The following is a 144,179-nucleotide window of genomic DNA, read 5'->3' as shown; positions in this document are numbered from 1 at the left end:
CGATCTGCCATCTCTGCTAGGCATGCGCACATAGATGGGAAACCAGAAGGTATGCATCCAGTGGTATGTGAACTCCTTAAAGGAATACTTAAGGCTAAGAATTCTTCTTTATGGGATGTGTCTAAAGTTCTTAACTTATTTGATAATTGGTCTAGAAATAAATTACTCTCAAGGAAACAACTGTCTGCTAAATTAGCTATGCTTCTATGTCTATAGGCATGCTGACATGTCTCTGATGTTAGAGTTTTTGATTTAGATGTTAGGATATTTTCTCCTGAGGGAGTGTCATTAGTAATTTCTGCTCAAACTAAAACGTTCTCCAGGTCCATTGATTACAATGCTTTTCCACTGAATGATAAATTGTGTGTAGTAAAATGTATGAGGAATGTACCCGGCCTATTAGACTGGTCAGTTGTTCAAGGTTGCTGATTGCTTTACAAAAACCTTTTAAGCCTGTTACCTGTGTTAGGGGCAGGACGGGATCACTCAGGCAATACCACAATATTGTTACTGCTTTAAAGGCGTTTATTTGGATTACAGGGTTTTATTCGGGAATTTAGCTCTTTCACTAGTCCATTAGCGTCTTCTTCAGGGGATGTGGCTCTCCTCCTTGGAGCTCGTGGTTCAGTGGTTCCTCAAGATCCTCTCCGGGACCGGTAAACAAAAGGAAAGGAACCAGTGTTAGTGCTGTGCATGTTTGCCAGGTTGGGGAACGGGAAGTGAGGGACATGCACCTGGTTTTAACGAAGAGTGAGGGAGGGATGGGAAGACCGACACCAAGAAAGAGGGGCGTGTGAATCAGGGGGAAGGCCCTCACAGAACAGCTTAGCCTAACCCTGTTCGACTCCCAGCCCCGCCGGTATAACCACTCGTTCCCTCCCTGCCCCTGAATCCCTGATATCGGGAAGGCACCTGTCGAAACCACGTCCCTCCGGGGCCGTGGCTGGGCGCAGCGTCCTCCGGTTGTTCTCGCGCTCTTCCGGTTTCTTGGGCAACAGCTCCGCTCGCGTCTTCGGTCGTCCGGGCTCCTTCGACTTCCTCCTTCCGGTCGATGACGTCCTTCTCACCGGGACCTTCCTCCTTAAGCTGCCAGGGTCTGTAGGTGTCCTCCCCCTTTGGGGCAGGGCCTTCGTCCTCCGTGGTGTAATTAAAGGGCCAGTCCGGGGAGATGAACTGGCGCGTCTGGTCTCCCAGACTGAAGTCAGCGTCCGGCAACTGGGGAAAAGAGAGAGAGCCTGTTTGCGGGGGTGAGTCGGACCTTGCATCAGGGCTTGAGGAGAGTGATTCCCGACACTCTGCTACTATTGCCAGGTGGCTCCGGTATGTAATGTCAGAGGCAGGCATTGACACAGAATTATTTGGAGCGCATTTTGTGAGAGGAGCTATGGCCTCAAAATCTTTTATGTTAGGTACCAGTGATGTAGCTCAGATTTCATCTAGATTCAGGAATTGCTTTATTTTGTGTTTCAGGCAGACTGCATTTTAAAATGGCATGCAGATTTTGGTGCAAGTGAAAACATATGAAACATGAAATGAGGCCTGGTCAAAATGCTTTCAGTCTGAAATGCTTTCATTTAAAACCCATGCTCAATTAAGTAATCCAGGATGGTAAAAATGTGCTTAGTTTAGATTTAACCTGACTGTAGAATCTACATTTAATTTAAGAAATGTTTTTGTTTTGTTTCTTTTTAAGTAGCACATAATTGTGCTGAAATAACAGGTATTTTGCAGTGTAGAGAAGCACGTGACTTCAGTTTGCTTTAAGCAGCCGTTCACTAACCTTGAGATAAGGAATGGAATGTTTCCTCCCATCTCCTCTCCATGAAAAGACCTTTGTTCCTCTGTTCCTGTCTCAAAAGACCTTGGCTTTGTTTATTTATTTAGACAGTGCATATTCAGTTCATAACACATCTTTCTCATAATTTGTATTAATCAATCAACCATGCACCAACACTACATGTGGGGCAAACGCATTTTGCATGAAAAGCTATCTAAAACATTAGAGCATGTCACTGTGAGCATGTATTAACTGTTTGCGCTTTGAAAATTTGCACTGGTGCATTTTTGTGCTCTGTTGTACTGTGGAAATATGGATTTTTCTGATCAGTTATGTCCCCTATCTTGGACCCCAACGGTTTCATGTATGAATCACAAGTACATGTATGTTCCCTCCAGTTCCAGTTATGAAGACGCAAACACATGTGCGTCCACCGTCAACATGTCCTCTGTCAGATCCGCCATGAATAGGCCGGATATTCCATTCCTAAGTATGAAAGGCCACCGGCTTTATATGGTTCACTTATGCCATTTTACAGTCCAGGCAAGTAGGCCCTGATTCTGTCATCAAACTCTTCTTGCCTTCTGCCTCTGAAAGCTCCAGTCTGAGCCTGCATCTGTGACCATGAACTTTGTCTCATTCTCTGCGCGGCTCACGAAGCCTGACATCAGCCTATTCTCTGCCAAAAACTGTATTTCACCTTCGAAATTATCTGCTCCGTTCCCTGCCCAATGCAGTCCTGTCTAGTAGTTTAAGTAAACATTCTTCCAGCTACCGAGCAAAAGGCCCGGCTTCTCTGTCTTTATGCAAGTAATTCATAGCCCTGTTACCATGGAATATTCCTACCCCCTCGCATTTAGTGTAGACACTTAGACGCTTGTACACGCACTAGTCAGTATAGTCAGTATAGAATAAGGTTCTATCCTAAGAGACCTTTCTTTTTGGATAACACAGTTCTTTAAACATAGGATGTTAGATATGATTTGGGATTAGGTTGACATAACCCCAGACTTTTGTCTCCACATGTAGAGCTAAATGTCAAGTCCCTTTCTCCCTCTAGTTGCACGTCTATCACACGTCATGCGACTGCGCACGCATCTCTGCCAAATATTTCTGCTGACATTGCAGGATTCTCCAGGTATCCACCCACACATGACAAATTACCCATTATCATCAAGTGGACGCCCACATGGACGCCCACCTTCACACCTACTTACACGCCCACATGCTCTTATCTCATTCTCTCTTGCTCTTTTGCTTACGTACAATTGAGAAATGTATATATACTGTACTCTGTGAATAATGTTTTGAGAATATTGAGAATACTTTTCAGTCCCTTCCAGATCCTTTTTTGGTGATGGAAATATTCTCCCTTTGACTCGAGTTATTGGAATAAATCCCTTTATGAACCTGATACCACAGACTCAGCCTCTTGCTTTATGCATGATCTTATTGATATTATGAAATTATGAGAGCGTGATATTTTATTTACCACATAATGGCGCCCGAATAGTTTAATCTCTTTCCCCACACGCCGGAGATGAAGGTCCAGTTTTGCCCCCTTCCATAGCCGTGATGGACTTCAAGCGCGCACGTCGCGGGTCTTCCCGCCAACTCCCTCAGGCCAACGAAGGGGACAGACTGCGACCAGGCATCCATACGAGGCGGTGAGGAACGCAGATTGTCCTACCCAGAGCCCACCTGCGAGAGAGCTGTGTCCGAGGTATACAGAGGCCCACCAAGTGTCCAGAGTGTCCGAAGTTTTCGAGTCGAGTCCAGTTCGGTTCAAGTTCAGTTCAGTTTCCGAGGCCTTCCGTTTCCGAGCTACCCGGTGAGTACCATTACCGGAGAGGCGTTCTGACGTGCACATAGGTTGTGCCGGTCAAGACGGGTTTGGGTACACAAATCCGGTCTGCACTGTTTCAGCAGTGTATCTGTACTGTTTAGCAGTATATCTAGTATATCAAGTATATAAATTCAGAATAATTCAGTTAATGCCGAGTATTATGTTTAAGTGATTAAGTTTTCCTTAGATCGTCATCATCATCGTTGCTCAGTTAAATGTTAAATGTTAAATGTTTTAAATACGTCCTGCATATTGTGGTGTGAATGAATGTTCATTATCGTGTTTATTGTATTAAGTTTGTTCAAGATCAAGTATCAGATCAGTTCTCAATATGCCGCTCTTTTCGAAATTAAGATAGATCACAACTAGAAAAGGGGTACTCGAAGAAGCTGTTCCCATTCCACCTAGGGACACTCCAGGGTACTTTATGTATCATAAGCATGGCCTAGATGCCGTATTATTTCTTGATTTATGGGTGAACTACACCAAGGATTTACCAGAAAGTCAGAGGTGGCCCGCAGTTGGGACATGGGATGCAGATTGCATCATGAGAGTAGAAGAAGAATTATGGAAAAAGATAGCCGGACAGTAACAGAAAGACGTCATTGATTTATGGCGAAAAGAATCGTATAGACGTAGGGAAAAAGCACGTAGACAGGAAGAGAAGAGTAAGGAGAATTCAAATAAAGTTCGAGAAAATATGTTAGTTGAGGAAGGTATCCGAGTAAAAGCAGAACAAGTAGATGGACAACGAAACACTCTTATGAAAGAGTAATTTTTGAAAAGTTTAGCTTGAAAAAAAAAAAAAAAAAAAAAAGAATTGTGGGTATTTCGAATTTGCAAATTGTTCAAGAATACAGGTTTGTGTTCTTGATGGTCCAGTGAGCCAATGTGCTGGGTCAAGTCGGTAAGATTATGACCCCCTGAGTGCAAATTGTATATAAAAATAATTTTTCAATTGGGCGAATTATTGCAGTTTTTCTGGAATTGAGTAGTCTTTTTGTCTTTGACAGCTTCAGAGTGAGGAGAAGGTGGGGGCTGTGTAGAGCAGTATGTGATACAGAAATCGGAGACAGATTCTGACCTTGTAGCCAGTGTAGGTGGGGGCCGGTGAGAGGAGCAGAACAGAGGCACTGCTTAGACAGCTTCTCTGACATCGCATCTGTGTAATGCCTGCAGCCGGAACAACGAAAAAAAGTTGGCTGGCAGCCCAGGCTCAGGCCGCGCTGAGGGGCTATTTTTAGCTTCTCTGATAAGACAGGGCAGCTGAGAAATGTAAGTCGAGAAAGATTCCCTTGTTCTATTCTGTGCAAAACAAGTGCCCCGAGGAAATGTCTATGGAGAAGATTTGTTTTATTTTTTAGCAAATGCTATATTGCTTCTGGCCAGAAAGTAAAATGTTGCTCTTGCTTGGAATTTTAAGGGCTATGTGCCTATATAAAAACGATTTTCAAATTCAGACATTTTTGAATTGTGGCCACAAGCTGCCACCAGTTGCATTGGATAAATGATCCAGTGGTTAAAAGTCTGTGAGGAGAGATGAGAGGTGCGTCTTCGTCTGGGACATTAGGGTACATTGTGTTGACGAAGATGCATAGCTCATTTTTATAAAAGAAAACAAACAGGTTCGTGTGTTCTTCGTTTTTGATTATTATTGCTGATTCCGTTTTTATAAAAGAAAACAAACAGGTTCGTGTGTTCTTCGTTTTTGATTATTCTTGCTGATTCTGTGTGTCAGACTTGACACGGTGATTTCAGATGGGGGTGTATAGGGCAGGTAAATCAATTATTGATTAAAAGCCTGACAAATTAAGCAGGCCAGAATGTTCGCCTCTGAGCTGTAGGTACTGTAATTGCGCATCGCTGCTCATTTATATATGTTAGTGCAATTGTCTATGCTTTCTGTGCTTGGTATACTGATGGCTTGGCATATGTATTTTATATATGTTTTGTTTTTGTGTTGTATTGACCAGTCTGTTTAGCGTTTAATACAAAGTTCTCCTGTGCAAGTACAGAGATAGTCGTGACGACGGCGATCTTTGCACAGCGCTTGGCTGGAACTTGTTCACAATTACTAAATTTCACAGACGTGATATTACCTTTATCATGCTGTCAAAATAGCAGACAACACGTTATCAGTGTATGTCTAATTGGTGTTGGAGATGAATGAAATAAAAGGAAAAATTATGCAAGACTAAAATATTTTTCACATGACTGCCTTTCTCTTATAGACAGGCAGCCTCGGTCATATGTTTCCAGATTGGACATTAAGGAACAATTATGATCTGTGCACTCGCATCTTAACTCTTGAAAGGCCTGTTTTAAATAAGGACTGCCACCACAGAGTGACAAATAAGGCTCGGTATTTAGGGTAATGAGAAAATATCTGACAGGATTTCCTTTTTAAAGTTTGCTTTAGTAAGCTCATTCTTGTAAGTGGTGGCCCCAAAAGTTGACTTGTTTTTAAATTAGGCTATTTATTGTATAGGTGGAAATTATTGCAAAATGACTGATTTCTTTAGCAGATAAATTATTAATTATCAACATTAACAACTGTTCTTAAACTTGGTTTTCCGAATATTTAGGTAATTTAGCATTCCTATTAGGGCCTACTAGCATTAATATTGACTTCAGGTTGGTGTAGGTTCATGTAATAGGGACATTTGCATATGAGATGTCATTTGGCTAGCTTATGAGCTAACACAATGAGGTTTGTACATTAATTTGAAGGATTTCTCGCCGTTTCAAATACGCTGTGTATCTCCTATAATTTTGCTTACGCCCAGTAGCTACACACAGGGATTAATAGTGTTGACAAGACACAGGGTTTGATAGTGTTTGACAGCAGTGAAATCTGTTTCAGATTTCCTCCTGTCAAAAAGGGGGGGAAGGAGGAGAATATTGGCTTTCTGCTGGCCCCTGAGGAGGTTCGCTTCCCGCTAGCCCCTTAAGAAATTAAGCCCCTTAGAAATTAGCCCCCTTAGAAATTAAGCCAAGGAAATAGGTATGGTGTTTTCCCCTTTTTCTCATGTTTTATTGTGATCTTTCAGGGGAATTAGTCCAAGCCCCTAATACAGCTTCTACTAAAGTCCTCCCTTGGACACAAGAACACACTGTGGCATTTGAAGAATTAAAGAGAGCTTTATGTCAAGCACCAGTTTTAGCAAACCCTGATTACAACAAATCGTTTATGTTTTTGTGACAGAGCGGGATGGAACAGCACTATCTGTCCTGACACAAGATCATGCAGGAAAACACGAGCTCTGTGCTTATTTTTCTAGTACATTAGACCCAGTAGCACAGGCTTTGCCTGCGTGCCTAAAATCAGTTGCAGCAACGGCCTTAGCCATAAGACAAAGTGACTTGATAGTGCTGGGCCACCCTCTGACAGTACAAGTACCACACGCAGTAGAGGTTCTCTTGAACCGGACACAAACACGACACCTGACTGTAGCTAGACTGACAGGCTATGAGCCAACGTTATTTCAACCACACATAGAGATCAGACGATGCAACATACTGAATCCTGCTACCCTTTTGCCCTCCAGTACAGAAAGCGTTTCACCACACGACTGTGTTGAAGTAATACATACCGTGACTAAACCAAGACAAGACTTGACAGACGTTGCACTCCCAGACCCCGACCTAACACTATAAGTTGACGGCTCATGCATGAGGACAGGGGCGGGAGAATTAGTGGCAGCATATGCAGTGACTACTGATACTGTAATAATAGAGACTAAAAGAATAGACATATTGTCAGCACAAGCAGCAGAGCTCATCGCCCTGACACAAGCGTGCATAAGAGCTAAGCACCTGAGAGTAAACATTTACACCGATTCTCTGGCGAGAAAGAGGTTTCTTGACCTCTCATGGGGCCAAGATACAGCATGGCCCCCTTATTCAAGCCCTACTGGAAGCAATACATTTACCAACAGCCATAGCTATCCTAAAATGTAAAGCACATACTAGAGCCACAGATACCATTTCCCAAGGCAATGATCTGGCAGACCGAACTGCTAAACAGACAGCTCAGACCCCACTAGACATGACAAAGTTACAGGTTCAATAAGTGTCCAAAGCCATGACAGTTAGGGATCCTTCCAAGGATGTACAAGACATACAGACACATGCTACTATGGACGAATTAAAGAAATGGTCGGAACAAGGAGGGGTACTGACTGATCAGGGTTGGATGAATAAGGGCAAATCCACATGGTTTCTTCCTGATACCATGGTACAAGTGATTATAAATACCGCACATAGTCCCACACACTTAGGAGAGAAAGCAATGATAGATAGCTTACAGAATATATGGTTCAACAAGCACCTGCGTGCAGCAGCGAAACAAAAGGTCAGAACATGTATGATCTGTTGCCAATTCAATGCAGGTAAAGGCATTCCGATGGAACAAGGTGGATTCCATCCACCTGACCACCCTTTTGAAGTGCTCCAAATGGATTATATCCAAATAAACAGATGTAGAGGTTACAAATATGTCCTGGTACTAATGAAGCAGGTGTCCCTTCTGTTAGGGTATACCTGGAAATTCCATTGTGTGCGACATCCTGAAGCAGCAGGCCTTGTAGAAAGACATAATCAGACATTAAAAATTTGCGCAGACAAAGGTATAGATTGGATGGTAGCCCTGCCGGTTGCCCTCTTTTACATGCGAATGGTAGCTCATTCTAGAACAGGCTTATCTCCCTATGAAGTGGTCTTTGGTAGACCACCAAATATGTGGGGCACTCCAATGCCTAAAAGATAATAACATGCTGACAGATTACCTGGCTTCCTTGATGTCTGCACTACTCTCTTGTTGTTCGCAGGTTGCTGCCGCCTTCCCTGACAACACCCAGGTCAAAGAATACTCCATCGCTCCTGGATGGAAGGCGCCAAAGTCAGTGCTCTGGACCACGGGGACGGCCGTTAAAGTCAAAGTGCACCTTCACCACTCTTTTACAAAGGAAAAAGACTTTGAACTTGAATTTTGGATTTTGAACACCATTTTCTAGAGGAGACTCCCCAGCAGTTTCCACAAAGCTAAACTTAGATCTAAAAAAAGTCAGAACCCGTTTGATCAATTAAGTCCACTAGGTGGTGAAGCGGTTGAACATGTATTCTGGCTTGCATAAGATCTTGGACTATAATATTAAAAACAAAGAGCAAGATGTGCATCACGATAATATGTATCAGCTTAATACTACATGCTATTTTTCCTCCTATTGCCTCACTCTTATACTCCTCCACTAATGATACCATAAAGCACACATTTAGTGATCTGCCATCCTATGAGCTATCATATCGACTTGCCTTACGCAACAATACCTTTATTCAGATGCTGCACCATTCACATCAGACTAGCAATGCTACAGACTGCTGGGTCTGTGGCCGACTCCCCCCCCTATCAGAACTATAAGGGAGTTTTGCCCCTCTTTCTCTATCCGTTCACACACAATGGCTCCTGTGGAGCATGGTTTAGTTTGATTAATTCCCTAGATTCGAATTCCGCAGTTTATCAAGACAACTGGGTATGGGGAAACCTGAACTTAGTTTTGCTTAAAGTCTGCTACCCTAACAAGGAGGGACTTCCCAAAAGAACAGGAACTGATCTAAGAAATGAAGTATATGGATTAGGTAATTTTACACTTAACCTCATGATCCTGAACGTTGAATCTGAAGCTACACCAATCTTGCCCGCCATGTCCGTATTCCCAGTAAAAGGGGAATTATGTATAAGAAAGAATGGCTCCATACACATGGGCCATAGTAAATGCACCACTGTAATAAAATTCAGTGATCAAGGCAAGTCTACATTTAGAGCTTCTCGTCATTCCTACTTTATATGTGGCCAGACCGCATATAATACGCCTACCTCTAGATTGGGATGGTACCTGTCACATAGCATTCCTCCTACCACCTGTTTTCCTAGCTCCTCCTGATTATCATAGAAATACTCATTTAGTACACAATAGACAGCAGAGAGATCTCCCAATTGTCGATTACACTGAAACAGCATGGGAAAAATACACAGATTTCAATAAAGGTTTCTTTCCCTATATAGGTACAGTTACCAATAGTAAGCTGATACGTAGATTAACCAGAACCCTTGAAGCAGTAGTGAACGAAATTATTTCCGCCTTAGGCAATTTAACAGAAGAGCAGTCTGCTATGCGGATTGTTGTGCTTCAAAATAGTCTTGTCCTTGACGTTATCCTGGCCGATAGGGGCGGAGCTTGTAGGGTCATCAAATCAAGCTGTTGCATTTTTCATACCAGAAAATTCGCCATCTGTATATAAAGCCATAACTCGCCTTCATAAGATTGTAAGCCAGATACACCAGAATCCAGGCACCTGGACTTGGTCCGGTTGGTTTTGGAGTGTATTATCTACCTTTGGATGGAAGGTCCTATCTTTCCTAGGTATTGGCCTTCTCATACTATTCAGTTGCTGTCTATGTCTACAATGTGGACCAGCGATCTGTGGTCTGTGTGCCACATCGTGTATTCCACCACCAAGATTTCATTCGTCACGGAAGAAGAAAGAAGAACAAATGATGTTATATGAACAGATCAATGGATTCATGAAGATTGATATCTCTTAACGGGCAAGTAGGGGACAAGGAGGGAATGTGGAAATATGGATTTTTCTGATCAGTTATGTCCCCTATCTTGGACCCCAACGGTTTCATGTATGAATCACAAGTACATGTATGTTCCCTCCAGTTCCAGTTATGAAGACGCAAACACATGTGCGTCCACCGTCAACATGTCCTCTGTCAGATCCGCCATGAATAGGCCGGATATTCCATTCCTAAGTATGAAAGGCCACCGGCTTTATATGGTTCACTTATGCCATTTTACAGTCCAGGCAAGTAGGCCCTGATTCTGTCATCAAACTCTTCTTGCCTTCTGCCTCTGAAAGCTCCAGTCTGAGCCTGCATCTGTGACCATGAACTTTGTCTCATTCTCTGCGCGGCTCACGAAGCCTGACATCAGCCTATTCTCTGCCAAAAACTGTATTTCACCTTCGAAATTATCTGCTCCGTTCCCTGCCCAATGCATTCCTGTCTAGTAGTTTAAGTAAACATTCTTCCAGCTACCGAGCAAAAGGCCCGGCTTCTCTGTCTTTATGCAAGTAATTCATAGCCCTGTTACCATGGAATATTCCTACCCCCTCGCATTTAGTGTAGACACTTAGACGCTTGTACACACACTAGTCAGTATAGTCAGTATAGAATAAGGTTCTATCCTAAGAGACCTTTCTTTTTGGATAACACAGTTCTTTAAACATAGGATGTTAGATATGATTTGGGATTAGGTTGACATAACCCCAGACTTTTGTCTCCACATGTAGAGCTAAATGTCAAGTCCCTTTCTCCCTCTAGTTGCACGTCTATCACACGTCATGCGACTGCGCACGCATCTCTGCCAAATATTTCTGCTGACATTGCAGGATTCTCCAGGTATCCACCCACACATGACAAATTACCCATTATCATCAAGTGGACGCCCACATGGACGCCCACCTTCACACCTACTTACACGCCCACATGCTCTTATCTCATTCTCTCTTGCTCTTTTGCTTACGTACAATTGAGAAATGTATATATACTGTACTCTGTGAATAATGTTTTGAGAATATTGAGAATACTTTTCAGTCCCTTCCAGATCCTTTTTTGGTGATGGAAATATTCTCCCTTTGACTCGAGTTATTGGAATAAATCCCTTTATGAACCTGATACCACAGACTCAGCCTCTTGCTTTATGCATGATCTTATTGATATTATGAAATTATGAGAGCGTGATATTTTATTTACCACAGTACATTGCACATTTTGCATGTTGTGCACACATAATAGAAATGCTGCTTTAAATTAATAGCTTTTGCTAGGTAATAATGAATACAGGGTATTAGAATGGTGGGAGGTGAACATAGTAGGCTTTACTTCATAAATTAATATTCTTTTGTGTTTGTTTTGCTTTTGGGCCTAAAATAAAATAGATGCCTAAGAATCCAGCATGGCTGAGAATTGTCAGCAGTGTGCTGAATGGGAGAGGCATGCGCAGAACCCGCTGCATGAACTGCCAAGTGCCTCAAGTGAGGACAGATGGGTCAAGGCCACAGTGATCTGTGCACTCCCGTCACCTCGCCAACGTACCAGTGTTTGTGGGAAAGTTTCATCCCTTTGTGCGATGTGAAAGCGGGACGGAAATTGATTGATACATTTTGTTGCAAGAAATGTTCTTCTTGATACATGTCATGTATATTGTTCTTAGCATTAAGCCCCTATTGTCAGAACCAGTATGGGTTGGACTTGCGATGAGAACAGGATGCCAAGATACCTATGTCACCTGTGCCAACCAATCACAGTGCGAGTTTCTACTAAAACTGCAATATTGTTAGCCTAGTCAGCCAAGAATTAGGGTATAGATAATGACCCCTTAGGGGGCGTGTCGGGAGCAGATCTGACCAGACATCATTCAGGTTAGGTACGTGAGTGTCGCGGGTGCAGACTGGGTGGGGATTGCGTCCGAGGAGACATAGAGGGAGGAGGAGGCCTTGTTCACATATTTTAGGGAGGTGTAGGCTGGCCTTGCTTTTTGGCAGCTCACATTCTTCTGTGGTCTTGTGAAGGGAGGGCAGCTTTTCTGTGTGGGACACAGAGGAGCAGAGATGAACAGACGAGCGCAGAGAAAGAGCAGCTGAGTGATCAGGACAGATTTTGATGCTAAAACTTTAAGTTTTATGCTTTTACTAACTGGTTTTGTCTTATGTATTTATTTCTCTTTATGGTAGATTTTTGCCAATTATTAATTAGGCTTGCAAAACTCACTTTTGAATTATATTTTTCCTGAAACTCTTTAAAGAGTTCTGACTGACATGTTATGCCTCATTCCCTTTTCTTTGCTTTGTATGCAATCTATAATATGTTCTGTATTTATTCTATTTTTCCTATTTTTCAATTCTGTAACCTGATTGATAATTGATTAATGAATTAAGAATCAGAGAAACTTAACATTTGACTAGAAAATAAAACCCTTTAAAATACTCACTACTCTCATTATTGGCTTAAATATTAATTTTGATTTGAAATGTTTATATAAAGTCTACTGAAGGTGATAACATGGTGGCAAAGGTCCATCAACTTTAAAGCGGTAAACTAGAGGTAAATGATGTTTTGGATTGAGATATGACCGTGAAATTACCACTGGATCACCAGTATACATCATATAATGAGAGCAGCTGATTGGTCGTCTAGCTCTACATTCAAGCGATTTTATTATAAACCTGTGGGCAATGTTGCTTTTGTGGTTCTAGATAAGCGTTAAACTAGCATAATCCGAAGCCTACGGTCCTGTAACAGAATAAAAAATTTGCTAGCATTTGCGCCAAGACTTTTCAATTCTGTTAAGGACCCGTGGGTGAGGATTATCCCGCCCATGGAACATTTATTGGCAATAACTGTCATGTTTTACCCTCCCTGAGGCAAATGTTTATTTCCATTATTACCCGTATGATTTCTATTACAGGTGCAGAACAGAAAGGCGAATAGTCAATTGCTTTGGTTTTCCTTGGAAGGCGTTGTCTACGGTCTTCATCAACGGAACCTGCATTCAGTCTACAAAGTTATTGATTGCTGTTTTGACAAAGGTCTGGGTTTTGTTTGGACACTTAACTCATGGACAATGCTCGTTGGGCAAAGAAAGAGGAAGTGTTCGGGAGAAGAGCGTCATATATAGGGATAGTCTCTATGGTTGGGGATGTTCTACTAAGCATTTTGGGAAATGTAGTTTTTCATTGTATGTTAAAAACGTTCTTATTGGCTGCTGTTGATTTGCAGTAAAGAAAGAGAAAACATACTCCTCGCCTCCGTGTCCTTAATAGAATTGAAAATTCTTGGTGCGAATGCTAGCAAATGTTTTATTCCTCTTTCTTTGCTGCTGCTCAGCCAGTTTAGTGCCGGTTTGCTTTTCTTACGAGATTATCATTCTAATAATGTTGTAGTCACTAATGTCGATACAACCTTTCTTTATCAGATGTTATTTGTTACGACTTGTCTGTTGATCGTGGGAGCGCACATTTCTGCCTCCTGATCCTTTCCAGTCAGCCGAAGGTTTTGTTCAGGTGGAGCAGTCTGCGTGGGTCGCTCAGGATGGTGCAGTCCTATTTCTGTATTGCTGAACCCAGCGTGCATGCACACTTTGTACTACAATCTTCAAATAGCTGTTCTAAGTCTGCCAGCGTTGTGACAATTCCTGGAGGGTTTGGTGCCCAGAGTGCCCTCCACACTTTATCTTTGGTATATTAGCCTGACTGGGTTCCACACGCCCGGTACTTGGACTCTCTGCTTTACTTGCTTATTATACACCATGACCTAATATGACCCCCTTCAAGGGTGATTATGATGGTTACTAGGAGAAACCTGGTTTAGTCTGGAATTTGACCTGGAAGATGCACTGGATTGCAGCGTCCAGCTCTCCATGAACCAGACTCGGACACTAGCACAGTGCCCATGTACAAGACAATTGCATGACTATGCCCTTCAGCAGGGTCGGAACCCACAAAGGCTGAAGGCAGAAGGCTGAAGGCCAAGGACGCCCACTTGGTCTAACTCAGAGGCCTTTGAAAAATTGTCTGATTCTTTGGCGGGCGATCATGGTTACAGGGCACCCTCTCTGTTTGATGCCCCTGCTGTCAAGTACCTCAAGCTGAGCTTCGGTTTCCACAGGAGCAGATGCTGGATCTCCACTCCCCTACTCCGCTGCCGCGAACTCAAAGGCTCACGAACAGCGAGGAGGGGGAAAGGGGAATTGGACAGACAAGAGAGACTGCACTGTGTCTTCATTCTGGACTGGACACGAACCTCCGTCTTCTAGATCCCTGTAACGAGAGTTAATAAACAACAGCTCCACATACACTACCCTTAAGAATTCCAAATGTAATTATTCCACACAATACCTGTCCTGACACAGTGGGTAGCTACTCTCTATACTCATTCGGCTGGGTATCTCATTGGGAATGTGGGCTGTACAGTTGGCGTGCAGCAATCCTGTAATGAAAACTCACATGTAAAAACCCTATTTCTTCCTTAAGCCACCTGCACCCTGACTCTCTCCCTCCAACTTTACCTGTCTCCCAACAAGAGGTATTCTATAATGTAAAGAAGAGCTGGTATTTGAGGTTGAGTAAGGTGTGCTATTCTTCTTGCTGAACTCTGCACAACGAAGATATGCTGGTTGGTGAATGCTCTTAAATAAATATATATATATATATTTACAATTGCTTTTCTTTACGTTCAAGCTGCGGAAGTCTTTCTTTGTCACACAACTACTCCTCCTTCTGTCTCTAAATTCAGTCTCTTTTCTTTCTGTTTAACTATCCACTGGAATTCAAAATTGTTTCAGACTGGCGAGTCTTTACTGAAGAATTACTGTTGCAGATAATACGTGAATCATAAGCGAACACTTAAAAGCTTACTGACCCACTGAGTCTCTAGTCTCTAGTCTCTGAAACGAAGTTCACTGGAAGGTTGAAGCTCCAAGAATGTGAGAGAAAAAAGGCGCACTTACTTCTCAAAATGCCCTGCTCTCACGCCTAGCCTCTCACCCTCCTTACTCATGAAGAACTTGCCCTCACGTCGTGAACGAGAAGACCACTTCTCTGCAGATTCTCCTCCCGAAACTCCTTCGAAGATTCAGCTGGTTTTCTCGAAATAGTGTCCCACTGCGGGACTGAGTGAAGGTTCTCAAAATTGGCAACTAATTTATATTAGAAGGTCAAAACTCTGACTGGAATAACCAGGAGAGGACGGAGCTCGAAAGAACACCGCCACTCCACAAATTTAGACAGTTGAAGTGCGCCGCGTATTAGAAGCGCGCGCACAACTTCAAAATTAAAACACTGCACCGCAGCAGGGGAGCAGTGGGAGGGAAGAATCGGACCGTCCAGCGGCCATCTTGGAAGGAAGGGGTAGAAATGTGACTACACTACAAATGACCGTAGGAAGGCGGAGAGCGATCTTACAGAAACGCATCTACGCCTTCCTCGGACCAACCTAGCCTGACCCTGAGATTGTTGCCTCAACTGGGGAAAACTAGACCTTTCAGCTCCAATCCTGACAGTACCTCCCACCAAAACCCCCCTCCTCTCCTCCTTGGGTTTAGTGGGATGTGTGCGATGAAACTCCCTGAGCAAACGTGGAGCATGGATGTTGGAAAGTGGCTCCCAGGATCTCTCTTCTGGACCATAACCCTTCCAGTCAACTAAGTAGAAAATCTTCCCTCTTTGTAGCCTAGAATCTAGAATTCTCTTCACCTCAAATTCTTCACTTCCCTGCACCAAGACTGAAGAAGGGGACCTCTTGACTCTAAAACCCTCAGGACAACGCTGAAGCAAGGAAACATGGAAGACTGGATGAATCTTTAACCTTGGAGGAAGATGAACCTTAACACTGACAGGATTCACCATCCGGTCTACTCGAAAAGGACCCACAAATCTAGGCTGAAACTTCCGGTTCCCCTTCAGACGTAAGTTTCGGGTGGAGACCCAGACCTGATCTCCCTTCTCATAAACTGGATTTGGGCGCCTCTTCTTGTCTGCCTGCTTCTTATAGGAAATCTTAGCCTTAGACAAATTTCTGGAAGCTAACCGGTAAGCCAAATGTAATTCTTGTACTACTGTCTCCACTGCTGGAACATTGCTGATTTCTTTATCTACCAGTGTGTTAGGATGCCTTCCTGAATTCAAATAAAATGGGGAGTAACCAGTAGATGCATGAACGGCATTATTGTAAGCAAACTCGGCTGCCCATATTAGGTCGGGCCACTCACCTTCCCGATCCAACAAGAACATGCGCAAGTACTGCTCCAATTCTTGATTTACTCTTTCCGTCTGTCCATCCGTCTCAGGATGGAAACTGGTGGACAGACGAGAGTCAACACCCAACCTCCTTAAAAAAGATCTCCAAAAACGAGAGACAAACTGAGGACCCCTGTCGGAAATGACTATCTTTGGAATACCATGGGCCCTTACTATGTGTTGTGTGAACAATTTGGACAACTGAGTTGCGTTGGGAAGAGCCTTCAAAGGGACAAAATGACTCATTTTAGAAAAATGGTCCACCACCACCCAAATGACTGAGAGGCCTCCACTAGACGGAAGATCCACAATGAAATCCATGGAAATGGTATGCCACGGGTATGGGGTGAGAGGCAATGGCTGTAAAAGACCTTGTGGAGCCCTTCTGGGAGTCTTTCCCTTGATACACAACTCACAAGTGGCTACATACTGCCGCACCTGAGCTTCCATTGCCGGCCACCAAAACTCTCTTCGGATCAACTCCAATGTCTTCTTCACCCCTTTATGTCCAGCTAGAGGCTCATCATGGAAGTGTTCGATGATCTGCCTTCGCAACTCCACACTTGATACAAACAACTTGTCTTGAAAATAGGGCCTTCCTTCTTTCACTTGGAATTCTTTTCCCCTGGCAGTCCAATTTCTCACTTCTTCTGGAGACTGAGTATCTTGTAGTTTCTTTTCAATGTCTGTGTAAGTGAGAGTTCCGATAATTCGATCTACAGGAATTATAACTCCCTCTTCTCCAGTCTTCCCCTCTTCGTTCACATTCAGACGAGATAAGGCGTCCGCCTTTCCATTTGCTGATCCAGGCTTGTAAGTTAGAACAAAATCATAATCGGCAAAAAATAGTGACCATCTCAATTGACGGGGGGTGAGGGTGCGGGCGGATTTTAAAAACTGAAGATTTTGATGGTCCGTGAAGACGGTCACCACGTGCCGGGCACCCAATAAATAATGACGCCACTCCAAAAATGCATCCTTGACTGCCAACAGTTCCTTATCCGCGATGGGATAATTTATCTCTGCCGCTGTTAACTTCCTGGAGCGAAAGGCTACAGGATGTAATTGGCCTGTCTGCTTATGGCGCTGAGACAAAATCCCACCAATGGCCAAATTGGAGGCATCTGCTTCCACAAAGAACGGTTCTCCAGGATCTGGATGAAGCAACACTGGAGATGATACAAAAATGCTTTTGAGTTCATTAAAGGCTGCTTCTGTTTCCGCATTCCACTCGAACTTCGCCTTTTTCTTGAGCAACTTCGTTAGGGGACAAACTCTCTCCGAAAAGTTAATTATAAAACGCCTGTAAAAATTGGCGAAGCCGAGGAAACTCTGTACTTCCTTCACTGAACTCGGGGAGGGCCACTCCTTGATGGCCCTAACCTTTGATTCATCCATGGAAACACCATTGGGTGACAGGACAAATCCCAAAAATTCCACTTGTATGGAGTGAAACACACACTTCTCCAGTTTGACAAAAAGTTGGTTCTCAAGCAGCTTCTTCAGAATGGACCTGACGTGCTGAATATGTTCTTCTAAACTGGCAGAAAAAATGAGGATGTCGTCAATGTAAACCACTGCACATCGATCCAAAAATTCTCGCAACACATCATTTACGAAGTGCTGAAAAGCGGCTGGAGCGTTGCATAAACCAAAGGGCATAACTTGGTATTCGAACAAACCAAAACGAGTGCGAAAGGCCGTCTTCCACTCCTCTCCTTTAGCCATGCGGACCAGATGATAGGCGCCTCTCAGATCCAATTTTGTATACACCCTCGCTCCCTTTACCTGATCCAAGAGCTCAGCAATCAAAGGTAGTGGATAACGATTTTTCTTGGTCACCAAATTGAGGGCGCGATAGTCTATGCAAGTTCTTAGCTGGCCATCCTTCTTCGGAATGAAGAAAAGTGGAGACGAAACTGGAGACTGTGAAGGGCGAATGAAGCCATTAGCCAGATAATTATTCAAATATTCTTTTAAATGGACATTTTCCGCTTCGGTTAATGCGTAAATTCGGCTACAGGGCAGAGAGGCTCCCGGCTCCAGCTCAATGCGACAATCGTATTCACGATGGGGAGGCAAACGGTCCGCTTCTCTTTCATCAAAAACTGAGGCAAGATCTTCATAATCTTGTGGAATTTCTTGAGTATCTAAAGCACAAATGGTCTTCGGGATGCTGGCTAAGATTTGGGACTGTGAAGCTTGTGAAGCTATTGATGGTTCTGGATGGGATTGGAAACAATGTTGCAAGCAAAAATGTGAATTCATGCGAATGGATCGCTGAGCCCAATCAATTTGTGGGTTATGCTCGGTGAGCCAGGGCAGGCCCAAAATAAATTGAAACTGCGGAGCATCGATTAAGTTGAATTGTAAAGAGCTCACGTGTTGGCCGGGTCCATACAACAAAATCTCCTCAGAATCGTAGACTATAGGCCCGGAGGACAAACTTGTTCCATCTACAGCACGTACAGGCTCCGGCCGTTCCTTCCTCAAGAAGGCGATTCCAAGAGCTCTAGCGAATCCAATGTCACAAAAATTTCCTGTGGCCCCTGAATCGATCATGACCGACATTCCTTCCTTGATCTGTTCTCCAAACTTAATCCGAACTGACAAAATTAAATGTGGGGCTGAAGATTGCAAAGTATTAGCCACTAATTTCGCCTCTGGAGTTGACTGTTCTTTAGCTTCCACCAGGGCAACCCCTTCTACTGGTGGAGCCGATCTTTTACCCAAGAATTGTTCTTTGGCCTCTTTGGACATTCCTTCACAAAATGGCCTGAGTTCCCACAATACATACACAGCTTTCCCAAACGTCTCTTCTCTCTTTCTTCTTTAGACAACGGACCTCGAACGGAACCAATCTGCATTGGTTCATCTTCAGACGACGATTCTTTCTGCTTTGATCCTTCTGTTTTCATTCTGTCAAAACGAGGAGGGATATACCTGGTTTCTTTCCGCCTCTCATTCCTCCTTTCATTTTGACGCTGATCAATCTGAAGAACTAAGTCAATTAATTCTGAAACCTCCGTGGAACGTTTTGGAATCTGCGATAAACCATCTTTGATCTCATCCTTGAGACCACGATAAAAAATTGCAGCACGTTTTGCCTCTGGCCAGTTGGTTTCTACAATTAATTTATTAAATTGCGCCAAATAAGCAACTAATTCTCGATTCCCTTGCTTCAGATCTAACAACTCATTATCAGTGGATTGCGAGATGGACCGTCTGTCAAAAATTCGTAGAAATTCTTTCTTGAAGCCTTCAAATTCATATAAAATGGGGTCGTTGTTGTTCACCAACGGCATAGACCAGGCGGCGGCATCTCCACTCAGGTACGACAGCATGAACGCCACCTTAGACTGATCTTCTTTAAAAATAATTGGCCGACAGAGATAGTGTAGGGAACATTGAGTAAGAAAAATTTGGGCCTTGTTCGGATCCCCACTATATCTTTCAGGAGCTGCCAATGGAATAGTGGGCGAGATAGCGTGGATCACCTGAGTAGTGAGTTCGGCAGCGGAGGGGGCCGGGGCAAAAGAGGGAGACTTATCTTCTTGGACAGAAGGACGGGTTCCCCCAGAAAACTCTTCAAACCGTTGGCGCAAATAACTTGCATCTAAAACAGACTTTCTAACCTCTTCTTTCAAAGACTTGTTCTCTTCCATTGTATCACTTAACTGCTTCTGGATACTATCTAATACTGTAGCTAGAGCCTTAACATCAATCCCCTCAGCCATCGTGCTCGGGTGGAATTCAGTCTTTGGGCACTTCAATCTGTCAAGTACCTCAAGCTGAGCTTCGGTTTCCACAGGAGCAGATGCTGGATCTCCACTCCCCTACTCCGCTGCCGCGAACTCAAAGGCTCACGAACAGCGAGGAGGGGGAAAGGGGTATTGGACAGACAAGAGAGACTGCACTGTGTCTTCGTTCTGGACTGGACACGAACCTCCGTCTTCTAGATCCCTGTAACGAGAGTTAATAAACAACAGCTCCACATACACTACCCTTAAGAATTCCAAATGTAATTATTCCACACAATACCTGTCCTGACACAGTGGGTAGCTACTCTCTATACTCATTCGGCTGGGTATCTCATTGGGAATGTGGGCTGTACAGTTGGCGTGCAGCAATCCTGTAATGAAAACTCACATGTAAAAACCCTATTTCTTCCTTAAGCCACCTGCACCCTGACTCTCTCCCTCCAACTTTACCTGTCTCCCAACAAGAGGTATTCTATAATGTAAAGAAGAGCTGGTATTTGAGGTTGAGTAAGGTGTGCTATTCTTCTTGCTGAACTCTGCACAACGAAGATATGCTGGTTGGTGAATGCTCTTAAATAAATATATATATATATATTTACAATTGCTTTTCTTTACGTTCAAGCTGCGGAAGTCTTTCTTTGTCACACAACTACTCCTCCTTCTGTCTCTAAATTCAGTCTCTTTTCTTTCTGTTTAACTATCCACTGGAATTCAAAATTGTTTCAGACTGGCGAGTCTTTACTGAAGAATTACTGTTGCAGATAATACGTGAATCATAAGCGGACACTTAAAAGCTTACTGACCCACTGAGTCTCTAGTCTCTAGTCTCTGAAACGAAGTTCACTGGAAGGTTGAAGCTCCAAGAATGTGAGAGAAAAAAGGCGCACTTACTTCTCAAAATGCCCTGCTCTCACGCCTAGCCTCTCACCCTCCTTACTCATGAAGAACTTGCCCTCACGTCGTGAACGAGAAGACCACTTCTCTGCAGATTCTCCTCACGAAACTCCTTCGAAGATTCAGCTGGTTTTCTCGAAATAGTGTCCCCCTGCGGGACTGAGTGAAGGTTCTCAAAATTGGCAACTAATTTATATTAGAAGGTCAAAACTCTGACTGGAATAACCAGGAGAGGACGGAGCTCGAAAGAACACCGCCACTCCACAAATTTAGACAGTTGAAGTGCGCCGCGTATTGGAAGCGCGAGCACAACTTCAAAATTAAAACACTGCACCGCAGCAGGGGAGCAGTGGGAGGGAAGAATCGGACCGTCCAGCGGCCATCTTGGAAGGAAGGGGTAGAAATGTGACTACACTACAAATGACCGTAGGAAGGCGGAGAGCGATCTTACAGAAACGCATCTACGCCTTCCTCGGACCAACCTAGCCTGACCCTGAGATTGTTGCCTCAACTGGGGAAAACTAGACCTTTCAGCTCCAATCCTGACACCTGCGCCTGTTAAGCCATCCTCAGACAAGACCCTTGATGACATTGACTCATCTTGCTACTATTCAGACTCCAAAAGTCAAGATGACAAACCAGGGCCGATCAAAAAGATGAGCCCTGACTTGACAAGCGGCTGACAATGTCCTCTAGATCGATGAAGGTGCTGGATTTTAACCTACTAACACTGTACACCTGAGGTCATCCAGTTGGGTTTCCCCACAGGACGTAGTAGAATGTGTAGTCACACATTAGGCGCAGTTTTGAGAATGGCCTTTAGTACTTTGTTAAGAGCGGAATGCCCTAGACCGGATCATGGCTACCCTGGAGATGGTCACCTTCATGAAGAAGTACTCAAAAGATCCTAAAAAAGGCCTGGACAGATCTTGGTATGACTGCCAAGATATGTCAGATCCCCTGACAAAGATCCTAGAAATCTTGTATCACACAAAGGACACTGGTACTACTGATGATTTGGATGCCCTGGTGGGGTGGGCCTACAGAGTGACCGGCCAGTTAGGAAATGCTTACTGTGCCATCTCTATGGAGTGCAGAGATTCTATATTGATGCTTATTGTCCCCAAATTGAATGATTTGGCCTATTTCAAAGCAGGACCGATAGCAGAAGGACTCCTTTTCGGTGGTCCATTTTAAAAAGATTTGGCAAAGTGTATGTCTTAATATAGCACCCTGGACAAAGCTAACCGTCCCCTAAAACAGTGTTCCACCCCTGCCAAACCCTTTTTGGCAGGGACAGATGATTCCTCGGGCGTTTGTCAGGCCGTGGTCACTTGCAAAACTCCCAGCAAGATTATGTCCCCTGTGGCCGACGGGGGTGGTACGCCACCTCAAGTGCAACCACCTTCTCCCCCTTCCAACATTGGGGTGGCAGAGGCCACTTCCGTAGAGGGAACCATAGAGGCTAGCATGGAGCTGGGCAAGACTCCGGAGCATCAAGTTACAGTTATCGCTCTTTCAGAGTTTATTTGGGTGGCGAACTTCAATTTTTTCTAGACAATTGGCTAAGTATTTCCCAGAATCCATGGGTTTTGGAGGCGGTACAGGGTTATTTATTTATTTATTTATATATATTTATATAGCGCTTTACTACCTGGAGGCGTCTAGACGCTTATGAAGGAGGTTCACAGAGCACTGCGTGTGTAGGAACCCATGCAAGCCCAGTTTACAGGGTGTAAAGCCACGTTTTCAGTCCTTTTCTAAAGGATAAGAGATCGGTGGAGTTTCTTAGATGGATAGGTAATTTGTTTTTCAACTAAATTTCAAAATTTTGTATTTTTAACTTACGTTCTATAGAAAAACATTGAAGGATCTACACAAATAATCCATTGCTGAATTCAGAATTTTGTCTAGTTTCCAGAAATGTATAGCTTTCTGGGATCCATTATTGGTTTCACACCCATTTCTACCACTAACTGGAAGGAGGTAGGAAGCACAAACATAGGAAAAATAGGCTATGTCCCAGTAAAATGACAAAACTGTATAGAAAATTTTGATTTTCTGACAAAAGGCTGCCTGTCCCGGAAAGCTGGGAAGATGGTGATTTCAGCAATACAAACCCTTTGTTGATGCCATTTGCAGGGAACAAACTAGACGCTTTCTTCTGCAGCAATTATTTTCCCATTTAAAGAAAAAAAAGTGTGCTGTATTTTGGCTAATTTCTGGATCCCTCCTGGGGAATCCACAAACCCTGGGTATCTTCAGTTTTCTCAGGGTGTTGGAAAAAAAGGGAGCTTATTTTATGTTGATACCTTATATGGACAAAACGTTACAGGGGCCTAAGCGCGAACTACCCCAAATAGCAAAAAAGGGGGGTAAAAGGCCTAGCTGTGAAGGGGTTAATTGTTTTGCAAAAACCCTACAAGCCAGTGACGGCGGCCACTTTAGCCAGCTGGATGCGCTGGCTCTCATCAGAAGCAGGTATTGGCATGTAAGTATTTAGTGCGCATTCCACTAGGGGGGCTATGGCTTCCAAATCCTTTGCTTTAGGTTCACGTTTGAATTATATTCTCAGATCGGCTGTCAGAATCAACTTTCAAGACATTTTATTACAAACTCTAAAATCTAAAAAAAATCTAAATCTGGTATTTGTAAAGCGCAAACTACTTACCCCTAACGGTCTCATAGTGCTGGGGGCCATCGGGGAGATTAGGTGAGCTATTGCCCAGAATCACATGGTGCTGAGTTGAGCTGCCGCAGGCGCCGAGAATCGAACCGTAATCCCTGTGCTCTGGAGTCAGCCCCCACGTCCACTGCGCCACACCTCAACCGATTGTTGATGTTGCATCAGTGGTGGTGGTGCACCTTTAACCAAGCATAATCTGAGCCTCCAGTCCTGCCATAGAATAACAATATTTCTTGCGTACACAAGTAGTTGTAGTGATTTTGATTTTTATTCTAAGTTGATACGCTTTTTCTGTATGAAATTATCAGAAGCAATCTTGAACCAGGATGATGGCTGAGTGACCTACTTCGTCAAGGTTGGACGCCCTTCTTTTCCTATGTTGTGTTGGTTCATTCTTCGTGGAGAAGATGTTCTACAGTATCCGCGCCTAGTGGTGCTTTTAACTAGGACGCCTCTTGGGTCCTGTTTGTTCTCGTTTTCCTTGGTTGGAGGTTCTTAAAATGTAAGTATTTCTGAGTTGCAGGCTGAAAGTTCCAGTTTCGATGGGCAAAGAAGGAGGACTTAACATGGTGGTTGCAGTTAACATCGGGCTCGCTTCATAGTGATTGGAGCATGTGACTGTTGATACAATGTCATGCTCATGGAAAATATAGTTGTTTATTTTTCTTTTTGTAATTGGCTGCTATCAAATAAATGCAGCAAATATAGAGAAACATAATCCTTGCCTCCGTGTCCTTAATAAAGTTGAAAATTCTTATTGCATAAGCTAGAAATGTTTTTAAAAGAAAAACTGCAAAAGTGTGCGCTACCAAAATAATCACTGAGACGTTATACTAATATCCACATTAAGAACAAAATGACAGTTCAATCATAACAAAGCCCATCCAGATGGGTCAGGGAATTCTTCCATAAACACACAAAACGATGTAGAGGTGAGACTTAAAAAAAATGTATTCTTCACAAAATAGATTTTTCGAATAGAGGGTTCGAGTCTCGGCAACAAACATCCTGTGATTCTGGGCAAATCACTTAATCTCCCCGTGCCTAACAAAAATGAATGTGTCCTTCTGTAACGAAACTGGTGCTCATGTAAAGTGCTCTGATACCCGATTTCTCGGGTCTAGTTTGCGTTATATAAAACTCTTAAAAAAAAAAAGAAACATCCAGTTGTTTCTATTCTGTGAAGCACAAAATATTTGTATCTTAACCCCTTCGGCGCCGATGACGGAACGGTTCCGTCATGCACGTCGGTTGGGCTGTGCTTATGACGGAACCGTTCCGTCATGGCCCCGCCCGCGCTCAGAACCTTCAGCGTGGCGCAGAAATCCGCGCCGCGCTGAAGGGGTTAATGGACGAATGGAAGAATTTCTTGACTCATCTGGATGGACGTTGTTATTATTGAATTGTTGTTTGGTTCTTCGTGTGGATATTAATGTACTGCCCCAGAGATTGTTTTGGTGCCGCGCCCTATTCTAATTTTTCTTTCACAGTACAAGGCTTGTGAGCAGTTGGGCCTGTTTGGTGTACAGCGGTCAATAGCTTGAGCACAAGCGGCCTATAACTGCTCTGTTTGGTTTCTGTGTCTAGAATTTGTTTTACTCTGCCTCTGTGTAAAACGTTGCTATCACTAACTTTGATTTGTAAATTTGGCTCCATCCGCTGTTTGGCTGCACCCGCAATCTCGTCATATGAGAACCGTAGACACTCAATTGAGTTAAGGAGAGGGTGAGATACAACTAGATAGCCACAACTACCATTTAGCCCAACCCCCCCTCTCTTCCTGGTGTCTGTCCCCCTACATTCACCTTTCATAGCCCATGGTACCTGGCCTGCACCCTCTCTCTTCTCCCCATTCCGCTGCCCTTCCATTGACCTCCCTCCCTCCCCTTCCTGTACAGCCCCTTCTCCTCTCATCTTACCGCATCCCTGGCCTTCCCTTAACCCCCCTCCACTCCCCCTCCACCTCTCGCCCTCCCTTTCTACTTCTCAATTTTCTCCTCCTACTTATGATCTCTATTCTTCACCTCTGCTCAACACCAGTAAAAATATCACTGTAACTCCATCCACTCCTTTCTACCACCATCTTTCCCCACCTTCTACCCTTGCACCCCAACACTCTCCCCAGTCCCCCTCATCCCCCTGTCCTCCTTCGCCTACTTCACTCCCTCCCCCACCTTCGACCCTTACACCCCAACACTCTCCCTAGTCCCCCTCATCCCCTTGTCCTCCTTCGCCTACTCCACTCCCTTCCTTAACCATTGAACCATACTTCTGACCCCATACCTAGTGTCATCGCCATTGATTTCTATACCAATACTCTCTCTTATTGGACCAGGCTAGTTAATCTCTTCCTCAGTCAAGGATCCCTCCCAGCTGTTCTCAAAATAGGACAGGTTACCCCTCTTCTAAAAAAAAACCTCCGCAGATGCGAACAACCTCAATAACTTCCGCCCCATCACCAATCTCCCTTTTCTTTCAAAGATCACAGAAAAATGTGTTGCAAAACAACTTTCCCAACACATTATGCACAATAATCTCCTTGACGTGTTCCAGTCTGGCTTTATTAAAAATTGCAGCACTGAAACAGCCCTGCTGCGAGTGATCGATGATGCGCTGCATATACTCGATTCGGGGGAATCGTGCCTTCTGATTCTATCTGCAGCCTTTGACACTGTTAATCACAACACCCTCCTTAACACTCTTCAACAGAGAATGGGCGTGGAAGGCACAGTGCTTAAATGGTTTGCCTCATTCCTCTCGGACAGATCCCAAATGATCAAGATTGCGAACAGTCTCTCGTCTCCACTGGTGATTGGTCAAGGCATCCCTCAAGGTTCCATCCTTACACCCACTCTGTTTAATCTCTATCTGGAACCTTTAGGGAACCTCCTAAGCAAATCTGGAATCCTCTACCATCTCTATGCAGATGACACCCAAATCTACCTCAAGGTGTCTTCCTCTCAAGATCTCTCACTACTCAACTCTACTCTCAACTCTATTCACAACTGGATGTTAGTTCACCAACTCATTCTCAATCCCTCCAAAACTGAATTCCTCCTCCTTTCTACCTCTCTCTCCCTGCCTCCTGTTCAATCCTGGATGGATCAGCTGAATTTACTCAACAGTAAACCCATCATTGTCGACTGCGCTAAATCCCTAGGTGTCATACTTGACAAAAGACTCAACCTAATCTCACACATCAACTCCATTGCCAAGAACGCACGTTATCAGCTGCGCCTTCTGTGGGGGATTCGCCGGTTCTTCCCGAAGAAAGACCTAAAAACCTTGGTCCAATCGCTAGTTCTCTCTAGACTGGATTATTGTAATTCTCTTCTGACTGGCCTTCCCAAATCTCACCTCTCCCCCCTTAAATCCGTCCTCCATTCAGCAGCTCACTTCATTTCAGGGTCCAAACGAAGTGACCACATCACTCCTATCCTGTCTTCTCTCCGATGGCTTCCCATCGAGGCTAGAGCTATTTACAAAACGGCTTGCATCACCCACAAAGCCTTGCACTCTTCCTCCCCTCGCTATCTGGCGAATAAACTGAAATTGCCCGGAGGCTTGAGACCTTCTCGGAATGTGGAAAAGTTCCTGCTTGAGCCCCCCTCCTTCAAAAGGGAAAAATTGATGGCTCAATCGTTCTCAGGTAATGTGGTGAGAATCTGGAACTCACTTCCTCCTTTGCTCCGTGCCACCACCTCCATCCGGATCTTCAAAGCGGACCTCAAATCTCTTCTATTCTAAAGCAGGGGTCGAAGTGGGCGGGATCGGCAGGGCACAGCGTGCCCCTACTTCTTTAATTTATTTGGTTCCATTCCCCTACTTTTTCGTTTTAAACATGCGTCCCAGGACGCCAGAAATTGTCAAGGCCTACAGATAAGCCTCGGCGTTCAGGGACGGGCGGGGCGGGCAGAGAATTAAAAGGACTCTGCCTTTTCCTTCTTGCCCAGAGAAGACTAGGACAGTGCCCACTTTTGCTCTGTCGCTCCCTCTTTCTTCCTCCTGTTCCCTCTCTTTCTGTCTTACTCCTCCTCCCTCACTGAAAACCGAGACTTCAAGAAACTGGTATTATCCTGTCTTTTTATTTGTTCCCCTGTGAAATGGATCCAAAAAAGAAAAACCTTTTTGCTGGAAACGTCATATTTTTCAATTTCAAAGTGCAGCCTCGGGATGGAGAGAAATAAAACATTCAAAATATGAAAAATAAATAAATAACTAAAGAAAGACAGAGTGGTCGCAAAGTGGCCAGATTGGTATTATTCACACCCAAAAACTTTAGTGCCAATTTACAGTGTTTGCCAGTGAAGTGCTACTTTTATGTTCTCGTCTCTCTTTGCACAACATCGTTTTCCCTGGGTGGGGAAAGTGCACCATTCCTGGAGGTACTGAAATACCTGCTTGATGGGTGAATTGGAAAACAAAATGGAGGCTGTGTGTTCACGAATGTGGTCTTTTTACCATACATTATTGTAAGGATATAAGCAATGGGCATTGAAACGGGTTGCTTCTGGGCCCTGTAGTCATGGCCTTAACGTTTCAGGCAAAAGCACTCACCGATTTCTGAATAATAAGTGTAAAAGCGTTGAGGTAACCATGTTGCTCCTGCTCACATTTCACCTGCTTTACTTAATCTAGCTCCATATGAGTGTTTGCTGTTCCCAGGATGTTATTTTTTTTTAGGCAGCATATTGCTCTTGTCTAGTGCGCATTTCGAATTTAGTAATATCCAGGTGTTTATACTGGGGCACAATTGGGTTGTAGTTGAAGGCAGTGCGAGTTTCTCTCAGTGGGGCAGTATGGTGTTCAATGCGGGAGAGGATGTGGCACCATGGTAAGAACTGCCGAATTTGGAACTGGGGAATCAGGTTCGGCCTTCATGACCAGTCAACCAGACCACTTTCCTGAGGGAGCATATTCCCATGCTAGACCATAGAAGGCCCCACAAGACCTTAGAAGCCCCGTATCCTAGCACCAGCAGGTGGACACAAGCTGTGGGAAGAGTGGGTTAACCTTGAAGGCCTGTCCACCACAATCCATACTGAAGTTCACCTTCAGTCTTTCAGGCAGGCCTATAAAGTTGCACACCATAGAGTGACAGTGACTCTGTCACTGAGGTCACAGAACCCCTGAGCAGGGTGGCTCTAGGGCAGAGCGACCACACCAGGCGCTGACTTCAGGTGGGGGTGTCGCGTTTGCAAGTATAATATGGTTTTAAAAGCACTTGCTGCCTTCTCCCTGGCCCCCAGCAGGTTTCAGCAACAATAAAAATTTCATGATAACTCGGGTGATTAATGTTCTTAGTAGAGAGAGATGGTGTTTTGTCTAGGAAAACTTTTGACTCAAGGAAAGAAGGCGCAGACGGTTAATATGTCTGCTGCTAAGAACATGTACCACGCAGATCACAAAGTGCACATAATATAAATAGGTCAATGGGTTACTGCTTTTGGCAGAGATAGTTTATAAGTCAAAATCCTAACATAAAACAGTGAGCTATTAACTGTCATCTAAGAGCTGAATGCAAACTGCAAGACATAAATAGGAGCGATGTGTTTTTTTCCCCCAAGTCTTTGATTATCCTATTGTTGCAAAAAAGGGTTAATTTGGATAGAAATCAATATGTGTGATGCAAAGTGCTCTGACACCCTACACTGATATTAGTGGCACTGTAAATGTTCTGATATTTTATTATTAGGACATTTTTACACATGCTAACAGTCTCTGCAAAGATTGTTCCTTATTAGTGCGACTGTAACATACAAATGCAGCAGCGAGAAAGGTGATCAGTCAACCTTTGCAAAGGGCCCTGCACTTCACAGCAGCACAAGTCACATTTTTAGTAACTTTTGATCCGTTTGAGCTACAAACAATTTATTAGTTAAAATTGTAAGACTATGCAGAAGATGATGTATTATGGGGCAAATATGGCAGAGCCATAATTATGTGGAAAACATTTGCAAACTAGGATATTTTGCCATTCATGTTTGAACTGCTCTTATTCAAAAAGGGAGGAGAAGTGCTGATGACAGAAACTCCATGGCTCGGAGACAAATTGCTTGTGAGTCCACTCTTAAGCGTATTTGGGATGTTTTGTGATTTCAAACATATTCCACTTTGTGAATGTATTTTAATGTCAATAACTCATATTAAACCTTAAATAAACATGTGTATCCATTGGTTGAATTAAATAGCGCAATAAGCTGTAACCGAATAGTGAAATGGGAAACAAATACTAAAAATTGGGATATTTTGCTCTGACACACCTCTGACTCCGCCCACTGACCCAATCCTTGAGTTATTCCCGCCCCCTGATTACCCGCCCACAGTTCCCCTATTTTTTCCCCCACTTCGATCACTGTTCCAAAGACACTTTCAGAACTAATTCCTTCTTTCTCAGACCACGCCAGAAAGTTTGTTAGTCATTGTAAATTTGTTATATTTATTTATTTTTTGTACATTCCTTGCTTGCTGTGTTTGATATTGTGTTCCTCTTGCCTGCTGTGTTTGATTCTATGGCAGTCCACGGAGGCGAGGATTATGCTTCTCTTTGCTTTACTGCAAAACACAGCAGCCAATAAAAACAACTTTAAACTCCAGCATACCCCGGAAGTACAACCCCCTCCAGTAGTATGCCCCAATCACTGTCAGTACTTTAGTATATAAAGTCCGAATCACGACATCACTTCCTCTTTCTTTGCTGCTGCAGCAGCAGATAAGTGCTTTTTCTTACCTTTCTCGTTGTGGTAGAATTGTGGGGAAGTTTATTGTGGTACAGATGTTATTGCTGGTTTAGGCATTTATTCAGGATTGTTGTATTGTGCTATGATGTTACGGCGCTGCCGGTGTCAACATTTTTGAAGTGTTTGTTCGCGTCCCCGGCTCCCTCTGGGGCCGTCGCGTGAGGCAGTGCGCGCGCGTCGTTGGCCTTTTGCGGGCGCTATGGGGCGGTGGAGAAGGAGGAGGCAGACACGACACGCTCGTGCTCAGAGAGCGGTCGCGTCGTTGCCCCGGACGCTGTGTCTGTGCGCGAGAACCCGTTTTTCGTCTATTATGAGTTAACGGCTCCTCGCGCACAGGGTGAAAGACTGCACACATCTCTGGCCTCATTATCTGCATAGAGCTTGCTCTAGGGGAGTTAAAATAGGGGTTTCTCCTTCCACCTTCATAATTTCAGAACCTGTAGGTTTTCAGTTCTTTGGTGTAAAACTTTTAGGGACAGGTTTCTGACAAACCCCTGGGCTGCTCCCCCCCTTGAATCTCCTCCAGTCCTCTCAGCTTGAAGCTATGGCGTACTACGCCGAAGAGGAAGATCAGTGGGTAGAGTGTGATGCTTATGAAGAATATGAGGAACCAGATCAATTGGAGGAGAATTTGGTTGAGGCCCTGGATACCCACGTCCAGGGTTCAGTTAATAAAGCTTTAATAAAAGCCCTAAAACCTTTTACTAAGCCGCTCCTCAAATATGGCAAGAGGAAGATGAAGACTCACCATAGTGACGCGGGGACTTCACAGTCCTCTGCCAAGGTTTTGGCGCGCATGGCCAAAAACGTCATGAAAGACCATGGCTCCATGGCTGCTTATACCACGGATGACTCCTTTCCGTCTACTACAAATACTTCTGACTCGGAAGTTGAGTCGGTGAAGACTAAAAATAAAGCAAAAAAGGCGACACATACTGCTTATAAGGCAGATGATAGTCAGGCTCCCAAAAACCTGTTATTTGACCCTCAGAGTCTTATACATCCTCGTTCCTCAGAGTGGGTTCCTTGTCCTGAGGTGGCCCATTATATGGGGGTAAACCTACGAAGGGTTTTGAAAAGGAGGTGCGCGCCACCTTAAGGTCGGAATGCCCGAGACCCTCACTGAATGGAAAGGTGGCGGACACGCCAGAGTTAGACCCGAATATGGCTACTTTTATGCGCAAATTTGCGAAGGACCCGAAAAAGGGTTTGGATAAAGCCTGGCGGGGTGCCAGGATAAACTGTTGGATGTTTCAGGCCCCCTTACCAAGATATTGGACGCGGCGGTCAACGCCAAGAATCAAAACGTTCCATTGGACACGTCGGAGGTTATGGAGTGGGCCCAACGGGCTCTGTGTTTTTTGGGCAATGCCAATGTGGCGCTGTCGACAGAAAGGAGGCGCTCCTTCTTGATGCGCATGGACTCTCAACTAGCGGAGATGGCCACGACGGAACCGGGTTCCCTAGCCAATGGCATGTTGTTTGGCGATAAATTTGTCAAAGAGATGGGCAAATACGTCGCCACGTTTTCAGCACTTGATAAGGCGCAGGCTAACATCAAGAAGGTGTTCCACACTGGTGTTTTTGATAGGGCCGGACGCGCCAGAGGTCGAGGGTCCGGCCGAGGTTATAACCAGACCTCCCGAGGTGCTGAACAAAGAGGCAGAGGTGGTCAGAAGTCGCAGTTTTACCCCTCCCGCAATAGGGGTGGACGAGGTCGAGGCCACAGAGGAGCCTACAGAGGACAACAAAATTCCGGAGATAGTTCCTATTCAGGTAACGATTTTGAATACCACAGAATGCATGGTGGGAGGTCGCATTGCGTTGTTCCTTCACAGGTGGCAAGAGATTACGGTCGATTCCTGGGTTTTACAAACAGTGCAGGGCTTCCACATAGAGTTCTACGCCACTCCGACTCAGAGTCAGGTGCCCGGCTCCCTACATTTTTCCCTACAAGAACAGAGTTTCATCGACAGGGAAGTGGAAGCGCTTCTCCAAAAGGGCGCGATAGTGAGGTCTATTCCCCATCCTCGGGGTTTTGTAAGCACGATTTACTTGGTCCCGAAGAAGGACAAAGGGTTTCGCTTAGTGTTGAATCTCAGGGAGTTCAACGCTTGTGTGGTGTATCGCCACTTCAAAATGGAGGGCATACATTTACTGAGGGACATCCTTCTAGAACAGGATTGGCTAGTTCGCTTAGATCTGAAGGACGCCTATCTGGCGGTTCCTATTTTCCCACCACACAGAAGGTTTCTCCAGTTTCTCTGGCGCGACCAGTGGTTCGAGTTTTCCGCGATGCCCTTTGGTCTGTCTTCCGCCCCTTGGTGTTTCACCAAACTCATGAGATCTGTAGTCCAATGGTTGAGAGAACGAGGGGTACGTCTGATAATTTATCTCGACGACATTCTAATTATGGCACAGTCGAGAGAACTCTTGATGGGTCACCTGTCTTGGACGCTCCGACTGTTGCAGGAACTGGGTTTCCTGTTGAATCTAGAGAAGTCGGTTCTGACTCCATCGCAATCGATGGATTTTTTGGGCTTTCAGATCAACTCTCTCACGTGTCAGTTACTACTTCCCTTGAGGAAGAGAGTGGCAATCAGGAAGGAATTGAGGAGAGCGATTGCCTCTCCGACAATATCATTACGGACGCTGGCTCGCCTTGTAGGCCTGTTGGCTGCGTCCATTCAGGCAATATTTCCGGGTCCCTTGCATTACAGGGCCCTTCAGAGATTGAAAATTTTGCATCTACGCAAGGGTCTCTCGTATGCACAACAGATAGCCCTTTCAGCGGAGGCTCGTACGGAGATCAATTGGTGGTTAGACCATATGGATGCCTGGAACGGCAGAGCCATTTTCTCCTCCAGCCCGGATGTAGTGATAGAATCAGATGCAAGTCGATGGGGCTGGGGAGCGCGGTGCGGGACCATGGAGACGGGGGGTCGTTGGTCTCAGGAGGAGGTGAAATTACATATAAACTGCTTGGAACTTCTGGCGGGAGCGTTTGCGATTCGAACCCTTGCCCCGCAGAAGGTTTCTTGTTGCATTCTACTACGCATGGACAATGTGTCCGCGGTGAGATACATAAATCGGCTCGGAGGGACCCGATCTCGTCTCTTGGCGGAGATAGCCAAGGACTTCTGGCATTATTGCCTGGACCATCGTCTGGTGGTGACGGCGGAATATATTCCCGGGTAATCCAACGTGATTGCCGATTGGAATTCACGACATTTGCGGGACAGCAGCGATTGGAAGCTGCATCCCAGCAGTTTCGAAGCGTTGAATCTAAAATGGGGACCCTGTGTGTTGGACCTGTTTGCGTCCAGACTCAACAGTCAGCTTCCACGGTTTTACAGTTGGCGGCCGGACCCTCTAGCGGTCGGCTCGGACGCCTTTCTTCACTCGTGGACGACGGGCATTCTATATGCCTTTCCACCATTTGCCATGATCCCGAGGGTGTTGGCACAAACTCGCAGACAGAAAGCGGAACTAGTCCTGGTTACACCTTGATGGAAAGCGCAAGCATGGTTTCCAACCGCCTTGACCTTGGTCTGTGCGCCTCCGGTTCGACTTCGCTCGTTTCCGGACATTCTCACGGATCCTCAGGGGCTTCGCCACCCGTTAGTGTTGCAGAACTAGTTGGTTCTCATGACCTGGAGACTTTCAGGCGTCGCTGGCAGGTGCTGGGAGTTTCGCAAGACACTCTCTTTTTCTTATCCCAGGCTTGGGCACCCTCCACACACAAACGATACAAATCTGCTTGGAAACGATGGGTTCGTTGGTGTGGTGAGCGACAGAGTGATCCCGTGGGATCTGACATTCATATAATCGTGAATTTTTTGTCGGAATTAGCCAAATCCGGTTTGGCATACCGGACGGTGAATAACTTTAGATCGGCAATTTCGGCGGGCCATCCGCATGTGGAGGGCAGACCGGTGGGGGAACACCCTTTGGTTTGCAAGGAGGTGCGAGGGATTCGGTTAGTGAACCCTCCTCAACCTAAGTACACCGTACTTTGGGATGTTTCGGTGGTTTTGCGTTTTTTGAGGAACTGGCCGAACAATGAAGCCCTGTCTAGGAAACAATTATCGGCAAAATTGACAGTCCTACTGTGTCTAATCTCATGTAGACGAGTGTCGGATGTGCGGGCATTGGATTTGGCAGGTAGAGTATTTACTCCTTCGGGAGTTTCCTTTACGATTTCCAGACGTACTACAACGCATTCTCTGTGTATTACATACCCTGCCTTTCCTCATCACAGCAAATTGTGTGTGGTCAAGTGTTTGAAGGTTTATGAGGATTGTACTAGGGAATTTAGATCTGATGTATCAGGACAATTATTAATTGCTCTTCAGAGACCTTTTCGCCCGGTCACATCTGCAACCCTGGCCAGGTGGGTCACTTGGTTACTGGGACTTGCGGGGTGGATGTTTCCAGTTTTGGAGCTCATTCTGTTAGGGGAGCTATGGCCTCTAAGTCTTTTGGGGCGGGTTCCCGGTTGCAAGATATCATGACTGTGGCGGACTGGTCGGCTGATTCCACATTCAAAACGTTTTATCATAAACCTATTGTGGATGTAGCTTCGGTGGTGGTGAATCAACTTTAAACTAGCATAATCGGAGCCTCCGTGGACTGCCATAGAATGAAAAATTGTCTAGCAAGCGCGACAAAGAATTTTCAATTCTATTAAGGACACGGAGGCGAGGATTATCCCACCCAAGCATTTCGAATGATGGCATTATTGTGTATTTGCTATAATGTTGTACCCACCCGGTAATCCTATACATTGCTTTCAACGTCTTTTTGTATGGACGTTACGATGTCAGTTTCCATTTCAGGAGAACAGACCAAGCAACCTTGAGGTTCTGGAGTTTTGGCATCGGCGAGGATGATACGGCTCATCAGGGAGACAACTCATCTTGGCAGTGGACAGAGGACAGCGTTTCCGGAGAGGATGTTCGAAGTTCAAGTTTGGACGCACGTCGATGGGGAAATCGGTGGTCCAGTTTTCAACGGTCAAGTTGGTGGACTGTGTTAAGAGTTTTTCATGCAAAGAAAGAGGAAGTGATGTCGTGATTCTGACTTTATATACTAAAGTACTGACAGTGATTGGGGCATACTACTGGAGGGGGTTGTACTTCCGGGGTATGCTGGAGTTTAAAGTTGTTTTTATTGGCTGCTGTTGTAAGGATCGGGTAGCGCGCGCCTGCATGGACTACAAGCCCCAGAATGCTCAGGGACTAAAAAGGGGAGGAGTCGCGCTGTCATAAGGAGCGACTTTCGCACGGATCGTTGTGCGTAATTCCGGCGTGAGAGTTCGTTCCGGAGATCGGAGGAGAGGAGAGTTCGTCGGTGTTTCTTCGTGGCTTAGAGAGACTAAGCTGGTTCCAGTCTCTGCCGCTTTTAAGGAGCACGTCCTGGGGTTGGACCCCGTTCCTGTGTCGGAAGACGTCAGGGCTCTAGAGTTCCAGGAGAATCCCGAGGGGACCTAACAGATAAGTGTGGTCCTTGCTTGAGGCGGGGAGCGTCTCGTAATTTTCTTTGTTATGTCTGGAGTATCCCGGTGGCCCGCTGGTCCCATGGGGTGTAGTTGAACAGTACATACTTCCAAGCCTGGTCCGAGACATTACTCCAGGAGGAGTGTGGGCTACGCTTTCTTTCGTACATTGGGGAAGTGCATTCCGCTCGCGGTGACGTAACCGTGTTCAAAAGACTTAGGGTGGAATCTATAATTCAAGGAATTAGGGTGTCTCTGAACCGTTGCATGATACGCTGTGTGAGGCCAATGAACACAGCAACCCGTTTTTTCCTAAAGTTCTTTCAGGCAGCTCTGTTTCTACCAGTACACACATAATAAGGGGCTCTGGTCTTTCCCTTCATGATAGCCTTGCCATGAATAAATGAGTGTGAGGAAGAGGGGTGTGTGCGTGGTTGTATGTCTATGTATATCGGAAAGAACATACAGGTGTGAGTGATTACTTTATTAAGGAGGCAAAGGAGGCTTCTTCCTGGAGGGGAGTTTGTTTGTAGCAAGAAAATGCACGAGTAGTGCCATTAGTGAGAATTTACGAGAGTAGTCTATATGACTTTGTTTTGCTAATCTTTGTATGTATATGTTTTTATTGCTTTACAGGTTCTACTCCCTGCTGTTCCCTTCCTTCCCTTCCCTCGCTTGATCACCCTAACCTTCCGTGCCATTAGTGCAGGAGTTGGGGGTGTCGAGAGGTGGAACCCTTATTGCATCGCCAGAATCCTGAGGAGAGTTGATCTGGGGAACGGAATCTTGACAGAATTACGCACCCAAGTATTAAATCTCCTCCCGGTTCTGGTTTGGGGTACATTAGGGAACTAGTATGGATGATGTTTTACAAGCACTAGCGGCTGTTCAACAGGAATTGGTGGCGTCTAGGACGGAAACAGCGGCCTTACGGGAGAAAGTAGACCGGTTGTCACGAAACCCTTTTGAAGCTAGCACTGGCCCTAATCCCATTCAGGTCACTGTGCCCCCACCCATTCCGTTAGCAAATCCCGAAAGGTACACTGGGGATCCCCATAAGATACAGGTATTTTTGACTCAAATCCTGATGCATTTTTCTTGTAGGCCGTCCTCGTTCCCGACTAACCACTCCAGAGTGGCATTCGCCATTTCTTATTTGGCGGGCGACGCAGCAAATTGGGCGGTTCCGCTAGTACGACATAATGACCATGTGTTGTATGATTGGGACGAGTTTAGAGCAGCCCTGGAGGGGGTATTTGACCGACGCACTACGTCATTCAGCGCAGACAAAGAGCTTTTGACCTTAAAGCAAGGAAAGACTGAATTAGTGACGTATCTGACCACCTTCAATAGGTTGGTGGCGGAAGCAGCATGGCCCGAAGAAAAGAGGATGTCACTTTTCTACCAAGGGTTATGTGACGAGCTTAAAGATGTCATAGCCAGAATAGATCCTCAACCTCAGACGTGCAACGATTTGGTCAGTTTAGCCTTGCGGTTGGATGGACGCCTAGCAGATAGAGGTGGTGAGAGGTTTAGAGGTGATAGGCCCAGAAATGAAGCCACCAGCAACACGGTGGTATCAGAGCCCATGGAGGTGGGAGCCATTCGGGCTCCACTATCCAGAGTGGAAAGGGAGAGCAGAAGAACTCAGGGGCTTTGCATGTATTGCGGTAAGAAGGGGCATTATGTCCGGGAATGTCCCTCTCGACCCAAGCGTCTGGGGGGGAATAACCGGAATAGAAAGACAATAGCCACAGTCCAGAGTCCGGATCCGCATGAAGGATCGCAAGAAAAAACAGAGGCGACAGGAGAGCAGCTTTGGAGGATCCCTTCGCTTGCCACTACCCATCAGGGTGACACAGAAAAACATATAGAGATGGTTATGTGGTTAGAGAACGACCACCAGTCTCATCAGATTAAGGCCATGTTGGATTCTGGAGCTACAGGAAACTTTATACACAGGGGGTTGGTAGCTCAACTGGACCTCAGGAAGGTGTCTCGCAATATTCCAGAGGAAGTGCTGGCGGTAGATGGAAAACCACTCACCTCCGGCCTCCTCATCGAACAAACCGAACAACTCAGGTTGATTACCAGAGTAGGAGAAGGAAGACACATAGAATCAGTGGCATTAAACATCATAGAAGCTCCTCAGTATGAGGTGATTCTAGGAATGCCCTGGTTTCGGGTACACAACCCGACCATAGACTGGAGAAAGAGACAGGTCCTGTTCTTATCGGAGGAGTGTCAGGAGCATTTGGTTCCAGGATGGGGGTTGTGGGCGTCCGTCTTGGCTTGCCCGTTCGTAGCAGCCACGGCAGCGGAGAAAGAGGTATGCCTTCCTCCTGAATATTCTTGTTTTGCCGAGGTGTTCAGCAAGACGCAGGCAGAGTCGCTACCACCCCACAGGCCATATGACTGTCAAATAGACTTAGTGGAAGGAGCCACCATTCCGGTGTGTAGAGTCTATGCTCTCTCTGAGCCTGAGACCAAATACCTCAGGGCTTATCTGGATCACTTCTTGGAGATAGGGTTTATTCGTCCTTCCAGATCTCCTGCAGCATCTCCTTTGTTTTTTATATCTAAGGCCAATGGGGAGTTGAGAGCGTGTTGTGACTACCGCATGCTGAACAAGAACACCGTTCGCAATAGGTATCCACTGCCTCTCATTCCAGTTTTATTGGATCAAGTGCGCGAGGCCAAGATATATACAAGGTTAGATCTTAGAGGCGCATATCATTTGGTGCGAGTGCGCGAAGGGGATGAGTGGAAGACGGCGTTCAAGACCCGCTATGGTCTTTTTGAGTATTTGGTAATGCCGTTTGGGTTATGCAATGCCCCCGCGGCATTCCAGTACTTCTTAAATGATGTGCTAAAGGAATATGTGGATAAGACAGTTGTGGTCTACATAGACGATATACTGATATTTTCGGATTCGGTGAGAAGTCACACAGAACATGTGAATCAAGTATTACGAGTTTTGAGAGAGCAGCGATTATTCTGCAAACTGAGCAAGTGTGAGTTTGGTGTGACAGAAGTGGAATTCTTGGGGGTGATACTTCGCCCGGAGGGTTTGAGTATGTCAGAAAGAAAGATTCAAGCGGTGCAAGAGTGGCCGGTTCCAAGCAACGTTAGAGAAACGCAGTGCTTTCTGGGTTTCGCTAATTATTACAGACGCTTCATACATGGGTTCTCGCAACAGGCCCTTCCTATCACCCGTCTCCTCAGAAAGGGGGTGCCGTTTGCTTGGACTCCTGCAGCAGGCAAGGCTTTTGAGGTCCTAAAAACGGCGTTTACTTCAGCCCCCGTGTTACGCCATCCTAAGTTGGATACTCCTTTCATAGTGGAGGCTGATGCCTCAGACGAAGCAGTTGGGGCCATATTGTCACAAAGGGACAAGGACACTGGACAGCTGCATCCTGTGGCCTATCTCTCCAGGAAACTTCTCCCCGCAGAAAGAAATTACAACATAGCTGAAAAGGAGTTACTATCTATCAAGAAGGCTTTCCAGGAGTGGCGTCCTTACTTATGGGGGGCTCGGTTTCCGATCACTGTGTACTCCGATCATCGAAATTTGCAGTACCTAAGAACAGCCAGACGGCTATCCCCCAGACAAATGAGATGGATGCTTTTCTTCGAAGAGTATAACTTCTTTATTACCTTCAGACCGGGAGCGGACAATAGGAAGGCGGATTCCCTGTCCAGGATGCTAAGCACCGGAGAGGAAGACGAAGTATCAGAGACGGCGATCATTCCGTCCTCCAAGGTGGTCTGTGGGATACAGGCTGAGAAATATCTGGATACCATAAGAGATCACAAGAGTATGGAAAACTGGAATAGGTGGGCTGATCGTGATACTGAACGGTCGATACGCCAGGGGCTTCCTTTCCTGGATCAAAGATTGTATCTACCTACAAAGGCTTTGAGGAAAAAGGCTTTTGCGTGGTGTCATGAGTCTCCAGTAGCCGGGCATCCCGGCATACACAAAACCACCCTTTTGGTACAACGTTATTTTTGGTGGGTCTCGCTGGTACCTGACGTTAGGAAATGGGTGATGTCTTGTGAGAACTGTGCCCGAGGTAAATCAGATACATCTAAACCCAGGGGCAAGTTAGTTCCCATGCCCACACCTCAGGCACCGTGGCAAACCATCAGTCTGGATTTCGTTACCGGACTTCCGGTGGATCAGGGGTATGCAGCGGTTCTGGTGGTGGTGGACAGTCTGACCAAGATGGGACATTTCATTCCATGTAAAAATCTGCCTACAGCAAGCCAAACAGGGCAACTATTGTTGCAACATGTGGTACGGTTACATGGAGTGCCAAGAGTTATAGTGTCAGACAGAGGCCCCCAATTCATAGCCAGCTTTTGGAAAGGGTGGTGTCGAGCTCTCCACATTGAATCTGCAGTGTCCACCAGCTTCCATCCGCAGACGGATGGACAAACAGAACGTTTGAACCAAACGTTGAAGAAATATTTGAGATGTTACGCGGAGGAGGCAAGGGAATCTTGGGTTGCCCTGTTATGGATGGCCGAATTGGCCTATAACAACGCGACGCACAGTTCCATAGGTGTTTCTCCTTTTTTGGCCAATTATGGTTTCAGTGCCAGGATCTTGCCAATAGCTGTGCCACAAGTATCGAGCACTCAACCCTCGGTTCAGGCACACATGCAAGCGCTCCGTAAGGGTCACGCTGCAGTAAGGAATCATCTGCTCAAGTCCAAGTTGACTTACAAGCAATGGGCAGACAGGCACCGAGCAGAGGGCCCACAGTACCGAGAAGGGGACAAGGTGTGGTTGTCCACCAAGAATATACGCTTCAAACTGCGTAGTGTGTTCCATCCCAGATTTATTGGCCCTTATCAGGTGGTAAAGAAGATCAATCCAGTGGCGTACAAATTGCGACTTCCGGGCTCTCTTCGGATCCACCCGGTCTTTCATTGTAGTCTTTTGAAGCCAGCGGTGGGTGGACAGAAGAGGCGGCCACCAGAGATGGATAAGGAGATGGGACAGGAGTATGAAGTGCGTCGCATTGTGGACTCCAAGTATCGGAGGGGTCGGTTGTGGTACCTAATCTCCTGGAAGGGGTACACAGCAGAAGAGGATTCCTGGGAACCCAGCGACAACGTGCATGCCCCGGCTCGTATTCGGGCCTTTCATAGGAGACACCCGGACAAGCCTGGGTCTAGGAGGCGCGTGGGAGGGGGACCTACTGTAAGGATCGGGTAGCGCGCGCCTGCATGGACTACAAGCCCCAGAATGCTCAGGGACTAAAAAGGGGAGGAGTCGCGCTGTCATAAGGAGCGACGTTCGCACGGATCGTTGTGCGTAATTCCGGCGTGAGAGTTCGTTCCGGAGATCGGAGGAGAGGAGAGTTCGTCGGTGTTTCTTCGTGGCTTAGAGAGACTAAGCTGGTTCCAGTCTCTGCCGCTTTTAAGGAGCACGTCCTGGGGTTGGACCCCGTTCCTGTGTCGGAAGACGTCAGGGCTCTAGAGTTCCAGGAGAATCCCGAGGGGACCTAACAGATAAGTGTGGTCCTTGCTTGAGGCGGGGAGCGTCTCGTAATTTTCTTTGTTATGTCTGGAGTATCCCGGTGGCCCGCTGGTCCCATGGGGTGTAGTTGAACAGTACATACTTCCAAGCCTGGTCCGAGACATTACTCCAGGAGGAGTGTGGGCTACGCTTTCTTTCGTACATTGGGGAAGTGCATTCCGCTCGCGGTGACGTAACCGTGTTCAAAAGACTTAGGGTGGAATCTATAATTCAAGGAATTAGGGTGTCTCTGAACCGTTGCATGATACGCTGTGTGAGGCCAATGAACACAGCAACCCGTTTTTTCCTAAAGTTCTTTCAGGCAGCTCTGTTTCTACCAGTACACACATAATAAGGGGCTCTGGTCTTTCCCTTCATGATAGCCTTGCCATGAATAAATGAGTGTGAGGAAGAGGGGTGTGTGCGTGGTTGTATGTCTATGTATATCGGAAAGAACATACAGGTGTGAGTGATTACTTTATTAAGGAGGCAAAGGAGGCTTCTTCCTGGAGGGGAGTTTGTTTGTAGCAAGAAAATGCACGAGTAGTGCCATTAGTGAGAATTTACGAGAGTAGTCTATATGACTTTGTTTTGCTAATCTTTGTATGTATATGTTTTTATTGCTTTACAGGTTCTACTCCCTGCTGTTCCCTTCCTTCCCTTCCCTCGCTTGATCACCCTAACCTTCCGTGCCATTAGTGCAGGAGTTGGGGGTGTCGAGAGGTGGAACCCTTATTGCATCGCCAGAATCCTGAGGAGAGTTGATCTGGGGAACGGAATCTTGACAGCTGTGTTTTGCAGTAAAGCAAAGAGAAGCATAATTCTATGGCAGTCCACGGAGGCTCTGATTATGCTTCTCTTTGCTTTACTGCAAAAACCCAGCAGGCAATTAAAACACCTTTAAACTTTCTGCATACCCCGGAAGTACAACCCCCTCCATAGTATGCACCAATCACTATCAGTACTTAGTATATAAAGTCTGAACTCGCGACATCACTTTCTCTTTCTTTGCTGCTGCAGCAGCAGATAAGTGCCTTTCCATTTACTTTTATCGTTTGTGATAAAATTGTGGGGAGGTTTATATGTACGATCGCTTTATCGTTGGTAACGATATTGTGTTGCGAATATTTATGCTTTATTTGCATTGTTGTGCCTTTGTGATCAATTGGGAGAATTTCCGCGTTGTTTCTCAGTTTGCGGTTCGTCAGGTGAAGACGCGTGAGGCGGCACGCGCTCGGGTGTTTACTTAGGTTGCGCGGGCGACGCTAGGGGGCGGTGGAGAAGGAGGAGGCAGACACGACACGCTCGTGCTCGGAGAGCGGTCGCGTCGTTGCCCCGGACGCTGTACGAGTGCGCAGAGAGCCGTTTTTCTCCCATTACGAGTTAACGGCCCTTCGCGCATCTCGTATTCTGACTGCATACATCTCTGGCCTCGTTAAACGAACGCTGACCGGAGCGTTTTCCGGAATAGAGCTTTGCTCTAGGGGAGTTAAAAAGGGGTTTCTCCTTCCACCTTGAACAGTTTTGCAGAACTTTGGCTTGAGTTTCATTTTTGGTGTAGTTTTGTGAGGAAAGTTCTGTCAGACCCCTGGGCTGCTCCCCCCCTTGAGTCTCCTCCAGACCTCTCTGCTTACAGCAATGGCGTACTACGCCGAAGAGGGTAATCAGTGGGTAGAGTGCGAAGAATATGAGGAATATGAGGAACCTGAGCAATTGGAGGAGAATTTAGTTGAAGCCCTGGATACCCACGTCCAGGGTTCTGTTAACAAAGCCTTAATAAAAGCCTTGAAGCCTTTTACTAAACCTCTCCATAATTACGGCAAGAGGAAGATGAAAATTCATCATAGTGGCGCAGAGAGTTCACATTCTTCTGCCAAGGTCTTGGCACGCATGGCCAGAAACGTCATGAAAGACCATGGCTCCATGGCTGCCTGTACCTCAGACGACTCCTTTCCGTCTACCGCAGACACTTCGGACTCGGAGGTGGAGTCGGTGAGGCCCAAGAAGAAATCTAAAAAGTCAAAACATACGGCATATAAACCTGATGACAGCCAGGCTCCCAAAAATCTATTATTTGACCCCCAGAGCCTTATACATCCTCGGTCCACTGAATGGGTACCGTGTCCGGAGGTGGCCCATTCTGTGGGGACAAACCTACGACAGGGTTTTGAAAAAGAGGTGCGCGCCACCTTAAGGTCCGAGTGTCCCAGACCCTCTCTGACGGGCAAAGTGGCTGACACACCAGAACTGGATCCAAACATGGCTACGTTTATGCGAAAATTCGCGAAGGACCCTAAAAAGGGTCTGGATAGAGCCTGGCGGGGGTGCCAGGATAAACTGTTGGATGTGTCAGGTCCCCTTACAAAAATTTTAGACGCGGCGGTCAACGCCAAGAACCAGAACACTCCGTTGGACACCTCTGATATTATGGAGTGGGCTCAGCGGGCCCTGTGTTTTTTAGGAAATGCCAATGTGGCGCTGTCAACTGAAAGGAGGCGCTCCTTCTTAATGAGAATAGACTCTCAATTAGCGGAGATGGCCACGACCGAACCGGGTTCCTTGGCCAATGGCATGCTGTTTGGCGACAAATTTGTCAAAGAGATGGGCAAATACGTGGCCACTTTCTCAGCTCTAGACAAGGCGCAGGCTAACATCAAGAAGGTGTTCCACACTGGTGTTTTTGATAGGGCCGGACGCGCTAGAGGTCGAGGGTCCGGCCGAGGCTATAACCAGACCTCCCGAGGTGCGGAACAAAGAGGCAGAGGTGGTCAGAGGTCGCAGTTTTACCCCTCCCGCAATAGGGGTGGACGAGGTCGAGGCCACAGAGGAACCTATAGAGGACAGCAAAATTCCGGAGATAACTCCTATTCAGGTAACGCTTTTGAATACCACAGAATGCATAGTGGGAGGTCGTATTGCGTTGTTCCTTCACAGGTGGCAGGAGATTACGGTCGATCCCTGGGTGTTACAAACAGTGCAGGGCTTCCACATAGAGTTCTACGCCACTCCGACTCAGAGTCGGGTGCCCGGCTCCCTACATTTTTCCCTACAAGAACAGAGTTTCATCGACAGGGAAGTGGAAGCACTACTCCAAAAGGGTGCAATAGTGAGGTCTATTCCCCATCCTCGGGGTTTTGTAAGCACGATTTTCTTGGTCCCGAAGAAGGACAAAGGGTTCCGTTTAGTGTTAAATCTCAGAGAGTTCAACGCTTGGGTGGTGTATCGCCATTTCAAGATGGAGGGCATCCATTTACTGAGGGACATCCTCCTAGAACAGGATTGGCTCGTTCGCTTAGATCTGAAGGACGCCTATCTGGCGGTTCCTATTTTCCCGCCACACAGGAGGTTTCTCCAGTTTCTCTGGCGCGACCAGTGGTTCGAGTTTTCCGCGATGCCCTTTGGTCTGTCTTCCGCCCCTTGGTGTTTCACCAAACTCATGAGACCGGTGGTCCAATGGTTGAGAGAACGAGGGGTACGCCTGATAATTTACCTCGACGACATTCTAATTATGGCACAGTCGAGGGAACTCTTGATGAGTCACCTGTCTTGGACTCTCCAACTGTTACAAGATCTGGGCTTCCTTTTGAATCTGGAGAAGTCGGTCCTGACTCCATCGCAATCGATGGATTTTTTGGGTTTTCAGATCAATTCTCTCACGTGTCAGTTACTTCTTCCCTTGAGGAAGAGAGTGGCTATCAGGAAGGAATTGAGGAGAGCGCTTGCCTCTCCGACAATATCATTACGGACACTAGCTCGCCTCGTAGGTCTGTTGGCGGCGTCCATTCAGGCGATATTCCCGGGCCCCTTGCATTACAGGGCCCTTCAGAGATTGAAAATTTTGCATTTACGCAAGGGTCTCTCGTATGCACAACAGATAGCCCTCTCAGCGGAGGCTCGTACGGAGATCAATTGGTGGTTAGACCATATGGATGCCTGGAACGGCAGAGCCATTTTCTCCTCCAGTCCGGATGTAGTGATAGAGTCAGATGCGAGTCGCTAGGGCTGGGGAGCGCGGTGCGGGACCATGGAGACAGGGGGTCGTTGGTCTCAGGAGGAGCTAAAATTGCATATCAACTGCTTGGAACTTCTGGCGGGAGCGTTTGCGATTCGAACTCTGGCCCCGCAGAAGATGTCTTGTTGCATTCTTCTACGCATGGACAATGTGTCCACGGTGAGATACATAAATCGACTCGGAGGGACCCGATCTCGTCTCTTGGCAGAGATAGCCAAGGACTTCTGGCATTATTGCCTGGACCATCGTCTGGTGGTGACGGCGGAGTATATTCCCGGGTCGTCCAACGTGATTGCCGATTGGAATTCACGACATTTGCGGGACAGCAGCGACTGGAAGCTGCATCCCAGCAGTTTCGAAGCGTTGAATCTCAAGTGGGGACCCTGTGTGCTGGACCTGTTTGCGTCCAGACTAAACAGTCAGCTTCCACGGTTCTACAGTTGGCGGCCGGATCCTCTAGCGGTCGGCTCGGACGCCTTTCTTCACTCGTGGACGACGGGCATTCTATATGCCTTTCCACCATTTGCCATGATTCCGAGAGTGTTGGCTCACGTTCGCAGACAGACAGCAGAACTAGTCCTGGTTACACCTTGTTGGAAAGCGCAAGCATGGTTTCCAACCGCCTTGACCTTGGCCTGTGCGCCTCCAGTGCGTCTTCGGTCGTTTCCGGACATTCTCACGGATCCTCAGGGGCTGCGCCACCCGTTAGTGTTGCAGAACCAGCTGGTTCTCATGGCCTGGAGACTTTCAGGCGTCGTTGGCAGGTGCCGGGAGTTTCGCAAGACACTCTCTTTTTCTTATCCCAGGCTTGGGCACCCTCCACACACAAGCGATATGAATCGGCTTGGAAGCGATGGGTTAGTTGGTGTGGTGAGCGACAGAGTGATCCCGTGGGATCCGATATTCATCTAATCGTGAATTTCTTGTCGGAATTAGCCAAGTCCGGTTTGGCGTACCGGACGGTGAATAACTTTACATCGGCTATTTCAGCGGGCCATCCGCATTTGGAGGGCAGACCGGTGGGGGAACATCCCTTGGTTTGCAAGGTGGTGCGAGGGATTCGATTAGTGAACCCTCCTCAACCTAGGTACACCGCACTTTGGGATGTGTCGGTGGTTTTGCGTTTTTTGAGGAATTGGCCGAATAATGAAGCCCTGTCTAGGAAACAATTATCGGCAAAATTGACAGTCCTACTGTGTCTAATTTCATGTAGACGAGTGTCGGATGTGCGAGCATTGGATTTGGCAGGTAGAGTATTTACTCCTTCGGGAGTTTCCTTTACGATTTCCAGACGTACTAAGACGCATTCTCAGTGTATTACATACCCTGCATTTCCTCATCACAGCAAATTGTGTGTGGTCAAGTGTTTGAAGGTTTATGAAGATTGTACTAGGGAGTTTAGATCTGATGTTTCAGGACAATTGTTAATTGCTCTTCAGCGACCTTTTCGCCCGGTCACATCTGCAACCCTGGCCAGATGGGTCACTTGGTTACTGGGTCTTGTGGGGGTGGATGTTTCCATTTTTGGAGCTCATTCTGTTAGGGGAACTATGGCCTCTAAGTCTTTTGGGGCGGGTTCCCGGTTGCAAGACATCATGACTGTGGCGGACTGGTCGGCTGATTCCACATTCAAAACGTTTTATCATAAACCTATTGTGGATGTAGCTTCGGTGGTGGTGAATCAACTTTAAACTAGCATAATCAGAGCCTCCGTGGACTGCCATAGAATGAAAAATTGTCTAGCAAGCGCGACAAAGAATTTTCAATTCTATTAAGGACACGGAGGCGAGGATTATCCCACCCAAGCTTCGGGATTGATAACATTATGGTGTAATTGTTATAACGTTGTACCCACCCTGTATTTCTGTACATTGACTTCAACGCCAGTTTTGTATGGACGTTACGATGTCAGTTTCCATTCCAGGTGAACAGACCAAGCAATCTTGAGGTTCTGGAGTTTTGGCATCGGCAAAGATGACACGGCTTGCCAGGGTGATTTTTCCAGGTTGACATAAGACAGAGGACAACATCTTCCGGAGATGAAGTTCGGGGTTCAAGTTTGGACGCACGTCGATGAGGAAATCGGTGGTCCGGTGTTCGACAATCAAGTTTGTGGACTGTGTTTACGAGTTTCACGCAAAGAAAGAGGAAGTGATGTCGCGAGTTCAGACTTTATATACTAAGTACTGATAGTGATTGGTGCATACTATGGAGGGGGTTGTACTTCCGGGGTATGCAGAAAGTTTAAAGTTGTTTTAATTGGCTGCTGGGTTTTTGCAGTAAAGCAAAGAGAAGCATAATCCTCGCCTCCGTGTCCTTAATAGAATTGAAAATTCTTTGTCGCGCTTGCTAGACAATTTTTCATCCTCGCCTCCGTGTCCTTAATAGAATTGAAAATTCTTTGTCGCGCTTGCTAGACAATTTTTCATTCTGTGTCCTGCTATTTTTGTATGTTCTATTTTGTAACATTTCTCTCATGTAACGTAACTGGTTCTATTGTACAGCGCTCTGACACCTTCGGGTAAAGTCCGTGCTTTATAAAAATGCATAAATAAATAAATATCAAGTAAAGGTTGTAAATCAATAATACATGCAGCTCTTTGCATCGGATTGCCTAGTGAGCTGAACTGGGCGTGACTTAACTTCTGCGCTTGCGCCTAAAGAGAGTGTCTGACCATTCAGGCATGCGCAGTACGAATAAAAGGTTTCCCCCTGCATTCTGACGCTGAGCATACTTTATAATAAAACTGAACGAATGACTTGGAGTGAGGTGTCTCACCTTCCACGCACGCGTTGTATGGCGTCCGACCATCCACGCATGCGTAGTATAGTATCTCTTACTCCGCACATGCGCAGTGGCGTGCGTTGGACTATTTCCTGCCCTCCCGGGAGCTCCCTGTCAGGCTTCCCTTCAACCGCCCACCCTTCCCCTGCTTTACCCGGACCCCGATCTTTCAGCTGCAAAGAAACACAGCACGGAAATGTCCCAGCAGAACCCAGATACGGTGAGTCTGAAGGTGGGAGTGTCCATGGGTGGCTCAGACGGGCGGGTCATGGGGGTGGGAGTGGTCATCGGCCTGGCTAATGGGGGGGGGGGGGGGGGGAGAGTGGTTTTCTGCCTGGCTCATGGGGGGGGAGTGATCATCGCCCTGGCTAGTGGGGGAGGGGGGGGGGGAGTCTTTTCCCTGGCTCGTGGGGGGGGTCATCGCCCTGGCTCGTGAGGGGAGGGGGGGGTCATCGCCCTGGCTCTTGGGGGGGAGGGGGTCATCGCCCTGGCTCGTGGGGGGGAGTTGTCAACTGCCAGGCTCTGGGGGGAGTGGTCATCTGCCTGGCTCTTGGGGGGGGGAGTGGTCATCGCCCTGGCTCGTGGGAGTGGGGGGGAGTGGTCATCGCCCTGGCTCGTGGGGAGGGGTGGTCACCTGCCTGGCTCGTGGGGGGGGAGAGTGGTCATCGCCCTGGCTCGTGGGAGTGGGGGGGAGTGGTCATCGCCCTGGCTCGTTGGGAGGGGTGGTCACCTGCCTGGCTCGTGGGGGGGGGTTGGTGGTCATCTGCCTGGCTCGTGGGGGGCAGTGGTGGTCATCTGCCAAGCTCGTGGGGGGTGGTGGTCATCTGCCTGGCTCATGGGGGGGAGGGGATGGTCATCTGCCTGGCTCATGGGGGGGAGGGGATGGTCATCTGCCTGGCTCATGGGGGGGAGGGGATGGTCATCTGCCTGGCTCATGGGGGGGAGGGGATGGTCATCTGCCTGGCTCATGGGGGGGAGGGGATGGTCATCTGCCTGGCTCATGGGGGGAGGGGATGGTCATCTGCCTGGCTCGTGGGGGAGGGGGTGGTCATCTGCCTGGCTCGTGGGGGAGGGGGTGGTCATCTGCCTGGCTCGTGGGGGAGGGGGTGGTCATCTGCCTGGCTCGTGGGGAGGGTGTGGTCATCTGCCTGGCTCGTGGGGAGGGGGTGGTCGTCTGCCTGGCTCGTGGGGAGGGGGTGGTCGTCTGCCTGGCTCGTGGGGAGGAGTGGTCATCTGCCTGGCTCATGAGGGGGGGTGGTGGTCATCTGCCTGGCTCGTGGGTGGAGTGATGGTCATCTGCCTGGCTCGTGGGTGGAGTGGTGGTCATCTGCCTGGCTCGTGGGGGGTTGGTGGTGGTCATCTGCCTGGCTCGTGGGGGGGTGGTGGTCATCTGCCAGGCTCTGGGGGGAGTGGTCATCTGCCTGGCTCTTGGGGGGGGGAGTGGTCATCGCCCTGGCTCGTGGGAGTGGGGGGGAGTGGTCATCGCCCTGGCTCGTGGGGAGGGGTGGTCACCTGCCTGGCTCGTGGGGGGGGGAGAGTGGTCATCGCCCTGGCTCGTGGGAGTGGGGGGGAGTGGTCATCGCCCTGGCTCGTTGGGAGGGGTGGTCACCTGCCTGGCTCGTGGGGGGGGGTTGGTGGTCATCTGCCTGGCTCGTGGGGGGCAGTGGTGGTCATCTGCCAAGCTCGTGGGGGGTGGTGGTCATCTGCCTGGCTCATGGGGGGAGGGGATGGTCATCTGCCTGGCTCATGGGGGGGAGGGGATGGTCATCTGCCTGGCTCATGGGGGGGAGGGGATGGTCATCTGCCTGGCTCATGGGGGGAGGGGATGGTCATCTGCCTGGCTCATGGGGGGAGGGGATGGTCATCTGCCTGGCTCGTGGGGGAGGGGGTGGTCATCTGCCTGGCTCGTGGGGGAGGGGGTGGTCATCTGCCTGGCTCGTGGGGGAGGGGGTGGTCATCTGCCTGGCTCGTGGGGGAGGGGGTGGTCATCTGCCTGGCTCGTGGGGAGGGTGTGGTCATCTGCCTGGCTCGTGGGGAGGGGGTGGTCGTCTGCCTGGCTCGTGGGGAGGGGGTGGTCGTCTGCCTGGCTCGTGGGGAGGAGTGGTCATCTGCCTGGCTCATGAGGGGGGGTGGTGGTCATCTGCCTGGCTCGTGGGTGGAGTGATGGTCATCTGCCTGGCTCGTGGGTGGAGTGATGGTCATCTGCCTGGCTCGTGGGTGGAGTGGTGGTCATCTGCCTGGCTCGTGGGGGGTTGGTGGTGGTCATCTGCCTGGCTCGTGGGGGGGTGGTGGTCATCTGCCTGGCTCGTGGAGGGGTGGTGGTCATCTGCCTGGCTCGTGGGGGGGTGGTGGTCATCTGTTTGGCTCGTGGGGAGGAGTGGTCATCTGCCTGGCTTGGGGGGGAAGTGGTCATCGCCTCGTTCGTGGGGGAGGTCATCTGTCTGGCTCGTGTGGGGGGTCATCTGTCTGGCTGGTAGGGAGGAGTGATCATCGCCCTGGCTCATATGGGGAGTGTCCATCAGCCTTGCTCATGGGGGGGGGGGGGGGTCATTGGCCTGGCTAGTGGGGGGAAGTGGTCATCGGCCTGGCTCTGGAGGGTGGTCACTGGCCGGGCTTGAGAATTGTTTACCTTGACCAGTGGAGCAGTTGAAGATGCTTGGGATGGGGCTATAAAATGTGTTTAGATAAATCCCTATTTCACACACAGGCAGATGTGTCCACTGTAGGGTATTTCTGCTGATTCTGTGCTGCTCAAGTAGACCTGCCCCCCAGCTCTGGTGCCTCAGGACTTTATTCTCCCTCCTGGCAGAGTCACCTAATAGCGACATGAGCCGCCCCTGGTAGAACGCAGCACTCAAGTCTCTGCTCTTAGCAGGCGATTATTCCTAGAATGAACAGATGGTTTGACAATGCTCATCCGGGCCCGGGCCCACATCCGGACAGAGCACTACCGAAGTGGATCCTGCCCCACAGTCCTATCAGTGAGTACTGACTGCATGATCCTCCTGATTGCTATGTAGCCTGATGAAACTCCAGCGAGTGCCCCCAGACCCTAACATGCCACAATGCAAACCATAACAGGCCTGCTCCCACCTCCCCTGACCCTGCGGCTGTGACATCTGTGCTCTCTATATGGCTATGAAGAGGGTGCAACTCTATTTCAACATTTCAATCTGCAAAAGATTCAGCCTACACGTTTCATGCTGCATGCTGAAGACCGCAGTGCTTAATTTGTAGTAAAAAGTGAGTGCCACGGCCCCTCTAGGGAGGCCACTGCACCCAGCACCATCCATTTCCCCTGACAGCGCTGCCAATGATAGAGCCAACACACGTACCATTGCACTCCTACAAGCAGGGCCCGTTCTAGGATTTTTGGGGCCCCGGGCGAAGGGGGATGTGCGAGACCCCTCTAATTTACATAAGTGACACCTTCAGGGCTCCGGAAGCTGCTTTGTGCAGACTCCTAAATGTATCATAAACAGCTCCCTGAGCTCCGGAGTCATTCCAGACTGCCTCAAAGTTGGCCAAGTCACGCCATTACTGAAAAAACCAGGCTTGGACACCAATGATTTGAATAACTACAGACCCGTCTCCAATCTTCCTCTCCTGGCCAAAACATTGGAAAAGTGCGTTCTCCTCCAACTGACACAACACATGGACAGCATCAACCTCCTGGACCCCCACCAATCGGGCTTCAGAAAAGGGTGTAGCTCAGAGACAGCGATCCTTAATATCATGGATGATCTACACAAGTCCCTCAATTCAGACCAATGCTCCCTACTCATCCTCCTGGACCTATTGGCAATCTCCGATACGGTTGACCACCAACTACTCATTAAGGTACTCCAAGAAAGGTTAGGGGCTGAAGAGGCAGTCTTACACTGGTTCGGCTCCTTTCTCCAAAATCGCTCTCTAAGAATCAAAATCAACAACTTCAGGTCGGACCTTCATCCTGTCAGCAGAGGCGTCCCTCAAGGATCAGTCCTCTCCCTGCAACTATTCAACATATGCATGGAACCCCTCACCACCATTCTCAAAAGATCCAACATTCCCTTCCATCTCTCTGTGGACGACACCCAGATCTATCTCGAAACCTCCTCCATTGAAGACATCCAAAGACTCAAGGACACTCTCAGAGAAGTCCAACACTGGCTCTCATCAAACCACTTGAAATTGAATCGACAAAACGGAAATCCTCCTCATTTCTAACAAAACGGAAAACCCCCAAGTCACAGCTAAAAGCTAAAAGCAATTGAGGCTCTCAGCGAAAATCTCTACCTGGCCAACTTCGTCAAATCGCTGTGAATCACTTTGGACCCCAAACTAAGCATGGTTAAACACATCAAGAACACAGCAAAGAGTGCCTCCCTCAACCTGAAACTACTAAGCAAGATAATACCCTTCATCCCGAACAACGACCTCAAACAAGCGACACAATCCTTGGTACTTTCCATATTGGATTATGGAAATGCAACCCTCACAGGCACAGTAAAATCACACCTAGCTCCCCTCCGATCAACCCTGAATGCAGCTGCAAGAATGGTCACCGTAGTAAAAAAATATGACCACATCTCGCCCGCACTCAGAGAGTTGAAATGGCTCCCAGTTGAAATTCGTGCCAATTTCAGAACTGCCTGCCTCACACCCAAAGCCGTTCACACTGGGAAACCCGCATAAATGGCCTCCAAACTCACAAAGGCCGGTCAGACAAGGAACCTCAGGAGTTCAAATATTCTACTCGTCATACCGCCGAAATTCCGTAAACAAAAAAACGCAGCATGATCCTTCTCTGGAAATGCGCCCAAAATCTGGCACTCCATCCCAGTTCATATCAGGACCATCCCTTCCTTTCCAAAGTTCAAAAGGTAGCTCAAAGACCTCTTCTTCAAGCGCACTCTCCCAAATGGATAGAATGCCATTAAAACTCATGAGTGTACACACTTTGGCACAATGACACTTTGAAACTAAGTCCTCTACCTCATGCCTAGCCCGACTCCTTCCCACTATCCCCCCCGTTCGGAAGGATACGAAGCTTGAAATTCTGTGCTCTCTATTACGAGACTATTGCAACTTCCCGGTCTCCAGCATCATACAACGTGCAAAGTCTCCCTCTGCACCTTGAGGCTTTTCGTGTGACCACCGCTATAATACCTGTCTGTTTAATACTGCTATAATATGTGTTCTCCTCTACTAAGTGTTGTAAAGCGCTCCGATACCTTCGGGTCTGGCGAGTGCTATATAAAAGTCTGAAACAAATAAAATAATAAATACTCCTCCTGGGCCACAGCTCCCCTCTCTGCCACCTACAAGCACCTCTTGCACAGCTCTTACCGGGCTGAAGGTGTGAGAATAGCTTGGGTGCTGAGAGTTAGAACTGTGCAGACGGTAAAGTGCTGACAATGGGCCTCCCGCAGTGTCTGTCAATGGGCAGCTGGGCAGGAAGCCTAATTGCAGGACAAAATGCGTCTCCTTGCAACTGGCACAAGATGAAGTGTCTCCCTCCCCTAGGAGCCCCCCTCCTTTAAGCCCAATTGCAAACAGACACCTTTCTTCGATGGGATCCGCAGGGGCACAAGAGGTTTGGTGGTGTGTTGCACTGGTGTGGGGCCCCATGCTGGTGGCCTGAGTACAAGGCCCTGGGCAGCTGCCCACGCCTAGCGCCTGCCCTGCCTACAAGTGTGACAATTCAAACTATTCCAGGCCACCCAAAGCTATAATAATGGTGTGAGCAACAGATTTTATTCATTTTTAATGTAAATTGACTTATTAAACACTCCAAAAGGTGGAGTGGTGCACTACTCTGAAGCAAAGTTTGTTTCTCAATAAGTCATATAATCTTGTTTTTTTGTCTTGGTAAATCCTTTATTTTCATAAGCATCCAAACAGTTAAAGTTACCAGCCAACGCGTTTTGTTCATATACAATGAACTTCTTCAGGGCATAACATGAAGTACGATCTTGGGGGCGAAGGTCCTGAGTTCCCCCTGGTGTTTCCTGTAAGCACAGTGCGGGCTTGCTCCAGAAGCTGGAGTCGTGGCGCAGTGGAGTTGCAAGTGCACAAACTAATGTGACTGTATGGGCCTCCTTGATAAGGGCCAATAAGGCAGCAGACGTCGGCTCCATTCAATTGAGCGGAGCCCACGTCTGCCGCCAGCTACTCAGAATCAGTGCCAGGGGAGCGTTTCAGGGTCAGGTGCAGTTTGGGGCTAGGACACAGGTTCTTGCCAGGAGGGGCTGAGGCTGTAGGTGCAGCCGCGGCCAGGAGAGCGTTTCAGGGTCCGGTGCAGTTTGGGGCTAGGACACTGGTTCTTGCCAGGAGGGGTTGTGGCTGTAGGTGTAGCCGCGGCCAGGAGAGCGTTTCAGAGTCAGGTGAAGTTTGGGGCTAGGACACAGGTTCTTGCCAGGAGGGTTTGAGGCTGTAGGTGCAGCCGCGGCCAGGAGAGCGTTTCAGGGTCAGGTGCAGTTTAGGGCTAGGACAAAGGTTCTTGCCAGGAAGGGGTTGAGGCTGTAGGTGCAGGCGCGGCCAGGAGAGCGTTTCAGGGTCAGGTGCAGTTTAGGGCTAGGACACAGGTTCTTGCCAGGAAGGGGTTGAGGCTGTAGGTGCAGCCGCGGCCAGGAGAGCATTTCAGGGTCAGGTGCAGTTTGGGGCTAGGACACAGGTTCTTGTTAGGAGGGTTGAGGCTGTAGGTGCCGCAGCGGCCAGAAGAGCGTTTCAGGGTCAGGTGCAGTTTGGGGCTAGGACACACGTTCTTGCCAGGAGGCTTAGAGGCTGTAGGTGCTGCCGCGGCTAGGAGAGCATTTCAGGGTCCGGTGCAGTTTGGGGCTAGGACACAGGTTCTTGTTAGGAGGGTTGAGGCTGTAGGTGCCGCAGCGGCCAGAAGAGCGTTTCAGGGTCAGGTGCAGTTTGGGGCTAGGACACACGTTCTTGCCAGGAGGCTTAGAGGCTGTAGGTGCTGCCGCGGCTAGGAGAGCGTTTCAGGGTCCGGTGCAGTTTGGGGCTAGAACTCGGGTTCTTGCCAGGAGGGGTTGAGGCTGTAGGTGCAGCCGCGGCCAGGAGAGCGTTTCAGGGTCAGGTGCAGTTTGGGGCTAGGACACAGGTTCTTGCCAGGAGGGGTTGAGGCTGTAGGTGAAGCCGCGGCCAGGAGAGCTCTTCAGGGTCAGGTGCAGTTTGAGGCTAGGACACAGGTTCTTGCCAGGAGGGTTTGAGGCTGTAGGTGCAGCCGCGGCCAGGAGAGTGTTTCAGGGTCAGGCGCAGTTTGGGGCTAGGACACAGGTTCTTGCCAGGAGGGGTTGAGGCTGTAGGTGAAGCCGCCGCCAGGAGAGCTCTCCAGGGTCAGGCGCAGTTTGGGGCTAGGACACAGGTTCTTGCCAGGAGGGTTTGAGGCTGTAAGTGCAGCCGCGGCCAGGAGGGTGTTTCAGGGAATGTATCTACAGAGTTCTTCGAATCACCTCAATGTTGTTGAAAGTGCACGGGGCACCTGGTTCTTCATTCACTGTATCAGGGAAGGACGGGGATAATGGTTTACCAGTCCCTTTTGCTTTGCATGAAGGCACACATGTCAACAGATGAACATACTTCCACACACAAGGAAGATGGATTAGTGGTTACTACAAAAGTGAGAAGCCATTCCTAAATCTCAATAAATATAAGTGTCGTCTCTCTGCGAATGAACACTCCTGACCATGTCATGTATATCGTTCTCTTGCAGGTCCCGGTTACAATGCTTGATGTCTCTGCGTATTTCTCCGGGGAGGAGTGGAAGCTCTTGCACGGTTGGCAGAAGGACCTTTACAAGAACGTGATGAAGGAGATCCACCAGGCCTTGGTCTCCCTGGGTAATGTAAACAGCTTTAAACTTGGTAAAATGTTTGCAAACCTTGTGCTTGATTATAGACGCAATACACAGTCACCAGTTACTTTACTCACGTAAATGGGTATAATGTGTGATTTTAATGCTTCGTTCCCAGCTCTAAAAAATACTCAAATTGAGAAAAAATGTCTAATTCTATACCCCGACCATGATTCCAATCTGAAGCTGGGTATTTTAACATCATTTATGTGGGGACCCGTGAAGCTGTGACATACACGCCAACTGTGATGCTGAATATTTAGATTGGCAATTGCACGTTCTTATAGGCACTTGAACACCACCATGGTATTTGCCATATGTGACACCTACCGTAATGGAATGGTATTTATTTAATCAACCACAAGGGATGAAAGGCAGAGTCAACCAGCTGTCATTTAAACTTTTGTGTGTGTGGGGCCATCTGAACTGGAGGCGGAAGTCTAGTGCATTAACCCACTGAGCTACCTTCCCATAATGACACAGTAACATTTGCAACTTCTTATGCATTGCAACAAATGTCAATACGTCTAAGGGGCTTCCCCACAAAATCTATAGGATCTGAACTAATACTTGTAGGTCTGAGTCACAAACATTAGAATAATTTTGAAGCATAGAAATACGTTTTATTTGTCCTAGTTTTATTTTTGCTTTGGTGTATACAACCTTCTAAATGGTTACCCATGAGGGTTTATAATTCATTGATTTCCATGCATGCATCTTCAGAATAAACGCGAAAGGTAGACTGGCCCCAGGCAGAGATCTGCCGGATTAGGGAACTAGACTAAAGTATATTTTAAACTCGTTATCCTTGTGTCTAGACAAATATATTTCTGAAAAAACAGTTCCTTTAGATAGTTTTGACGAAAGTCCATCTACTTAACCATAGTTGCACTTTTAGCAGGGACGGGGGAGGAGGGTGAAGAGGTTCCAGGGCCATTGTGTATTTTCCCTGCTCGGGTCCACCATGCAGTGCTTTGTAACAAGAGAGGAGCTGGGATGTGGACGCAGATAGACTTCTAGCCTCATAACGCATAGCAAGGGTAAGTTGTTACATGATATTTCATGCGTGTCCTCCTGTTTAAGTATGTTGATGCTGCTACTGCATGCTTTGCGTATGCCTACAGATCTCTTAATCTTGGGAATTAGAGATTGTTGGATGCCTTGCTAGTGTTGCACCAGATCCTGAATGTGATGTGGGATTCTCTAAAAGTTGGTGTGATTCTGTGAAACTTTCATGAGAGAGGCTGCTGTGTACAGGACACTTGGCTGGAGTTCTGCTGAGCTCACCAGCTGAGTATTACCTCCATCGATGTAGGCTAGCGTCTGTGCTTGGATGGCAGTTCTGAAGGCCACGTCAAATAAAAAGACCTTTACTCTGTGGTGATGGGCCTGGCGAGGCTGATTTATAAGATTGAGTCCATCCAGTTCATATACAAGTATGGTGGACACGCTGTGCTTACGGGCTTGCCTCAAAATCCTCATGGCTCCTCAGTGGTTACTACCTCGTGGGCCACCATGCTGGCTTTAGTCAACAGGGATGAACCACAGAAATATGACTTTGACCTCAAACAGTACAAAAATACAATCGCATCAGAGCTGTAACAGATCTGCATCGATGCAGTAATGTTCACTTTTCTACCGGGCTCCAAATAGGGTCAGAACTCTCTTGGCTGAGTGGGCAAAATTATAAATAAAATGCTGAGTAACGGCTTCATCCCCCCCCCTTTCTGTTGTTATGCCCATTATTTGCTTTTGTTAGCTTCTCCACATGAAGGATGAGGGCCGTGTAGGTCAAGCACAAGGACTTATTCATAAGAAATCGCGTTTAAGTGGGCACGTTAAAACAACCATTCTATTCCGGGTAGTGACCATGTACCTGGTAGATACCAACACAACCAAGCGCAGTAGTTACTGGGTGTCTACTTTTCTGATTTATTTGGGATGGCGAAGGCTAACCTGATAAGACTGCAGGTTGTTACGCATTTCAAGTGCCCAAATTCAGAATGTGTGGTTTTTACCCTCAAGATTTGCACAGTGTTTAACTTTGTGAAAGTGATGTCGGGAAATAATTGGAGTTTGGAAATTTCCCCAAATCTTGGGAATCCCGCTTTACACCCAAATCGGGATTTCGATGATAGTTGGAATGAGTGTAAGTCAGTAAATGACAAGAGAATTCCTAATATGCCTTTAGGGTGTAGAACTGGCATTGGTTGATAACCTCTGAATTTAGATTAATAATGCCTATGATTCCCCTGCATATTCTTAATTATACTGCATTCACACTGAATAATCGCAACACTTACTGCATAGTAACAACTTTTTAAAAACTTTGAATACTAGGTCCTCTGATTGCGACTACTGTCTTTTCATTAAGAGCTAATGAAAAGGAAGATCTGAGCCCTCGGGCCACTCGAGAGTCCGAGGGAATGCCCGTGGATAATCATTCCACAGGTGAGTACAGAAGAACTTTAGTTGTGGGGGCTCCTATTGGGGCAGAGAGCAGAAGATCATTGTAAACAATGTATTTATCACTGGACATTATAGCATTTATTGTTCCCACTCTGATTTATTCACTCTGACATTCAATGTTTGGAATTATCCACCTCAGGCGATTAATAATTGTGTGTTGTGAATTGGGAGCTGACTCCCAAAGGAGGGTTTTTCTTCCTCTTGGCTATCCTGCATCGACTCTGCACCATTCCAGAAATACTGATTCCGCGTTCCACACCTGAGAACATAAGTATGGACCAGTATGGTAGAGTCTATCAATTGGTGGATTTGTGGAGCGCTACTTGTCGCCCATGAGGGTATCCAGGCGCTGTCAGGGTTCAGTTGATTAGCCAGGTCTTCAGGGACCTTCAAAACTTTGGAAGAGATGGGGGGTGCGTGGATGAAAGGGTAGTTTGTTCCATGTCTTTGCTGATAGGCAGGAGAAGGAGCAACCTTTGCAACTGCTATGTTGAATGCAGGGGGTGAGGGTTAGTGAAAGGTATGCGGAGCGGTGGTGTTTGGTGGGCTAATGGAAGTTCAGGTGGTTGACAAGTAGGATTAGCCCTCGTTGTTTGATGGAGGATAGCAGGGACCAGATGTGCTGAGTAGTCCGTTGTATCCTGCAGCTGTATGGTGGCAGGGGCACTGCACACGTGTATGCTAGAAGTGCCGCCTAGAGAATCTGTGGTGTCAGTCCTTCCCCTGCACCATCTGTGCCTGGCAAGAGCAGTCCCAATTCATGGGTCCACAGAAGGCATTTTTCACCCACACCCTCAGACATGTCATCACACTACCTTGGCTTGCAAACAGTTGCCAGAACATAACATTCTCCAGAGGTTAGCTCAGATACAAACATGGTGGACCGCCCGAGCCCACGGCCCTGCTTTAACATCCACATGGCTCCTCGGTGGCTTACTCCCTCGTGGGGGCCACCATGCAGACTCTAGTCAACAGGACCTTTCACTTTGCGTTTCTTGTCAGGGCTCTGCTCCTCAATGCCTTCCACCCCAGGGAAGCTCATATCCAGAGCTCATATCCAGAGTACCCCCCCCCCCCCCCACCCCCCCCATGTATTCACATGGTGTTTTGCTACTGCAGTGCTCTTAAGAAAGGCAGTAACTTGCCATCTCGTGTTATATGGGAATAGCTGCTCAGAGAGGGAAATGAGGGCTCGTAGACATTCGGCCACCTGACAGGACCCAAAAGAAAGCTCTATTCAAGTTGTCGAAGCCAAATGGAAGGACAAAAATCAAGCTGAAGCAAACCACAATCATTTGCAAGAACTAACCTTGTGCCCTCAGTCAGACAGCAGTCTAGTTGCCTATATTTTAAGAGTCACTCAGTACCTGTGCAGTGTGCTGCACGTAAAGTATCCGGCCCACACTTCATGGCAAAATTAAGGACCCCAAATATGGGGACAGCCCAGATAATGCAGAAGAGGGCCAGTGGGCTTCCTGATTCAGGTAACAAGACCTGTGCCCATGACCTATTATCAAATGCTCTCAGCCTCCTCCATGCCTTATATGAGGGCGTAGCCACCCTCGACTGTAAAGATGAACACACTTTGAGGGCACCCCCAATACAGCAGAGCCTAAGGCTTTTCCATCCGATGTTAGCAACGCTTATTGCGTACCATGAGGCAACCGTCAGAGTGTCAAATCTGCTGGTAGATAAGCACAAGACCTTGTTAAGGAAGTGCAGCAAAAAAACAGCTCTTCGAACTTTAGATGTGCTGTTCTAGTGTTAGGAGAAGGAGGGACCTGGCAGCCCTGTTTTATTGGGCCTCTCTAAAACCTTTAACACCCTTTGCAAATGTGTCTGTCGCAAAGGCAAATTCTCTTCCTTGATGTATTTTTTCTTTTTTTTATAAAATGATGATCATTTGGCTTTGTAGAGCTTTTTAAAAAGAACAATTGACGGACAGAATGCAGAACAATGTCATACATTCACCCCAGTATAGAGATGTGGGCCTAAATCCATCGTTTTTTTGCTCCCCATGCCATTCCAGTTTGAACCCCGCCATATGCAAATCAGTCTTGACCCTGCGCCCAGATCTGTGCCTGGGGGTGAGTGTCTGAAAAGTTTGAGCACTCCGTCCATCATCTCCTTGTGTTTGCTTTGTTTGCCCTAAGTTGGCAGGGTATGCCCAGACGTGGGTCACTTGCTCACTTTGCCACTGGATTCAAGCTAGCCTGGCTGATGAGGGGTGTTACCCCGAAACAGTTCCCAGGGTGCTTGTTTCCAGTTCAGGCATGACCAGGCTTGGCAATTCGGGCTGGAGAGTTCCCATGAGGCAAAGGATCAAGACTGATTTGCATATAGCTGGGTCTGAACTGAGGTGGCAAAGTGAGCGAAAGAACAAGGTGGATTCAACCCAGATCTGTGACTGGGGGTGAGTGTCTGAAAAGTTTCAGCGCTCCGTCCATCTCCTTGTGTGAGCTTTTCTCCTATACAGAAGCTTATCTGTGGTTAGCTACTGGGCGCACATTTTTTCTTTACGACGTCAGAAGCATGACAGTGTGAACCACTGCTAAAGAAACCGTCTGCAAATCCACTTAGCCAATCGAATTACTCCACCTCAAATCTTTTCCTCCATTTTCAGCAAAATAATTGAAAAAACTGATCAATCAACAGTTATCACCATATGTTATGTTACGTTATTTTTTTCTATTTTTTTCTTTGAAATAAGTGGATAGTGAGGAGGGGAGAAAGAGAGGGGAAATGGTTTGTAGGTACCTAGAGGAGAATAATCTTTTAGATCCTTCTCAGTCAATCTTCAGGGCATAACCGCCAAACAGTTTAACATCGGCATCCCTTCCCATTAAGAAAGCCTTTTATTGGTGTGCCGTTCATAGCGCAGACATTTTGTGTAGAGAGCTCTATCTTCATAGCAGACCCAGCTCCAGCAATCCAGCCGAGGTTCAGGTTGCTATTCCTGGCTCGTGTCCAACCACAACCTATCTTCCGATCAGGAACAGGAGGTAGATCTTTCTCTTGTCTTGTGGCATGGCACTGGAAAGAGCCTCCAGATAATATACATCTAATGTCTAACTTTCGGTGTTTCGGGTTAGCTGCTTTAGATTAGCCAGCACCATTTCTGCTTCCATAGTTCTCCGTAAGGTGCACCAGGGAGACCCTGTTCAGATATTGTTCCACCTTCACTCCAGGTTACTCTTACAGAAGTGAGAATGTGCGTTATAAGAGTCATTGACGTAATATGACGTGATGGTTTTCAATGTATATGTTCCTCAGTCGTAATCTCAGGACAACTCTGTGCTTGGCATTCTGGGATTCTGCTGATGGCTCTCTGAGGTGACGCAGTTGTTGCTTCACATCACTGGGTATTTAGTAAAATTGCTTTCAGTGCGAGTATCAGGAATGCAGATCATTGCTTTGTGGAAGGTTCTTTAATGCAAAATTTATAACCAATGAGACTGTCCTGTCCACGTGGCCTTCAGTCACTCAGTGAGGGATCTGGCCTGAGCTAGTGTTGTAGCTGTGGATGTCACACTGCGACCCAACTAGGATTTGTGTACCACCGTGGAAGTCTCTGCTGGACCGAACAGCTGCGGCACTTAATGTGAAGCAATGCAGCACTTCCTGATCAATATTTACGAAGTGCTTCAGAGTGTGATTTAAGTTTACTTCCTAAAGGGAAAAAAGCATTTCTTTACTGAATGACAAGAAATGAACGGCCACATTTATTGCTTCGTGTGAAATTACATCTAACTGTTTTTGTCTTTCATCGACAGGCGGTGTGGTTGCCCACTCTGATGCTCTATTCTGCACGAAAAGTAAGGGGAGCTCGTATCGGAGGATACCTCAAGGCATTGGCCCGAGGGGAAGCGATGATTATTTCAGCACAGGTCAGGCAGACGTGTTGTCGTGTTTACAATAAATATGTTCATGGTTATTTTGTCCCATTATGAACAGGATAAGAGCTGGAAGTAAAGTGTAAATATTCTGTCCTCTATGTTTAAATGATGCATCACCTGCCTGTACAGAATGACAGGAGCATGTACCAAAGTGCAACCCCCTGTGTAGAATGACAGGAGCAGAGAGTAAAGTGTAAACATGCTGTCCTGTTCTTTTACAAGACACATCACCCCCTGCGTAGAATGACAGGAGCAGAGAGTAAAGTGTAAACTTGCTGTCCTGTAATTTTACAAGACACATTACCCCCTGCATAGAATGACAGGAGCAGAGAGTAAAGTGTAAACATGCTGTCCTGTAATTTTACAAGACACATCACCCCATGCGTACAATGACAGGAGCAGAGAGTAAAGTGTAAACATGCTGTACTGTAATTTTACAAGACACATCACCCCCTGCGTAGAATGACAGGAGCAGAGAGTAAAGTGTAAACATGCTGTCCTGTAATTTTACAAGACACATTACCCCCTGCGTAGAATGACAGGAGCAGAGAGTAAAGTGTAAACCTGCTGTCCTGTAATTTTACAAGACACATCACCCCCTGCGTAGAATGACAGGAGCAGAGAGTAAAGTGTAAACCTGCTGTCCTGTAATTTTACAAGACACATCACCCCATGCGTAGAATGACAGGAGCAGAGAGTAAAGTGTAAACATGCTGTCCTGTAATTTTACAAGACACATCACCCCCTGCATAGAATGACAGGAGCAGAGAGTAAAGTGTAAACATGCTGTCCTGTAATTTTACAAGACACATCACCCCCTGCATAGAATGACAGGAGCAGAGAGTAAAGTGTAACCATGCTGCTGTGCACTTTTAGAAGACCCATCACCCCCTACGTAGAATAACAGGTGCACAGAGTAAAGTGTAACTACTTTTGCAAGATGTATCACCGCTTGTGTAGAATGACAGGAGCAGAGAACAAAGGGTAAACACTTTGTACATTACTTTTAGCAGAAATAAATTAAAATGTAGTGATGCGTTTCCAATGGTTAAATAAATACAATGTACAAAGAATGACGAGTGTAGAAGCAACGATGAGGGTGGTGCGAGGCCTTTCAGAGTGGCCCAGATGTAGGTGTAGTCTTGATGTTCAATCTGCAGGTCTCACAAACTGAAAGCAACTCCCTTTCAATCTCCGCGCTTTCAGAGCTGGCTGGTTTTAAGTTGCTTGTATGGATCAACGCGGCTTAATTTGCAGTTTCTGCATAAACTGCCCAGATGCAGCTCTGCCCATATCTGCGCCTTACCAAACTAATAACTAAAACAAGCCTTTCCAATGAGAATACTCACAGATGACGCCCCCACACCCCTGGAGGGTTCCCCAGATTAGAAGGCGGGGGTTCTAATTCACTGCAAGCAAGTGTGTTTATGGAAACACTGTCTAGATGCTACGCTGGTGTTATTCAGCAATCTAGATTTGATTGTAGCATTTATATAGCACTTTCTTCCCCCTGATGAGAACTCCAAGCACCTCTACTAATTCATTCACCAACTCACTCCCCTTGTAGAGCTTGAGACTCTGGACATTTCTAAGGCCCTTTACAGTGGATCACACTCTAGAGTGTGGAGGAAAGGACACGGGTGGTCCTTCTTAAGTATAGGGAAGTTCCCCAGCCCTATTCCTGATCCCTTGTGCCCCGGAAGGGCAACCAGCACATATCAGCAGGTAGAAAATGGGGCAGTGCCTTCCTCTTTGGTGCCCCTGCTTTGGCTCTCCCATGACATGAGACGATGAGGACAATGGCTGAATCAGTCTGGGCCGAAAAAGCAAAAGACAGGAGCTGCCTGAAACTGACTCTTGACGGGCATTGACACTGCCTGCAACTTTAGTTTAAAAACGGGCAGAAACATCCAGGCAGTGGGCCAGTATTCCGCTCCCTGAATTGAGGGTCCCATCAGTGGTGACTGAGAAACTCGTCGGTTCAGGGTTGAGGTATGTACCACCAACGCTCCATGCCATATTCAGAACCAGAAACCTGGGAGTTCACCAGGCGGGCTAAGAGAAGCCGCATTGGGTCCTGCCATGAGGGAAGAAGCTGGCCAGCTGCTTGGAAGGGCATTGAACGTGCTCTTGCAAGAGGACGATGCCATCTAGCAGAGGGTCAAGTGAAGGAGCCGTGGCAGGACGAACTGAAGCTGCCACTGTGACTCGAGGAAAGCCTGTGTCACTCAGCGAAAGGTAAATCTGAAAGGGATCCCCCAGCGTGCACTTAAGATGAGTGTCCACAGCTGCAGTGAAGTACCGGGTTTTAGAACCCAGCGGTGCAGGGGAACACACCCTAAGACTTCGGATTCTTCCTGTTTCAGGCCCACAGAAACACAGAGTCTTCTAGGTGAAATCAAAGATCGTATTTTATTGGCTGCAGACCAATCACAGGTATCCGAGAAGTACACCACGATGTATGTTCTCAGGAGACTGCTCCTGAACCAAAAACCAGTCTTTACTTATATACACAAAATTACGCTTTGGGGGCAACACCGCCCCTGTTTTACAAGTGGTCATTCACATATTTTAGTTTCAAAGGAACAGCAGAGCCATAATGACAATCCCACATTTCAGTTCATTAAGCATACAGTCATTGTACCCAGCGAGGCTCAGAACCCTCATCAGATAACAGCAGACCCCAATAAAACGGGCACCTCCTGCTCGTAAAACAAGCCATAAAGTAGGAACCAGAGTCAGGTGTGAAAACAGTTTAGTCAGGGATCGTGTGCGAACAGGGGCTTTATGATGGGTCGAGCCCTGATGCTAATCGCATTAGGCCGCGAGAAAGGAACCGGCCGGACAGGATCGACCTCGGGCAGCGGAGTCGGCTTGCACAGGTCAGAGAGAAGTCACAGAAGGTGTACGTGTCCTTTAGGCCTAAACATGGCCTTAGAGCGCAGCCTATGTGAGGGCAACCACAAAATGGCTACTGTACTAAAATGGAACCCAAAGAGTTCAGTATGTGGTATCGTATGCACAGTGAGTTCATTAGAGAAACATGACGAAAACACTCATACATACCGCGTTACTCATTTGCGGTTCGCTGATACCAAAATTGGCATGGTGGGACATGCCACCGACATGGTTCCAAATTTTACAGTACCACAGACCCTCCTTTTGCCCTTACATAGGCAAGAACTATACTAGTCTGAATCCAGGTCTATATTCATAAAGTCATGGAGATGTTGCTGTAGCATCATCCTATTGCTTAGCTCGTCCTTTGATACAGGTTTCCTTACACATGATGTAACACAGAGGCTACATATTACAGGGGCACACTGTATACATAAACAGAACAGGAAAAGAATGGCTAAAATCATTCCAATGACTATTAGAATCTTCCATCCCCAAGCTGATATCAGTCCCCAGAACCACCCCATCATTGACCAATCTCCTTTATCCACATGAATGGATTCGGAAATCTTATGTAGTTTGGAAATGGCCTGTTAGACTGTCGGAGCGTTATCTGGTATGAAAATACAACAGCTCGATTGGATGACCTTGCATACCCCACCACGGTCTGCAAGGATAACGTCTAGAACCATACGGTTCTGCAACGTCATCAGGCGATCCGCTTGAAGCTCAGCTGTCAAGTTACCAAGGGCACCGGCCGTTACATTAACAGTGGATTCAACTACACGGGTCAGTTGTCTCAGGTTCCGATTATTGACCATTGGTCCCCAAAACGGCAGGAAACCCAGGAAAAAGTCTCCCGCTTCCTGACCGGCAGTATCTTCCTTACTAACAACGCCTCTCACAACTCTGGTCTTGTGATAATCAGAGGCGGCAGTAAACGTTGGCGGTAGCAAATTCGCAACATAGCACGTGCCCGAGAAATCATGGGCCAACCATGTATATGCTCGATCATTGCAGACAAAGTATGTACCCTTGGCAGCCAAGAACGCAGGGGAAAACTGTGATGGAAAAGTGTATGTTCCAGTACAGTTACTCTTCCCTAGTTGAGCTCTTGGATTCTGACCATTACCTTGTAGACCGCACCGATCTATGTGGGGTACGACCCAAATCGGAGATGAACTTTTGCGCTGTTTTTCACCCAAACTGATGCTATACCCAGTCGCGTTCCAACCTATATAAGCTCGCAACTCATCCTTGGGAATGGATGTATATGCATCGATATCTCTACTCATATCTGCAACTCCTTTCATTAAGGCTTTATTGTTTGAGTTAGGTCTAGTGGAACGCGGTGGTCGCAGGGAATAGGTCTCAAGCGCAAAAAGAAACATGGTCTGGAATGCCCATGATGAACCATTATAGCTAAACGGTAGTACTAGATATGGGATGCCCTTATTAATGGTATGCGGCATCAAACCACACACCCAGCAGTTCGTTGTGTTCATAACTAGTTGGTGCTGGTGCAGGAGTTGAATGAACGAATTGTTTACAAATTCGGCACGTCTAGCTTGTTCGTGTTCTGGCAGAGGGTGGAAAGAGTGTTGGAAAACAGTAGGAAGAGGTGTGGGCTGTACAGTGGGTGCAAATGACACTTGGAAAGACAATAATACACGGTGAACAACCTTTACAACGCAACTTTTACACCGCACTACCATTACAACGAAACTATTACAACGCAAAATCTGTTACAACGCATGCCATTACAACGCATGCTATTACAACGAAATGCACTAGATGGCGTGCTAACATTAGAAATAGTGTAGTTTTACTATCCAAACACCTTCCCTACTGCAACGTGGACTGGAGTTAGAATAGTAAATTATACATTTCTAATGTCAGCACTCCATCTAGTGTACGTCGTTGTAAAAGCATGCGTTGTAAAGGCTGGCGTTGTAACAGATCTTGCGGTGTAAAAAATGCGTTGTAACGGCATGCGGTGTAAAAGCATGCGTTGTAACGTCATACATCCATAATACACAACCTACAGAAAACATCATTATGCTAGATAGTACAAACAGACATAATACTACAAAACATTTGCTATTCATTATTTTACATATTCTGCTCTTGAAATTTATTTCCTCGGTGGGCCTCTCCATCCTGAGAAACTCCATCCTCTAATCGTGCTGCTCGCGGCGGGTGAGTATCTTCTGCTAAGGAGTACACCTGTTAGTTCAGGGAACGCCCTAGACCAACCAGAACCGTAGACCTAACGTCTTCGGCTTGTACCCCAAAGTCTTGGCACCGCGACCCTGCAGCTGAACCCGGATGGTGGTTCGAAAAACAAAAAGTCAAAAAGTTTCTCAGATGAGAGAGAGCTGTACTTTTGAAAATATCAAAGAAAAATAATTTTTATTTGTCCATAGCCCTTGGCCTCAAATTATACCTGTTTTTCCCAGGTACTGTCTGGTCTTGAAACAAGAGTTCAGGCTCTGTGGTATCCAATCGGTTTGATGGCGATATAGCTTCTTGCAGAATGTCGTCACTTTCTTGTTCTGTGATTGTTCCCTTTACACGTGCATCGCTAAAAGGCACAAAACGAGGCACAGTCTCAGGCTCGGAGTCAGCGATCCTCTCCTGGACCCACCGATCATACGGTAGGGGCAAAGGGATCCTCTTGCAATGTATGCCGTGTATCCAATTCTTTTTCCCTTTCACTCGAACAGCTGATCTTGTCGATAGCAGGACTAGGTGGGGGCCGATCCAACGGGGCTCACCATTCTTTGTACGTTGAAATTTTTTAACTAGCACCCACGTTCCAGGATTAATAGGGTGTCCTGGAGCTTCAGAGGCCTGGGGCAGAGTATCGTGAACCTGTTGGTGTAAGACACGCAATTTAGCCGTCAATTCATACAGGTAATCAAGCAGTACTGGATATTCGATTTCACTGAATTTTGTCGGCCTTGGCACTCCCCAAACATTGGCCGGACGGCCAAACACAATCTCATATGGACTAAGTCCCACTCGCGAATGCACAGTCATTCTTGTTGATAGGAGTGCTAAGGGCAGAGCGTCAGGCCATTTAAGACCGGCGCTCGCCTGAATTTTGGCCAACTTAAGCTTCAAGGTGCCATTGTAGCACTCTACTAATCCAGCTGATTGGGGGTGATTTGCAGTGTGGAACTTCTGCTTAATGCCTAGTCCCTCACACACATCTTTCATCACTCGACCTACAAATTCACTCCCATTATCACTCCATACCATCCTTGGCATTCCGAACCTAGGGAAAAATTCTTTGACAAGGGCTTTAGCTGTGGATAAGGCAGTATTGTCTTTTAGGGGATATGCTTCTATCCATCTTGAAAAAGCACAAACAACAACCAGTACATATTTCAAATTGTTGCATCTTTCCATGTGGATGAAGTCTAGTTGCAGAACTTCAAAAGGATATGATGGAGGCGCAAAATGACCAGGTGGAGTTGGGGTTCCCCTACCAGGATTGTATTTCAGACATACCATGCAATTTTTGACTACATTTTCTGCACATTTAGGGATTCCAGCATTCTGCCATACTGGAGCCAACAACTTACAAATCCCTTTCACACTGATATGTGCCATTCCATGCGCCATCGTAACCACTGGAAGCACATATGCATCAGGTAACCACCATCGCCGGTGTTCTGACAAGTCAATCCAACAACCGTTTTCATCTAATTTACCCTTACTCTCTTTCCACACACTCAATTCTTTCTCTGTGGCTTCAGCTTGAAGGGACTTCACACTCTCTATCGTGTCTTCACACATTCCAACATCACCAACCCATCTTGCAGGGCCTGCAACATACATTCGGGTTGTCACATCTTTTGCTGTTTCTTTTGCGGTTTCGTCAGCAAATGCATTACCACGCCCAACATCATCGGTAACCTTCTTGTGTGCGCTGCATTTCACAATCGCAACTTGTGATGGCAAGGTCAGCGACTCAAGGAGATCATTCACTAACTGACCATTCTGAATCTTAGCTCCATGCGAAGTCAGGAACCCACGTTCTTTCCACAAACGCCCAAAACTATGGGCCACACCAAAAGCGTACTGACTGTCAGTATATATGTTCACTTTCATTCCTTTTGACAACACGCATGCTCTTGTGAGTGCAATTAATTCTGCTGCTTGGGCTGAATTATGTGGTATGCGTGCAGTTTCAACAATCGTGTGCAGAGTCGTGACCGCATACGCAGCAGTCGTATCACCGTTCGGAAGCTTGAAGCATGAACCATCCACCCATAAGGTACCATCACATTCAACCAGGGGAGTATCTTTAAGATCCACTCTCCCTTTTGTTTCTTCTTCTGTTCTGAACAGACAATCATGCTGTTCAACCTCATCTGTGTCTGCTGAAATTGGCAATAATGTGGCTGGATTCAACGTATTGCACCTCTTTATGTGCACATGACTTGCTAGCAGCGTCAACTCGTAACTTGACAATCGAGCATTAGTTAAATGCTGTGTCTTGGTCCTGTTTAACAATGTGTCCACTGCATGAGGAACCATTACAATGTGTTATTCATCACTAGTCCAGCAGACTGTCGAATAGACGCAGCTGCTGCCGCTGTAGCTCTTAAACAACTTGGCAATGCCCTCGCTACAGGGTCCAAAGTCGATGAAAAATACGCGCATGGGCGCGGTCTGTCTCCAAAAGGCTGTGTCAGTACTGACAATGCACAACCGTCCCTTTCATAAACATACAAGGTAAAAGGCTTACTATAGTCGGGGGTACCCAACACAGGAGCGGAACACAATGCCTTGCGTAATTCCACAAAACTTTTCTGACACTCCTCAGACCATGGGACAGGATTCGGTATATCTTTATATGTTAATGCTAGCAATGGTTTTGCCAATAAAGAAAAACTCGGGATCCAGTGCCTACAGTATGAAGTAATGCCCAAGAAAGCACGCACTTCTCTCTTTGTCCTCGGCACACTTAATTGTGCAATGGCTTGGATTCTTTCTGGGGTCAGCTACCTTCCCTCCTTCGAGAAGAGATGACCTAAATAGGTCACTTCTTGTCGTCAATATTGCAGCTTAGAGAGAGACACTTTGTGATGGAAGGTAGACAGATGACGCAACAATGATAATGTAGCTCCTTTATAAATCTCCTCAGTATCAGCGGCGATTAGCAAATCGTCAACATACTGGATAAGGGTAGCACCTTTAGGTAAAACCAGGGCATTAAGCTGTGCTTTTAAAGCCTGACTGTATATTGATGGGCTTTCACAGTAGCCCTGTGGAGCGCGTTTAAAACGGAAGCTTCGACCTCCTAAACAAAAGCCAAAAATATCCCTGCTCTCCTCTGCAATCGGGATACTAAAGAAAGCATTCTTTAAATCAATTACTGAGAACCAAGCAGCGGAGGCTGGAATCATAGTTAACAAGGCAGTTATATCAGGGACAACTGGAAACTGTGGCACAACAATCTTATTAACCTCTCTAAGATCAATCACAAATCTGTAAACAGGTGGCTGAGAAGGGTCAGTTCGTTTTAAAACTGGCAGAACCGGACTATTACAAACGTTGCCTCTTGTCTCTTCAATGACATCCCTCTCAACTAAATCATAGATAATTGCTAACAACGCTTTTTCACCTTCCTTAGAGATCTTGTACTGGGGAATGCGGGGCAATTTAACATTGGCTTTTAAAGTGACAACATACGGCGGTATTTCCAAAAGGCCCACATCATTAGGGCCGGTGGCCCAAAGGGCATCAGGAAGAGACGACAATTCAGCTGGTAGTTCATTCTTTGACAAATACATGGGAGAAATCACTTCCTTACCCAGCGTAAGTTGTACTCCTGAGGGGGAACAATATAATGTCGCATGTAATCTCTTCAACAGGTCCAATCCTAACAAGTTTTCATTACATCCTGTCGTTAGGATGAGGGGTGCTTTCAGCTCACAAGGTCCAACAGAAAGGGCCATAGGACTTGAGATCGGGTTCCTAACCGGGACGCCAGAAAAACCTACGGAAACATTCATTTCGCCAGACAAAGGCGCGCCAGGGAGTTTTGAGCGCATAATAGAACTCTTTGCAGCACCAGTATCCAGCAGAAAGGGCTCTGTTATACCCGCTGTAGTCACCTTAACATACGGTCCGCTCTGATCCACTGGCACTGAAACAACTCCCTCTCTCTGTCTATGGCTGTCCTAGTAATCATTCCCTTCCGTATTATCATCTTCTGCATAGTAATCATTATTATAGTACTGCGCTGTCTTGCCAGTCGCATTGGCTTGCTGATCAAAACTATTCATCGTATTTTGAGGCGGAAGAGGTCGCGCGTTCTGGGGAACTGTTAGAAAAATACCCCACTCCCACACCGGAAGAGGTTGGTGGTAATGGGGTCTTTTCCTAGACATACACTGTGGTAGCTTGGCTCGAGTGGTCAGGGGTCAGGCACCGTGTTAAGCATACGCTATACCCACACAATAACCATGCGTGCATCCGTTCCAAAAACGACACTACACCTTAAAAATTATACTGAAAATATATCTCTTTATCTTCTTTTCTCTTAGTTGCTGATTAAATAAATAATAAGACAATCACAGTACACAAGGCTTTTTCTGTGGAAAGGGTAGGTCAAATAAATACTGTCTTAACGATTCAATAAATAAGGTAGATCATAAATAATCAAGGCATAAATATAAGTGCATTACATTACGGGCAATTAAATATTATGAGGCAATAAATACTGTATGACAATAAATATTGTGAAACAATAAATACTGTGAGGCAATAAATAGAATAAATACAATAAATACAGTGCTCTCAATAAATAATAAAAGCCAACAGTTACACTTGTAAATCAGTTCACATTCCTGAGGTACTATGGGATGATTTGACCCAATCCCAGCTTGTAGAGATTTGGATGGCCTGAGGGGTATACTCCCTGGCTTGGACAAGGCTGAGGCCTAAACTGAGGTAGATCAAGGGGGAATCTAGAGATCTGGCTTTCCCACACTTCACAACCCCTCTGTATTAGTCTCAGCTCACCCCTGGCACAATCAAGCTGGTTCTAGCACCTCTCTAGCCCCTAGGATAGTCTTTTAGGGCTTCACAGGGCCTTAGGCGCCCTCTATTCCACTTACTGCCCTTCTTATGAAGTTCCGACGCCGCTGGAGTCGTGTCGACGCCGTGAGGCGGTTCCGGTTCGATGTCGGCGGCCTCGGCGCAGTGTCAGTTCTTGACGACGTTGATAGGCGGTTCCGGCTCGATGTCGACCTCCGGTTCAATGACGTCGGGCAGTCTTGGCTCGATGTCGACTTCCGACGGCTCCGGTTCGATGTCGGCGGCCTCGGCTCGATGTCGACCTCCTGTTCGATGACGTCGGGCAATCTTGGCTCGATGTCGACTTCCGACGGCTCCGGAGTGCGAACTCCACTCCCGACCTCCGGTGCTCCTTTCCTCAGGTTCCGGCGACTCCGGAGTGCGACCTCCACTCCCGACCTCCGGCACGATTCTCTTCAGGCTCCGGCGACTCCGGAGTGCGATCTCCACTCCCGACCTCCGGCACGATTCACCTCGGTCTCCGGCGACTCCGGAGGGCGGACTTCACTCCCCTGTCAACGCCGCACACTCGACCTCGGGTGACTTCCTCCACGACCTCTGGTACTCTCCACGACCTCCGTCGGCGCCCTCTCTCGACCTCTGGCGGCTCCGGGTACGACGTCTGCTTTCCAGTCAGCGCCGCTTCTCCACCTCGGGCTCCAGGTCTCAGGCTTCTCGACGTCGGACTCCAGGGAAACCAATAAACAGGTCAGATTCTTGCTTTTCTTTACTTCTAAGGCCTGTTCCTGCTGTCCAGGTCCTTAAGATGGTTTTTCTTGCTTTGTCCCACACAGGGCTCCAGGCTGGGCTCAGTCAGTAGGGACTAGTATCAAGGGTGGGTTTATGGACCCCACTCCAGGCACAAGTTTCCACCCCTGCTGCCTCACTCCTTCCTCCTTCAGGTTTCTGCTGCTCTCTCTTCACCAGTCAGGTGCCAACTGCCCGCTCCAACTGTCAACCCTGGCTTAGCTTCCCAACATTCCAAACCGCCTCCAACTGTCACAGGGTTCCAGAATGTTGCAGAAGGTTCTAGTAGGTTCCAGTGGGTTCTGATGATGTCACAGGTGGCCACCATTGTGTGCTCCAGGCCCTCAGACAGAAGTTCCAGGGGTAGATAAAATGGCTCCCTGAATCTGCATCAATACTAAAAAGTCTGGTGGTTCCCAAAAAGGAAAAATACTAACAGGGTTTGAGGCAAAAGTGGGACAAAATAAATAATGATGAGGAGGGACCACCCAAAGGGCTGACAGGTCTAACACGCGTCCCCCCCCAGCTGAAAGTGGGGAGAGCTACCCAACCCCTTGGGAGTTCTCATCACTAAGGCGGAAATACCTTGAGAGACCGTCTGCATTGGCGTGGTCCACTCCAGGCCGATGTTCCACCTGAAAGTCCATTCCCTGTAGGGAGATAGACCACCTCAACAACTTTGGATTCTCCCCCTTCATCTGCATCAGCCAACGAAGGGGTCTGTGGTCGGTCTGAACCAGGAAGTGCGAGCCAAACAGGTATGGCCGCAACTTCTTCAGAGCCCATACCACTGCAAAGGCTTCACGCTCTATTGCACTCCACTTCTGTTCCCTGGGAAGTAGTCTCCGGGATAGGAAGACCACGGGTTGATCCAGACCCTCTTCATTGAGTTGCGATAACACTGCCCCAATGCCATGTTCTGATGCATCCGTCTGGACAATGAACTCCTTGGAAAAGTCTGGGGCCCTTAAGACCGGGGCCTCGCACATTGCTTGCTTCAGCTTCACAAAGGCCTGCTGACAAGCCTCCGTCCAGACTACCCGTCGAGGTTGTTTCTTGGACGTGAGCTCCGTGAGGGGGGCTACGATGGTACCGTACCCCTTCACGAAGCGGCGGTAGTATCCCGTGAGGCCCAGAAAAGCTCGGACCTCAGTCTGTGTCTTGGGGGGTTCCCAGGCCATGATGGCCTCGATCTTCGCCTGGAGGGGTTGCACCGCTCCCCTACCCACCAAGTGTCCAAGGTACACTACCGACCCCTGCCCGATCTGGCACTTGCTGGCCTTGATCGTCAATCCAGCTTGTCTCAGGGCCTGGAGAACAGCTTGCAGGTGACGCAAGTGATCCTCCCAGCTGTTACTGAAGACGGCTATGTCATCCAGATAAGCAGCAGAGAAACTCTCCATTCCGGTGAGGATCTGGTTTACCAGGCGCTGAAACGTGGCAGGTGCGTTCTTGAGCCCAAAGGGCATCACACAGAACTGGTAGTGGCCATTGGGCGTGGAGAAGGCTGACCTTTCCCTTGCTCCATCAGTCAAAGAGATCTGCCAGTACCCAGAAGTAAGGTCAAAGGTACTTAGATATTGGGCAGCTCCCAGCCGGTCAATCAATTCATCCGCCCTTGGGATCGGATGAGCATCAGTTTTGGTTACTGAATTCAGTCCCCGGTAGTCCACACAGAACCTCAGTTCCGGTTGGCCACCCGGTGGTGCGGCTTTTGGTACTAGTACCACCGGACTGGACCAGGGGCTGCTAGAAGGTTCGATCACTCCTAGCTCCAGCATCTTAGTGACTTCACTGTGAATGCTGGCCTTCACCTCGTCTGACATCCGGTAGATCTTGGACTTCACAGGTGGGCTGTCTCCTGTGTCCACGTCATGGACGCACAGGTGAGTCCTACCCGGGACAAGGGAGAACAACGAAGAGTACTGCCCCAGGACCTGGCGGCAGTCCTCCTGTTGTTCAGGAGTTAGAGATGGGGAGAGAATCACTCCCTCCACCGACCCATCCTTCTCTTGAGACACAAACAAATCGGGGAGAGGCTCGCTTTCCACGTCCTCTGCTCCGTCAGTCACCATCATCAAGATGACTTCGGGCCTCTCGTGGTGGGGTTTAAGGCGGTTGGCATGCAGCACCCGTAGGGGCTGACGAGGGGTTTTAAGATCCACCAAGTAGGTAGCCTTACCCTTCTTCTCCAACACCTCAAAGGGTCCTGACCAGCGATCCTGGAGGGCGCTAAGCTCTCCCGGTTCGATCACCCACGCCTTCTGGCCAGGCTCCAACTCCACCGGGTGAGCGTTGTGGTCATACCACGCCTTCATTACTGCTTGGCTGGCCTCCAAGTTGTCAGAAGCTTGCTTCCACAACTTAGCCATTTGGCTCCGGAAGGCCAGCATGTAGCTCACCACGTCCTGGGGAAGCTTTCTGGGAGTTCTTTCCCATCCGTCTCTCACCAGGTTGAGAGGTCCACGTACAGGGTGCCCATACAAAAGCTCGAAGGGGCTGAAGCCCACTCCCTTCTGTGGCACTTCCCTGTAAGAAAAGAGTAGACAGGGTAGGAGGATGTCCCATTTCCTCCGCAGGCTTTCAGGCAGACTTCTGATCATGCCTTTCAAGGTTTTGTTAAACCTCTCCACCAGACCATTGGTCTGGGGGTGGTAAGGAGTTGTGAACCGGTAGGTCACTCCACACTCCTTCCACATGGCCCGCATGTACGCTGACATGAAGTTGGTCCCCCTGTCGGACACATTTTCCTTGGGAAAACCCACTCGGGTAAAGATTCCCATCAGGGCCCTAGCCACAACAGGTGCTGTTATGGTCCTCAGAGGTATTGCCTCTGGGTACCGTGTGGCATGATCCACCAGAACCAGGATAAACCTGTGACCAGCTGTAGTAGGTGGATCTAACGGACCCACAATGTCGATGCCCACCCTTTCAAAGGGGGTGCTAACGACAGGAAGTGGTTCCAGGGGAGCTTTCAGCTTCACCCCTGTTTTCCCACTGGCTTGGCAAGTCACACATGTCCGGCAGTAGGTATCTGACGACACTTTCATTTGAGGCCAATAAAAGTGTGGGACAAGACGGGCGAAGGTCTTGTCTTGCCCCAGGTGTCCTGCCAAGGGGATCTCGTGAGCCAACTCCAGAAGGAAGGCTCGATAACGTTGAGGGACTACCAAGGCTCGTGACGATCCATGTAGGGGTGCCTTGGGTTCACTGTAGAGGAGGCCATCCTCCCAGTAAACACTGTAGTTCCCTTCAACGTTCCCTGCTGCCTGGGCTGCGGCCTGACGCCTCAGCCCCTCAAGGGTAGGGCACTCCCTCTGGCCCTGGCAGAATTCCTCCCTGGACGGGCCTCCCTCCACGTGCCACTCGGCCGGGATGGGTAGGTCCTCCAGTTCGGTGACATCCCCCCCCGCAGACTCCTGGTCCACCACCTCCGGTGGCCTATCCTTCCTACGGGGGGCGGATGCCGAGGCAGGCTCCTCCTGTCCTCGGTTCTTCCCTTGACTGGCAGCTGGCTGGGCCTTTGTTCCAGGCTCCAGCCGAAACGAACTCCCTCTCCGGGTAGTCGCGGACCCTGTGCTCACACAGGCCCAGTCAGGTGTACCCAGCATCTCAGTATGAGTCCGGTATTCCACCTCCTTCCAAGCATTGTGCTCCATGTCATTCCCCAGTAGACAATCGACTGGCACGGCAGGGCTTACGGCAACTCGAAGTGAACCTGCAACCCCCTCCCATTCAAAGGGAACCTCGGCCACCGGATAGTGGCCTGTTCTGCCGTCAGCCATCGCGGCTGGGTGGAGTACATCGGGAATTACCTGCTCTGGAGACACCAGTTGGCTACGCACCATAGTCATACTGGCTCCTGTGTCTCTCAGAGCCTCCCCTCTTTGGCCGTTGATGGTGACCCACTGCCCATACTTTACAGTATTTGCGGGCACCTGGATCTTAGGAACCATCTCCCGTTCTCCCAGGGACACTAAAGTGACACCCGCCCACTCCCTTCCCTTAATTAAGGGCATCTCCTCCCCGAGCACTGCACTAGCTACTCCGGGGGTCTTTCCTCCAATGGGAGGGGGTGGTCGTTTTGGGCACTTCGCATCTCCCTTATAGTGTCCAACGCCACCGCACTCGAAGCAATGGACAACCCTTGGCTGCTGACTCTGGCCAGGATTAGGGTTTCTGGGTGGGTTAGCCCTAGGGGTGAATCCTGTTCCCTTCCCTTGGAAGTTATTTTGGGGGCCTTTGGAGAACTCCTTTTTCTTTTCCCCTCCCTCTTTCTTCTGGGGGGCGCCCTGTCCGGCCTTTTGAGTATCCCCTCCAGTCCCCCTTGTGGACACCCGGGTACTAGCCCAAATGTCCGCCTCCTCAGCAAGCTTCCGGGGATTGGTCAGCTTGCTATCCACCAGGTGTTGACGCAGTTCAGGGAAACATTTTTCGAGCAGGTGTTCCTTCAGTACTAAATCAAACAACCCCTCGTAGTTCCTCACTTCACTGCCCTGAATCCAACCCTCTAGTGCCTTCTTTGCATAGTCCAGGAAGTCCACCCAATTCTGTGTGCCCAGTTTGTGACTACCCCGGAACTTCTGTCTGTACTTTTCGGGTGTTAGTCCAAACTTTCTTATGAGCGCCACTTTCATGGTGGGGTAGTGGGTCTGCTCATCCTCTTCTAGGGCCAATAAAGCATCCCTACCAGCTGGAGGCATGTACCTGTACAATCCCCCTCCCCAGTACTTCTCTGGAACCCCATGGGCCCTTAACGAGACCTCATAGGCCGCTAGCCACTTGGCGATATCGTCACCCGCTCCATAGCTAGCTACTATGTCCTTTGGCAGGTAGGGTTTGGGTTCCCTGGTGATTTCTTGGTCTTTGCTGCCACCATTAGGAACAGTGTGTGCCCCGACTCTTAGGATCTGAAGATCTATCTCTTTCAGCCTTAACTCGTGAGCCATCCTCTGTTCCTCCTTCTCTTTCTCCAGCCTTGCTAAGTCCCATGTGAGCTGTCTTTTCTCCCTCCGGTCTGTTAACTCCACTTCAGATAAGCCACCACTAGAGGCACTGCTGCCCTTCCTGGAAATGGTTCTGGGCCCCGCTACTAGGTTCCCCACCTCAGGTTGGTACAAACCAGCTCCCTCACTGTCGGGCTCTCTATCCCTGTCCTCCTCCTCAGCCTTGCTTTCTCGTCGTGCCTCCCCCCAAGCCCTCAAGCTGGTTTGGAGTGCACCTTTCTTTGCTCCTGGGGGACAATACACCCCCTCCCGCTGACAAAACTCCCTGAGTTGGGCCACAGTATAGGTTTCTAAATTCTCCAGTACAAACTCCATCTTGCCCACTCAGGTCAGAGGACAGTTATTTGCAGAAGCTATGCAGGGGGGTACCTTATATAATACCTCCTCCCACCACCAGAGTAAATTTAGAAAAACAAAAACTCACAATTAGGAAGGCCGCTTTGAGAAAACTCCAGGTGTAGGCCTATGGACTACCCACGGTTATTGTCGAGTATACGTAGGCACAGCTCTATCCCGCCGCTGAACACCAATAATGTTAGTATCCAGCAGAAAGGGCTCTGTTATACCCGCTGTAGTCACCTTAACATACGGTCCGCTCTGATCCACTGGCACTGAAACAACTCCCTCTCTCTGTCTATGGCTGTCCTAGTAATCATTCCCTTCCGTATTATCATCTTCTGCATAGTAATCATTATTATAGTACTGCGCTGTCTTGCCAGTCGCATTGGCTTGCTGATCAAAACTATTCATCGTATTTTGAGGCGGAAGAGGTCGCGCGTTCTGGGGAACTGTTAGAAAAATACCCCACTCCCACACCGGAAGAGGTTGGTGGTAATGGGGTCTTTTCCTAGACATACACTGTGGTAGCTTGGCTCGAGTGGTCAGGGGTCAGGCACCGTGTTAAGCATACGCTATACCCACACAATAACCATGCGTGCATCCGTTCCAAAAACGACACTACACCTTAAAAATTATACTGAAAATATATCTCTTTATCTTCTTTTCTCTTAGTTGCTGATTAAATAAATAATAAGACAATCACAGTACACAAGGCTTTTTCTGTGGAAAGGGTAGGTCAAATAAATACTGTCTTAACGATTCAATAAATAAGGTAGATCATAAATAATCCAGGCATAAATATAAGTGCATTACATTACAGGCAATTAAATATTATGAGGCAATAAATACTGTATGACAATAAATATTGTGAAACAATAAATACTGTGAGGCAATAAATAGAATAAATACAATAAATACAGTGCTCTCAATAAATAATAAAAGCCAACAGTTACACTTGTAAATCAGTTCACATTCCTGAGGTACTATGGGATGATTTGACCCAATCCCAGCTTGTAGAGATTTGGATGGCCTGAGGGGTATACTCCCTGGCTTGGACAAGGCTGAGGCCTAAACTGAGGTAGATCAAGGGGGAATCTAGAGATCTGGCTCTCCCACACTTCACAACCCCTCTGTATTAGTCTCAGCTTACCCCTGGCACAATCAAGCTGGTTCCAGCACCTCTCTAGCCCCTAGGATAGTCTTTTAGGGCTTCACAGGGCCTTAGGCGCCCTCTATTCCACTTACTGCCCTTCTTATGAAGTTCCGACGCCGCTGGAGTCGTGTCGACGCCGTGAGGCGGTTCCGGTTCGATGTCGGCGGCCTCGGCTCGATGTCGACCTCCTGTTCGATGACGTCGGGCAATCTTGGCTCGATGTCGACTTCCGACGGCTCCGGAGTGCGAACTCCACTCCCGATCTCCGGTGCTCCTTTCCTCAGGTTCCGGCGACTCCGGAGTGCGACCTCCACTCCCGACCTCCGGCACGATTCTCTTCAGGCTCCGGCGACTCCGGAGTGCGATCTCCACTCCCGACCTCCGGCACGATTCACCTCGGTCTCCGGCGACTCCGGAGGGCGGACTTCACTCCCCCGTCGACGCCGCACACTCGACCTCGGGTGACTTCCTCCACGACCTCTGGTACTCTCCACGACCTCCGTCGGCGCCCTCTCCCGACCTCTGGCGGCTCCGGGTACGACGTCTGCTTTCCAGTCAGCGCCGCTTCTCCACCTCGGGCTCCAGGTCTCAGGCTTCTCGACGTCGGACTCCAGGGAAACCAATAAACAGGTCAGATTCTTGCATTTCTTTACTTCAGGCCTGTTGTCCAGGTCCTTAAGATGGTTTTTCTTGCTTTGTCCCACACAGGGCTCCAGGCTGGGCTCAGTCAGTAGGGACTAGTATCAAGGGTGGGTTTATGGACCCCACTCCAGGCACAAGTTTCCACCCCTGCTGCCTCACTCCTTCCTCCTTCAGGTTTCTGCTGCTCTCTCTTCACCAGTCAGGTGCCAACTGCCCGCTCAAACTGTCAACCCTGGCTTAGCTTCCCAACATTCCAAACCGCCTCCAACTGTCACAGGGTTGCAGAAGGTTCTAGTAGGTTCCAGTGGGTTCTGATGATGTCACAGGTGGCCACCATTTTGTGCTCCAGGCCCTCAGACAGAAGTTCCAGGGGTAGATAAAATGGCTCCCTGAATCTGCATCAATACTAAAAAGTCTGGTGGTTCCCAAAAAGGAAAAATACTAACAGGGTTTGAGGCAAAAGTGGGACAAAATAAATAATGATGAGGAGGGACCACCCAAAGGGCTGACAGGTCTAACAGGAACATTTCCACGCCCTCTACCTCTTGGGGCTTGCTGGCCACCTCTACCTCTTGCGCCATAAGCATTATTTGTGCGCTGCAACAATCTAAGACAATTATTTTTAAAGTGACCCTCCTCCTTGCAATATGAACATTGATTGGGACCGATAGGGACACGTGGTTGATAATACCCATACATTTGCTGATTATTCTGGAACTGTTGGGGTTGCTGATAGATACCCTGGGTTTGCCTATAATTATTCTGACCTGCACGTGGCGGATAAGCCTGCTGTAAAAGAACCTTTGTTTTCAACTCTTTCGTTTTCTTCTCTGCTCTATCCTTCTCATCTTTATCCCTATTTTCATAATACTGAGCAGTAGCCAGTATTTGCGCTGAAGAGGAAACGGCCCAAGAACTCTCCGAATCTTTTAATTTCTTACACAACTCTGGAAGCAAATTATGCACAAATTTATCAACAACTAATCGTTGGCCCCCTTCTGTACTCATGTCTTGACCACTGTGGTCGATAAATGTTTCTTCAAACCTGGTGAAGAAATCGGACACTGTTTCATCTTTCTTCTGTTTGCATGCAGATAATTTATCCCAATTTACACGTATTGCGGGCATTAAAGTTTTCATATAATTAATTATTCTACCAGGGAGTTCTGCTACCACGGGCTCAGGCTTGGCACCACCGACCTGTCCATTGTCCACATTAATGATATTAGCCCATGTGTCACCTAGTTCTGCAGCATGATCTGCATTACGAATCAGTCCCCACAAAGGCTGTGGAACAACATTTCCGAACAACATATCTATGTCAGCCAGGTTCATGACACACGATTCTGCAGTCTGCGATAACTCCTTATAAAATCCTGCAGGGTTCTTACGGGGGGCAGAGTCTGTTTAAGGGATAAAACTTCAGATCGTTTCCAGGGAACATGTACCCAAACACGCTGAAAATGTGGCAGAACAGGTGGATTAGCATTCGCATCACCCAGTCTCCAAACTGGAGGAACCTCACGCATCGGATATTGTCGCGCTTTTACCTGTTTCCCTTCAGGGAATTCCTGTCCAAACAACGATTGCTGACAATCCCCATTCCTGAAAGACAGCAGTGTCGCAACTGCTTTCTCAACATCAGAACCCACAATCGTACCTTTTCCAAATTCAAATCGCACTTGACACAACTCTTGCGGACTGGAGTCTAAATCATTATCTTCCAATTCCTCACATAGGATTTCACACATTTTCTCAAAAACGTACCGCTGTTGTGGCGCTTCCGACTGATGAAAAACATTAACAACAGATTCTACATCATATCTAGAAGGATAAACAATCCATCTACGTGCCATGCGGTCCAGTTCTTCTTTCTCTCTAGAACCAGGTATTTGACTACGTAACTGCTTACGTTGTGGACCAGGGGTCGTAGTAGATGACCCAAAGAGGGGTGATATAAGACTAGTGACTGCACTAGCTATTCGTTGTCTTGCAGAAGGAGAAGTTGAGGCAAGAACCGGGGGAAAAACAGAGGGAAGGAAAACGGGTGCAGATACAGATACAGGGGTAGCAGCAGGTAGGGCACCAAGAGAGGCAGCTGATGTGCTAGGTAAAGTCGCAGGGGGCGCAGAAGTGGTAGGTAGCAAAATCGGCGGCCCTTGGGAAGGCTGTGCTACCAGGACAGGAGCCGGCTGAGGAGGAGCTGGCGGCTGCGGGAAAGCTTGCTGCGCATTAGCTGGAGGCTGCACATTTACGGGCTGTGGAGGCGCTGTAGCATTTTGCGCATAAGGGGGTGGCGAACTTAGCAAATGGGACATTAGGGAATCTTTCTCTTTCTCTTTTGACTCATCTTGTTGAAGGGGTGGCAACACTGGGTAACATTTATCAATGACTAGTTTGCGTTGCCTATGCAACTGCTCATCCATTCGGTCCTCTTCATTATCCTTAAACTGCAATGCTGCTTGCATGATCGACATACCTCTCTCTCTTTTATGTTTCTTTGCTAATTTAATTTCTTTTTGTTTAGCTTCCTTTCGCCATAGGCGGAAAGAATCAAACATCGCCGGCCGGGCTTTCTTCTTGAACAATTTAACTTCTAAATTATCTAGGATCTCTGTGTCGAAACTACCATTTTGGGGCCATTTTAAAACACCATCCTTTCTGGTGTATCGGACCCATACTTCATTATACGTAATGGGGCCCACGCCATGTTTCACATACAGCTCATAAGTTGGAGTTCCAATTGGAGGCACCTGACACGAATCCTCCAATCGGGAGTTCCTTTTACAACCAAAACAAAACAAATTTCCAAATATACTAGAACCAGGCATCTTTGCTCACTAGTCTAGTTTCAAACTTCAAAGGATTATCGAATACGATAGTCTCGTGAATACACGAGTCCTCTGGCTTTGGCACTTGCAAGACCCAAATCAAAGCGATCCCGAAGGATACCAAAATCCCGAAGGATACCAAACAAACTGGGAGACGCTCCACTTATACTTAACTGAGGTATCGATGACTTCACCAGAAGACTCTCTCAATCGTTTCGCTCTACCAAATCGTCAAGGGTCCAAAACAGGGCGTTTAATCTGGGCAGCAGTCCTTCGTAGCCGTCGGGACGCGGAGAACCTCGCAGAAAAGACTTTCGGACCACGTCGACATGCAGGGGTCGATGGAGTGGCGGCCTTCCTCCAGAATTTCCACACGGAGCTCCTCATGAACCTCTGGCTTGGACCGTTACCACTGAAATCGCCCCGAGTTGGGCGCCAACTGAAGTACCGGGTTTTAGAACCCAGCGGTGCAGGGGAACACACCCTAAGACTTCGGATTCTTCCTGTTTCAGACCCACAGAAACACAGTCTTCTAGGTGAAATCAAAGATCGTATTTTATTGGCTGCAGACCAATCACAGGTATCTGAGAAGTACACCACGATGTATGTTCTCAGGAGACTGCTCCTGAACCAAAAACCAGTCTTTACTTATATACACAAAATTACGCTTTGGGGGCAACACCGCTCCTGTTTTACAAGTGGTCATTCACATATTTTAGTTTCAAAGGAACAGCAGAGCCATAATGAAAATCCCACATTTCAGTTCATTAAGCATACAGTCATTGTACCCAGCGAGGCTCAGAACCCTCATCAGATAACAGCAGACCCCAATAAAACGGGCACCTCCTGCTCGTAAAACAAGCCATACAGTAGGAACCAGAGTCAGGTGTGAAAATAGTTTAGTCAGGGATCGTGTGCGAACAGGGGCTTTATGATGGGTCGAGCCCTGATGCTAATCACATTAGGCCGCAAGAAAGGAACCGGCCGGACAGGATCGACCTCGGGCAGCGGAGTCGGCTTGCACAGGTCAGAGAGAAGTCACAGAAGGTGTACGTGCCCTTTAGGCCTAAACATGGCCTTAGAGCGCAGCCTATGTGAGGGCAACCACAAAATGGCTACTGTACTAAAATGGAACCCAAAGAGTTCAGTATGTGGTATCGTATGCACAGTGAGTTCATTAGAGAAACATGACGAAAACACTCATACATACCGCGTTACTCATTTGCGGTTCGCTGATACCAAAATTGGCATGGTGGGACATGCCACCGACATGGTTCCGAATTTTACAGTACCACAGCAGGCACTCGCAAGATTTCACAGCCATCCTCACTGGCTTTCCAGCCTAAGAACCTGAGCTCAGGAAGTGCAAAGCACTAATAGTATTGTCGATGCATTTGGCAAATTCAACTTCAAGCCTGAGTGTCAGAGGAAGTGCTATGAAAGGAAGGGAGGCTGCTTTCCACCTTTACCCCTCCCCTGTCACAGAAGACCTTCATCAACAGTTATCCAGCTCTGCTGCAACCCAGTGTGGACTCATAGCTCAGGGGGCTAGTTTTTTGGGACTAGGGTAGAGGCAGGGGACTAGGGTAGAGGCAGGGGGACTAGGGTAGAGGCAGGGGGACTAGGGTAGAGGCAGGGGGACTAGGGTAGAGGCAGGGGGACTAGGGTAGAGGCAGGGGGACTAGGGTAGAGGCAGGGGGACTAGGGTAGAGGCAGGGGGACTAGGTAAGAGGCAGGGGGACTAGGTAAGAGGCAGGGGGACTAGGTAAGAGGCAGGGGGACTAGGTAAGAGGCAGGGGGACTAGGTAAGAGGCAGGGGGACTAGGTAAGAGGCAGGGGGACTAGGTAAGAGGCAGGGGGACTAGGTAAGAGGCAGGGGGACTAGGTAAGAGGCAGGGGGACTAGGGAAGAGGCAGGGGGACTAGGGAAGAGCCAGGGGACTAGGTAAGAGGCAGGGGACTAGGGAAGAGCCAGGGGACAAGGCAGTCACTGGACCACAAGCGGCATGATCTGAGCTTGGCATCTTCACCAGTGGTACTGGAGCTGTTCACCTGGCTGGGCACGAGCAAGCACACTTGATGTCGACCATAGAGACACACAGGGGCATAATCAAGGTGATCTCTGCATGGTGAGCCATGCAAGGGTGCCCACCGCATGGAGCAGCTCTGCTTCTACTTCCCTTCGACAGGCCTAGCCGGTATCACACTGACAACCACGAAGGGGGCTGAAAGGTGCTGTGCGCGTGGGAAACGATTGCTTTGGGGACTAAGAATTCTTCAACTCTTGGGAAGGAGGCAGCTGCCCCCCTCAGCCCCCCCAACAAGCCCCCACTAACCCTATCCTCTGAAAGGGCCAATGTCTACTCTGCACTGCCATGTGATACCTGCCCTAGAGGAGCTGACTAGGCTGCCTCCCAAGCCATCCGAGTTATTAGTAAAGAACTGTAGTGCCCTCAGGTTATACACTGTATTGTGTTGCCCGTTCAAAGTAAAGTTCTTTTCCTTTTATGAGAACCACCAGCACTGCCTGGACTCTGAATTATCGACTAGTGTTGGATATTCTTTTCAGCTCTGAGTCTCTAACCCCACATCACCTCCCTGCGTAAGTCTTGGGCTGCTCGGCTTTGGTGTGCTATCTGTACTTAGCAGGAGTGATTACGCCACAAGCCTCAAATCAGCAGTCTTTACTTAGCAAGTAAGTTTTCCTTATTTTACTTCGCAGGTAGTTACTTCATTACTGTTTTAAGTAACAATATATGTTTGTGTGTATCCACGTATAAAGATTGATATGTATATTAAGTGTGTATATATAGGTACTTAAAACATATGTATTTTTACCTAAAACAATACAAGTAAAATCAAATTAATTGTTTTTTGCTTAAGAAATAACGTTATACATAAATGACATTATCATTTACGTATATTGTTATTATTAAATTATACCTTTTAATATTTTGAATATACATTTATTTTAATATCTCAAAAATATAATGTAAAATGTCTATACACAGTTTGAAGTTTTTCATGTTTTTGGGAGAGGTTGTAAGGGCCTTTAGAGTTCAGGGAAGTGCAATGTACAGAGGAGTTTATATAGGGGAAGCAAGGGTTTTTTAGAATTCACAAATAGGTAGTGTTTACAGATAGTGATGCGTTTTTAAGGTTCAAGGATTGTTAGCGTTTAGGGGTAGTGAGTAGTATTTAGAGTTCAGGAATGTGCGCATAGTGGTAGTTTTCAGGGTTGTGTTGCTTAAAATGACTTTACATAAAATCAAATAGAAATACATACCATTAAATGAAAAGTAATAATAATTTATATGTAAGATAATATTTTTAGTTTAATATTTATGTATTTTTAATTAAAATAAAATTTGTATTTATGTATATTTATATACAGATATTTTTACACACACATACATTTAGATATAAGACCAAAATTATACTTACCTGCAAAGTTTGCACTTCTGATGTAAACTGTGATGTAAAGGTACTGCAGATGTAGGGGCATATGTATGAAGCCAATTTCCCGTTCGCAAACAAACCGATTCTCAGAATCGGCCCGTTTGCGAACGGGAAAAAGCTTTTTGGGATGTATCATCCCAAAAGGCCCTCGCAAAATAGGGAATCACAAAATTTGCGATTCCCTATTTTGCGAAAGTATTTAAGGAATCACAAATTGCGATTCCTTAAATGCGATGTAAAAAGCACCCAAGTTGTGCGATTTCTCCTTAAGAAATCGCAAATTACCACCAACTTCAGGTTGGTGGTAATTTGCGATTTCTTTTAAAAATGCGCTTATTGGCATTTTCAAAGTGCCATGTGGCGCACATACAGGCACTTAGTGCCTGTATGTGTGCCACATTTGCACACATGCTTATTTCAGGGGTACATCAGGTTGTCCTTATGACACCCTTGCACCCTTGAAATTGCATTCGCAATTTGCAAATACTTAATGGGTACTCGCAATTTGCGAATGTCTTCCCATTCATTCTTATAGGCCTGTAGGCCGATAGGAATGAATGGGAAGCCATTCCTTAATTGCGACTCGCAATTTGCGAGTCGCAATTAAGGAATACCAAGGAATCGCAAAATATTTGCGAATTTTTAATTGCATCTCGTTTTGCGATTCTCATAAAATCGCTATTTGAGCATCACAAATACAGTATTTGATACATATGCCCCCTAATAACCGCAACAAATGACTCCTGTTGTAATACCTATGAAGTGACGGCTGACATCAACTCCGCTATCCCAAGAATAGTCTCATAAAGGGGTGTATTTGGCCTTCAGTTTTGGGTTCACTAGGAGGGTAAAGCTAAACAAAAAGATAATAGAACTGCTCAACCTGTTACATCAAGACCGTTGTTTCCTTTATACATTGCTTGTGCAGCATATGTTTGAAATCTACTTGACACAAGTAATGGGAACGTGTAAGTCACCTGATAATATGTGGCAGACTGTACGATTATCTTTTCTTTAATGGCAGGATGGCAAACTTCTAATAATCCTGGTATAGCAAACCCTGAACTTAGGGTGTGTCCCCTGGGCACTGGTTAAATGAATGAATGTTTTTCTTTATTAAATCAAATAACGTTGATTTTCTGTATTTTTCAATAAAGTTACACTGTTTTAAATTGAATTGAACTTTCGTTTATTTCATCACGACGTTTTTTTAGTTAATCTTATCAAACAAAGATGCAGTAATTAACAAGTTCTACGTGTCTCACGTATCCCACGTGTCTCACATATCCCAATGCATTTCGGCTTCAACATATAGCCTTCGTCCGGGGTTTATCTAGAACAGAATAAACAAAATGTATCCCTTATACAATCTGTGTCATTGTAAAAACTCAAACAGTCTACGTACATTATAGTCTAGATGAATACGTGCAGTATATGGGAAACGTTTGTATCTCTCTCTGTTTATTGTCGATCCCTAGCGTGTTTCAGTATTTATGTGATAGTATGGATTATGTGAACATCCTGTTTTCTGACTTGTTCCGGTGTTTCATGTTCCCTGATTCTTTGAATTGTGTGGATAGTATTCAAGAGACGGGTGCAGTTATGTGTGTGCTGATTAATAAATGCGCCCAATTCGCTGAATTCTCGTAATGGGTGCTTGCTAGTAAGTCGGCGTGGTGCGCCCGGTTAACTAAGTATTTCGCTGGGTACTTACTAGTGACTCGGCATGATGCGGTTCACGTATTTGAAAAAGTTTCATGGGTGATGTCCGTTTATCGGTAGCCAAACACTCTCCTAGCTTCCCTTCGGTGTTCGTGGCTGAATGGGTGTTCCATACGGATGATGTCAGAACGTCTGTGAATGTATAGGGAGTGTAGAGATTGAAATAGGACTTAAATGTTATGTGTCAGGGAAGGTAATGACAAGAGGTGAGAGTCGAGCAAAGGTTTATGGATCTAGAAGTTCGTGTGTTTTAGATGAGTTATGATTCTAAATGCCACAATGTAATCAAGTGAGCAACCTGATTTCATACAGCGAACTATATACAGAAATAGTACAGTACATGAATCATACAGGGTGTTAGAAATTATTTGGGATAACAATAAACATTTGTTGAATGATTGGTAAAATAATATAATATCAAGTAGGCAATTCCAGTCAGAGATAACACGTAAATTCCATGCGATCATTCATCCCATGAGGTTTCATGGAATTTAGTAGACGAATCCAATGATTTTCTCGTTTTAATAATGTTTTATGGTTGTCTCTTCCTTCAGTTTTGTTCACCGTTTCTAGAACCATGAATTTGAGTTGGCTTATATTATGACCACTTTCCTGGAAATGGTTAGCTACAGAGGATTTCGCATTGTTTGTTCTGATGTTGCTTTTATGTTCGTTTATGCGAGTTTTTATTTTTACACCAGAGCAAAAAATCTAGGAGAAATAATCAAGAACCCAACGCAACAACATCAACTTGTTCAACATAAGGGTACCATTGCGTGCAGAAATTGCAATAATTGCAACAATATTATACCAGGACCACAAATAACCCATCCCATGAGAGGTCATACAATCAAACTGAAAGTAACAGCCACATGTGATACGACAAACGCCATATATGCCTTGAAATGCCCATGTGGGAAGATATATGTAGGACAAACAGAAAGAAAAATAAAAACTCGCATAAACAAACATAAAAGCAACATCAGAACAAACAATGAGAAATCCACTGTAGCTAACCATTTCCAGGAAAGTGGTCATAATATAAGCCAACTCAAATTCATGGTTCTAGAAACGGTGAACAAAACTGAAGGAAGAGACAACCATAAAACATTATTAAAACGAGAAAATCATTGGATTCGTCTACTAAATTCCATGAAACCTCATGGGATGAATGATCGCATGGAATTTACGTGTTATCTCTGACTGGAATTGCCTACTTGATATTATATTATTTTACGAATCATTCAACAAATGTTTATTGTTATCTCAAATAATTTCTAACACCCTGTATGATTCATGTACTGTACTATTTCTGTATATAGTTCGCTGTATGAAATCAGGTTGCTCACTTGATTACATTGTGGCATTTAGACTCATAACTCATCTAAAACACACGAACTACTAGATCCATAAACCTTTGCTCGACTCTCACCTCTTATCATTACCTTCCCTGACACATAACATTTAAGTCCTATTTCAATCTCTACACTCCCTATACGTTCACAGACGTTCTGACATCATCCGTATGGAACACCCATTCAGCCACGAACACCGAAGGGAAGCTAGGAGAGTGTTTGGCTACCGATAAACGGACATCACCCATGAAACTTTTTCAAATACGTGAACCGCATCATGCCGACTCACTAGTAAGTACCCAGCGAAATACTTAGTTAACCGGGCGCACCACGCCGACTTACTAGCAAGCACCCATTACGAGAATTCAGCGAATTGGGCGCATTTATTAATCAGCACACACATAACTGCACCCGTCTCTTGAATACTATCCACACAATTCAAAGAATCAGGGAACATGAAACACCGGAACAAGTCAGAAAACAGGATGTTCACATAATCCATACTATCACATAAATACTGAAACACGCTAGGGATCGACAATAAACAGAGAAAGATACAAACGTTTCCCATATACTGCACGTATTCATCTAGACTATAATGTACGTAGACTGTTTGAGTTTTTTACAATGACACAGATTGTATAAGGGATACATTTTGTTTATTCTGTTCTAGATAAACCCCTGACGAAGGCTATATGTTGAAGCCGAAATGCATTGGGATATGTGAGACACGTGGGATACGTGAGACACGTAGAACTTGTTAATTACTGCATCTTCGTTTGATAAGATTAACTAAAAAAACGTCGTGATGAAATAAACGAATGTTCAATTCAATTTAAAACAGTGTAACTTTATTGAAAAATACAGAAAATCAACGTTATTTGATTTAATAATGAAAAACATTCATTCATTTAACCAGTGCCCAGGGGACACACCCTAAGTTCAGGGTTTGCTATACCAGGATTCAATTTGATGCACTCACATCAGAGGAGTGACGCCCTAGGAGCACGGCAAAAAAACTTTTCAAAAATTCAACATCAACTGCTAAACCTTTTTTAGAAACAAGCAGTGCACGAGTCAAACAACTTTGTGATAAAACTTCTAATAATGACATGTCGGTCATGTTCAATAAGATAAAGAGGCTTATATCTGTGACCATTAGAGAATGACAGCCAGCAGTGAATCCGCCTTCGGTAAGGTCACATGTTCACGTCTGTAGCTGAGGGAACAGATCTGTTTATCAAGCTTGTAAAGGTTGTTCTCCACCGGTGTATCCGTCACCTCAGAAGTGAACTGAAGTCCCATGTGTGTTCTCCTCACAGACTGTTCGCTTGCTCTCCATACTGACAGCTCGCATTGGACTCCTCAAAAGGAAGATCTGAACTGGAGACATCTGTCTGGCTCAGAGGACTCTGAAACCCGTCACCGCTCTAACGCAGGTGAGTAAAGTGCTGTTAAAATGTAAGTAAAGAGCAATAGATGTTTGCTTGATTTGAGCCATGAGCATTGCTTAAGTTGCAGTAAGTTTCATCAGAGCTTCAGGTCTTAATCTCACAAGGATGAACAAAAGTTGTACCTATTTACAAATGCTTTCAGGAGGGAACGTTTTGTGCAGATCTGATCCACCGGACACATTATTGGGTAATGATTTCGCCTAAACATCTAGAAACCATTTGTGTGGGGCAGATGGATGCTAGTGAAAACACACTAGAACATTTTTGAAAGTTTATGTATATTGAGTGTGATGATGTGGTCGGTCGTGCACGGACACTCAAAATTGTCATGAAAGTCAGGAGTCTAGACTCGTAGGACTGTGCCTAAGATTTGCATTCATTTCACGTCTACTCTTGGCACATACTAATCCAGAGTAATCCCTCAGTGAACTTAGTCAGAACCTCTGCAGTTGGATGTAATTACAGGACTACAGCTCTAAGGACACTGCTCTTTCGCAGCAGATTTGTATTGACCTAATGGATTAATCTGTTTTATGGTATGATTTGTGTATTTGATGGGTGTAAGAAGCGGTAGGCTCAAACTCTGATCTCCACCACAACGCAGCTTGTGCCCACCATCCTGGGGTTCGTTTTTTACTGCACTCTACGTGTTATTTGGTTCAGGATGTGGTGCCTTCACACAGCCTATTTAAGGAGAACGACTGCAAGCCCTTCTGCACCTGTCCGGTCACCAGTTGCTGGACATGCTTCCCCCTCCTCTATGCAGTACTCCGGGGGCGAACTGGCACTTTGGCACAATAACAGCATTGGGCCTTCTTATATCTCGACCGCTTGGCACTGCTACTAACTCCAGGACTTTCCTCAACGTGTTTATTGCACCATATGTGCTTGAATCTTCTAAGATCTTGACTTTAGGCTACTTCACTATCTGTCTTGAATTAGCTGAGAAGTCAGCTACTAGTTGTCTGAGAAAATCTTTCAACGTATTTGGGCTCAATCAGATCGTTTGCCCGTCTACACATAAGACCGGACATACTGTTGATGCTGTCGTTTCCTTGAACCTGATACTTGTCCGAATTGGGGCCAGTCAAAGAGATCGCAGTACTTGGGCCATGATTAGACCTACCCAGCTTAATAGGGCAAGACACTACGGCCTCAGCCCGACATATCTAGTGCTGATATGAATAACAATGCTATATATTTTATTGACTGAATTACCTCTGCTTTAAATGAAATTTTACCCTTCAAGTAAAGAGGCCCTGGTAGGCCCTCCCTCTCTGTACCATGATATTCAGAGAACCTTGCAGTTTCCAAACACCACTGCGGGGTGCTTGCAAGACAATGGGAAGATGCCTGTCGTGTTACCTATAAAAAGGCTAACACCAGAGACCTTTCAGTTTATCAAAAAACTCTGTTGAAAATCTAGAGCCACATATTAGCTTCTGCCTTTCGTGCGGATCACTCGGTGAGAGAAGTCTTTAATGGAGTGGAACATATATTCTCTCCTCCCTCAGTCATTCCCTCCACTCCTTCCTATGTCTGATGTATTCCTATTTTGAGGAGAAAAGATGTAAAATAAATCTTCTATTTGATATCGTCAATTTAATAATTTCGTTATTGTTAGAGTTGCAGTCAATATCAACACTTCTATAACTACTCTTCTGCAGTTAGAGCCGATCAAATGAAATGATCAAGTTAGGCCCTTCTAACGCCCCTTGTGCTGCTCATGGTTTGAAGAAGGGATTAGACCCCGTAGAGCCTATGCTCTTCTCCCTCTGTAGCACCTCTCTTGAAAGGGTGGTAGTCCCCCCCCCACTATGGAAAGAAGCAATGGTTGTTCTTCTATTAGACAAGCCTACAGCTAATGCATCTCTCCTGAGTAACTTCCATCCTGTTTCTCTTCTTCCTTTTCCCTCTGAGATCTTGGGAGAGAAGTAACCAGAAATCTCCAGTTGTTTTCCTTTATTCAGGGTAGTGAAGTTCTTGACACTTCACGGGCAGGCTTTTTTTTTTTTTTTTAAACTTGTTTTTATTTTATTCATTAGCAGCAGCACAATACAGCAATCGAACACATAGTTTTCCATGATGAAGAGCAATGCAATAGCCACTGAGTGTGACAAGTTTGCAGATAACAGTTCCACAACAGTACATATCTCCAACATCCACCACCCCGCTCCCACACCCCCGGGCTCCCCCACCCTAGTCTGAGTCTGAGGCATCATCTTCAGGGTCCGAGGGGCGGTCACAGATGTCACCTCTATAGGTATTCCACGCCCCCCATACTTTACTCCATTTACCAGGACAGCCCCGTCTAACAAAGGCCGACTTCTCCGCAAACATGGCCTCGTCCATGTCCGTACCCCAAGTAGTGAGGCGCGGCAGGTCCCTGTCCCCCATTTTTTAGCTATGTTGCGTTTGGCTATCATTAATCCTAACGTGGCCCAGCCCTGCGCCAGGCGCGAGAGGTCGTTAGGTTCCCATATATTCAGCAGGCAGCGTCTGGGTTCCGGCACCAGCGGGACTCCCCCGATTGTGACAGCATGTGCATCACCCCCCGCCAGTACTCCTGAAGCACGGGGCATTCCCATATGGTATGGAAGAAGTTTCCCACCTCCCCGCAACCGCGCAGGCAGAAAGGATGTGTCGCGCTGCCTATACTATGCAGTGTGTGCCTGGTGTAATAGGAGCGGTGGAAGATGCGAAGCTGCACCAGCCGGAGCCTCGACGGTATACCCAGCGCCTCTCGCCATTCCGGATCGTCGAATTCCCCCACATCACGGGACCATTTCTCGCGGAGAGGGCCCATTGGGTCTGGCAGGTTGTTAATCAGCTTACGGTATGTAAACGATGTGGCCCTTTTCGGCATATAATCCGTTAATAACCGGTCCTCGAAGGGCGATGCCTCTGGTACCGCCACGCCCGGTGTTAACCGTGCCAGCAAGGCGTGTTTAATTTGCATGTACCGGAACCATTCGGATGGCGCCAGTTCAAATTGTTGTTGCAGACGGTCAAATGTGATAATGTCATTCCTATGCCACATGTCGCCAATTGTAGAGATCCCTATAGCGTCCCACTTGTCAAAGCCCCTGCTGTGTCGGAGCCTCCCGAGTTGCTTGGTGTCCCACAGAGGTGTGAGTTTGGTCAGGACCCCGCGCCACCCTAGCTTGGCCTGCGCTGCATGCCATATGGCAACCGTCTGTCTGAGAGGGCCGACGAGCGCAGGAGTCAGTCTACCATCATACAGGGTTGCCAACACACCTCGCTCTCCCAGTACGTCCTTATCTGCTTTGAATGCCGGGTCTGTATGCGGGACATGAAGCCACTGGTTAATTACTTTTAGCTGCGCTGCCCAATAATAAAGCTGAATGTCGGGAAGCGCTATCCCCCCGTCATACCAGCCGCGAGTCAATTTGGACTGCGCTATGCGCGGCGGTCTGCCACCCCACAGGAGGTAGTCACCTGTGCCGCCATCGCGCGGAAGTAGTCTGGCGGAACGCGACACGGTGTGTTTTCCAGTACGTAGACGAATCGGGGCAGGGCCATCATTTTAAAGAGGGCAGCTTTCCCCAACAACGTGAGCGGCAGCGTACCCCAGTGACGCACATCGCACCTGAGACGGTCTAGTGGGGGCTGCAGATTTAGTTTTAGAAAGTCCGCGGGGCTTGCCGTGATGTGGATACCCAGATACTTAAACGACCCCGTCGCCGTCTGCAACGGGCAGTCCACGGGGAGCCGGGGAGAGGGGCCACGCAGCACATAGAGCACCGATTTCGACCAGTTGATAGTATAGCCGGACGCTCTCCCGAAAATTTCACAAATGTTAAGTAGTGCGAGGATTGAGCGCCTCGGGGAGGAGAGATAGAGCAGCACGTCATCCGCTAGAGGGAGATACGATCCTCCCAGTCATTTGTCCACTCAAGTCCCCGTATCTGGGGTTCCCAGCGGATCCAAGCCGCCAATGGCTCCAGCACCAGAGCGAAGAGCAGGGGCGACAGGGGGCATCCCTGTCGGGTGCCACGCGTCAGGGGGAAGTCTCTAGATATGTGTCCGTTCACGGCCACATGGGCCATTGGTTGAGCATATAGAAGCCGGACCCAGGCACAAAATTTGGGTCCAAAGCCCAAATGCGACAGTACGGCAAAAAGGAAGGGCCATTCGACCATGTCAAATGCCATTCGCGCATCCAACGAGAGCAGCACCGCCGGCTCCCGCACCTGCCCCACTCGGGCCAACACTCCGTGTAATCGCCTCAGATTAAGGGCTGTGCTTTTGCCGGGCATAAAACCAGATTGGTCTGGGTGTACAATGTCCGGCAAATGCGGTGTTAGTCTGGATGCCAAGAGTTTCGCGAGGATCTTCGCCTCCGCGTTCAGCAGCGAGATAGGGCGATAGGAGTTGCACTCCGATGCCGGCTTGCCAGGTTTTGGTATGGCCACGATAGTGGCTGTCCGCTGGTCCTGCGGGAGTACGCCCGCTCGGAGACTATCCGTAAACATGTTGAGCAAATGAGGGGCGACCGTTCCGGCCGTTCGCTTGTACAGCTCAACCGGTATACCGTTCGGTCCCGTCGCCTTACCCGATTGCAGAGCAAGGATTGCCATTTGCACCTCCTCCACCGTGATGTCAGCCTCCAAGACACCCGCCGCCTCAGGGGTGAGCCGGGGCATCGCCAGATCCCGCACATACGTCCCTGCCTCCTCTTCTGTCATGGAGGAGGTGGAGGAGTAGACCCGCTGAAAATGACGCGCGAGAGTTTCCGCTATCTCGTTAGGTTTTGTCAGCACCTGACCTTCCTCAGAGTTGAGTTGTGCTATCCACCTGGCTCCACCCTCCCTCCTGTCAAGCCACGCCAGGAGCTTCCCCGTCTTATCTCCCAGGTCAAATATCCTGTGCCGTGTGGCCATCAGCTGTTGCTTCGTATGCTCCGTAAGGTGCGCCCTATACTTGGTCTGCGCAGCCCCCAGGGCTTCGGCCGACTCCTGGGTTGGGTCCCGAGCCTGCCGAGCCTCCGCCAAGTGCAGCTCCCGTTCAAGCAACTGTAACTCCGCCAGCTTCGCTCGCCTGTGCGCCGCTATGGTAGTGAGCGCCTGATCTCGGAGGACCGTTTTGTATGCCTCCCATAAGATCGTCGGTGAAGCAGCAGAAGGGGCATTTTCCGTGAAGAAGAGGACCGTTGCCTTCGACAGCGCTTTATGTATCGTTGGGACCTGGAGACAACCGGGACGTATCAATAGAATACAGCGACGTGCGAGGTGGTAGCATTCGTACTTCAGAAGTATTGGGGAGTGGTCGGAGATACCCCTAGGTCTGATCTCAACACTGTCTATATTGCGAGGGCAGTTAGCGGAACCCAGGAAGTAGTCAATCCTAGTGAGACTGTTATGCACCCCCGAGTGATACGTGTATTGCTTTGTTGTTGGATGGTGCAACCGCCATAAGTCCAACAACCCCATGGCCTCTAGAAAACCTCCGAATCGGGACAGTCCCGCCCCACCCGCTCGCTGAGGGTGTCTATCAAGTGCTTCGTGTACTACTGCATTAAAATCACCGCCAAGGAGCAGCTCCCCTTCCGGTAGGTCGAGGAGGAATTCACTAAGCGTTGGCAGCGCGGTGGCGTGCATTGCGGGAGGGATGTAAACGGGGACTATGTTAAGGGGGCGTCCCTCCCATTGGGTGGCTATCGCCGCAAACCTCCCCGCCCTGTCCGTTTTATGTTTGTGTATAATAAGTGGGTATTGCTTCCGTACTAGAATACCCACCCCTCTAGACCCGGAGGTAAACTCCGAATGTACTACCATTTTGTACCCCCACCTGTCCATCGCTTTACTGGTGGTGTTGGTTAGGTGAGTTTCCTGCAGCAGGACAATCGCTGGAGCGCATCTCTTAAGACTGTGCAAAACGAGGCCTCGTTTAATTTTGTCCCCCAGGCCACGCACATTCCACGTGAGCAGGGAGAGTGGCGGTATCGGAGCGGAGGAACACAGCTCAGGCGCCCCCTCACAGACTGCAGCCATCAGAACGCTCGACAACCAGGGGAAGTAGCGGCGCGCAACAAACGGCGCGCAATATGTGCTCTGTAGTGGTTGCATGTGCTGCGCAACAAACATTACTGTCAATGTAAACCGTAACTACTAAAAAAAAAAAAAATTACCCTCATACCCCCCAACCCCCTCCCTGCCTCCCTGCCATGCGGACTCCAAACTGCCCGCCACCCCAACTCAGCAGAGCGCTTTGACCCCATATCCCAGCACCTAACTCGTGCGCAAGGAGCGGAAGGTCCGAGGAAGACCAGTGCCATCCCCATTTCGAGCGTCCATATGTCCCGAGCTACATTAGGAAGCACAGACACCTCCCCACCCCGGAGTCATCCCCCTTACCCTGCACCGTCCATTTAAGTAAGCAGAGTTCAACGCCTTTGGGTTAAGCCTCGCGCTGCAGCCGGGCCGCAGCTTCCAGAGCTTCATCTCGGCCAGTGGGGTCCGGCGCCTCTCCGGGCGGTCGTTTTCGCCTGTCTGAATGGCCTGACTGTTTCACCTGTTGCCACCCCTCCAGCCAGTCATGCGCTTCCTCTGGCGATTCGAAAAACCAGGTCTTTCCCTCTGCCACCACTCTCAGTCTGGCCGGAAATAACATGGAGTAGGAAAGTTCGCGGGCCCTCAGGCTCTTTTTGACTTCCAGGAAGCTCCTCCGGCGCGCCGACACAGCCGCCGTGTAATCCGGAAAGAAGGATACTTGTGAATTCTGTATACGTAAGGGTGGGCCACGCGGGCCGTCTGCAGAATGGCATCACGGTCGCGAAAGTTGAAAATGCGGGCCAAGACCAGCCGGGGGGGAGCCCCGACCTTCGGCCTCCCCCCGGGCAACCTGTGCGCCCGCTCCACCGAAAAGAAGGCAGAGAGCCCCCTGGGCTGCAGTTCAGTTTTTATAAGGTTCTCCACATAGAGGTCCATGGCTGGGCTCCCCTCGCTCTCTGGAATACCCGTGATGCGGACATTGTTGCGACGGGAGCGCCCTTCCTGATCCTCAAGCCTCTCGACCATGCGCTTGTTTTCGGCCTCCAGTCGCGACACCTTTTGAAGCAGCAAGCCAGAGTCTCTCTTCAGAGTGGTAGTCACCTGTTCAACCTCCGTGACTCTGGCGGACATTTTCTGGAAGTCCGCCCGGAGGAGCGTCACATCCGTGGATATCGACCCCCACCGTCGTTTGCACATTAGTCAGGGCGGCCATGATGTCCTCTAGTGTTACTTTAGGCGGGCCGGCCGTTTCAGAGGCCGTTTCTGCGCGCTTGTCGTGGTCCGTCGGCGGGGGGGGGGAGCCTTTAGTAAACGCATATTTGTCCAGTTTCCCTTGCTGATGCGCCCTACTCCCCTTACCGCTCATGGTGAGGCTGGGGATCAGACTCCGCGAAGGGCCGTCAACACCACGACTCAAGGGGCAAAACCAGGCGCCTTTTCACTCCACGCTGGGCCCAAGACGGTACTGCCACCCCTCAGGCGCCGGCACTTCGAGGGGACAGGGCGGTCAACGGACGGCACATCAGCGAGCCACTCACCAGCACTCTAGGGCTTCTGCAGCCGCATGCGCCTTGAAGTCACACTCCTCCTCTCCCCCTGTCCCCGTGAGCGTGGTCGGTCGCCGTCCCGCCGGTCACCGCTTCTGTTTCTGCCTTGTGCGGGCGAGTCGCGCACTGTGTGTGGCGCAGGCTGTGCGTTGCTGACGGTTATTCAGGCCCTGCGGTCAGATCACGGATCAGCTAGGTCGGCCGCCCCAGCACTCCCAGCGTCTCAGACGGTGCTGAGCAGGTCAAGGAATATTGTCCCTTAGAGGAAATGCTGATGGTGCTGAGCCGCCACCGCCCCGCAGCGCTGCTCCGCTCCCCTCTCGGCGGTGCCCCCGCTGCACCGGGGGTCCGTATGGCAAGTGGGCGCCCGCCAGGGCAGTCAGGCTCCAGGCCGCACCCCCGTGTCGTCCGCTACTCAGTCCGTCCAACTTCAAGGCAGGGGGGGGGGGCGCTACTCAGCGAACCCGGGTCTCATGCGCAGCACCCGGGCACGCTTTCTCACTCGAGGCCCCGGCTTCCGCCGAAGGGACAGGCCCAATTTCTCGGCGCGGCGGCGGCTGCTTCCACGGCCATGGAGAGACCCTGGAGCGGCACAGTCAGGCGTCGCTTCGTTGCGGTGTAGGCGTAGTCTTTAGGCTCGCAACAAGGCGCGGATCAGTGTACGGATGGCGGGGAGGACGGTCTCACCCCCGGAACTCCTTCAGGCTGCGGCCATTACGCTCGGCAGCTAGCCACGCCCCCCTACGGGCGGGCTTTTGATCTTTACTTTGAAGTAAGGTAGCTGTACTTCCTGTCACCGATGATGTTCGTATGGTCCCAGACATGGTTTTGGAGGCGGTGCTGCACTCCTGCCAGCAGCACTGCCTTTGATGCTGTTTCTCCTGCCCCCTTTTGCTGAAGGACTCACTCTGTAGGGATTCAGTACAGCGCTCTGCAGTGGCTCACCTCCCTTCTGACTGATCGTTCATTCTCATCGGTTCTACTAGCACCTTCCTGCTCAGAATCTAAGCCTTTAGAGTGCTGTGAAGTGTCGGGCACCTTGTTGAACCCACACATCTTGCGCCATAAGCTCCCTCGGTTTGTAGCTGTGGCTCCTCTCCGATGTCTTACGCAGGTGACACACAGATGGTCCTTTCATTTACAGACCAATCCACACCTTCGCTCATAACTTCATCTCTTGTCTGATGGCGTCCTGGATAAAAGTATCCTCTCAAGCTAAATGCTGATAAGGCTGATCTGTACTTTGGAGGGGACTTTGGGATCTGGTCCCCGTCATGGTGACCGCTGCAACCGGACAGAGACCAAAAGAGCCGTCGAATTAGGGATGCATCCCTTAAATTCACAAACCAGTCAACACCCTGCTCACTTCTTGTTTGCTTTCTGTGCTTGCACTGTGCAAAATACTTCCACTGATTCCTCTGAGTTTGTGCTGCACAGCAGTACAAGTTCTCACCCTGTGTTTGGGGCTCCCTCATTCAACAACAGCAGTGGTGCTGCGCAGTCTGCCCTGCACAGCTCCATTTCATCTTATCTTAAAGATCCATACTTCCATACCGTCTGCCCACGCAGCAGTGTTTGTTTTTTTTAAATTCTATGTATCTGTCCTAGGACATTCGGGCCGCTGAAATTACGCAAATTTGTTGCTGCGGTCTTGTTTGCTTAACTTCATATGTTCTGCATGTGCTATCTAACCCATCATCTACTGCATAATCTGCAAATGTTAACAAAAAAAGATTTTGTTTCTAACTCGTACAGATCAAAAGCTACTAAAAACGCAGGTTCATGTTTTTTGTGCCGTGTAGGGTTCAGTGCAAAAAATTGACTGGTCACCTTTCTTTTGCTTATTGCTATATTTGGGTGTTCAACTGGGACAAATCAGGTGTAACCTATGCCCAGACAGGGTTAATAAGTGTAAAGATGTTTAAACTAATGAAGTTGTGCGATCACAAAATGTGTCGCATTATGCCACGTAATTTAACTTTTCATACCACATAATTTAATCAATGCTGTTGCATAAATTGGCCCTACCCTGCTGAATAATTCCAGTGGCTCAGAGGGCATTTCACAAATATGGTCCTATCATTTTGCTCAAGAAGTCATCAGTACTTTCGTCAGCAGAAACTGCGTTCCCGGCATGTCTCAAGCCTGATAAGGGATCTGGGGAGCTTTCTATCACCATGTGCCCAAGCTGTGTATGGCCTGCCTCCCCATCTTCGCTCAGAAATAGACTCTCTGAAGTGTAGTTGGGGCTTAAACTTGGTTACCTTCTGCACCTCTTCAGTGCTTACAAATCACAAAGAAGTGACTGACATTTTATAACTAGTAAATTAAGGCTCCCCGGACAATCTTTGCCCTTTGTCCTTCCTCCAGTCGTGTGCAGCAGTATTTGTGCCAGCTCTTGCCATCATAACCAGCCTGTCTCTCTTATCTGGCGTTCTCCCCTTTGGGTCTGTGGTTTATTCACCCCCTTTCTGAACAGGCATATTGCATATGGTCTGCTGACAGAAAACTATAGACCTGGTGCGCTGATACTTGCTTTTGGAAGAATTAGTTCAACTTCTGGAAGATTCTAACTGCCCTGATCCTTGGCACTTAGGCTTTAAAAGTGCCAGAGAAACCTCTTTCTTTAGATGAAGTAAGATTGATTCTGGACCAGGGGGATCCGCTGCCTTGATTCTTCTTAACCTTTCTGCTGCATTTGAGACTGTGGACCGTGCCATCTCTTTGGACCCCCACACTGAAGTTGGAATCACTTGGTCTGCCACAGCTTGGTTTTCTTCGTGACATAAGGGTCAGACTTTAGGGACTTTCCACCTCATTGTTTGGCCTCATCAGTTATCATATGTGGAGTTCCACATGGCTCCTTGCTTTCTCCAGTGCCCACTGGTCCAGCTAATTAATTAGTTTGGCTGTGTGTCTGTTTCTTGTGGAGACAACACATACCTAACTGTGTGTCTTGATCACTAAGAGCCCAAAGCCACTGTTCATTGGAGTAAGTGCTTTTTTATAGTCCAGAAATGGATGGCACCGGATTTACTTAGGTCTAAACTGCTTGTTATCGTTTCCAGCGCTATCTCTAACAAGTCTGGAGGTCTTGTTCAAAAAAATTAAATCTGGTTCCCCTATTGATCCTTTGGCCCCAAAAAATCTTTCTCAAGTCATGCCATCTATTCTTCCAGTGTATCTTGAATTGATGAATCTCTCTCTAGAGTCAGCTATAGTACCTGTAACATGGAAACACGCAAAAGTTATCCCTCTGCTGAAAAAACCGTCGTTGGACCCTGCCGAGCCGGGTAACTATCGCCCCATTTCGCAACTTCCTTTCTTAACGAAAATGGTGGAACTACATGTTCAGACTATTTTGACGGAGTTCATTGAACAGAACACTATCCTTGACCCGTCGCAGAATGGTTTTAGAGCCCGACATGGCACTGAATCCGCACTGTTGACTGTGACGGAGGAAATTCGTGGGATACTGGATGTAGGGGACTCGGCGGCCTTAGTTCTTCTCGATCTAAGTGCCGCCTTTGACACGGTCTCCCATGAAATCTTACTGAAGCGGCTATCTGACATTGGAGTGAAGGATCTGGCTCTCGACAGGTGCCGATCCTTTCTAACGGGAAGATCTTTTCAGATTTGGATGCCACCTTTTCAATCCCAGAGGTATGCCTTACAACGAGGAGTGCCTCAAGGGTCCATCCTGAGCCCCCTCTTGTTTAATATCTACATGCAACCTCTGGCCCAGGTCACTCGGAAGAGGGGTTTGTCAATGGTGTCTTACGCTGACGACACCCAATTAGTAATTGCCTACTCCAAAAAGAACACCGCCAATCTAAGTAGATTCAGGGAAGATCTGGCCGAGGTGGCAGACTGGATGGCCTGCAATTACCTGCAACTTCACGCCGGCAAATCCGAGGTGTTAGCATTTGGAAAAGACCGGGACCTATGGTCTGATCATTGCTGGCCTGACAATCTTAAGCCAGCCCCTGTGCCCTAAGAAGCAGTTAAAAACTTGGGTTTCTGGATTGATAGTGGACTGACTTTTGACGTGCAAGCCAAGGCAGTGGCTGGGTCTTGTTTTGGCCTACTGCGAGGTTTGAAGCCAGTTCTGGGCTTTTTTCCCCCTAGAGATCGCCAGACCATCATCCAGGCGACTATACTATCGAGACTGGATTATGGCAATGGATTGTATCTTGGGGCAAACAAATCCTGTATCATGCGCTTACAGAGAGCTCAGAATGCCGCTGCACGTATGCTAGTGGCACTTCCGAGATCCTCATCGGTTGCCCACATCCTCCCCAAGCTGCATTGGTTGCCTGTCGAGAAAAGAATTCAATTTAAAACCTTATGTGTTGCTCATAGAATTCTCTCTCAACAGGCTCCATTGGGTCTATCTAAGCTACTTCAACCATATATACCTCAGCGATCTCTTAGATCATCCAATCAGATGCTGGCTATTGTACCCCGGACGGTGAGAGCAAAAGCCGGCGGGCGCTCATTCCGTCGTCTTGCAGCGTTACTGTGGAATCGACTCCCTCTCTCCATCAGACAAATACAGACTCATTTCACCTTCCGTAAGACAATCAAGACCTGGCTCTTCCCTGCCGTTGTATAATCGCCTCCTATCCCACTCTCTCGTGTCTCTGTTCGCGCTGGGACGCCCCATTGCTGGGGCAGCTATGCGCGCTACAAATCTGAAAAAATAAAAATAAAATAAATAAACTCCAGCTCAATGCCAATACAATTGAGATTGTGTTAGAAGCAACAACATTGAGTCATAGCAAAATAGCCTTTCACCAGCGACCACGAAATCGGCCCCCTCACTTGCAACTAAAGTTAAATCCTTACGAGTCATTTTGTATAAAGGAGTAATCTTTCTCTTGAAGCCGGTTTAATGCAGTCTAATCTGCTTGCACCTGCTTACTAAGAATTATGATAAGTCCTTCTGTTTGTTACACATCACCTTCATGCTCTGGTAGTCTCAGAATTTATTGATTATTGTTGATTTCTATTTCTGGGCGTACCCGAGTCCACTCTGCTACCCTGCAGAGTACACTGAACTTTGCATTATGTAACACTGTTATACGGATCTTACTATGCGAAGGACAACTGTGTATTTGGAAGACAGACCATCAGGATGTAGGGACTGTGTCTGTCTACCCCTTCCAAACCTGCCTGCCCAATTCCTGACTCGCTCACAGTGCCTCACCAGGACTCCTAACATTCCCAGAGTAACAAGTAATTTCAGCAACCTTGAACATGACACACTGATCCCGGAGGGAATCGTGGGAACAGATGTTACCCCTTTCGTTGTCACTCATGCATTCCCTCGGTAAACATAAGAAAGACACAATGAGAGTTTACAATACATTTATTGCAACTAGCGTATTTTTGCATACAAGGTATGAGCTATGATTATTAGGCAAACGGAGCAGAATAATATAACCAGCATTATGAACATGGTAAAGAGAATAAATATTCCAACCATGGTAGTACTATTTCACTATCTATAGCTACCTCTACTCTGAGAGCATTATCTGCGTCATCTCTGAGATTAACCGTAGGGGCAATCCTTCGCCGGAGATGTGAGCTCAGGCTATGGAGGGCTGCACAGCAAGTACTGCAGACGTCTCAGAATGGTCATCACAACCGGAATGCTCCTCTCTGACCCAAAATGGGACAGGGCCCTTTTCATATAACAAAAACAACTGCGTTAAAAATACAGCCCTGGCACAATGTTGTGTCTAAATACTAGAAGCTGTGCAGTCTTCGAGCACACAACATAACTGTGCACTATCCTGTTTTGTATGCTCTGACCTTGTACTAAATATTCAGACTACATGAGGGAAAAGGCTGGTGAAATAGAAACAGCAGCATGAACTGTGCATTCCGAGAACAATACTGTGCAAACAAAATGTAAAAAAAAATAAGACCTTGCTAAATAAAGTCAGACTAAAATGTCTAAAAGATTAAGCTATGGGCAGAACAAAAAAGGGTCCAAAAGGGAAATCACTACAATATAAGCTACCTTTGAAACCTCAATCATGCCTTTCAAGCCAACATTGAAGCCTGAGGCGCATCACTTTCAAGGCACGCTGAGAAATGGCTTCAAGGCACTCTGCCTTATGCAGAAGGTTTTCTGTGAAGCTGAGATGTCACCTCCCTTTGAATTATTCAATATAATACATCCCTGCAAGCAATCTTCGTTTCCCAGAATTCGTTTTTTGTTCCTAGTTTAAAAGACCCCGACTAGGTTGGTGTTCTTTCGCACTACTTGACCCTCCGCATTGAAAAAATCTGCCTTTGTATCTACTCACATTTTGCATTTAGAACCCCCCTAAAAGCTTCCTTAGTTTGCTTGGCACCCCTCCACCTTTCATTTGCTCTTTTCTTTTCATTTATTTTTTATAACAAGCATCTTACAAAAATCAATCATGCACTTCAACTGTCGAAATGTATTCTACCATTTCAGACGCCTGTAAGGGTCCAACCTAACTGGGCTTGTAGGATCAGCTCTTATGGCGATAGGTAGAGTCATTATAAAACTAGTGTGAAGAGATTGCTAGGGAGATGTTACGGTGACTTCGCTGAACTACAGTTTTGTTACAGCAAGTCTGTCTAGACCCGGAATGTAATGGGGCTGCTCAGGTTATCAACACCTGCTAAATGTTAAGAACGCCTCCTGCTTGTCAGTTCGTGCTGTCACAACTACTAGTAATATTATAAACAAACGATGCTTTGGGACAAATATATACGATACAGTAGGATGAAGGAAAACTTGAATTATTCCGCCCCTCGAGTTTTAATCGTGACTGATTCAGTATCAATTCAAATCATGGACAACGGGCAGTTCAAACAAGAGTCTTGAAAAAGATTTTTTATAAATCAAAATCTTTTTATACGTATTTTTTTTTTTGTATGCATATATAACAGCGAATATTCTTATATACAATACATCTTTTCTTCAACAAAAACACAAAACTTAAACCTAATCTAAATATTTCTACTATTCCCTATAAACAAGTCAGGATGCTTTCAAATTTTTAGAAAAATGAGCATTCCTTTCAACAAAAGATCACCCTATAAGAAAGTACTGGGAGGTATATTACTCCACCTCTAACTTTTTGTACTTTCAAACTTTTAGCACAACACTTTGAATTCACAAGGGTGTCCTCCAATCCTAAAGTCAACGCGTTTCAGCCCCATTGGTTTCGGGCCTCATCAGGACTAGGGTGTATAAGGATAACTTTCCAACACAATCCACTGAAAAAATAATAAATATATACATCTGTATCGTTACATCTATTTACACATACACATATATAGTCGCTACAAGGGTATATTGAAGTGAACAGGATTCCTAGAGGTTTACGTATATTAATGGCACCGAGTTACGACGAACCTAACCCTGAATTAATGAAAGAATGGGCGGAATGCAACCTAGAATCTTCTAGGAAACTGACTCTTATTCTAATCAAATACGCAGACATTGACAGAGCTAAGCCCCTGAGTGAAATAGATGAAATAAATGAAGAGTTGGAAAAACATGAACAAAAAGATGAACAAAACAAATTAAGGAATGAAATGATGACTCTCCTACAAAAAGAGGAGGAAAAAATCAAAATCAGAAAAGCATTTAAATTTCAGAGAGATAGAACGGATTATGAGTTGGGTCAAATCTTTACTTTTGCCAAACGCTATGACGCACTGAGAAGGTCGAAATTCTCCAATGTGGATGTAGTACCAACAATGTCTAAACACAACGAGGGCCAATATAATCCAAGGATAAATACCCCCCAATCAGAAGTTAGCTCAGGGGGAAGTAGCGAATCCGAATCTGAGATGCGCAACCCCACAACGGTAGGCCCTAAATCCAAGCCATCCCCAGGAGAGGAACTTAATTTTTTATGCCAGGAACGCAGACAAACACTGCGTCCAAGACCTCCAACAAATCAAGCATCTCCAACTACAAACGGTGGCAGAGGCGCAAAGCCAGCAATAAACGAGCAAAAACCTATAAGAAAGAGAGGACGGGGATACTGGAGAAACAAACAATAATGGACGAACAGGTAGAAAACACCATCATCAATCTGTCCAACGTTGTGTTGACGAAACAAGAAACAAATATACTGAGACTTGGTCTTTCTTATGCGCCACAAAATAACTTCGATTATGCAGCAACTAGACTGGATCTATACAAAGGGGTGCGAAAGTTGAAATTGAAAAAGCATTTTCTTGTCAATACACTCAATCGAGCAACCAACAGACAAGCTCCCACAACTGATACCAGACAAGGGGTAACGATGTTGACACAATCTGACACACCCCTGTTACAAATTTTGGAAGATCTAAACAACGAAAGCAATCATACAAATGAAACGTTGGAAGTGAGTCCATTCAAACCTAAATCCTCCTTCAATCCAATAATGATTCGTGATTCCATCGATATTTTTCATGAAGTAGCAACCACACAAATCAAGGAGCTGCATAAGAAGACACAATCCAAAACAAGACATTATAACAAAGTTAATCAGCAATATCGATTATTAACATCCAAATTGCAGAAAAACAAGGAAATTGTAATCCGTAACAGTGATAAGGGCGGCAACATTGTAATATGGGCAATAACCTTATATAATAAAGAAGCGTACAAACAACTCAATGATCGTGACTGCTACACAAGGATTACCACTGGCAATATGAAAATTACGCACAAGGAATTCCATCTCAAGCTCGTTAAATGGAACAACGCGAAACTGATTAGTAATGATGAACTCAAAATTTTAAAACATGACAATCCCACGACACCGACCATCTATTTCATCCCAAAAATTCACAAGAACTATAACGAACTCCTGGAAGACCAATAATCAGTGCTAAAAATAGTTTGATGGAACACACAACAAGATATATTGACTATTATTTACAGGAGTATGTACAGAATTTACCTTCCTATGTAAAGGACACCAGCGACTTTCTCAGGAAAATCTCGAATTTTGAGTGGCAGGAAGATTACTTACTGATGGCATTGGATGTAAGCTCTCTATACACCAGTATTAAACATACGGATGGTTTAACAGCAATACAACATTATCTTGCACAGAGATCCACACAACATCTAATGCTGGTAGAAGTGATCGAATTCTGTTTGCATAACAACACCTTCATGTTCAATAGCCAGTTATATCAGCAAACCAGAGGGGTAGCTATGGGGGCCAGCTTTTCACCAAGCTATGAATGTCTGCATATGGGCAGATGGGAGGAGCTGGTCCTCAAAAAGAAATTTGGTGATAATGTCCTGAACAATGTCAAAATTTGGCTCAGATACATTGATGATCTGTTTGCAGTTTGGCACGGTACTTTACAACAAGCAAATGAGTTTATTCAGAATATCAATGTTAACAATATGAATTTACATTTCACCGCCACAGTCAGTCATTCCCAGATTGAATTTCTAGATACCCAAGTCTACATAAGCAATAACAAAATTGAAACCAGACTCTATAGAAAAATGACAGCGGGTAACTCTACCCTTCATGCATCCAGTGCGCATCCCAAACACCTTATCAACAGTATCCCCTACGGGGAAATATTGCGCATAAGGCGCATGTGCAGTAATGATCAGGATCTGAAGGTGGCACAGGATGAAAGTAAGAGTCGCTTTATGCAACGTGGGTACAAGACTAGTGTTATTAACATTGCTATCAATAAGTCTATGTCCTGGAGCAGGGAGGAAACTATCAAGGATAGGAGAGTTGACAAGAAATCTCATGACAAAGTTAGGAAAGCCAACCCTGATAATATGACCCAGGACAATACTGTAAGTACTAATCTGAAAGAGGAATTCCGACTGATCATTCAATATAGCCAACAACACAAAAGTCTAAATAGAATCATTCAGCGAAATTGGCCATTGGCACTCAGTGACCCGGTGATAGGACCCCTGCTACCGCAGAGAGTGTCCATCACTTACAGTAAGGCGCCCTCAATGAGAGACACACTAGTTCACACAAGTCCTGAGGTGATTAACAATAGCAGCTGGATACAATCAGTTAAAGGATTTTTTAGATGTAAAACGTGCAAGGCATGCATTCAGGGAGTTAATACCAACACATACAAAACCCCTTTCAGTGATTACAACTACACTATTTCTAAATTCCTAACATGTAAGACAGAATACGCTGTTTATGTTCTCTCATGCCCTTGTAATTTACGGTACATAGGCAGCACTAAATTACCTGTCTTCAAACGTATCCTTCAGCATCTAAGAGCTATCACGAATCCGGACAATACGTACCCTGTTGCACGGCACTTTAGGGAACAACACAAATCTGACAACCATTTCCTTAAATATTATGTCATAGATGCAATCCCACCAAGCAGAAGAGGCGGTGACCGTGAAAACAAATTAAGGAAACTTGAAACACGGTACATCCTACAACTGGACACTAAGCACCCTGCAGGTCTTAATGCCACGGAGGACTTGTACACATGTTTAATCTGATATAACAAACTTGCATGTCTCAAAAGATAGTGGATGTCAATTATACGCAATCTCAGTTCTCCAATACCTATTACAATTCTTTTTAATTTTTAAATCAATTGGTCACATTACCTTTTATCAACAGATCCTCTTATGTCTTTTAAAAATATGATATTTTATTATTCAGTTATTTTATAAGGTGTTTTTATCAACATCTCATAATTTAAAGTTTTATTGTATTTAATATGGTTAGTACATATATGGTTTTAGTGGTACCTATCTAGATGAGATACTATATAGATAGGTCGATAGATATGTTTTTAAGGTCAAATCACCTTTTAATTTATTTATTGGCATTTTTTGCACATACTAAAATGCACTGACACGTATGCACTTTACAGGTGCGGTCGGTCTACTTTGAATGGGTATAGATGAACCTGGCATTAGATCAAGGAATCTACCCATCAGCAATACAAGACAGAGGATTTGCATAAAAGATAGGACCGTGATTTATAACTATTTTATTGTAATGACCAATGTTATTATAACAATATTACAGGTCCAGGTATTTCACAAGCGTATTCTTATGATCATTTGAACGAAAAAGAAATAACTTTAGGCATTGCCTGAATCCCGCCATATATACAGTGGTCACATTAGCTCTTGAAACAGTATAAATAAGTCCAAAGAGACTATATATTATCTATAAGAACTCATATAATCTATTTAAATGGCCCTATGAACTACGGAAACCCGGTTTATTTATTAGGCTGCATTTGCACACATATTGCACATCACACTTTGCACTTTTACAGAAACAATAACTATATGTTTTTATTGTTTTTGCTTTTTACCAATGTACCACGATGGATGCAACAGAGCACTTTAATAAAATCTCTGGTCTTCATACTTAGACAAGCATTGGCAAATAGAAGACATTATGAACTAAATGACGGTATTTTACTGAGATGTACAGAACTGTATAGATATGACCAAGTGAAAACAAACGCAAGTAAAAGGGTATCAATGGGCACCTTTGATAAGTAAAATTGCATCAAATGTTTAAATATTATTTAGACACTATATGGAGTTCGCACAATGTAAGTAAGGTCAAGCGTTTGTCTATGTTCATTGGAAATTAACACGTCATGTCTGTCACGTGGTCATTAGCACATTTGTACTTTCACTTTAAAAGGGAGTTACCTCCATTATGCCACTGTCATGTGATCAAGGCTCAGGTGAGCCGAAACGCGTAATGGCGACAAAGGAATAAAGGAATAACTTTGCACAAATTTCTGGGTCTGTGTCCATCCTTCGGGAGAGCCGTTTGGTGAAAGTCAGCGGAGGAATATTCGTTATATATATATATATATATATATATATATATATATATATATATATATATATACACACACACACAGGAACATATGTACACATAAGTCATAGCTGTAATGTATTTCTTTATCTTGAGGTGGCAGTTCATATAAATCAATCGCCCGAATGTGCACTCTAAACAACCTTATACAAGCCATAAAGAAATATATCACCAGTGATTTTATTAATCAAATGATGTGACTGATTAATAATTCACGGAATGCTTATAAAAGGAATTAAATAGAGCAACAGAATCTCAGAACACATCGTGCTACACGTATATCTAAATGTCCAACGCACTAGTCCATGTCTTTTAAATAAAAGCCAATTGAGGAGGAGGAAGAAGTAGAGACAAATAAAACTACATTTACCACTACGATGTAGTTTTATTTTTTTATTTTTTTGTTTAAATTTTTTTATTGGGATTTTCACTTTTGTACAGAATTACACATTTTATTAAAACATGAAAGCAGTTGCATGCAGGCCGTTGAATGAATTCCTTATATCCCAGAAACTGCTATCCCCCTCTCTAGGTTGCTTAAGACATAAGAATATTAACAAGGGGGACGGAGAGTACATTGCTGCTGAACTATTACAGATAGTAGTAGTTTATCTGGTGCCTGCCTATGCAGGGTGCCGTGGGATGTGGGTAGATATGTAGTCCCCAGCTCTATCCCTGTGCGTGTTCTTTGGAGTTACCTATAAATGTGTTTCCGACCTAGTGAAATTGCGTGAGTAGGCGCCAGGGGAAGTAAACCAATAACAAAAAGGGAATTTGGGGGGGACGTCAGGGAGCTTATAAAATGCATCGTGTTTTTCACTTAGTGTGCGGGCGATTCTGGTTCCGGTTTGTTTATTACTGTGCCGTGGTGTCAGTGGCAAGGAGGGGAATCTCTGGAGAGGGTGTGTTGCCTATCCATAAATCAAGGGTGATATTCCGATAGGGCCCTGGCAGTCCGACCGCCCATCAGGCCGTATGCCCGTTACGTGCTAGTATTCGCAGGGGAGAGGGGTGGAGTTTGGGGTTGGGATTGTAAGGCCGCGGGTGCGTCCTCCATCGACGTTTCCTGAGCGAATTGGAACCTGAGCGAATTGGAACCTGAGCTGAGCCCATTCCATGGAAATGGGATGCTTACGTATCCCTTTCACCTCCTCATCTCTCAGCACATCTTCCTCTGCTGCCCCCCATTTTTTAACTGCGCCTATCCAGGCTTCCTCTGGGGGACCCGCCGGGGCTCTCCAGTGCATGGCTATTCCTCGTTTCGCTAGGAGCAGAGCAAGGGAAGCAAACCTGCATTTCACCTATTCCGTCCTCCGCCTGTGGAAGATACCTAGGGCACTTGCTTCCCACGTGGAAATGTCTGCGAGGTTGACCGTTGCCCTTAGAGTCTGATGTACCCTATTCCAATATTGGAAGAGTGCGGGACAGTCCCAGAACATGTGTTTGAAGGTCGCTTCCAGTGCTTGACATCTGGGGCATGCAAAATGTGTTTCAGGGTAAAATCGGTGGAGCCTGTGAGGTGTTAAGTAAGCTCGATGTAAGATATTGAATTGGATGTTTTTGAACCGTGCGTTTCTGGAAACCTTTTTTGGGTACTCTAGTGCCTTTTCCCATTCTTTATCATGGAGCGCCCGTCCTATTTCATCCTCCCATTTCTGGCGAAGGGCTTGTAATGGAGTTGCGAGTAATTCCCGTATCGCTTTGTAATGCCAGGTGACTAAATGTCTCTCCCTGCCCATACGCAGAATCGTGTGCAGCACTGGGTGCGTTGGTGGTTCACCCCCTGTGAGATCCCAGCATTGTCGGGCGCTTTCTAGTAATCGTCTATGGACCAAAAACTGCCCCGGGGGGAGATCATAGCTTTCCCTCATTTGGGCGAACGTTTTTACCTGTCCATCTTCGAATAGGGACTCGACTTCTGTCCCACGACTACAACGTAGTTTATGGCAACTTCTGTGTAATTCAACATCCAGGTGCCATACTTCGATGGCGTAGTAATCAAAAAAAGAGAGCCACACATCATGGGACCGATCGGGTTACTGACCAAACTCTACAGCCGAAATCCCTATGTATACAGTGTTTTCAACAAATTAGACAACTTCCTGGTTTGGCCTATCAAATATTGCCTGATTACCCATTTTTCTCTAGATATCAGATCCCTCATCGGGCTACATAAATCACTGATCCGGCTTGGGATATAGACATACAGGAACTGAAACCCCAAATCTTCTTACCGGTACTCCACGGGCAGCTGATTCCCCGTGATGTCAATTTATTTAATGGAGACTCCTAAAACTTCAGAGTCTGTTTCTCAAACTGTGCGGGAACAAACAAAATAAGTATGTCAAAAGCCGTGCCTCCTCCTTTCAAGGAGAACTCTCTTGCCGAAGGAAACCGAAGTGGATTCTTACCTCTATTTTGCCGCCATATGGGCCGTCTCATTATCTCTCGCCAAATGATTCTGGGTCTGTGATAGATATCACATGACCCGGAAGCGCGATCTCTCTTAAAGGAGTTGCGCATAGACATAAAGACAGCACTTGAAGTCTGTGCTGAAAAAAGACTTGTGCATACTAGTTACCCCGCAGTGTAGCAAAATCCTGCAGTTTTATTTCAAAAGAAATTACGTGTGGACGTCACAGAAAAACACAGAGGTCTGTTGTGGAAGACAAACTTGCGCATATTGAATACCCCGCAGTGTAGCAGACATACCTACAGTTTTATTAAAGAAGGAATTATGTGTAGACATCACAGAAGGCAAACTCGTGCCTATTAATAACCCTGCAGTATAGCAGGTTCGTGCCTATTAATAACCCCGCAGTATAGCAGGCAGTCCTACAGTTTTATGTAAAAGAAATAACGTGTAGACATCTAAGGAAGACGTAAGGTCTCTATTGAAAACAAACTCACGCGTATGATTATTCCGCGGAGTAGCAAACATTCCTGTATAGGATATCTTTACCAACTAAAGAAATAAAAACTAAAAGTAATAATTATTAAAAGAAATAATGCAAATAAATATTATGGACATATGAAACAACCAACATGTGTGTTTATCAAACCTTCTAGCCCTTATATGTACCGCCACTCCGTACAATCTTACTATACAGAATACAATATACAGATCGTATGTCAGAGACTATTCAAGGTAACCACACAAATAATCATCTCTGGACAAGCAGACTTCAATACACATTACTGTAACAGTGACCAAATGTCATCACAGTCATTGAGGCCTGATGTCTCTGTATGATATTTTTCAATTAGTCTTGCCTCCAACCTGCTCAATTTCATCTGGAGTTCATCTCTTTGGGCATTTGAATCACACATAGTACAGACCATTTTATATCGTTTTCAGAATGGTTATGATTTTGAAAATGGAGTACTAGTGGGGCTCCCTGTGTCTTACACTTTATTCTTGATTTATGTTGAAGAATTTGCTTCTTCACTGCTTGCGTTGTTTGGCCAATATAATACTTATTACATGGGCACTTTAGACAGTATACAATGTTTTTAGAATCACAGTTGGAAAACACTCTTTGAATATGTGTCTGGCCATTGATGTCCAATTGTTTAGAGTCCTCTGTCAAACGACAGGCTACACAATTTTGGCACCTATAATAGCCTACTACCGGTGGTAGGTTAAGGAGACTCCTAAGGTCCTTTTTAGGGGATTCTGTGTCTGGTTGCTCTCACCAATTGTTGCCGGATGTTTTTCCCTTTTTTAAAGGCAAATAAGGTGTAGGGATACCTAACCTATCGATTAGTTTCCAATTTTTTTGAATGATTTTCTTGATTTTATTTGCTTTTGAGTCATATGTGAGAACACACGTCTACGGCATATTTTTATCATGGTGTTTGGGAATGAGTAATTCCTCTCTGGGCGTATACCATGCCCTTTTCAAAGCTGTTTTGACCAATTTTTTAGGGTAACCACGTATAATCCGATTGGTCGTGAATATTTCAGCATTAGTAAAGTAATCTTCCTTATTGGTACAATTCCTCTTTACACGGAGGGATTGTCCATATGGTAGATTTTCGTTTAAGGTACGCGGATGTCCACTAGAAAAGTGTAGAAGTGTATTCCGGTCAGTGGGTTTGTTATATAAACTGACTTCTAGATGACCATTGACATGCTGAATAAATACATCTAGGAAGTTTATCTTTTCACGGTGTTTAGATACTGTGAAGTTGAATTCAGCTGTCGTTGAATTTAACCAATTATGAAAATCCGTCAGTTGAACCTCGTCTCCTTCCCAAATCATAAAAATGTCGTCAATACAGCGACACCAAAACCTACTTGGATCTTAAAGGGGTTGGTGTCGCTATATATCCATCTTTTTTCAAACTCTGCCATAACCAGATTTGCTATCTCAGGTGAGAAACTACAGCCCATCGCTACTCCTGATACTTGTAGATGAAGGGCCTCTTTAAACTTGAAAAAGTTGTTCTTGAGGCATAGGTTCGCTAATGATGTTATAAAATCTGTAGGGACCCGATGTGGGCGCTCACGTTGTTCCAGTGTATATCTCATAACAACCAAAGCCTCATATTGAGGTATATTTGTATACAATGATTCAATATCGAAGGATACTAAAAATTCATTTCCGATGTTATAGGGAAGATTTCTTTTTTATTTTTTTATTTTATTTTATTTATACTTTTCAAATACAGTACAAAACATTGCATAATTTGAACTTCATGGCATCAGTGCAGTTGACAGATCAATCAATATCACAGTAGTGAGAGTACATCGCTGCAAACCATGACTTCAAATATACCCAGAGCTATAGACATGGCCCACACAGTGACAACTTGCAGGGTGAGGGTGAGCAGGGTAGCATGATAACAATAGTTAGGACTGCAGACAGCAGTCAATGATAGCAGGTACGATGTGAGTGGCCTCCAAATGTCACGTGGCCTGGAAGCGGACGTCAACTCTTCCGCGTAGCAGGTGAGCTGATCCCGGCAATACGCCAAATCCTGTAGCCACAGGTGTGTTGTAGGCGCTACTCGACTCTCCCAACAGATAGAGATCCTGCGTTTAGCTATGAGCAATTCGAGAGAGACCAGTTTCTTGTGAGAAGAGTTCACTTGTGCCCCCGTACCCAGCAGACACAGCCTTGGATGACAGACCAGTGGTTCCTCAATCATCAGACTAACTATTCTCACTACTTCGCCCCAGTAGTCAAGTATTTTAGGACACTCCCAAGCCAGGTGATAGAACCCCGCCGCAGGTGCACCACAGCGCTTACAGACATCGGATTGGCGGAGTCCAAATTTAAACAGCTGTGCTGGTGTATAGTACAACTGATGCAAGTATTTAAAGTGCACCAAACGCAGGTTGCCATTAGGTGACAGACGGCCCGTCAAACGGCAGCTATCCAACCAGTCATCTTCCGTGAGTGGTTCCGGTAACACAGCGTACCAGTGGTCCAAGGCCGCCCTCCCCGCAGATATCATGTCACGCTGGGACGCCCTATAGAGCTTCGCAACCAACCAGGCTCTAGAGGTAGCCGTGTAAAGAAATTGTAACGCCTCAAAGAGTCGGTGGTTCAGAAGGGAAGTGCGGATAAAGTGCACGCATGGCAGAGCGCAATTTAGTGAACACAAAGAGCAGCATGGCGGAGTCCTCATCCCGAGCGGCCAGGTCTGCTGAGGTAATGAACTGGACTCCGGGGAACACATCCGCCATGATGGAAAGACCCATCCCCGCCAGTGCCCTCAGTGCACCTGTTTCTTGGGTGACCGAAATGCTTGAGTGGTGGAGCAGAGGCATGTTTGGGGCATACAGCGGTATCTTGCGCGCTCGTTGACCTAGTTTCCGCCAGGCATAAGCTGTAAGTTGAACCGTATCAAATTCCCCCTTCTCAAACACCGTATGCGAGTTTACGATCATTGCCTTAAGGGGTATCGGATGCACAGCACCCGCCTCCACCGCCACATGCGGGATATATGCAGGGTCATGCTGCCAATAGTAGGCATACTGCGCTTGCGCACAGAGGTAGTAAAGATAGAAATCTAGGGTCGCAAAACCGCCCAGTTCATAGGGTAACGTGAGCGTTTCCCACTGAAGCCGGGACTTCTTCCCACCCCAAGCGAGTGTGATCAGGAGTGAGCGAAGGGTGTCAAAAAAATATCTGGTAAGACGCACCGGGATATTGAAAAAGAGATATAGAAAGCGTGGGAGCACTACCATTTTCATTAAGGCTATTCGGTCAGCAAAGGACAGGGGCAGCTTAATCCAACGCTTCACCTGCTCCTCCAACCGTATGATGGCAGTGCCGAAGTTTTCTTGAATGACCGTCTGCTGATCCCTATGCAGCCAGATTCCTAAGTATTTGACAGCATCCGAGCACCACGTTAGCGGGTACTCCATGTCAAAGGGGCAGGCACTATCAGTGAGAGATAGGATAGTGGACTTGGACCAATTAATGCTGAGACCTGAAAAGCGTTCGAACCGAATGTATTCACGGATAATTGGCGCCAAAAACTGCGCCGGGTCCCGAACATACAGCACCATGTCGTCGGCATACATGGAGAATGCAAGAGGGCGCTGAAAAAATCGCATGCCGCTGCCTTAAAATGCAGGCTAAGGGCTCCATTACAAGCGCAAACAGCAGTGGCGAAAGTGGGCAGCCCTGCCGAGTACCCCGGTGAATGGAAAACTTTTCCGAGAGGTGTCCATTAATTTTAACTCTAGCTTCCGGCCTAGTGTACAACAATCTGATCCAGTTCGTGAACACGAACGGGACGCCCATACGGTTGAAGACCGCAATCATATAGGACCAAGATATCGAGTCGAACGCTTTTGCAGCGTCGAGCAATACTGCTACCGCTGGGAGCGTGGGCTTTAATACATGCATTACCGCAAATATGGTGCGCAAGTTATGGGACGTGGAACGAGTGGGGATAAAGCCCGACGGATCTGGGAGTACCATAACCGGAAGGAGGAGTTGGATCCTCGTGGCCAAAACCTTTCCCAGAATTTTAACGTCAGTGTTTATGAGAGATAACGGGCGGTATGAATCACATTTATCAGGTGGTTTCAAGAGAGCGACCATTAATGCCTCCCGCAGGGTCGGCGGCAGGCGTTGGGCCTCATATGCCTCCTCATAGAGTTGGAGCAGACGTGGCGCTAACTGTTCAGCATATTCTTTATAGAATTCGGCTGGTAACCCGTCAGTGCCCGCAGCCCTTCCACTAGGCAGAGCAGTGATCGCATCCTGTATTTCCCCAAGCGTTCGTAGGTGCATCAGAAATTCTTGTTGTCTCCGGGATAGCCACACTAATGCGATATCATCCAGATATTGTTCTAGCTCATCACCCCAGGGTGAGGGTCTAGGATGCGGGCAGCAAGCGTCCTCCTCGGCCGGCCTCCCTCACCATAATATCGTGCCTTACTCCGACGAGAGAGATGCTTTACCTCTTGCTCGGTTGTGTCATTATATGCTAGAATTTTCTCTTTTATTTGTGCTAAAATGGTTGCGCTGGGTCGGTCGCTATATTGACGTTCAAGATCACCCAGCTCCCGCTCCAGCGTCGCCATGGTACTATGAAGAGATTTCAAGACCCCAGCCTGGAGGCCTATGCACTCCCCCCCGAATAGTCACCTTAAAGGCTTCCCACAATGTTTCCATAGTCAAAACCGATCCTGTATTTGACGAGAAGTAATCTGCTATAGCCTTACGGACCCCCTCCGCAAACACCGGATCAAGGAGGGAAGAGGATTGCAAGCGCCACCGGAAGGGTGGAGGGACATGGGAGGGCAGAACCATGTCCAGAACCACTGGGGAGTGATCGGACAAAGTTCTAGGCAGGTGTCTGATCTGTGTGATCCAATTACAAATATCTGGCGTTCCCAACCAGTAATCAGTACGGGACCAAGATTGCCTAGCATACGAGTGGCACGTCCCCTCCATGGCTCGCGGGTGTCGCTGTCTCCAAATATCAGCGAGCCCCAGTGATCTCATTCCCTCATGTACTACACTGGCAGCTCGTCTGGGGGGATAGTCTACTGTCGTTTTCCTATCCAGCGCAGGATCAAGTACCACATTAAAGTCACCGCCACAGATAAGGGTCTCAGGGGATATGTTGTAGAGCTTGCTCCACAGAGTATCAAAAAAGACAGGATCATCTGTGTTTGGGCCATATATGTTAACAATAGTTAGAGATGTACTGTAGATCTTACCCTGAACTATTATGTACCTGCCCTCAGCATCTGCATCAACCTGGACAGGCCTAAAGTGAACATTTTTCTTTTAACTAGTATCATCACCCCCCGAGCATACCAGGAGTAGGAGGCAGCGAACTTCACCCCTGCCCATCGCGTAACAATCTGCATGGCCGACTGCTGCATAAGATGCGTCTCCTGCAACAGGGCGACCTGCACATGATGCCTGTCCAGATAAGCTAACACCTGTCGCACCTTCTTGGCATTATTGAGCCCCCTGACATTCCAGCTCACCCATGTAAGATGTGAACGGTTTCTATCTACCATGGCCACATAATCTGCGATACACACGTGCAGCAGCACAGCAACTACATGTGTTATACAGCTCCGCACTTAACAAAAGAACCTGCACAATGCCAATATATTGAACCAGAGTTCCCCAACCACCCCACCCACCCACAGCGGCCAGCAAACAGTGCCGCCCATATTCCCTTATAGAAACCGAACAGTAAGAGAACAATTGACGATACAGAGTACATAGCGGATTAGTATCAAAGGAATACAGTACCCCAATAAGGGCGTCAATGTGGCACCAACAGAAACCCAAAACTTTGCGGGAATTTCCCATTACGTGAGTCGCTAGAAGCCTCTGGCCCCCCGCACAGGCGGGGTGGGTCGAGCTAGGAGAAAATTTGACACACCCACTAATGACGTGAGCTACCTGGTGTTGACATTGGGCATGTAATGCAATTCTAAAGAGGTGCCTGTACCAGCCACCCTGAAATACACCAACAAATCCTGGTACATAGGAGGCGGGAATAACATGCTGAACAGCTCACTCATGAATCCTACAACAAACCACAATAGAGCGAGCTACATAAAAAAAAAAATACCATTGACAAATTAGGCAAAGAACATTAATGAACAGAGTTCCGCTAGTCTCACGTGCTCAGCCGTCCGAGTTAGAATGTCCGCTCTTCTCGCGTAGTGTCATCTGCTGCTCCAGCCGTAGAGTGTATTGCAACACCTCCTTCGGTGCAGTAAAGATGCGTGCCTTCCTGTCATGTTGTATACGCAGCCGAGCCGGGTAGAGCATAGCATAGGAAATTTGAAGAGACTGCAGTTTCTTCTTCACAGAGTGAAACTCTCGATGAGCTTGCTGTACGGCGACGGTAAAGTCTGGGAATAATTCAATTTTCATCCCTTGATAGTCAAGCCCCCCCTTTTCCCTAGCCAGTCGGAGAGCCATATCCCTATCCCTATAATTAAGGAGTCGGGCAATGATTGGACGTGGTGTGGCTCCCGGAACAGGTCTAGGAGCCAGGGAACGATGAGCCCGCTCGACGATAAACACTTTAGAAAAGTGTTCAGTGCCCAGCAGCGTCGTGAGTAGCGTTTCAATATACGTTTCCATGGGCCCAGTATTGGTCGTTTCGGACACCCCAATAACGCGAAGATTATTTCTCCGGGAACGAGCTTCTATGTCCTTGTTCTTGGCCTTAATTACTTCTATTAGTTTCTCCATATTGGCACAGGAAGTTCCCACCACCTCCATCCGGTCCTCCACCGCCGAGATGCGCGCCTCCGCCTCCGCTATTTGCGCACCGTGCTGGTCCAGTTTCGAAGCCATAGTGTCCATGTGGAGATTTAACCCATCAATCTTAGCATCTATGGTTTGGAGGCTTTGTTGCATACTGATCATCATGCGCTCCAGCCGTGCAGCCGAGCCCTGCGCCAGGTCTGGTTCTGATTCAGAGGAGGCCGTAGTAGAGGCTTTAGTGTTTGTTTTGGCCTCAAACTGAAGCTTACTTTGCTGTTTGTCTGTGCACCCCATAGCAATGCCAGACGCAACTCAGCGGAGGAACTTGTTTGTAATAGAGAAATCAGCATTTGCGCTCAACCTGCGCACTAAATAGGATGACCTTGCGACCAAAAGAGCAATCCTACCCCAGGGAGGCAACAAATAAGGGGTGTGTAAACGATGGTGCCTATGACTCCATGAGAAGCCCAATATGAAGCAGGAGGCGGTATCCCAGGCAGCGCAGAGATCACCAGGCAGGCTCCCGGGCACAGAGATAGTCAAGATGGCACCCCCACAGAGGCGCCGGCCAGCAGGCCCACCCCGCGGAGGCCCAGCCCAAGAGACACACCGCCGCCTCCCCTCACAGACCTCAACAGGCCCAGAAGCGCTTCCAGGCCCCTCAGTTCCTCAGCGCTCCACCGGGCAAGTGACTCAGCAGCCCCAGGAACCCCAGACGGCAGGAGGTGCACTAATCCGCCATGTCGAGCCTCGGCCGTGATCCAAGATGCACCACGGCCCCTCCCGATCCCACCAAAGCCACTCCGGTGACTCTGAGGGGCCTGATGAAGAGCGCAGGCCGCGGGCAGTGCTCCCCGATCCGGGCACCCAGCGGAGAGACCCGACAGCCGGCGGCCCGCTCCACAGCAGCGCCGCAGCCCCAGCGGGGGACCCACCGATGCGCGGGTCCCCGTCTCCAACTCAGCGCCCAGGGCAGCAGACGGGGCCTCACCACAGCGCCCGGCTCCTAACCGCCAGCAAGTGTCGCAGAGGTAGGCAGAAGAGTCCCGCTCCCCATTCAGGCAGCAGGCGCGCAGACCAGCAACCGACTCACCGCATACGATGTGAGTATATCGCCGCACTGTAGCCGCCATTAGATACACAGTGCGGAGCAGGCATAGCACAGCATTCAAGGGGCGCCGCCAGCAGTCGACACCAGTCACCTCCACACAGGCTATCGGGAAGCAGCAGCGTGTAGCACACCAGCCAGAGTAGCTGCAGGGCACAGAGCAAGCCGTTAGCAGTACGCTAACCCAGAAGGTGCCATTTTATCCACAGCGTGAGTCGGCAACCCCAGATCGTGTTTCAAACAATCGAGGCAGCAGAGTATGCGAATTGCGGCATCAAAGTATTCCTCAGCACCCCAACAGCAGGTAGTCGTCGTTTTTGGCCATGGATGGCGCCAAAATAAGCGGATTGTGGACGGATTAATAGCTCGACCAGCAGAGCTGTACTAAAGCGCAGCCATCTTGCTCCGGGCTCGCTAGCGCCCCCTATAGGGAAGATTTTCAACCTTGGATATCAAATCCATTGTGTCCCGTACAGATGATTGCGTTTCTTTTACTATAGGGACTAAGAAAGTGTCCATATATTTAGCAAGTGGTTCCAAAAGTGAACCACATGCTGACACTATCGATCTACCTGGAGGGTTAATAGTACATTTGTGCACCTTAGGTAAAACGTATATATTAGGTGTCTTATGATTGTCAGTATTAAGAAAGTCGAATTCATTTTGGCATAGCCAACCCTGTTCCAATCCTTCTGTGGTAATATCTAAGATTTGTGATTTCAGCTCTAGAGTCGGGTTCTCTTCTAACAATCTGTAATATGTAGGATTAGATAGTTGACGCATAACTTCTTCGTCATATTTGTCCTTGTCCCATAGGACAATTCCTCCCCCCTTACCTGCCGGCTTAATTATTATAGCTGGATTGTGAGATAGATTTTTGAAGGCTCTTACTTCTTGTTTAGTGCAATTAGTTTTATAGAAAATCTTTTTATTTTGGAGACTATCTAATTCTCGCAAAATTTGTTATTCGAATAGTAGAATTTCTGCTGGTAACAAAACACTGTCGGGCTGGACTGTTCCCATGAGGCACAGGGTCAAGACTGATTTGCATATGGCCATGTCTAAACTGGGGTGGCGTAGTGGGCAAAAGAACGATGGATTGAACCCAGATCTCTTGACTGGGGGAGAATGTCTGCATTGTCAGCATTCCGTCCATCATTTGTTTGTTGTAACGCTTTTCGCCCTAAGTGGGATGGGTATTCCCAGACGTGGGACCCGTGCTCACTACGCCACTGGAGTCAAGCTATCCTGGCTGATGACGGCTGATAGCCAGAAACCGGTCCTAGGATGCTTGATTCCGGTCCAGGGAAGACATGGCTTGGCAGTTCGGGCTGGACTGTTCCCATGAGGCACAGGGTCAAGACTGATTTGCATATGGCCATGTCTAAACTGGGGTGGCGTAGTGGGCAAAAGAACGATGGATTGAACCCAGATCTCTTGACTGGGGGAGAATGTCTGCATTGTCAGCATTCCGTCCATCATTTGTTTGTTGTAACGCTTTTCGCCCTAAGTGGGATGGGTATTCCCAGACGTGGGACCCGTGCTCACTATGCCACTGGAGTCAAGCTATCCTGGCTTATGACGGCTGATAGCCAGAAACCGGTCCTAGGATGCTTGATTCCGGTCCAGAGAAGACATGGCTTGGCAGTTCGGGCTGGACTGTTCCCATGAGGCACAGGGTCAAGACTGATTTGCATATGGCCATCTCTAAACTGGGGTGGCGTAGTGGGCAAAAGAACAATGGATATAACCCAGATCTCTTGACTGGGGGAGAATGTCTGCATTGTCAGCATTCCGTCCATCATTTGTTTGTTGTAACGCTTTTCGCCCTAAGTGGGATGGGTATTCCCAGACGTGGGACCCGTGCTCACTACGCCACTGGAGTCAAGCTATCTTGGCTGATGACGGCTGATAGCCAGAAACCGGTCCTAGGATGCTTGATTCCGGTCCAGGGAAGACATGGCTTGGCAGTTCGGGCTGGACTGTTCCCATGAGGCACAGGGTCAAGACTGATTTGCATATGGCCATGTCTAAACTGGGGTGGCGTAGTGGGCAAAAGAACGATGGATTGAACCCAGATCTCTTGACTGGGGGAGAATGTGTGCATTGTCAGCATTCCGTCCATCATTTGTTTGTTGTAACGCTTTTCGCCCTAAGTGGGATGGGTATTCCCAGACGTGGGACCCGTGCTCACTACGCCACTGGAGTCCAGCTATCCTGGCTGATGACGGCTGATAGCCAGAAACCGGTCCTAGGATGCTTGATTCCGGTCCAGGGAAGACGTGGCTTGGCAGTTCGGGCTGGACTGTTCCCATGAGGCACAGGGTCAAGACTGATTTGCATATGGCCATGTCTAAACTGGGGTGTCGTAGTGGGCAAAAGAACGATGGATTTAACCCAGATCTCTTGACTGGGGGAGGATGTCTGCATTGTCAGCATTCCGTCCATCATTTGTTTGTTGTAACGCTTTATCTACAAGTATCAGGAGTAGCGATGGGCTGTAGTTTCTCACCTGAGATAGCAAATCTGGTTATGGCAGAGTTTGAAAAAAGATGGATATATAGCGACACCAACCCCTTTAAGATCCAAGTAGGTTTTTGGTGTCGCTATATTGACGACATTTTTATGATTTGGGAAGGAGACGAGGTTTAACTGACGGATATTCATAATTGGTTAAATTCAAGAGCAGCTGAATTGAACTTCACAGTATCTAAACACCGTGAAAAGATAAACTTCCTAGATGTATTTATTCAGCATGTCAATGGCCATCTAGAAGTCAGTTTATATACCAAACCCACTGAATACCCTTATACACTTTTCTAGTGGACATCCGCGTACCTTAAAAGAAAGCCTACCATATGAACAATCCCTCCATGTAAGGAGAAATTGTACCAATAAGGAAGAATACTTTAGTAATGCTGAAATACTCAAGACCAAACTGATTATACGTGGTTAACCTAAACAATTGGTCAAAACAGCTTTGAAAAGGGCATGGTATACGCCCAGAGAGGAATTACTCATTCCCAAACACCATGATAAAAATATGCCGTAGACGTGTGTTCTCACATATGACCCAAAAGCAAATAAAATCAAGAAAATCATTCCAAAAAATTGGAAACTAATCGATAGGTTAGGTATCCCTACAGCTTTATTTGCCTTTAAAAAAGAAAAAAAACATCCGGCAAAATGACCTTTGGAGTCTACTTAGCCTACCACCGGTAGTAGGCCATTATAGGTGCCAAAATTGTGTAGCCTGTCATTTGACAGAGGACTCTAAACAATTGGACATCAATGGCCAGACACATATTCAAAGAGTGTTTTCCAACTGTAATTCTAAAAACACTGTATACTGTCTAAAGTGCCCATGTAATAAGAATTATATTGGCCAAACAACGCAAGCAGTGAAGAAGCGAATTCTTCAACATAAATCAAGAATAAAGTGTAAGACACAGGGAGCCCCACTAGTACTCCATTTTCAAAATCATAACCATTCTGAAAACGATATAAAATGGTCTGTACTATGTGTGATTCAAATGCCCAAAGAGATGAACTCCAGACGAAATTGAGCAGGTTGGAGGCAAGACTAATTGAAAAATATCATACAGAGACATCAGGCCTCAATGACTGTGATGACATTTGGTCACTGTTACAGTAATGTGTATTGAAGTCTGCTTGTCCAGAGATGATTATTTGTGTGGTTACCTTGAATAGTCTCTGACATACGATCTGTATATTGTATTCTGTATAGTAAGATTGTACGGAGTGGCGGTACATATAAGGGCTAGAAGGTTTGATAAACACACATGTTGGTTGTTTCATATGTCCATAATATTTATTTGCATTATTTTTTTTAATAATTATTACTTTTAGTTTTTATTTCTTTAGTTGGTAAAGATATCCTATACAGGAATGTTTGCTACTCCGCGGAATAATCATACGCGTGAGTTTGTTTTCAATAGAGACCTTACGTCTTTCTTAGATGGCTACACGTTATTTCTTTTACTTAAAACTGTAGGACTGCCTGCTATACTGCGGGGTTATTAATAGGCATGAAGCTGCTATACTGCGGGGTTATTAATAGGCACGTGTTTGCCTTCCGTGATGTCTACACATAATTCCTTCTTTAATAAAACTGTAGGTATGTCTGCTACACTGCGGGGTATTTAATATGCGCAAGTTTGTCTTCCACAACAGACCTCGTGTTTTTCTGTGACGTCCACACGTAACTTCTTTTGAAATAAAACTGCAGGATTTTGCTACACTGCGGGGTAACTAGAATGCGCGAGTCTTTTTTCAGCACAGACTTCAAGTGCTGTTTTTGTCTCTGCGCAACTCCTTTAAGAGAGATCGCGCTTCTGGGTCATGTGATATCTATCGCAGACCCGGAATCATTTGGCGAGAGATAATGAGACGGCCCATATGGCGGAAAAATAGAGGTAAGAATCCGCTACGGTTTTCTTCGGCAAGAGAGTTCTCCTTGAAAGGAGGGGGACGGCTTTTGACATACTTATTTGGTTTGTTCCCGCACAGTTTGAGAAACAGACTATGAAGTTTTAGGAGTCTCCATTAAATAAATTGACATCACGGGGAATCGGCTGCCCGTGGAGTACCGGTAAGAAGATGTGGCGTTTCAATTTCTGTATATCTATATTCCAAGTCGGATCAGTAATATATGTAGCCCTATGAGGAATCTGATATCTAGAGAAAAATGGGTAATCGGGCAATATTTGATAGACCAAACCAGGGAGTCGTCTAATTTGTTGAAAGCACTGTATACATAGGGATTTCGGCTGTAGAGTTTGGTCAGTAACCCGGTCGGTCCCATGATGTGTGGCTCTCTTTTTTTTATTACAGTGCCATCGAAGTATGGCACCTGGATGTTGAATTACACTGAAGTTGCCATAAACTACGTCATAGTGGTAAATGTAGTTTTATTTGTCCCTACTTCTTCCTCCTCCTCAATTGGCTTTTATTTAAAAGACATGGACTAGTGTGTTGGACATTTAGATATACGTGTAGCACGATGTGTTCTGAGATTCCGTGGCTCTATTTGATTTCTTTTATAAGCATTCCTTGAATCATTAATCAGTCACATCATTTTGTTTTTAGAATCACGGGTGATATATTTCTTTATGGCTTGTATAAGGTTGCTTTGAGTGCACATTCGGGTGATTGATTTATATGGACTGCCACCTCAAGTTAAAGAAATACATTGCAACTATGACTTATGTGTACATATGTTCCTGTGTGTGTGTGTGTGTGTGTATATATGTATGTATGTGTATATATATATATATATATATATATGTAAATAGATGTAACGATACAGGTGTATATATTTATTATTTTTTCAGGGGATTGTGTTGGAAAGTTATCCTTATACACCCTAGTCCTGATGAGGCCCGAAACCAATGGGGCTGAAATGCGTCGACTTTAGGATTGGAGGACGCCCTTGTGAATTTAAAGTGTTGTGCTAAAAGTTTGAAAGTACAAAAAGTTAGAGGTGGAGTAATATACCTCCCAGTACTTTCTTATAGGGTGATCTTTTGTTGAAGGGAATGCTCATTTTTTCTAAAAATTTGAAAACATCCTTACTTCTTTATAGCGTAATAGGGAATAGTAGAAATATTTAGATTAGGTTTAAGTATTGTGTTTTTGTTGAAGAAAAGAAGATGTATTGTATATAAGAATATTCTTTTTCAAGACTCTTGTTTGAACTGCCCGTTGTCCATGATTTGAATTGATACTGAATCAGTCACGAGTAAAACTCGAGGGGAGGAATAATTCAAGTTTTCCTTCATCCTACTGTATCGTATATATTTGTCCCAAAGCATTGTATGTTTATAATATTGTTCATTTACCCAGATGCTGTTGGGTTATTTGGGTTACCCCTTCTGATATAGCCGTCACAACTAGTAGTAGCACTTCTAGGGGATCCAAAAACGAAGCATTGTAGTCAAATGACACTTTTCACATGTTTTGCTCCACAGGATTTCCGCTGCTAAATGCAGACGTGTTTGGTAGAAAGGAGGATGAGCCAAAGTCTCTTCTAATGGATAATTCTGGTGCAGAAAGAGGAGCAGACTGCATCAGCCCCCGCTCAGGTGAGCTTCGGAGGCTTTGAAAGCATTGGAAGGGTTTGATGGCCTTGGGCAATTAGGGCTCCTTGTTATTCTGATAATTGAATCAAAACCCTAATTCGTGTTATCCCCTTGCTATGGTTGTTTCTCAGATCTTGCGACTTCCATGGCAGTCTTACATCTTCACAGATCTGTAACCAGAACCTTCCTCTTACAATATGAAATAGTCCTTCTATTATACTTTCTCAAAAGGAAGATCTCACTTCGATTATCAGACCTTTCCAGGTGTAAATGTAACTTAACTTGGACTTTGCTTTTCACAACAGATACTGCTGTTATATCGGTCATCATAAAAGATGAGGACGAGCTCAGTTCCTTCGACTCCTGGGACAGCAAAACAAGAGGAATCATTGATGCCCCAACAGGTGAGTTAACAGTCACTGATCGAAAACCTAAGAACATTTACCCAGTCTGGGAACATTTGACTTTTAGTCTCAAGGCTCCTGAAGAGGAAAAATCTTCAAAATGTTGGTCTTTAATCTGTATTTGAACCTTGGTGTTTTTCATGCAGATTCTGCATCAAATGTACGGGGCGTGAGAAGATTTTTTCTCTCTAACAATGTTTCGCAACGGTATTTGCGATGTTTTACTGTGTCTCATGATTTGGTTTTCACTGCACAGGACCTTGCAGGGCATATTGTCATCATAGGAAAGCGCCCCTTTTTGTACCACGATTGGCACAACCCCAGCTACCCCTGTAAGTCTATAGTAAGTGGTACCCCTGGTACCTAGGACATGGTTACTGAAGAGTCTCCTCTGGGGCTGCAGCACTGGTTGTACTACCCCCAGGGACCCCTCACCAAGGCTATACACTCTGCCAAAGCAAGCTGTGTGTTGCAGGAAAATCCGAAGAGCCAACATGGCACACAGTCCTGTGTTCCATGCCAACCTTACACTGCAAAAGATATAGGTAAGTCACCCCTTCTGCAGGCCTTCAGCCCTACGACAGGGTGCACGATATCCCATGTGAGGGCATATGAGCATGAGCAGATATGCCCCTACAATATCCAGTCCATTCTGTGATGTTCTAAATGGACAGGGAAGCCATAAAAAGTACTTGGGCTGGGTACTTGTCAACACGAGTTTCTTAGCTCCATGATGGCTTAACTCATTTCTAAGATATTTGGTACCAAACATCTTGTCTTAATAAACCCTCTCTCATACCAGTGGAGGATTATTAATAACTTCACATAGGAGACCCTTTTAGTGGGTCCCCTGAAACCTAACCAAACACTATTGGGTTCTCTGGCTGGTTTTCACCAGCCTGCCACCACCAGACATGTTTCTGACCTCCTGGGGTGAGAGCCAGCGCTCTCAGAGAACAGAGACCAAGCCTGCTCTGGGCAGAGAGGCTTCACACCTCCTCCAGACATGATGGCCTTTCTGGGCAGAAAGCTTTAAAGGCAATGCCGCCTTTTAAATCCAAACCAGGAACCTCCAGATAGTATGGAGGCCAAGCCCTCTTTCCTGCGCCACCTTTGGCGGGAAGAAAGGCGGGAAAATTAGTTAGATGAGGAGAAGAATCCCCCATCAGCCTGCACCACCAATAGAGCAGGCGAGGTGAACCCCTTTCCTAAAATTCCACCATCTTGAGATGGTGGAAGTACCTCCAATCAGGGCTAGGGTAGTGCCTCTTCCCACATGAAGTGGTGACTAGAGGGTGTAGACACCCTAAAGGTAGATAGCCCAGAAGCCCCTCCTGCCGAATAAAATGGTGGGAGAGGTTTGGCGCAGCGGCCAGGTTGCCTGACTACGGACAACGGGGTTCATGGTTCGATCCCTGCCGGCAGCAGGTTAGCCCAGCACCATGTGACTCAGGGCAAAAGCTCGCTTAATCTTCCCGACGGCCCCCAGCGCCTTGACTCCCTCGGGTAATTGTGCGCTTTACAAATACTGGATTTCATTTCATTTTTCGGCTTGCTGCTCCCCGACAACCTTGACTTCGCATCGAAGCAAGAAGAGGTACAACCGCTCTGGAGGGTCAGATCTGCCTCTCCACTCAGTTTGGAGGCATCAGGACTTACTGGAGCTGCGGCGTACCAATTCCTGGGGTAACGGGCCCCCAGCGGTAAAAACGAACAAGAAGAGCCAACTCTGGAATCCCAAAGCACCAGAAGCAAGCACCCTTCGAGGGACGTTCAGACACCTGAGGCCCACTTCCTAAGTGACCCACTTGTCCCGAGCCTGTCTCTCCAAGTTGCCTGCTCCTGACCACGATCATCCTAAAGACGCACTTGCTGACTTGTGCGCTCTGCACCCAATCCCGGCTCCGACCAACCAGCCCCAACCTCAACCAACCAGACCCGCCCCTGTTGTCCCCAGGCCCTTGAGACCTCCACCTTCCAAGGAGACCCACCGGGCATACCTGTAAGTCCACCTGTGCAGTTCATTTTCAAGTGCCCTCTTCATCTTTGCGCACCAGCTTCCAAGACCCTCAACACTCTGCTCCCGCCCGATCCAGGGCGCTCTCAAACTTCTCCTGCTGGAACTTTGGACATGGTCCCGACCCAAAGCAAGAAGGTAAACTTCATGAAAGTATTACCTGATTTTAAAAAAAAAGTATTCAAATTTCTATTTCTTCCCATTGACTCCTATGGTGCCCAACTGTGCACAAATGTTATACATTTTCCGAACTCTTATAAAACTGTAACTCAAAAAGTACTTACCTTAGAACTGTGTTCTTGATCTATAGAAATACATAAAAATCATCTTTATTTTTACCAGCCGCGGTCCGTGCAGGTAACCGCGGTGGGGCGGTGGGGCGAGGTAAGGTGGGGGATTTCGAGGGAAAATTAATGATTATTTAATTTTCCCTCTGCATCGTCCCTCGAAATCCCCTTTTACCCGGCCCGCCGCCCTACTGATGTTACCTGCACGGACCGCGGCTGATTTTTTACAAATTGGTATTGGATTTATTCTTGAGCGTGTGTCTCATTTATTGCCTGTGTGTCATAACTGCTTGGCACTATTCTCTGATGAGCCTAACTACTGGCCACACTACACAAAAAGCATTCAAATGATCTACTTTGACCTCTGTCCACCGACTGGGGTTCCACTGGACTCTCCAGTGTACTTCATTCTAGTGCACGATATAGAGAGCCAGCTTCCTACAGCCATCATCTTCACTATAATAAAACCCTGGGATGTTGGGAATGTATGTAGATTTTTTCACTGCAGGATTAACATTTACAGTAATTGTCTGTGCCCAATTGTTTAGAAAACAATGCGAACAGAGATATTTATCCTGCCAAACAGTTTGGGGTGTGGAGCACCGTTCACTCCGGCTAAGGTGCCCTGGCCCACGGAATTGAAAGATTCTTACTGCATCCATGAGCTTTTATGCCTATGTAGGAAAGTGCACTTTTTGTAAGGTCACCCCTACACGTTTTGGTTAAATGCTGATTGTTAGGACTCTGAAAGTTGCTAGGCCCCAGTACCAGTGCTGTCTCCCTGAACACAATGCAGCAAATTATAAGTAATTAGCGGTCCATAGGATAGCATGGGCTGGCACCTGGGCACCCTCTGAGGTTGAAAAGCGGTACAAAAGGGGGTGGTGATGGACGGAGCATCAGAACCAATCAAACACTCACACCCAGTCAACAGATCTGGGTTTGATCCATCACCGTTCTTTAGCCCACTCTGCCACCCCAGTTCAGACATGGCCATATGCAAATCAGTCTGACCCTGTGCCTCATGGGAACAGTCCAGCCCGAACTGCCAAGCCATGCCTTCCCTGGACCGGAAACAAGCTTCCTAGGACCGGTTTCTGGCATTTCAGCCGTCTTCAGCCAGGCTTGCTTGAATCCAGTGGCAAAGTGAGCAAGGGACTCACGTCTGAGCATACCCTGCCAACTTATGGCGAACAAAGCGGTACAAAAGGGGGTGGTGATGGACGGAGCATCAGAACCAATCAAACACTCACACCCAGTCAACAGATCTGGGTTTGATCCGTCACCATTCTTTAGCCCACTCTGCCACCCCAGTTCAGACATGGCCATATGAAAATCAGTCTGACCCTGTGCCTCATGGAAACAGTCCAGCCCGAACTGCCAACCCTCTGAGGTTGCCAGCTCCATTATGGTACTGCCGAATGTGGTCATGCTTTGTATCAAACATTGTGCCTCCTCACCCCTGACATGATTCCTAATTCAGGCTTGATCTGCACCCAGGTGGCGACTCTGGAGTTTGCCCACCTGGTGTCCCCTGGCTTTCCTGTACCCTGGCTGGCAGCCTGTAGCTGCTACTACCAAGACAAGAACTTGACCTCCTGCTAGGCAGTGTGAACGTTCCCAAGAGTCAGACACAAAGGCCTGCCAGGGTCAGAGGACCTCTTCCAAAGGGTGGCTAGTGAAGTTGCACATCAAGGCGGTGAGCTTCAAAGCATATAGTGCCTCTGATATGCACGCAGGGTGACTCACCACTACTGCAGGGCCTCTGTCACAACTGTGGAGACACCTCCATGACTGCGGGGTCTCTGCCATGAGTGCATAGACTCCACCATGACTGCGGGGCCTCTGCCACGAGTGTGTAGACTCCCCCATGACTGCAGGCCTCTGCCATGAGTGCGTAGACTCCACCACGACTGCGGGGCCTCCGCCATGAGTGCAGAGGCTCCCCCATGACTGCGGCGCCTCTGCCCTGAGTGCGGAGACTCCTCCACGACTGTGGCACCTCTGCCCTGAGTGCGGAGACTCCCCACGACTGCGGGGCCTCTGCCATGAGTGCGGAGTCTCCCCACAACTGCGGGGCCTCCGGTACGAGTGCGGAGACTCCCCACGACTGAGGGGCCTCCAGCACGAGTGCAGAGACTCCCCCATGACTGCGGGGCCCCCGCCACGAGTGTAGAGACTCCCCAATGACTGCGGGACCTCCGCCACAAGTACGGAGACTCCCCACAACTGCAGGGCTCCGACACAGGTGCGTTGACTCCACCACGACTGCGGGGCCTCTGCCATGAGTGCAGAGGCTCCTCCACGACCGTGGCGCCTCTGCCCTGAGTGCGGAGACTCCTCCACGACTGTGGCGCCTCTGCCCTGAGTGCGGAGACTCCCCACGACTGCGGGCCTCTGCCACGAATGGGGAGTCCCCCCACGACTGCGGGGCCTCCAACACGAGTGCGGAGACTCCCCGCGACTGAGGGGCCTCCGGCACAAGTGCAGAGACTCCCCCCCACGACTATGGGGCTCCAACAAGAGTGCGGAGACTCCCCCATGGCTGCGGGGCTCTGACATGAGAGCGGAGACTCCCCCATGACTGCGGGGCCTCCGCCACGAGTGCGGAGACACCGCCACAACTGCGGGGCCTCCACTACGAGTGCAGAGACTCCACCCATGACTGCGGGGGCTCCGCCACGATTGTAGAGACTCCCCCATGACTGCGGGGCCTCCGCCACAAGTGCAGAGACTCCCCACGACTGCAGGGCCTCCGCCATGAGTGCGGAGACTCCCCCATTACTGCGGCGTCTCTCCCACAAGTGCAAAGACTCCTCCATGACTGCGGGCCTCTGCCATGAGTGCGGAGACTCCTCCATGACTGCGGGCCTCTGCCATGAGTGCGGAGACTCCTCCACGACTGCGGGGCCTCTGCCACAAGAGAGGAGACTCCCCATGAATGCGGGGCCTCTGCCACGAGTGCGGAGCCTCCCCCACGACTGCGGGGCCTCTGCCACGAGTGCAGAGACTCCCCACGACTGCGGGGCCTCTGCCATGAGTGCGGACACTCCTCCACGACTGCGGGGCCTCTGCCATGAGTGGGGAGACTCCCCATGACTGTGGGCCTCTGCCACAAGTGCATTGACCCCACCACGACTGCGGGTCTTTCGCCATGAGTGCAGAGACTCCCCACCCCTGCGGGGCCTCTGCCACGAGTGCGGAGACTCCCCCCCCACGACTGCATCGCCTCGACACGAGTGCAGAGACTCCCCCACGACTGTGGGGCTCCGACACGAGTGCGGAGGTTCCCCCACGACTGCGGGGTCTCCACCACAAGTGCAGAGACTCCCCATGACTGCAGGGCCTCCGCCACAAGTGCGGAGACTCCCAATGACTGCGGGGCTCCGACATAAGTTCGTATTTATTTGCAAAGTTTTATATAGTGCTGGCTAGACCCAGAGGTATCGGAGCGCTTTACATGAGGATCAATGAGTTACAGGTTCCATAATTACATAGACAAGTCTAGACATAGGAGAAAAGAAAAAAATGAGATTACAGAATAATTTGAGAATTATTGGCACGTACACACATCTTATGCAGAGTGAAGAGGTAGAGGGGGAATGGTAAACGGGGGTAGGGAATTCAGGTAGGAAAACACAACAGGGAGGCGAGGAAAACGATGTCCGGAACTGGGTAGGTACCGGCCGAGGGGTGAACCAGAGCCAAAACTCCTCTATAGCTGCATATTACAGCTCCACCGGGCATCGGCCAAAGTTGCTTGGGCACCGCGGTAAATACAGACCGTTTTGGTTCCGCACAGGGGGCATCGTTAAAGTTCCATCAAGAGCACCAGTCACGGTGTTGCTAGTAAACGCCGTCCGCCTCATCCTCCAGCTCGTGCCCAGGTCAAGAGTGGAGAGCGGAGAGGTGGAAAGGACAGTTCCAAAGTCCGCAGATCTTCCCCATTCCCAGCAGTAGTGGTGAGTGTTGGGCATTTGAGCAGGATCCCAGTGGTAGGGGGACCCTGTGAGTACTCGTTCCCTCCCTAATCCGGAGCAGTCTCCCTGCATACTCCTGCAGCCGTACCGCTCTCAGAAGCTCCGCTGGGCGCTCCTATGTCACGGCATAGATCAGCCAGCATTCCGGATCAGGAATCGTTGTTTTGGGTGGGATAACAGTGCGGCGGGACGCCGCTCAGGAAGCTGGTGAGAGGGTTCACCACGGAGCATCAGCTCTGTGCGGCCATGTTGGGGACAGGCTCCTCCTCCTCCTACCAGGCTAACGGGTTCTCTTTGGTTAGCGCCATCTCTCCTTCTTGTCTGCCTTCTGTTGGTGGCCCTCTTGTCTCTGAAGGAGTAGAGTAGCTGGAGACTGTTTGCGTCTTTTTAGGTGGCATTAGGTCCTTAGTGTCCACTGAGCGCACCCTTCAGAGACGAGTGGCGCCTTGTTTTGTGCTATATTCCCCTTGTGTGCGCCGATCTTCCGAAACCTGGGTTTTCCCGTCTGTCAAAGATTTTCATCCCGGCTCGGGCCTATGTGTGGGTCTGTGGGCTCACTGGCATCTTGCCCCGACTGGCATCTTGAGTGCTTCTTGAGTGAGCCCCTTGTTCCTGCATCCCCATGCCTACCGTGGATATCCCCCGAGTAGAGGTGGATTTTACCACAGTGGGCACCAGGTGGGTTCGCGCTAGGTCTCTCCCGATCCGTCAGCGAGGGTCCTGGCTGTCCCCTTTAGGCTTTTCCCCCCCTGTCCGGGGTATCTCCCCCGCTTTGAGTATGGCCCTGCAGGGGATCAGATCCCTTCAGTGCCTTGTAGGGTCGACTTTTCTGTGGAGTCGCTGTGGCTGTGGGAGCTTCTTTTTGTGTCTGGAACTGTTCTATTACCCTTGGGTGGCCGCCATGTGGAGGTCAGGTGCCTAGGGGTTCATGAAGCTGTCCTGTGGGGCCCCCAGATGCCTGCATTGCCCATTGTGTGCTTCTTTCCTGGCCATCACTCACTCTTCGGGCAGCTGCTCTATCTTCACCTGCCCCACCGGTGTTCGCAGCGACTCTGGCCCGTCCACAGCTCACCTGGCCGCCATCTTGGAGTCAGGCGTCTGTTTCCATGCGCTCCCTGAGAGCCTCCCCGGGTCCAGTGGAGGCGGAGGTCCCCCTATTATTCCCCCGGTGCTCCCACTACCATTTTGGCATTGTTCCCTTCCGAGGGTGGCAACGCTTGAGGCGCCGGGTGCAATCATAATGCACCACGTCTCTCCAGCACAGCAGGAGCTCTCAAATTTGCTCCCGGGGCTCGTTCAGTTTTGATGCCCCCACCAATCTGCTGTCTTCCTCTGCCGACGGCGGCCCTCTGATCAATGCGGCTCCTTTCTGTTGCCCGCTGCCTTCCTCGATATCGTCCTGGTGCCCCCTGGGGTTACCGCGTAGCTCCGCAGCTTCAACGATTCTTGTCGGCGGACCCCCAGTGAGAACTTGGTTCCTCTGTTAACTCTGGTTACTCCGCGCATTTCCTGGGTTAAAAATGTGCATTCATTTGCTCATTTCGGTGACTCACCACACAGCCTCTGCTGTTAAGGTCCGCTCTGCCATCTTGGCTCCTCCCTTCCCTCCCTGTGTAGACTCCACCACGACTGCGGGGCCTCCGCCACAACTGTGGAGACACCTCCATGACTGCGGGGCCTCTGCCACGAGTGCGGAGACTCCACATGACTGCGGGGCCTCCACCACGAGTGCGGAGACTCCCCATGACTGCGGGGCCTCCACCACGAGTGCGGAGACTCCCCATGACTGCGGGGCGACCACCACGAGTGCAGAGACTCCCCATGACTGCGGGGCCTCCACCACGAGTGCAGAGACTCCCCCATGACTGCGGGGCCTCTGCCACGAGTGCAGAGACTCCTCCACGACTGTGGGGCCTCTGCCACAAGTGCGGAGACTCCACACAACTGCGGTGCCTCCCCCATGAGTGCGGAGACTCCTCCATGACTGCGGGGCCTCTGTCACGTGTGCGTAGACTCCCCCTTGACTAGAGGGCCTCTGCCACAAGTGCAGAGACTCCCCACGACTGCGGGCCTCTGCCACATGTGCACAGACTGCCCTCATGACTGCGGGGCCTCCGCCACGAGTGGGGAGACTCCCGCACGACTGCGGGGCCGCCTCCCTGAGTGCAGAGACTCCCCCATAACTGTGGGGCCTGCACCACAAGCGAGGAGACTCCCCCATGACTCTGGGGCCTCCACCACGAGTGAGGAGACTCCCCCACGACTGCAGGGCCTCTGCCACAAGTGCGAAGGCCCTTTGTGAATCAGGCCAGAGTCTTTTCGCTGGGCACATTCTGGTAGTGCCAGGCTACAAGACACTAGATTATGCATTGAGATAAATTCCCACCAAATAGACCCCATGACTATTTTAACATGTCTGAGAAAATAAGTAGTGTTTTTTTTTGTCGTTTATGCTTTATTATGGAACTTAGCAATACGTTAATCAGTATGCTTTTATGAGTATATTTGCTCTAAATAAAAAGTGTTTTTGACCAACATTTATTTGTGCTGGCAGTATACGCACATGTGCACACACACACACACACACACACGCACACTCATGAGCACACTTCCTCTCCATCACTCCTTTCTTTTGTCTCTCCCCTTTCTCTCCCAAATTTCTCACACAGTACCCTATCTATCCCTCTTACTGTCATATCTCCCTCACTCTTGCTTTCTTGCATTCCTTCTCTCCTCCCGCACTCTTTCCTTCCACCTCCTTCTCTCTCTCCGCAAAAACACGTTTTGGAATTTTAAATGGAAAGATTTAACTCTCAGAAAAGTAGTGTGGAGCATTTTGATAAAAGATTAGTATCCTGAGTGTCTACCCTGATGACTGGACTCCTACTTTGTAATGAAAATATTCGTTCTTTGTAACTGTCTTATGAGTAAAACTGTAATGGCTGAACTTTGTTTTAATCTAGGCTGTGAGAAAAGCATGAACAGACATAAGACAGGTGGAGAGCCCATGCAGTCTACCAACAAAATGCAAACCTGTAAATCTTTTCCTGGAAGAAGCAGTACCAAGGCACTACAGAGCTCTCGCAATGGAAGAAACTCTGAAATACCGTTGTGGTCTGACAATTACCAGGAACAGGGTGTGAAAGAACAAAGTGGCTTCATCAACTCTAAACATTCAAGGTTACCCACGGGAAGGTCCAGGGGAAATCAACTGAAGAAATCCAACGAGTCTGAAAGTACTCTGGGAAATTCCCCGCTTCTCAGTGGTCTTCAAGGCTCACCTCAAAAGCACCCAATGTACAAATGTTCTCAGTGTGATCAAAGCTTCAGCCTGAAGGGAGAGCTCATCAGACACATGCGAGTACATTCAAGAGCAAGGCCCTTTTCATGTACTAACTGTGACAAAAGCTTCTTTGAGAAGGGAAGTCTTCTAAAACATTATATTACACACACTGGTGAAAAGCCGTACAAGTGCACCTACTGCCAGAAAAGGTTCAATCGGAAAGATAATCTCAATGGACATATGAGGATCCATACTGGGGAGAGGCCGTACAAATGTACTGAATGCGGGAAAAGTTTCACTTGGAAAGGGGATTTTAATCAACATCGAAAGAAGCACATATAAGTGAACCACCCACAAGAAAGCACATTGTCAAACAGAAAAAAAATGTACAGGCAGTGCTCTTTTAAGGACCAGTGACCAAATCTAAGGATTATTGGGATTTTTGAATAATCTGAGAACCGAGCGGGCAGCAATCAAAAAGCCAATGCGTAACAATACAAACAGGATTCAAGAACTTGAGAAAAGAAATACACAATTATACTGCTAACATATCAACCACCACAAACAAATGTGATACCTCAAGCCCCCGTGTGAAACAAACTGGTGTTACTGCATCAACAACTGCCATCAGATGAAAAAAGAGAAGCGCTGAGAAACGTCTAAATAGTCATGTTTATGTGATTGTTAATAATTAGCCTAAAGAGAAAGGGAAGGGCAAGTTTAACATATCTTCACTGTTAACGTTGCCAGAATAGGATTTTATGGACTAGTTTCCACCTACCACTCGGGCTTTGGGTCTGAACATTACTCTTCTTCATAAAGGTGGCCCAGTATGTAGTATATAATCACTTTTCTAGTGATTAGCACTACGCTCCATGACAATATAATAAAAATAAACAGTGTATTGAAGAACATCTCTCTTCTTCTCATTTTCTCTCCTGTTGAGTGCAGCAGCTGCATAGGAGGTTTTGTACAGAGGGTAGGCTATACTTTATTAAACTGTCACTCCCCAACATGGAGATAAACAACCACAGCAAACAAAGAGATCTCAGAAATATAATGTCTTTAAAAATCGTGCAATAGCTGTCAAATAGTCAAAGTACAAGAAGAGCTGGAAGGTTGGTTGAACAGATGAATCTTGCAAGCTCCCTTTTTCCCCTTCTGAATTCTTTTTATTTAAGGAGCTTTTCCAATCCTCTGCTTTTAATGCCTGTGATTAAAAAGCATAGCGTGCCGGAACTGGACTTGCGTGATATTACTTACCTATTTCCAGGGTCACTCCTTTGACAGCCCCGCTTCCATTTAAGAAGACTCCCAGTGCTGGAGCCATTGCCTGACTGCAAATATACCTCAATGGTTTCCTGCCCTTGTGATGGACCTCACAGGTTTATCTGTTTAAGGAGGAATTAGTGGAGTGATGGTGATGTGGGCCTGAATACGTTCTGAAATCTAAATCATGATCTCTACTATTGAGGTGTGCAGCTCTCACAGCTTTTTCCCATGTGACTAGGATAAAGCTTCCATGGCCGCTGTAACACTCTGGACCTCATTAACCCCGAGTAGCTGTCCCCACTGCTCTGGAAATACTAGAGTACAACAGTGAGTTCGTTTCTACAGACCCTTTTAGCCCCTGGTAGAGATCTCTGCTTTGCAATATCCAGTACTGAGCCATCGGGCAGTCTATATAACTCTGTTCCTGCCATCTCCTAATACTTTCATGTAAGGAGCGGTTTTTACTACAGCAGAGCTCCTTTTGTGTCTCTGGAGCTTGCCGTGGCTTTTAGTCCTGCAAATTCTTTTTTTACCTTGTGGTTCCATTTCTCAGCAGCAAAGGATGCTCCTGCGGTGTTGCTTGTCCAAATAATTTGAGGTTCGAAAAGTGTATTTAACAGGCGTCTGGTAAATCAGAGCATGTTTGTCTTTCCAAAAGGTCTCTGAAACTGTGCGAAAACTATTGGAGATGGCTAGAGATATTGAATGCAGGTGCAAGATCTCCGATGTAAATCAAATATGGATTATTGGTCACCCAAATAAAAAGGTTAGACAAGAATGTACAAAGACCTGCTGCAGTTGGGTAGCTCAGTGGATTAATGCATCCATTATAGATAAATATGTGCACAGGTTTGAATCCTCTTGGGTCTACACGGGATATGTGCAACTTTATGGTCACAGGTTTGAATCCTCTTGGGTCTACACTGGATATGTGCAACTTTATGGTCACAGGTTTGAATCCCCTTGGGTCTACACGGGATATGTGCAACTTTATGGTCACAGGTTTGAATCCCCTTGGGTCTACACGGGATATGTGCAACTTTATGGTCACAGGTTTGAATCCCCTTGGGTCTACACGGGATATGTGCAACTTTATGGTCACAGGTTCGAATCCCCTTGGGTCTACACAGGAATTTGACATTCCAAGGTCCATCAAATGAACACCAATGAGTTTGGAAATTAAAACTGTGCTGCATAAGTCTATTCATTATTATTGTCATTAGTGGTAAACCAGGTGGAGTCATTGTTAAGTTAATTATTAAGAAGAGCTTCATATGAGATACGTTTTCATCACAAGACAAGTAGGTGTGTGGTAAATTGTGGGTGACTTCTAACCCTGGTTTGCATGGAAAGGTGGAACCAAGGGATATGGGGTGAATGAAACCAGTTTGATCAAGAAACAAAAGGCAGGCTGCTAATCCCGGGGAAGCTAGTGGCTGGGATAATGCCTCGCCTTTGACCCCAGGACGGATGCTGATAAGGATACAGCAATCTACTAACCAACTTTATGAAATCAGTTTTGGAATGTATAGCATGAACATATGAATAACAGGTATAGCCTGTAGTGCCAGGGCTACAGTGAAACCAAGGATTGATCAAGTAATGAGACCTAATCAGCTCACCAAATTGCTTCATCGCTCATGTCATGTGACGTACAGATATGCCCGTCCTAGTTAATGTTCCATCCAGTACTGTACTGAAGTCACCACCCCCAACCACATTGTGTTCCTAGTATTGATGAAGCCACACCAACAACTGTATCCCAAAACTCTGGCTCATCTGTATTAGAGGCTTAACTATTGATTAAAGGAGGTTTGCAAACTTCTAGTATGCCTGCTACATACACTCATCTACCCTCCTCCGCTGTACCAGGGGCCGGGTTGAAACCCTCGTTATTTGTGCGTATTGTGGAGGCTGTAGATTACATGGAATCTATAGGGTCACCTCTCTTTGTCAGTTGTGTAATTTATGAGGCCAAGTGGGTTTCCTGTAGCATTAACAAATTTACATTGTACCTTCTAGAGTGAGTAAAGATGCCCCTTGTCTTGTGGAGGTTAGGTTCTCTGACATTCTAGCATATTACACATATTGGAACTGTCATCTAACTAGTTGAACTAGCTGTGCTTGTGAATGACTCCTACTGCATTGTACAAGGTCCATAAAGTAGGTAGGACAAAACTTTACCACAAGACCCGACAGGTTAAGCTGACACTGTAATATGCGGGTTTTTTTTCAATACAAAAAGATGTTTTAATAGGTGAAATTAGAAGAAACTACTAGGGAAATTTCAGAAAATTTCTGGGGCAGGGCTGCTTTATGGGCATTATCTTTTAATCCATTTTAGACCATTCAAGTGCCGTTGACTTTTAAATTGTTATTATACTGTTTTTACCTGCATTCATATTGTCTTTTTTTTTGCCCGTTTCCTTGTTGTGGTTGTGAAACGCTGCCATTTGTTACCGGAGGGGTCAAGCCACTGCAGAGGCGCCATTTTTGAAAGGTTAGCGCTCTAGTGGTTGGCTGATTGTTTACACCCCCCATCCTCCCTATAAGAGGATATACATGCTGTGGACGCTGGTGTGCCAAAGGCAAGCCCATCCGCCATGCTACCGGTTTTGCTAGATGTGGTGTTCTCAGGAAACAAAGAAGCAGGGAAACGAAGAGAATTTGAAGCAGGTAAGATTTATTCAACCTCATCCACCAACAGCTGACAATAACTGCCAAGCAAAGAATCTCTTACACGAATTCTCAGACAAACATTCCCAAAAGAAAGTACAGTATAGCTACGTACAAGGGTTCCGTAAATAAGATGAGTAATAACCAATTTCCCACATCTTCCCCTTAAACAATAAACAATGTAAGGAAGAAAACAAAATAAATGACAAGGTTAAAATATACGGAGAAGTGAAACAAAATGAAGGATACATGAAGACCAAGAAAGAATGTCATATATAATCTTTCATGTACACAGGGAGTCTGCGCAACCTTTGACTCTGCCTAACAAAACTTGAGGCACCAGAAGAATCGGAGGAAGAAGACGGTGTACTTGACAATTTGGAATAAGAGCTAATGTCATCACCATGTGACTCAATTGAAGAAAAATCTGAATTAGCCACCACTATGCAACTCTTATTCCAAATTCTCCCGTCTCCAGTCTTGACAGCATTCTTAAAAGTTTTGACAACAGGTCTAACATTGGTATACTTAGACCATGGAAGGCAACCAACAGGAGCTTTAATCTTTATAAGATCACCCACTTTTATCTCATGAGAATAGGCAGATTTCTTATCATCAAAGTATAATTTCCTGTTAAGCTGCTTCTCAAGTTCTCTCTTCCTCCAATCTCCTATCTGGTTGTCCATAAAACTTTTATTTAACTTCATCCATCCTGGACACAATTTAGAATTGGGAATCTGACCTTTAAAAAGTTCAAAAGGAGATCTCCCAGTAGTCAAATGTGGAGACATACGGTAAGCTGTAATTCTATCTCGAAGAACATTTTTCCAACACAAACCATTAGCCCTAGCTAACTGTATGCTTTCCTTGAGGGTTTTGTTGATCCTTTCTACAGCTCCGTTGGTTTCCGGGTGATAAATAGCACTTCTCTTCTGAACTATGCCGCAGTTATTTAAAAAAAAATTAAATTCATGCGAACAGAACTGAGGACCATTGTCTGAGAGAATAGTGTTGGGATAACTTTCTCTCTTAAAAATTTCCTCTAAAAACTTGATTACGGATTCAGTGGAGATTTCCCTCACAGCACACACCTCAATCCACCGGGCATATAAATCCAAAACCACTATTAAATAGGGAGTCACTGACACCATGCAAAGGACCAACAATATCAATAGCAACCTCATCCCAGGGATGATTGGGCAACTTCCTGCAAACCATGGGCATTTGCTTTGTCTTAAGAATTTTGTCACTGGCACAACATTCTGCACATTCCCGACAAGCCTCTCAATATCTATATCCATGCCGGGCCACCAGAATTGTAACCTAAGCAATTCTTTTGTCTTAACAATACCAAGATGACCATTATGAGGAAGATTTAGTAATTTTCTCCTAATACCTCCTGGAGGAATTAATTTCGTGCCACAAGCAAGCATACCATCAACAACTGAAAGTTCTTCACAAACTAAAGTCCAAGGCTTTTCCAGGCGTTTGTTGTTCATCAACATCTCCATCACTTTCTTAATTTCTTCATCCTTCTCAATTTCATCCTTCCAATCAACTTCAGAAACGGCACTATCAGTGATTTCACATACGTTGATCACATCATCATCAACATTTTCCTCATCCGCCACACATTCATTTATGTTAACTAATCTAGAAAGACAATCAGCGGACTTGTTGATGGCACCAGGAATATAATCAACTTCAAAATTAAATTCCTGAAGAGAAATTATCCATTTCCTGATTCTTTATGAAATGGAATCAAGACCTTTCTTTGCAAACACTTCTTTAAGAGGCTTATGATCAGACAACACACTCACTTTTGTGCCCCAAATGAGATTCTTAAATTTCCTCAAAGCCCAGAATATAGCCAGCGACTCCTTTTCTATAACTGAATAGTTAAGTTCAGACCCTCTGAGACATCTAGAGGCACAGGTAATCAAACCTTCTTTACCATCATTCTTTTGAAGTAAAACAGTACCCAAACCTTTATAACTGGCATCTGGCATCAAATAAGTAGGTAAACCTGGAACAAACGCTTGTAGAGATGGGGCTTTACTCAACTCTTCTTTAATGGAAGCAAATTCCTGCACACAATCCTCTGACCATTGAAAAACTACGTTCTTCGCAGTGAGTTTCCTTAAATTATGAGTCTTATCAGCATAACCTGGGATGAATTTGCTATAAAATTTAACCATACCTAAGAAAGAGAGAAGCTCTTCCTTATTGGCTGGTTCAGAAATCTTAACAATGGAATCAACCAATTATTTCTTAGGGAAGACGCCTTGTCCAGTAATCCGATGACCAAGATAATTTACCTCTTCCTCTCCAAACTTACATTTCTCCTTTCTAAGAGATAAACCAGCTTCTCTAAATCACACTAACACAGCACACATTCGAATGTGACCTACCAAAGATTAAAAGGTCATCTTGATAACACCTGACAGCTTTAAGTCCTCTAAGAATCCTTGACATGATACGCTGAAACACCGAAGCGGCAGAAATAAGTCCAAATGGCATCCTTTTAAACTTATAGGTCCCTATAGGAGTCACAAAAGCGGTCAACTCCTGAGAGGATTCATTAGCTCAACCTGATGATAAGCTGACGCCAAATCA

The 144,179-nt window shown here is 47.0% G+C and overlaps 2 protein-coding genes across 4 annotated transcripts; both read left to right on the top strand.

Annotated features, from left to right (window-relative positions):
* The first annotated feature begins 43,230 nt into the window (after positions 1–43,230).
* On the top strand, positions 43,231–45,425 carry LOC146859472 (uncharacterized). The gene is made up of 2 exons (XM_085647169.1): positions 43,231–44,464; positions 45,409–45,425. The coding sequence occupies exons 1-2, from the start codon at positions 43,231–43,233 to the stop codon at positions 45,423–45,425; spliced, it is 1,251 nt and encodes a 416-aa protein (XP_085503295.1).
* A 3,022-nt stretch (positions 45,426–48,447) lies between these two features.
* On the top strand, positions 48,448–138,527 carry LOC146859471 (uncharacterized). Of its 3 annotated transcripts, XM_085650200.1 has the most exons (8): positions 48,448–48,609; positions 56,098–56,224; positions 58,579–58,689; positions 62,481–62,594; positions 91,172–91,288; positions 127,534–127,647; positions 127,950–128,048; positions 137,296–138,527. In XM_085650200.1, the coding sequence occupies exons 1-8, from the start codon at positions 48,586–48,588 to the stop codon at positions 137,955–137,957; spliced, it is 1,368 nt and encodes a 455-aa protein (XP_085506326.1). In that variant the 5' UTR covers positions 48,448–48,585; the 3' UTR covers positions 137,958–138,527. The 3 variants fall into 3 exon arrangements, with proteins under 3 accessions (XP_085506326.1, XP_085506327.1, XP_085506328.1); XM_085650201.1 differs by lacking the exon at positions 58,579–58,689 and having other exon boundaries at positions 48,453–48,609; XM_085650202.1 differs by lacking the exon at positions 91,172–91,288 and having other exon boundaries at positions 48,453–48,609.
* The last annotated feature ends 5,652 nt before the right edge of the window (positions 138,528–144,179 follow it).

This window comes from Triturus cristatus, chromosome 3_2 (assembly GCF_964204655.1).
Source record: "Triturus cristatus chromosome 3_2, aTriCri1.1, whole genome shotgun sequence".
In the NCBI taxonomy this organism is placed as follows: Eukaryota; Metazoa; Chordata; class Amphibia; order Caudata; family Salamandridae; genus Triturus; species Triturus cristatus.
The sequence above is the reverse complement of the archived record's forward strand: the minus strand, read 5'-3'. Positions and strand labels throughout refer to the sequence as shown.

What these genes read in the sequence shown, in the direction of transcription:
- LOC146859472 (XM_085647169.1), top strand. Translation starts at nt 43,231, where the DNA reads ATGGCGTACTACGCCGAAGAGGGTAATCAGTGGGTAGAGTGCGAAGAA.
- LOC146859471 (XM_085650200.1), top strand. Translation starts at nt 48,586, where the DNA reads ATGTCCCAGCAGAACCCAGATACG. An exon ending in CGTGGATAATCATTCCACAG is followed by an intron (nt 58,690 to 62,480) that starts GTGAGTACAGAA and finishes TTTCATCGACAG; the next exon opens with GCGGTGTGGTTGCCCACTCT. An exon ending in CGATGATTATTTCAGCACAG is followed by an intron (nt 62,595 to 91,171) that starts GTCAGGCAGACG and finishes TTCTCCTCACAG; the next exon opens with ACTGTTCGCTTGCTCTCCAT.